The sequence below is a fragment of the Eleutherodactylus coqui genome, chromosome 6 (assembly GCF_035609145.1).
Source record: "Eleutherodactylus coqui strain aEleCoq1 chromosome 6, aEleCoq1.hap1, whole genome shotgun sequence".
In the NCBI taxonomy this organism is placed as follows: domain Eukaryota; kingdom Metazoa; phylum Chordata; class Amphibia; order Anura; family Eleutherodactylidae; genus Eleutherodactylus; species Eleutherodactylus coqui.
The window spans coordinates 36,372,968-36,479,631 of record NC_089842.1 but is presented as its reverse complement, the minus strand read 5'-3'; the positions used below and the strand labels follow the sequence as shown (position 1 = coordinate 36,479,631).

General features: G+C 44.5%; 1 protein-coding gene across 4 annotated transcripts; it reads right to left on the bottom strand.

Annotated features, from left to right (window-relative positions):
* Positions 1 to 6,332: 6,332 nt before the first annotated feature.
* Positions 6,333 to 94,732, bottom strand: CLSTN1 (calsyntenin 1). 4 transcript variants are annotated; one of them, XM_066606589.1, is made up of 19 exons: positions 94,444 to 94,732; positions 64,693 to 64,815; positions 41,982 to 42,011; positions 38,072 to 38,267; positions 34,537 to 34,745; positions 32,152 to 32,301; positions 31,813 to 31,998; positions 30,453 to 30,701; positions 27,664 to 27,785; positions 22,095 to 22,257; positions 18,900 to 18,950; positions 16,482 to 16,639; positions 15,134 to 15,282; positions 14,526 to 14,752; positions 12,837 to 13,007; positions 10,857 to 11,002; positions 10,635 to 10,767; positions 9,248 to 9,432; positions 6,333 to 9,167 (listed from the first exon to the last, which is right to left on the bottom strand). In XM_066606589.1, the coding sequence occupies exons 1-19, from the start codon at positions 94,520 to 94,522 to the stop codon at positions 8,970 to 8,972; spliced, it is 2,925 nt and encodes a 974-aa protein (XP_066462686.1). In that variant the 5' UTR covers positions 94,523 to 94,732; the 3' UTR covers positions 6,333 to 8,969. The 4 variants fall into 4 exon arrangements, with proteins under 4 accessions (XP_066462686.1, XP_066462688.1, XP_066462687.1 ...); XM_066606591.1 differs by lacking the exon at positions 18,900 to 18,950; XM_066606590.1 differs by lacking the exon at positions 41,982 to 42,011.
* Between the last annotated feature and the right edge of the window lie 11,932 nt (positions 94,733 to 106,664).

The window sequence follows — 106,664 nt, the reverse complement described above, 5'->3', positions numbered from 1 at the left end:
TCTGCATTGGAGTGACCCTTTAGAAAGCGAAAAAATAACACATACTGTTCTGCCGAAATGGCCATCTCTGGGTTTGTTTCTTGCAGGAAGTTTTATTTAATAGCACGCTTTTGTGTGTATATATATATATATATATATATATATATATATATATAGTACTAGTAAATCTGCCCAATTTTGTCTAAGTTCAAACTGTTTTAAAATGTGCCATATTTATCACACTGCTGAACTGATAGATCTGGTGTATTTTTAGACTGTCAAATCTGACTTCATACCACCTACTGGTTGGCAAAAGGCCCATTTAGACCCAACGATTCTCGCTCAAAATTTGAATAAACTGAGCTTTTGAGTGAGAATCGTTGGGCCTAAATGCACGGACATCATGCAGTTTTCGTGCACAAGTCGTTCCTCGCTCAATTCTAGTTTTCTTGAATCGAGCGATGAATTCTTATCAGCGGTGCAGGCTGTTATCGCAGTCGGCAGCGGAGATGAGATTCTTGCAGCCCGTGTCCCGTTGTTCACAGCGGGACGCGAGCTGTGATCGCTGAGAATACAGCTGTTTGCTTATGCAGAACAGCTGTATTGTTCGCTGAGCGATAGCGGCAGTGACCCGCCCCACCTGCATAGCTCTTTAGTAGCTACTTAGCTACTATAGACTGTGCAAAGATGATCGCTCAAAACTGTCACTCAAACTGTCGTTTGAGCGATCATCTGTCAGTGTAAATGGGGTCTTAATTTACCACAACTATTGCACCAAAATTTGGTGCACAGTGTAGCATTTAGGGCCGCAGCCCTTTGTCGGTCAAGTCTTAAAAACTGAGGGAGTCTAAAACACACAAATGTGGCACAGACCCTGTAAGAGGTTTCTGGCACGATTTGCTACAGAAAACGGTCACATTTTCGATGGTAACTCACTGTAATATATAATATATATTTTTGCTGAAGGATGGAAAAACCCAGCAGTATCGCTCTTGTTCTTTGGCAATTGCTTCACCGTGCTTACAGGGTGGTCGAAAACTAGATTCTACAGAGACTTATAATCAGCAGGATACAAAACTTAGTTTGTGTTGCACAATAAAAACAGTTTGAGGAGAATGTAGTAAACTGGCACCCTTTTGCCAGCCTCAAGCGGCAGTGAGCTGACAGATGTGCCAATTCTGCTGAGGCGCATGCGTCTCCTTACGTATGCGGTATCTGACTGTACACAAGAAATACAAATGTACCCCAGCTATAAGTTAGTGTATATGTGAACTATATCGCAGTAAATGTGTCAGCCTGTAGGGGGCGATGCTCCTCCCATTTAATGGGCCACTTTTAATTGCCATTTTAGAAAAGTGCTAACTGCTCAAAATGAGGATGGATGGAGGGATAAAAATAATGCCGCCTATAAAACTGACAGGCGGCCTATTGGGCTACCATGCATGGTAGGCGTGGAGGCTATCGTTAGGTTGTAATAGCAGGTGGACCCCGATCAGCACTTCACTGTGGCAGGTGGGTCATTGGCAAACCAAAGTCGGACCCCCCTACCTCTGTAAAACAATATACGATGCCACAGCCAGTCTAAGGCGTTCAGCAGCCGGGTTGGGAGTTGGCTATATAGTACAGCTGGCCTCTGCAAGTGATGGTGTGACGCAACTTGTTTTAACTACCCTAATTCTGTGACGTGAATGATCTCGTATGTCACATGGCTGAAAGGGGCTACCGGTCTGTCCTGTTTAAGAAGAACAGAAAGCTGGCCCTACAATCTCTGAACCCAGATTGCCAGCAGTTGGCGCTTCTTTATTCTGAGCTATAGCTTCTTTGCATAGATGCAGGGAAAAGATTAAAATATTACTGGCCTATCTGCAGGATATGCCAACCAATAGTAGATCAGTGAAAGTCTGGCAGGGGGTCCCGGGTGACAGTCAGCTGTTGGGAGCCACACTGACTACACTCAGCCGATTTCTGTAAGAAGCAGACTGCTCTCTTCCCACTGCAGTGGCCAGGCTTAGTATTGCAAACAAAGTTCCCATTACTGCAAATGGCCTGCAATACCAAGTCTGGCCACTGCAGTGAGAATGGAGCTGTCTGCTACTTGTAGAAAGCAGCTCAGTGTACAATATATACATATGCAGTAAGCTCCTTAGCAGTGCCTTCAGGAAGGCATTGCTATATTTGTCTATAACTATCTGAGCTCTGCCACATCTCCATAAAGATATATTAAGAAATGAGTTGAACAAACTTTTTTTTTTTTTTTTTAAAGTGGGAAAATGCCTTTTAACTCTCCATGCTTTGACAAACAAAAAAAAACAACTAATGCCTTGGCCTTGGGATAGATCACCAATAGTTGATCAGTGCAGGTCGAATGGGCTGCTGTGACTGTACGACACAGGAACCAGTCAGCTCTGCACATTGTCCCTTATGGAGTAGTGGCCCAAGCCGATTAGCTACTGCAGCTACTTGCAGAATGTGCACAAAAAGCAAGAATGTACCCATTTAAATCGTGTCTGTTTTTAAGCGCGACTCCCATCACCTCGCCCGAAAAGAGAACCTGTTGCAATTTTTTTTTCTCAGTCTGATAGCATTGCGGCAGGAGGAAAATCACCTGTAAATACACCCATTACAAAGGCACCACACAAATCACAGGATTTTCTCACCCCTTTGAAGGCACCCTTATTACCAAGGAAATCAGTGACTCACGTGTGGCCGTACTGACCACTAACAGGCTGCCTGCCACTCTTCTGTTTATTGCAGGATGGAGTTCTTCATACCTGATCGTTTAGTATGGAGCTGTAATAGGGCTCTGATAGAGGGGCACGGGGTCTTTACCTCACCTCCTGTAAGCCGGTAACATAGCACTAGACTATCCATACAGAGGAGAGTATCTCTATAACTGCAACAACCCAATGGAAGAGCATGATGGGGCCTGACCGTGGAAGAACAACCACATACTTGTCCTTTCCAAAATGCTACTCTTGTTGAAATTTCACATTAAATGTCCCACATTGTTTTTTTTTTAAGACATTTCTTATTTCGAGGTTTTTGGGTTTTTTTTGCACCTTCTGTTGGATCACCAGTGCAGGATAAACTAGATGGATATATGTCTTTCTACAGTCTTAAACTGTTAGTTGTCTTTTTTTTCCCCTGTGAACCCAGACAGGTAAGAACAAGATGGCAGCACAGGCAATCACCACAACATGATGGAAAGAAGCGTAAATACATGTAGAAACCACATAAGCAAAATGCTCAACTCCACCCTCGCTGCCCCCGTATGGAGAGCACTTCTGGTGGATGCAGTGCTGTAAGGCCCCATCGGTAGCCATGTAAACAGCACCATCCATTAGGGCTCATTCACACAGGGGATTTTTAACAACAGAACTCAAGTCTCCTGAAAGTCAATCGCCCTTATGAATGTGTTTCCAACAGAATAAGGCTCGTGTCACAGGGCCGAGAAACCCGCATGAGATTTATGTGTTCCAATACGCACATATATGAACCTCATGCTTTTGAATGAAGTCCCGTACATACGCCATGTTTAATCGCTGCATGTCCCATCTGTTCCCGTTCCTTGGAGTGTGTCACCCATTGTTTTCAATGGGACAGTAACACACCGCACGCCGTACTCTGCAAGGTTCCCCATTGAAAACACTTAAGGATTGCTACTTCACAGAAGTGATGAGAGGCGTTTCTGCCATGAAAACACACATTGGGGAGCATGCCATCAGGGTGAGTTTCTGAGCCTGATCGCACGCTTGCCCATGTGTAGGTAGCCTAAAACTGCGCCAGAATTAAGGCACATGGAGCTTGAGACAAATAGTTTGCGTTAAAAAGAAAAAGATCGGACAAGCTCAGCAATATTTGTCTGACACATTGATGAAGCATTACTACAAGAAAGTCTCAGTACAAGATGGCACTAATAAAACACAATGGTAGTTGGTGTAAATGAAGAGGCATTTGGCGCACGCTCATTTTGGGGCATTTTTTTTGCACAAATCCGACTGCATGGATAGGTTTGGTTTTATCATCATTTTGACTGTTGACTAACTTTATACTAATAAATGATGCAGAATTCAAGCAAGACATTTCCAAATGCAATGGGATACAATTTTGGCGCACGTAGCAGCATTATGTAGAAGCTGGCACATTTTATGGCACATGCTTTTGACCCATTTTGTGTGTTAAAAATCAGTAATTGGACTACTGTTGAAAATTTTTTTTAGATTGGAACAAAGCAGAATTTAAATTTGTGGTGCAAAACACATTAACTTCCATGGGAGGTTTAAATGATATAAATTGGGTTACTTTTTGTTTTTCTTCTTTTGATGCAAGTGTCATCAATTTTTCACTTGTGTTAGGCTGGACTCAGACGACCGTATATCGGCTTGTTTTTCACGCCCAGCCAATATATGGCGTCTCTCGCTGCAGGGGCGGAGAGGAGGCGGGAGCTCAGTTCCTGCTCCTGGCTCTTCCATCCCCCCCCCCCCCCCCCCCCCCCCCCCCCGCAGATGAGGACACCCTATATAACGGCTCGGCGTGAAAACCGAGCCGATATACGGTCGTCTGAATCCAGCCTTAAACTGAGCAAAAAACGCTTTAGGATGCACACGCACCAAGTGAAAGTGAGGGCACGCAAAAAAAAAGAACAAAAAGTAGCCCAATTTATATACACACTCAGTGAAAGCTCCCCAGTGTGAATATAGCCGTAGGTCGTACTCATATGGTCGTGTGCATGTTGTGCTCGAGATTCTCCGGCACAACCTGCATCGGAAAGTACATGGACCACTCATCCGGGCACTTCCCCAGGGGGTTTGGACCCTGCATATTGCATGTGCTGTTCTCCTGAGTGAGAATAGTACATAGGCCAGTTTCATATCAGTGTTGGAACATCCTCTGTTGGAGGTTCTGTTACCGATCCGGCTCAAAATGCTGGAAGAAAAAGCTGCCCGGCTTTTGGACAGAAGAAAAAGCGTGGAAAGTGGACTGACTCCATTATAGTAAATAGGATCCATCCGATGCTGTTCAGTTCGCCCGTGGGGATTCCCCTTTCCTGCTCTGCGAACGGACCAGAAATGTGGAATCCCCAACGCGGGTGTGAAACCACCCTTACTGCGATTTCTCTCACATGGACTATCAGTCTTACCACCATTCTGTTTGAATCTCTCTGTAGAAGTAAATCTGATTTCTTCTTACATGAAGTGAGATCCAACAGCCAGAATGACAGGAAGACATAGAAGAGCTCTCCCAAGTTTGTAATACACCTTACAGATGTTGATGATGGCGCCGTTGGTGATGCGATAGTCAGTAGTCCAGCTCTGCAGACACATCCTGGCATATCCCCTTATCAATTCCACTGCAGCGGAGATGAGTTGTTCTAGATTATCTAGTGTCACCAACGGCGCCCACATAGGACATCTGTAAGGTGCATTGGACACTTGAAGGATTCTTCCATCTGTTCCCGTCATTCTGGCTATTGTAGTTCACCTCACGTATGGAGAGCTCAGCTTTACCCTTGCGCCATTATTTTTGTATCACGGTATATAAAAGAATAGAGCCGCTATAAGGCCGTGTTCACATGCTAGAATATCTGTGTGGATTGACTATCCGTTTGATCTTAAAAGGGGGTTGTCCGAGTTGGAAGATCTTGGGATAACCCCTTCGCCATGCAGAAAAATAGTGATACACTCACCTCTCACGCTGTGTCTCAGTTCCTCACGCCAGTCTCTGTTCACATTTGCAGATCTGCTCGGTTTACAGGATGTCACAGGAGCTGCAGCCAATCGCTGAACTCAGTTTTTTGGTTTACGAAGGGCTGCAGCCCATAATAGAGACCAGAGCAGGGGACCGAGCACTGGCGCCAGGACACAGCGGGGAACATATCTTTTTTTTTTTTTTACTGGATAGGTAAGGGGTTGACCCATGATATTACAGCTCTGACATCCCCTTTAACCCTTTCCAATCCACTGTCTAACCTCTGAAGACATTATGATTTAAGGCTGTACAGCTCCGATGTTGGAAGACATCCAATGGGGTTCTCTTACTGTATATTGCCATCCTCTCTGCTGTCAGAGCGTTATCCAACGTGTCACTTCATGCTGTACTGGCTTTAGCCAGCAGATAGCGCCGTTGTATAACGGCAGAAAAAGAGTAAGCCACGTAGGAAAACTAGGATACAAATAGGATTGGAAAGGGTTAATAGGAATCCCTGGCTTAGTTCATGCAGCGCAGGTTTTCCATATGTAGATTTGACGGCCACGGCATAGGGTTACTGGCACGTTAATTCTCACTGCGGTTTCCGTGGTTGGCGGCTGCATGCAGATCTGTGTGAACTTAAAACAAGAACTTGAGCATCAGAATTTAGAACCAGAAATTTATTGTAGCTTATAGACTGTTCAAACGGACCTATCACCAATATACAAATCTGAAAAGTTATAGTCATTGCGCCTACATACAGCATCAGAAAGTTTAGGACGCTTTAGCGGTTGCGTTACATGTCGCAATTGTTTGTTTTTTTTTCTGTTTTTTTTTGTTTTAAAGTCTAAATACAGCAGCTACGGTGATATTAAAATGGATGGACAGAGCTACACGACATAAACACAAGACGAGAGGGGGAGGGGTCCCCAAGTTATTCAAGAGCTTGCAGTTATGTTTATCACGTTATCACAGAAGTCATTAAACAATCCCCATATCTTACGTAAAAATCTAAGAATTTACATTTATGGTAAACAAAACGAGAAAAAAAGAAAAAAGCCTAAGCCAGCGTGCTGGTCTGCAGCCCTCTGTCCTGCAGGATGAGACCCCAGAACCTACTGACCACCTGTAGTGTGTAGCCCACCTGTTCTTCCTACCCCACAGTCTACATACAGCCAGCCAGGGAGGCCGCTTTACCACTCTTTTGCATGTAGCCAATGGGCATGCCTTAACTTCCCACAATTCCCTGCTTCACTTAATTCGTACACTGTCCTCTAAATCTGTATGTATATATATATTTATAAGTTTCTTGGACCTAACGTCAACCTACACAGAACACCAATCCAATAAGAGACTTTTTTCCACTTACCTGGCTCAAAGACACCTTACCGAATCCAATTATAAGGAGCAAACGAGTTGCCCCTATCTCAAACCCTCCATTTGCACTTTATCCATCGTTTCGAGAGGCACAACCTAAAAACGTAAGTGATCGTAACAAAAATCGGCATCCGATAGTTTCCACAGACCCAGCAGAAATGAAAGAGTACCTTTAACCTTGTTGCAAGGCATTATAGGTTCCAACACCCCCGGCATTGGTCTGGGCCATTTTTACACAGCAGCCTATGTGAATGTTATAGGATGCCCCTTTTAGACGTCACAATTTTAAGTGTACTGTCCCTTTAAGGCTACTATTACGCGAGCACTAGTGCTCGTGTTTTTGACGATAATTGCCGTGCGTCACCTGCAAGCACGGGTGTAGCCTTGCAATTAACGCCATTCAACGAGCATTAATGATGTAAAGTAGCGCTAATTGCCATGCTGTACCTGAGCTTGCGGATGCAGCCTGGCAATTGTCAGGAAACGCTAGCGCTCATGTAATAGCTCCCTAAGCAAACCTTTCATGACCCAGTGATAATCTAAATAAGACATTCAATACATAATTATCTCTAGTTGTCCCCTGGTGGTTGAAGAACTACAAATCCCAGGATGCGAGTTCTTCAACGACTAGAGAGTAACAGGCCGCTGTAACCCGTCCCAGCGACTGCACATAGGCTCAGAGCCCCACACGGCTCACTGATTATAGTAATTCCCTACAACCCATCTCACCTGTTTCACAAGATTGGGATTTCTTTAGTTTTTTCCGTCTCCCACAAAAAAAAGTACAGATTTTTTTTACCCCCAAGTTAGGTGAGGGCAAACAAAAAAAACAAGAAAGTTGTGTAAACAATATGCTTTCCACCTGGCTAACGCCCGCTGGGTAGGTGAGAGGGTCTCACTAATGACAGAATAAAACTTCCCCACTGGAGGGGGATTGGAAGTTACAATGATCCACATATGTATAATCTTGCCTGTCCTGCAGAAAAGTGAACCTGGTATTTAAAGCAAGGGGGCAGACCAGCTGCGGTCTGGTGTGTGCTACAGGCAGTTGTCGACATGCCCCCGAGAGCGGCAGACTGGCACCGTGTTGTACTTATATGACTGCTTACAGCCCTGTGCTTCTTCTTATTTTGGAAGGTCATAGATAAAATCGAGCCAGAAAGACAAAGCACTCTGGAGTGAGCGCTATTAAAGCTGACTTGCACCGTTATGTCTCCATGCCCATTATTATCAGGCTGCAAGACCTCTGCCAGCCACGGAAAAAAAAAGAAAAAAATCACCTCACTGAGGTTGCGCAAGACTGGCACAGGTGCCACTCTGCATTCCAGAATTCCAAACCCCTTTACACTAGCAACATGGACATAATTACATTGAATCCAACATATTTACAAAGAAAATATTAAAAAGTTAGTCTTGGTTTCACCCCCTTTTACTGTCTGCTGGAGCCACTTTTTTGCAACACCACCCCAGATGCAAAAGTTGCCGGCATCCTCAGACAGGAAAAAGGTTTCTTCGGTGGAGTTTTGCCAATAATTGACATGCAGTAATTTAGGATCGAGGAGTAAGGAGGAGGGGGAAATAAAAAGTTAAAACCAATAAAATCAGCAGTCTACATGGAGTCCCTGTGCCCCGTCACTCAACTGGAAGTTTTTCATCTTTCAGAACAGAGATCAGGAATGAAGGATGAAGTTCAGTAACGCCAGTGTCCCTCCTATCGGTGAGTGACGGAGGGAGTGTGGAAGGAAAGTGCAGGATGGACTGAAACACTGAAGATGACCCCCAGGGCAGGAGAGGGGCGCCGTCTATCCGCATGTTGGATGAGCATGTGCTGGTTGGTTTCAGCGCCTGGAATGACTTTTTACACCGTGTGCCTGCAGGAGTGATGAGTGTGAGTTGTGGTAACTGGGTGGTGAAGACGACTGGTATCAGTAGGTGAGAGTGGAGTCGTCCCACTCCAGTTGCTGCTGTCGGTTGACATTCTGCTGGTCCTCCTCCTGCTCGCCTTCCTCTTCCTCGCTACTTTCAGATTCAGCGCTGGTTATGTCGTCGTCTTCTCCATCTTCACTGTCCTCGTCGTCATCCTCCTCCTCTTCCTCCTCACTGCTGTGCTGGTCTTCGTAGGTCTAGATCCGGAAAGATAAAAACATAACGCTCAGTACAGTGTATAGGATGGATGCACGCCGCGTGTGGCATCAAGACTTACCTCCATGGGGTTCACAGTGATAGTAAGAGCAGAGTCATCCCAGTCCATTTCATTTTCTTTGCCACCCTCTTGGTCACGCATGGTGCGCTGATGGGCAGCGCGAATGCGAAACACTCCCAGGATGATCATGAAGACCAGGAAACTGACGCAGACTACTATAACGATGGTGGCAGCACTGGGAACGACTATGGAAGAAAGAGATCATATTGACTCTCATAATCACATAATGCATAATTTGTAATAATAATAGTAGTCATCATTCATGACTGAGCAGTAGAGGGCGCTGTTATTACATCACTATACACAATACATGACTGAGCAGTAGAGGGCGCTGTTATTACATCACTATACACAATACATGACTGAGCAGAAGAGGGCGCTGTAATTACATCACTATACACAATACATGACTGAGCAGTAGAGGGGAGTATAGGTACACCACTGAGTAGTTGAATGCGCTATCATTACATCACTATACACAATAGATGACTGAGGGGAGTACAAGTACACCATTATGCATGACTGAGCAGTAGAGGACGCTATCATTACGTCACTATGTAACATACAAGACTGAGCAGAAAAGGGGAATATAAGTACACCACTATGCGTGACTGAGCAGTAGAGGGCGCTATCAGTACACTATAGATGACTGAGCAGTAGAGGGCGCTATCAGTACACTATGCATCAATAAGCAGTAGAAGGCATTATCACACTATAAATGACTGAGGAGTAGAGGGCACTATTGGTACAATAAACATGACTGAGCAGTATAGGGTGCTTATAGTACACTATGCATGACTGCACTGTAGAGGGTACTATCAGTACAGTATACATGACTGAGCAGAAGATGGCACTATCAGTACACTAAACATGACTGAGCAGCAGAGGGCACTATCGGTACACTAAACATGACTGAGCAGTAGAGGGCACTATCGGTACACTAAACATGACTGAGCAGTAAAGGACACTATCAGTACACTAAACATGACTGAGCAGTAGAGAGCCCTATCAGTACACTGAACATAAATGAGCAGTAGAGGGCACTATCAGTACACTAAACATGACTGCACAGTAGAGGGAACCATGAGTAAACTGCCATGCAAGACTGAGCAGTAGAAGGCACTATCAATACACTAAACATGACTGCGCAGTAGAGGGCACTATCATTACATCACTATACATAACTGAGCAGTAGAGGGGGCTATCATTACACCAGTATGCATAATAAATGACTAAACAGACGAAGGTGCTGTAACACTATGATGCCGCAGAATTTTTGAGTACAGAAGGCTGCAGAGTCATCAAATGGTTTGCAGATGTCACGGTCAGATATGCAGTATATTAAGAAGGATGCGGTTCTGTGTTCCTATGCAAAATATAGACGTACCAGATGCGGAGTGTGTGCTGGCAGGGTTGTGTCCCAGGAGGTCAGGAGACTGATGCCGGGACGGGACAAACAGAGCCTCAGATATAATGTGATTTGGAGCCTCTGGGGGGCTGGCAGTGTGGATCACATTCACCTGCAGCAGCAAAACAGCATGATAAAAGAGGTTTAACATCATCACCGCAATCAGATATTACCGGTTTAGTCATTACTTCTTTCCCTCACCTCCACCTGGAATTCATTGCTGTTGTAGCGACCGTTGAGCTCAGAACAGACCACTTTAAATTTCCTGTCGAACAGCGAGACGGTATTCCAGTTCCTATATCGAATCAGATGCAACACCTCCTCGTAATTCGCCATCGTATCCACACCTGCAACACATGACATTTCTTTTCTTCCTGGGTTCTGCAGTGCACTGATTTCCTGTGAGACATCAGCCTTCAAATGTTTTAGCTCCCTGGCAGGGATCCGTGGAATAGAGACCGACATCATTACATAACATGGCAGGTTTCCCAGGCGTGACTAATTCTGGGAACACAGCTGAAAAACTGCTCTTGCATCTTCTCAAGATAAAGTAACAGGACAAAGAATTATAACCAAAACGACTATTCATCTGGTAAAATTTACCAAAGAATGACCGTTTTAGATAGTAATCGTCTGGAAAGACGTCAGCCACGTTTGACATTATCGTCCAATAGTCGGATGAAAGATCTGTTGTTCAAATCCACTTTTGCCTATTATGCGCCCTGCCCCTCCCTACGGCTTTCCACTTTTGCCTATTATGTACACTTCCTGCCCCATACTTCCCCCACCCCATTTATGTCCTAAAAACTGTATATCACATGTTATCGTCGCATTGCTGTGTTCCCCCTCCTGTCCCTGTGACTTCTCCATCACCCCATTCCCTTTGTTTCCAAATAATTGAATACCACATGTAACTCCTGCAATTTCTGTAAATGTCACATTATTTGTGTTCCCCATGCACCTCAAAAGCGCTGCGGAATAAGTTGGCGCTATACAAATAAAGAAAGAAGAGAAGATGTCATTGAAATAACGTTCCCAGAAAGCGTTCATCTGTCTCCCGGTGTGACTGAACGGGTACGGCCATTTTGAACTACTGTAATGGCGAATATGGAGTACAATGTGTATGGCTGCGCCATGAACATTCACCAGGTGATCGTTCGTTCCATGGTAATCTACTTCTATCTATTGTGTACAGACAGCTTACATTGGATAAAAGTAGGTTGAAGGTTGAGTAACTTCAGTGAATAAGTGCCTGGTGAACCATCATTTTGCAGATGCAGCCATACACATTCTTATACTTATTGGCCTCTACGGTTGTTTAAACTATGTTCAATGACACCGCGCCACAGATGAACGATCTTTCGAAGAAAGATAGTTTGTGGACGAAAAAAATCTCTTATGGGACGAAGGATCTTTTGTCAGACTATCAGGTGAATGTTTCAAATGCAGCCAACTTCACTCCAGACGATGACAGACAATCATCAGCTGGATAAAACAATCGTTCATTGTTACATGTCACTCAAAAGTATGTTTGCTTTTGTTAAAATCATACAATGCACCTTAAAGGGGTTGTCCCGCGCCGAAACGGGTTGTTTTTTTTTTTCAATAGGCCCCCCGTTCGGCGCGAGACAAACCCAATGCATGTGTTAAAAAAAAACAAAAACGTTTAGTACTTACCCGAATCCCCGCGCTGCGGCGACTTCTTCCTTACCTTAGCAAGATGGCCGCCGGGATCTTCACCCACGATGCACCGCGGGTCTTCTCCCATGGTGCACCGTGGGCTCTGTGCGGTCCATTGCCGATTCCAGCCTCCTGATTGGCTGGAATCAGCACACGTGACGGGGCGGAGCTACGAGGACCAGCTCTCCGGCACGAGCGGCCCCATTCACCAGGGAGAAGACCGGACTGCGCAAGTGCGTCTAATCGGGCGATTAGACGCTGAAATTAGACGGCACCATGGAGACGGGGACGCCAGCAACGGAGCAGGTAAGTAAATAACTTCTGTATGGCTCATAATTAATGCACAATGTACATTACAAAGTGCATTAATATGGCCATACAGAAGTGTATAACCCCACTTGCTGCCGCGAGACAACCCCTTTAACATCCTAGATAACGAATGGCAGTGCAGAGGGGACAAACATTTACATAACACACAGCATTTGAAGAGGACGGACTGACCTGTGATAACAATGCCTTGCATGGAGGAGCTCATCTCCATCCCCTTCTGTTGCAGGTGAGTCAGATCCAGCTGGAGGCTCTCTTGGTCAGGATTCAGGGCTTCTCCCACCACACTGATCTCACAAGTGTCCAAGTTGTGCATGATTTCCTCCGACACCAGGGATTCTTGGACTATTAGAGAGAAAATCATAGTTCCCAAGTCATTCTTAGTCTACTTTCAGATCACCCTGATGTATGTGCCAGAAAGGCTACTGAAGCATTTGTTAAATCCATAGGTATCCATTCATCGCACAGGTCTTTTTGGCCTCTGTCTGGTGAGTATCTAGATGCAATAGTACAGAAGGCTGTGCTATTCCATCCAGGCACTTCATGTAGAAAAATGTATCTATTAAAAGTCGATGGATGACAGAAGCCACTGTATGACATTCGTCACATGCATCCATTTAACAGATAAGTCATAAACGTTTCTGGACATGTCCGTTTTTAAAAGGAGGCCTAAAAGTAGCATCTATTTAATGTACACTTTTTTTAATAGGGTGGCATTATAGTCACATCGGTCACAAGGACTAAATGTATATGTCAGGAGCTTCTCCCAGCACATACATTTAACAAAAGCCATTAACACAGCATATAAAGCGCCTTAGCTGTGATGAGTCTCATATAGTCAATGCCACGCTGAAAAAAAGCCAACACCTGAACATGGCAGGAGGGTGCACAGTCACAGGAAGCCCATTTAAAAGGGTAATCATTAGTGAGGAAAGAACTTTTGAAAAGGTCAGTTTGGGTGATTCAATGAACAATAACTTCGATTTTGGTCCACATTAGTTCGAAGCACACCAGACATTCACCAAAACCCCTAAAACTGGTGAATAACACTGTCTAAGAGTCATACAAGCCCCGCCTAATGTTCAGTTATAAAGGGCTTTTATGACTCTTAGGGTGCGTTCACACGAGCACATAAACAGCGCGTTTTTGCGCCCAATCGTATAAACGTGACCATCTGAGGCGTTGGTTTCCAATGTATTCGTTCGCACGGGCGATTATACGGCGCGTAAAAACGGCAACCCGAAAAAAAGACGGAACATACGCGACCGAAATACGCGCCAACGCATATTCGATGGCCAAAAAGATAGTTTGCAAAGTAATACGCTTTCTAGCTCTGGTCATGATTGCCGAAAAACGTTCTTTCCGGCGATTAAACGCTGCGCACGTGCGAACGTAAATACGACTACGCTCGTGTGACCGCACCCTTAGACTGTGTTATACATCAGTGTTCAGGACTAGTGTTGAGTGAATCAAACCAGTAGGACCTCATTTCTGGTAAGATTTCACTAAAAAGCTCTTTTTTGGTTCACCAGGAACTGCATTTTTAGCAAATTTCGACCCAAAACAGGGTTTCACTGGTTCAGTTAGTGCAACTCTAGTAATGATGATCCCTGAGTAGTTTAAGCACTAATGGGTATTAAATGGGTACACAGGACCCATTGTTTAGCCATCAGGAACTCCATCTCTTTTCTATTATTTCCCAAGAACTTGATACCAGTCCCCAACAAAGCCCAATTAAATTCCAGATAGTCACACATGACCAGATATCAGGCCGTGAGTGGCCAGTAATATTTACACACCGCATGTCAGCTGTTACACATTCAACCTGTGTATTAATAGTCACTGGGACCTTGGGTCACAAACCTGTAGGGTCCTCGTCTCCTTCCCCCTCAGCCTCCACCTCACGTGTGATGGTACTGATGATACGTAGCTCAGGGAACAGTGTCACCCCTTCTGTGCCCTCAAACTCAGATGCAGAACGGGCAAAATGGTCGATGCCGCTGACACTGATTTTAGGCTCCTCCGGCTGAAGCACCATGACGTAGCCATCGACATCCGGGACACTGATGCAAGTCTCCTCGTTGAAGCATCTAGAGTAAAAGCAGCAATGATGAGAGCAAGTGACCGTTAATCTATGTACTAATATCTATAATGTGAGTATGGACGTCCCCTCTGCTAAAATTACCTGCTACCAAGTCTGCTGAAACAATGCTAATACGCTGCATGAATCCGACACTTCCCCGGGGCTCCTATCGCTCTCTAATAATAATCATCTCCCCACTAATACAATAGCAGATTACACTTAATCCTGCCGTCCGTATCATTTCCCTTATCTCATATCCTAATGAAGAACAGTACTAGAAAATCACATGGAATAAAAGATTGCAATTCACATCCACAGTGGCAGCAATAAACCCCCCATGTTCTTTTTGTGCCATGTGTACCCCCAAAGGGGCTGCTGTATCACTTACTTCACTGTAGTGGTGATCTTAAGACGTCTGATGCCAGGGGTGGGGAACTGTCGGGAATTCAGGTAGGAGATATGCTGCATCGCTTGGTCAAAGCGGTCAATTTCATCCCCTTCCAGAGTCAAAGTGGACTGGCTGGGACTTAGGTCAATCTGCAAAATGAAATGAAGATGATCAGGATGATGAGATGGATTCCTGATATAGGCAGCACTGGCCAATTAGAGCAGCATGTAGTGTCTTATAGAGCGTCGCTTTAAGCGCATAATTACTTTCAGAACTAATAAAAGTAACACCTCCCAGTGCATTATAGGAACTCCGCTAAGTACTTCAGGGTACTCAAGGTTCCTGATAGTTTCCAATAATAACCAACAGAACAGTGAGTGCAGCTCTGGAGTATAATACAGGATGTAACTTAGGATCAGTACAGGATAAGTAATGTATGTATACAGTGACTCCACCAGCAGAATAGTGAGTGCAGCTCTGGAGTATAATACAGGATGTAACTCAGGATCAGTACAGGATAAGTAATGTCTGTACACAGTGACTCCACCAGCAGAATAGTGAGTGCAGCTCTGGAGTATAATACAGGATGTAACTCAGGATCAGTACAGGATAAGTAATGTCTGTACACAGTGACTCCACCAGCAGAATAGTGAGTGCAGCTCTGGAGTATAATACAGGATGTAACTCAGGATCAGTACAGGATAAGTAATGTCTGTACACAGTGACTCCACCAGCAGAATAGTGAGTGCAGCTCTGGAGTATAATACAGGATGTAACTCAGGATCAGTACAGGATAAGTAATGTATGTACACAGTGACTCCACCAGCAGAATAGCGAGTACAGCTCTGGAGTAAAATACAGAATGTAACTCGGGACCAGTAATGTATACACACAGTGACTCAACCAACAGAACAATGAGTGCAGCTCTGGAGTATAACACATAATGTAAATTAAGACCAGTACAGGATAAGTAATTTATAAAGTTTTTTACATTTTATATAGATATTATCTATGTAATAACTGTAAAATGGCATTCTAAAGAAGGTCATGCTCTTAAAATCTTGTGCATCTATTACTGCGCTGTAAACATCTCCATGAATTATAGCACAAGTAGAATGCTTAGCTGTTGCCACTGGCAGGATTTTCTAGAATAGAGCAATAATGTATACATCTGGTCTAAATATTTGTGCTTAATTAGGAGGCAGTAAGGAAGATTTCTGAAAAAAGCAAACAACAATTGTGCAGAATATGAAAGCCACTCCATAAAGAAGAGTAATTGGTCTCCTACCATTAATACTGTAGCTGTTTGCCCTCTTTTCACTTTTAGAAGTCTCCTTAATGAACTCACCTTAATGCCTTTACCAACTCCCTCAGCAGGTGGGAATTCCAGGCCCTCTTTGCAGGTATACAGGCAATCAATCACCTTCTTGCTTTCTAGCTTTCCAGAACGAATCATTAACCCTGCGAGGTTTCCATGGAAGAACTGTGCCATGTGCTGCTCCCCACCTTGACATAAAGAAGCAGAAAGCAGTCAGTAACTCCGTTATTCTCACACATGGGTTTGTCATTCGCCTTCGAAAGATGTTACAGCGTTGCATGCAGGTTAGTGTTATCCAGTCGTGGTGAAAACCTGGCTTCATCCAGGAACCACGAGAGGGGGAGGACATGCAGATGAGCCCTGGAGGTGGCGGGTGGAAGTGTAGGTAAAAAAAAAAAAAAAGCATGGCACTTGGACAAGCTATGGCGCTTAAACGGAGGGAGTCAACAGCTACTCTCCATATGGTGCAAAGTAGGAAAGACTCCAGGAGGGTGGAATAGCCTGTTATTTTGTTAGACCGGGCTCATACGGGTGGGCTGGAATCCACATGCGGGAGACCTGCAGTGGATTCCAGCTGTGAGCATGGTAGGAGACCCTGCGTACCTTCTTGGACCCTATTGAGTATAACCCAGGCGGCTCGCTGTCGGTCATGCACAGTACAATTTTTTTCTTCTTTGTTTGTATTTCCCGTGCTGTCACTTAGTACTTAGTGATGATGCGGATACCTGCAGTCCATATGCAAAGTTAATTGTGTATGTACGCGCAGCGGGTTGGACGGCTTCCAATGACTTCCTGGAGGCCATCCATGCGGAGTCCATGGCAAAATACAGTAAGCTGCGATTTTTCTTCTTCTCACAGAATACGCAATTTGTATCTGCGAATGTGAAGGAAAACAACGAAAGTTCATGACTTTCAATGCCCGCGATTTGCCACGGACGCTGATCTCGGATTCCACAATTGGATTCCGTTTGTGTGAGAACCCCTTTAAACTGTAGCGAGAGGAGGTCTAGGGCTCTACAAGCTGATCCTGCCATAGAGCAAGAGAGGCTCATGATGCTTTATTGCTGCTGTTCTCCGGTAAGGCTTGTATCCAAATAGGCTTCGGCTATGTTCACATTTTTGCATAAAATTTCCAATTTTTCTCCTACCCAACTTGACTGCACTTCTAGGGGACAAAACCTGGTTGGATTCAGTTTTGAGATATTTGAGGCAACTTTAATCCCCCCCCCCAAAAAAAAAAATAAACTCAATGTTTCTTTCCCACATTTGCATCCCTACAATCTTCTTTCTGTATACTTAATGAAGCCTTTTTACAATATCTGTAGCTACGATATGCTGTCAGTGTACAACTTGGTTCTCCCCCAGATCCACCAGAACCCACCAGGTTGGGGGAGCTCCTTAGAACCCTTAAACCCCATCTATAATCTGCTGCACTCTGGAGTGTCCAAGCCCTTTGATAAAGCCCTCAATACATGGGGGACGGACCTCCCTGTAGGATGATGAAAGTTACTTCCTGGCTTCTGTAGTCAGTACCGGGGATATACTTATTTAATACAAATTTCTCCATAGAGTCTATTTGACACCTGTTAGACTAAAGAGGATTTAGGTCTCTGGGCCTGATGCTGGTTTCCGCTGTGGTATCTCTACAGGGACATGCGGTGTAGAATTGTGACAAGGCACAGCAGTGTTGGGTTGCCATTATTCAGTTTGCAAGTGCTTTTGGAGTCTCCCCAGGGGTTCCTGCTCGACACGCTAGATTTGTCAAATGACTGAAACCAGCGGCGCCTGACGTAACCAATGATTAGAATAAGCTATGTCCGGTTTACGTAATTTTACCGGGAAGAGTTGTTTCTAGCATTTATGACGGTAGCATGACGCAAAAGCCCTAAAGCAAATGTGAACAGAGCCTTAATACTTCCTGCACCGTGCGGCATTGTTGAATAATTTTCTTTGGATACATTTAGCAAAAACTTGCACTGCACTACAAATGACGGTCACAATTTCAGACTGCTGGGCATGTCTTACATACATCGGTCTGTAACTACTGTGGAACCACAAGACCTAGGCCTACTTACAGCTGCCACTGGTTGCCTTGCCTTTTTGTACTACGGTCAAACCTTGCATTGACAGAACAGAACATATCTGATCTGTAGCCCAATTTAGGTCTCTGTACGTCCTGCTGCAATGTTGTGCGTTCCTTGCATTTCTCCTGCCGGTGTTACATGGTGGTGCTTGGAGTTATAGAATGGACCATGTTAGCGTTACTCCTGAGTTTACATGAAGGGAGGGGAGGCCTCAAGGCTAAACTGAAAAGAGAATGGGGACAGAAGCAAGCCCCGAGGAAGAAAATAAAAGAGAGAAACTGAGAAATGAATTTTGCTTTTCATGCGGGGGGTGAATGACATGAAATGTCTGTGGTGGAAGAGAACGGGGATGAACTGCAGCCACCTGCATCGCTCTCTGTCATTGGCTCAGTGACATTTCCAGTTCCTGAATATTCTGCAGAAAAGTAAGAAGGGACAAACAAGGGAAGTGACCACAGGTTTTAGGGACATTTGTAACATTGACAAAACATGTTATGACAACAGATGCACTGATAAAAGAGCGGACGCGACTCGAAGAAGGAAGTTCTGGCAGTCGCCCGAGTCTACTCCAGCGCCGGCACAGGAAGCCGCGCCAGGTGTAGGTTATAAACCCTTATGACTTGGCGACCTCTGCAACACATTCCAGCGATATACACACACAGAAGCCTTAACAGACACAGCACGGCCTAATGTGCATGCTCATGGTAATGACGCCATGAAGAAATTCATATTATTGTCGTATTACATGTCCTCAATAAAAGCATGACTTATTTCTCATATTATACCTCCCCCCATTCATTCTGTTCCAACACCGCTGTATCCGGGTGATCCATGCTGATCTTCTGATTCCAGCGTTCAGTGATGATGTGCAAGACTCACCATGTGACAACTGCAGCCAATCACTGGCCTCAGCGGTCATATGGAGAGTTGGTGTCATTACCGCTGAAGTACCGGAAGACAAAGATCACCAGGGACCACCGAAGCTGGACTGGGTGCGGAATGAACAGGTGAGAGTTATGCTCATCTTGTTATTTTAAAAAGATCCTTGGGTTTAAATGACTTCTTGGGCTCTCCAAAAATCCATTTAATATCCCCTGCTTTTAAAAGTAAATTAAGAGCTTAAGCAGGTTTTAATGAAAAAGTCAGAAAATGTAGAATATATTTTTGCATTTCAACTCCTCAAAAATTTCACTTTGCATGTAATCAAGAATGGTTTCATTCAATGAAAGTATCCAGAGGTTGTAAACCTGACCTAACCCAATTCTGTGCATACATAGCTGCGTGGGTTGGTAAAAAATAGCTTAGAAACACCTCGTGTGGCGCAGAGTGCTAAGGCAGCAGAAATGCGGTGCTAAGCTCTCGCTCACAACCTGAAGGTTGCAAATTCAATCCCCGCTTGGTTCAGGTAACCGGCTTTAGGTTGACTCAGCCTTCCATCCTTCCGAGGTCGGTAAAATGAGTACCCAGCTTGGTGGGGGGTAATAAATAAAATTACCTAAAAGCGCTGCAGAATAAGTTGGGGCTATACAAATAACAAGATTTATTTTTACTAGAGATGAGCGAACGTGTTCGGCTCCGCCCCTTTTCGCCCGGACACCGAACTTCGCGAGGAATTCCGTGTTCGGGCGAAAAAAGTTCGGGGGTCGCCGTGGCAGCGCGGGGGGTTGCGGCGGGGAGTGGGGGGGAGAGGGAGAGAGAGAGGGCTCCCCCCTGTTCCCCGCTGCTGCCGCCCGCGCCGCCGCGCCTCTCCCCGCCCCCCGGCGCCCCCCGAATACTTACGCGCGAACACGGAAGTCCTCGGAAAAGCCGGTGTTCGGGTGCGTAAGTGTTCGTTAAGAACACGTTCGCTCATCTCTAATTTTTACGTAATCCATGCAACAAAGTGAGCAGAACTAATGGCCCCTTTACACAGAATGAATACCTTCAGTTGATCGCCGAGTCGTGTGAAACTGAATGATAATCGTTCAGTGTAAACACGCCCAGCGACTGAATGATAATTTGTCCCCTGTTGTTCTGTTTGCACAGGCATAAAAATTAGATTACGATCGGCCTGTGTAAACAGTCATTCATCTATGACCAATTGCCTGTTTGCTGTGAATGGAGGTGGGCAGACGGCTGGAAGCGATCTCTGGCGCGCTCCACTTACATTCAGTGAAAGATTATCGCTGCTGCGTGAATGCACTGCAAGGACAATCACGATGATGACGGTCAGGAGCTCCAGTGTCAGACAGTCGTCCCATGAGAGAGGACCCTTAGGAAAGGTTTGCAGCCTCTGGATCCAAACAATTAAGGTATTCTTGCAAGTAAAAAGCTTAAAAATCGTGGGTAATTAAAGTGCAAGGTCCATCAGAACACTTCATAGCTTAGAAATCTCACATAACTAAAATTTAATGATAACCATGTTTCTAAAGGTCAAAGTAGATCATACTTTTTGATACAAATATATTAGAAATTCCTAATAGTAGATTCTTTCAGAAGACTCTTGCCACTGCAGCAGTAGTTGTAATCTGAGGCCAGTTAAGGGATGCTATGAGAACTGAAATTCTCCACGGCTGCCCCTAGAGCTCTAAAGGATGCTATTTAGATTAGTCCACAGAAGTGACTCGCCAGCTGTTGTGAAACTACAACGCCCAGCATGCCCCGAGCCTGCATTTGTCAGGGCGTGCTGGGAGGTCCAGTTTCACAACAGCTGGTCATTTACAGGTCGCAGACTACTTGGCTGTAGAGCAATCTGTAGTTGGTCGAAGATAAAGATTTATGCCGGCACTGCTTTGGTTGCAGCCTCTTCTTTAGAGTCCGAAGTCTGTACCTTCGGTGGTGCTCAGATCCATAAAAACACGTGCGGGAATTCCCGGTACGATAAAAGCATGCAATTTCTTTATTCCATATAAAAAGTATTATGATAGAGACGGATGAGTGCAAACAGTTGATAGCCGTTTTGCATGGGTTAATGCTTCTTCAAACTATAGAAGAATGAAGCATCAACTGTTTGCACTCCTCTGTGTCTGTCCGAATACATTTTATATGGACAAAAGAAGCGGCTTGCTTTTATGGTAACGGTGAGTGCCGCAAGGGTTTCCTACCTCTACATATAGGACAGTCTGCAGTTGCATTCCCCACAGCTGCTCTATAAGCCATCAGGTACTTCTCTTTTCCAACTTCTGATATTTCTTTCAACATCCAGCTGTCAACCTCATATACTTCTGCAATACTTATATAACAGCCCTAATATGCACAAGAACCCCACCGAGCACAATGGACTAGTAGGTAGTAGTAAAGAGCTCACCGTGCCAATGAAGAAGCTAGGAAGGGTGAGAATGTAAACCGATCAAACACGTCCACCAATTCATAAAATCTACACAGCGATTAGATGCATCATATGGAGTTCTAGATAATTGTACTGAGAATTAACGCTAAATAACTTTTTAGTAAGAGCGATGTCACTTATCGCTAGGAATTCTACAAGTCAGACAAAATGTCTTCTTCCAAGATCTCTGCTCAATTCAAGGATTGTAATTAACATTTTAGGCAAAAAAACCCCATGCAACTGGACCATTACCTTGCCAGCAAGCGCCAACCACCAGCTGCGTTTCCAGCTTTGTAGGATGCAGCGGGTAATCTTCGGTCACCGTGAAGGGGTCATATGAAACACCATCGACATAGAGAGAAACGGTGGGGAACTCAACGGTAAGGACATAGTGATGCCATTCCTTGTCGCAGGCCTGTGAATGCAAGAAAACATGAGACGTTTATTCATTTCTTAAGCCCTTTCCAAATGGGTGCAAAACAAAAAAAAAGGGACATGAAACGCAACGTCGCACAAACGTGACCGTGTATAAAATGATTGTAAGAAGCTGCGACATTTCAGCTGTTACTTTTGCAGGTAAGGAAGAGGCAAAGTAAACCAAACATTTCGTGTTTACCGTTATTCTTACTGTTCTCTACATTCATACATGGCGCTATTTAAAAATACACCATCCTACCAAAAGTAACTGGACACCTGGGCAAAAATCAAAAGTAGTATTCATTTCCATATGTTAACACTTAGTGGGGCTCATTTAGGCCTAAGAACGTCAGATATTCTCTATGGCATACTTTCTACTAATGTCTGATACACTTCAGCTGGTATTTCCCCCCCATTCATCCTGCAAATGTCTGGCACATTTCACGGAGTGACGAATTACGCTACTGCATATTCACATCAGATGGGTGTGGAGGATGATGGGGAACGCTTTCTGCCGGAGTGTGTTGTGCCAACAGTCACGTATGACAAAATTCCATTATGGTCTGGGGATGTTTTACGTGGCATGGTTTCGGTCCGTTGGTTGTAGTGGCAAGAACCATGGAGATGTACCCGGACATTCTAGACAATAATGTGCCGCTGACAATGTGGTAATACTCTGGGAATGGTCGGCCATACTTCCAACAAGACAACGTGCCTCGTCACACATCCAACGCGGTTTTATGCTGGTTTAAGCATACTGATGTTCCACGATTGGACTGGCTGCACAGTGTCTTGACCTGAACCTACTGAACATCTTTGGGACAAATTGGAACGTCAGGTCAGGAAATACGAACAGCATTTTTTTTCAGAGAACTTGCCAGATGTTTGTAGGATGAATGGAGGGACAAACCAGCTGAAGTTTATCAGACGTTAGTAGAAGGTCTGCCACAGAGAGTATCTGATGTCATTAGGGCCAAAGGAGCCCCACTAAGTATTAACATGGAAATTAATACTATTTTTGATTCTTGCCCAGGTGTTCAATTACTTTTGGTTGGATACTGCACATGTTTACCACAATATAAGCAGACTGCACGATTATGTTAATGCTGAAAAGGACCAAAAGACTGAAAAAAAAGCAGCATGTTGATCCTCAAAGCAGGGAAGACAGACAGGTATTAAGAGGTCTTCAGTGTACAGAAAGTCAAAGTGCTGTGTATGTTCCACGGGGATGGATACTGCTGGCATCAGAAGGGCAGAGAGGCCTGTTCTTTGGTTACACTGAAGACAAGAAGTCTAGAGCGGTAGGAGCTATAGTGCGGAAGAAGACAAGGTCACATTGGCTTCTTGCTGCAGCTCCCTGGAGGTGGATAGTGTAACTGTGAGCATCTACGAGCTTCAGTAATGCTAATATCAGAACCGTCTGGTTAGATTCACCTAATCATCATTTTATTTACTATGGGGAAACTGGGGACAGGAAAATCTTACAAATAAAGAAGTCTACATAAGATGAGACGGCAAACCAATAGCAACATTGTAGGAAACCTTTTAGAGGGGAAATACAAACAAATTGACCTTCTGACAAAGCATACCTTTTTCAAGAGCTTCCCAGATATATTGTAGCATGGAAGTGGTTTCCAAATAAACTGAAACAATAACTTCCCTCATGACTTGTAATAATAAAGGTCCACAAGCCAGGAACAGATGTGTCCACAGACGGATCTCTTTGGTGGACAACTATTATTGTCACATTCTGAAGTCCATGATAAGATAGAGGTCCGTGAGTAAAGACCCATTTACACGGGACGAATGATACCTGACACTTATCCCTGTGTATACTCGCTCCCACGCTGCTGCACAGGAGCGAGTATCGCTGGCTCGTTCAGCAGGGGGCTGTCCGAAAACATTAGAGATTTTTATATATTTTTTTTTTTTACAGCTGCCTGCTGTCTCCACTGCCACGGTACTCCTCCTCTCAGCAACCCAATTCCCGGGCAGTGGTGATGGCCAAGAAAACTGTCAAAAAATAAGTAAATGTTCTGGTGTGGAGGTGTGACCTGGCAAAATTCATGTCTTTACAAGGGGGGTATTCTCATCTCGGAAATCCTATTTCAAAGTGTTTGAAATCGCAAAACAATGCATTCACTCATAAGGTGTTTATTTCCAAAATGCTCCATTCTCCAGTTTATGCAGCGATCTATTCCACTGCCTTCTTGTTGTTTGCTACTCGTTGCCAGGGAAACAAACCTCTCCTATGGAAAGAAATAGCAGAGCACAACAGTAGCTGGTGGTTGGGCAGAAAGCTGCTGTGCAATCTGAATGCCTCTGCCATTTGTTTCCATAGAAGTATTCGTCAGTTTTCCTAGAACGAGCAGTAAACAACTAGAGGGCAGAGGAATCAATAGCTGCAATATCTGGAGAACGGAGCATCTGATGGGTGAATGCATTGCTGTGCAATTTCAAGCACATTGAACTAGGATTCACATGATGGGAATACCCCATAAAAGCCAAAATTGGCCCTGACCTCAAGAAGTTAACCTTGATGTTAAGTGAATGCAATTACCCACATATAAATTGTTATCTTTACAAGTCTTTTGATACCTGCATACAAATTTAGCACCGCCGATCAATTTATCGAAGGATTACGGCTGGGTTCACACAGGACAGATTTGCCGCGGGAATTCCGCCTGCGGCCGCTAATCTCGGGATTAGCCAGCCATGTGGACGAGATTTCTCCGAAATCTCGTCCACACGGGACGGACAATCCGCTGTGGTTAATCCGGCCGCTTTGCCGAATGCAGCATGTCTATTTATTTTTTCATTCCGCTGCGGCGACGCTCTCCTCTATGGGAGCGCCGGCCGCAGTGAAAGAGCGAGCGGCCGGGCCGCTTCAAAGCCGCCGCGGGTTTTTCCGCGGCACTTCTCCCAGCGGAAATCTTGCGGTTTTTGCTGCGGCCAAACCACGAGATTTCCGGCGGGATTACGCCCCGTGTGACCCCAGCCTAGTGTTTTTCTGCACTAAATCTGCACATACATTTAAGTGCATAGAGGTGGTTTTCGGCTGCATTGTTTGGACAGGTGAAGCTCATTGAAAATCTCATCCAATTTGCTGCTGTAAATGCTCGGGATTTTCAGTGGAGAAACTTTGCACAGAAAATTCACATCAAATTTAGCCCATGGGAACGCAGCCAAAAAGATACTACTACAAGGAAGACAATTAGTTTCCTTTACACATACAACGTGTCACACTGTGATTGAGCAGCTCTGCAGCGGACCGAAGCATCTCCAAATATTGACAAAGAGCCTCTTGAACCGAAATTAAATTCCTGGTATTTCCACTTGGAGCCGCGCTCTGCAATGTGACACGAAGACTTGTCTAGAAGTGTTTACTTGAAATCATGTTTGCTGCACAGTAACAATCATCCCACACCACCCACTGCAATATGGTCCAAAAGCAGCTACTACTGAGCAGAAGAAGCACAATGATAACACAAGAATTACTTTCTGTAATGAGACGCGTTTTTTGGCCCTTCTGTCTTTAATTTCAGAGCATGACAAATTTATAGAACAAAATGTCTTAGCGGAGAATATGTGCTGGACATACTTATAAAGAAATCCCTAAAATAGTGTTAGAGCTGCAGGAGAGGAAGGTTTGCCTCATGCATTCTGGCCACTATAAACATACACCATGCTGACACAAGTATTAGGAAACAAAGATGATGAAATTTGATTTTATTCACATTTTTCAATACCACACCTTTGGCACCTCTGTGCATTCACTGTTGTGATGTTGTGTGCAGCCGCACGTCCATGGTAACCCTTCACATGAAGTTGCCTACAAATCGTCCTGGTGCTAATGGATGTTCCAATGGCCTGTGAGACCTCCCAAGCAACTGTTACAGTAGACGATGTACATGATGCCTCCGCAGCTCGTACAAGGCTTCTGTCAAGTTGTGCTGCTGGGTTCTGCTGTTCTATATGGGTTTCCAGCAGTACAGCTTCACAGTTGGGATAATTTAGCTGGCTGGGTGTGGGAGTTCTCCAACCAGCCAATCCCCACTGGTCTGCTGCACATGGCTAGAAGATGTTGGTCATTTATTCGTCCTATTTAATCCCCACACCGAACTTGGTGTTCTTGCATGTTGGTCTGAAATGTTTCTCCCACCTTCCCTGAGGATGGTCTGGACACCTGCATTCCCTGTCTGCATTTTATGTGGGCCCCTTCTCCCTTGCAGGTGTGGCCTCCAGACATCCGGTGTCCTGTGTGTTGTCAGGTAGGTGATGCCTGACACTTTTCCCTTTATGTCAGTTCGTTGTCTGACTCTGTGCCCCTGGTGTGAGGACACTTGGGACTAGCTATTGTTTACTATCTGTATGCATGAGAGTTCTGAGTAGGGTTCCTATTCTGGGTGGTATGCATTACCTGGTGTGTTGGCGTGAACAACGATGTGTTCTATGTGTCTGTGCAGGTAGCCTGACGTGGTGTATGAACACTTCTGTTCTGTGTGTAGGTGTGAACACTGACGTGTTTTGTGCATCTTCCCCAGGTACCTAATCAAGGATAGCTAGGTCTGAGGTGAAAACTGTGGGGCCATACTTCTTGGGACGCATACCCCACTCTTAGATAGGGGTTCTACACTTCCCCTGATTAGTAAGGGACAGTTTTTTGTCTATCTTTGCCTGGAGTGGTGTAATCTGTCCTTGCAAATACTGCGAGTGCTGTTGCGATTTCCTAGAGCGCCTCCCTGCATTCGTGCTGAGCATGTTGCTCTAGTGCACGGACGTAAGAGCTTGGTTGTCCATGTTATGTCAATTAATAGGGTCTCCCCGAATGTGGCTGCACCATACACACCAGATTATTTCCCATTTCCAAACAACATTCTAAGTGCTCTCCCTAGGGAGAAACGATACCCTTCCTGACAGAAATAACATTGCAAACAATGGACTTTGGAAGGTCCAAAAGCGCTGCAATGTCCCATACTGATTGGTTGGGGACATCCCACCACCAGACCACATTGTCAACTCTACATCTGGTGGCGTTCTGGTGGTTTCTGTACTGGGATATGCCTGTGTGATACTCTCCTTTATACCTAATGCTCACACATCAGATTTGCATATCCCCTTCACCTAACAGCACAAAATTAGTAGGTGTCCCAATATGTTTGTTAACATAGTGTATGTTCTAGACCAGTAAATAAGGTGTCCTTGAGCACCATGTTGCCATCTTTACACATGTACATGTGGAGGCATTCACATTTTTCAATACGCCATTCGGCCGCCTTTGTCACCCCTGTGCATTCACTGCTGTGATGTTGTGTGCAGCCACTCATCCATGTACATGTGAATGCATTTGCATAACTGATCATCATTGTATGCATAATGGTGCAGGAGCATAACACCCTCGTACCTGATTCAACTTCCAGTGAAACTCTGCGGGTTTGTAGGACTTCTCTTCTGTGGGTTCTTGGCGGAACAGGAATCCCAGTTTGCAGTTGTGTATGTAGAGGGAGTAATGGTGTCGATTCATATCTAGAAAGGAAATAATAGTCAATAGGTGAAGCAGCAATGGATCTGTGAATACAAAGAAAAACCATCTCAAATCTTGCAACTACAGAAAATACTGCATATCTTCTCCCAGCCACTCGACACGGCAGCTTCCATCTGTATTATTTTTGTTTATAAGGGGCTACTCACAAAAAGGGTTGCATATTTTGCCATAATCATTTGACAACTGCGCTGATGTGCAGTTTCACCCCACAAATCAACATGTTTTTATGCGGTCTTACCCTTAGGGAGTGCAGTATTAAAAAAAAAAAAAGTTGTGCTTCTGTTCTTGCTGTGCATCTGTAAACTGTGCAGCAAAAATCTGCATGTATCTATGTATAATGGTATTGGAAATTATTGGCAAACTGAGTGCACTTTTGCCATGTAATAAGAAGCTGAGCACAACTACGTATGCATATACCCACTTAGGGTGCTTTCACGCATACATGAATATTAACAACATGCAGATTTGCAAAAGGCTTACTTAGGCCAAATGCACATGGCCGGGTCGGATTCCCACTGTGAGATATCGCAGCGGAATCAGATCCTGTGCCCGGCAGTGACTCTTGCGTACCCATTCTATGTCTTCTCTGTGTGATGGATGTGACGATTTCAACACAGACATTTCGGAATCGCCACAGGATGGACGGCTTCCATTGACTGCAATGGAAGCTGTCCGTGTAAGGCCCGCACTAGAATAGGACATGCTTTCGATTTCCCCCCCATGAGCGGAAATCAACTGCGGTTCTCCGCTCATGGGCATGGAAAAGCATTTTGCATTGCCGGCTCTGGGTCCTGCAGTGCAAATATGCCCGTGTGCATTGGGCCTTATGCTGATTTTGGTGCAGATTTCCACGCTGGAGTATTTCACTGTGCGTTGTGGGATATTCTGGTATGTGTGAAAGTAGCCTTCTACAATTTTTAATTAAGTGAATAGACTGCAAACATCCTGTGTAACATGTATACTGTAGGCTTCCTATACTGAGTTAATAGAGATGAAAAGAAAAAATAAAATTCAATAAAAATCAATGAACTTCTCAAAAATTTGCCAAATATGGACTCCGTGCCTCAGGGTAAGGCCCCAGGGGTCAGCTGTGATGTGGATGAAAGTGGTCACAGTGAAATTATCAGTTTACAATGACTCTATGATCAGTTCATAGGGGAAAACTAACTGCTCTTCTTCATTATAAGAGCTTGGTTAAGCAGTTTAGGATCTGTCTGCTTGTTGACGGTTTTCAATGACAACCAGCTCTGCAGTTTATAAAGACAGTACTTATACTGAAGCGAAGCCCTAAGTGATGGAAATAGTAAGCAGTTGTCAAACTAACTTTTCATTAGGTGAACTTTTTTGCCCCAATAGCTGCTTGCCATGAAATGAACTTTCAGGAGTTTGAGGGGGATGTGTGGAGAAATGTACACTATATCCCACCGAGACACCAACATGGCTTGATTTCTTTATTCTTAGTTTAAAAAAGGTCTATTAATGAAGGGCGGAGATACCATCAGGTTACATTTCACTTCCCACAGACAACAGAGTTCTGTGTACCTCCATTAATGTGCCCGCTGATCAATGCCTCGTCTGTGCCCTGCAGCAGTTCAGGTGGAAACAAAAGTGAAGAGCTATGCCGTATTCTGCCCTACAGAAGATGCGCACATACCGAGAACTGGAGACAGTAATTACAAGCAGCTTTAAATCCGCCCACAGAGTATGGCTTCAAGCTATGCCTGCTACATAGTGCATAATGCCAATCCTGTATTATAGATCTGATGGCTTCTAACACAAAGAACATCATAGCATCCAACAGAGGAAGGTGCACAGTCCAGAGCATGTTCAATAACTAAATACATATTACCTATGTCTATGTACATGGGGGTCGTTATACAGATAAAAGTCAATAACAGCTGCTGGCAGATATAATGTCTCCCAGTTAGTTACTGCATTGCGGTATCCGGGCCTCTGATGCTAGCAACTCGTCATGGAAACAGAAATCAATCCATGCTATATGGCACATCAATGTGTTGAAGAATGGATAGATTTACTAATGTGTTAACTACATTATGAGGTTATTAAAAGTAAACCGAGGTGATCGCGCAATGCAGGACTTGCTCCTCAGCTTCCTAACGTGCCATGTGGAGCTCTAGAGCCATTCTCACAAATACTGGAAATTCTGGGGAATTTCTGTAGCGGATTTTGCTGCAGCAATTCCGCAACCTTTACAGCACAAGTGACGTGGAGAGTTATAAACTCTCCTGCGCATGGAGCAGAAACTTTCTGCTACGAATCCGCCGTGCTTCTGAAAAAACCCTGCGGATTGTAAATTAGCAGCATGCCTATTTATGATGCCGATTTCAACCCTTGAAATAAAAGGGTTAAAATCCGTGGAAGATCAGCATCAAAAATCACAGCCAAATCCACGCCATTCAGGTGCACATTTTGGCCACTGCAGATTTCCAGCGTACTTTCTACTACAGAAAGCCCACGGCAAGTTGTGTATAAAGCCACCTTAGCATTTCAGCTTTTGTGCAACTACAGGCTCTAGATATGGACAGCAGGCAGAGACTGTCTGCATAATGTGCCTCGTTGGCTGGAGTATAATTACACACTTAATTACATCTATCAGATACATCATATATACAGGGGAGTTCCAGTACCTGTCTTGTCAGAATTACACAGGATCGTCTCTTTGTCGCGCCCTCCTGGTCCGTGCCGCATCCACACAGATATGACAAATGGCTCTTTCAGGTCAGCGGTCACAATGCCATCAGGAACCTTGACAGCTTGTGTACCATTGAACTCAAATACCTGGTCACTGTCATGACCATTATCTGTTGACAGCCCCAGGGTCCAGTTGGCAGCGGCACTAGGAGGAGGCAGAAGTTCAGCAGTGCTGGATGAAGCGCCTGCAGAAAAATACAAGGTGGATAAATGACACGTCATTACGTCATGCAATTTGCCTACTTCATATCTTAATCATATTGAATTATACAATAATTTTAAAGTATATCTTCAGTTATAGAGCAGGAGCGTGCACAACGCTTTTCTAAATACACTGAATATCACATTCTGCTTGTAAATAGCTATTGTCCACTACACACGAGGAGAGCATGTTCCGTCCTGTCTCCTAGGCTCATTCCATCCTACATCCCTGCCTCCCTTACCGGATACAGGAGCCTAGGAGTCCGGGAAGGATATTCTGTTTCCTGGTGCATAGATACCAGCAGCCAGACTGTACTGAGCATGGCAAGTCAATTTAGAGAAATGATTATTGAGCATGCTCCTGGACTATAATCATTCTTCTTTAGAATTGAAGATATATGTTTAAAAAAAACTCTATACTTAAAACCACAAGTTTAACAAATGAATAAAACATGTTCTAAGCTATTGTAGTCAAAACAGGCAATTTAAAGAAAGACCGTCACATCCGACAAGCAACATAAACTAAGTTATGCTGCTTATAAGACAGAAGACAGGGAGTCCAGGGATGTGCTTCTTAGACTTACCAAGCATAGTCCCCCTGGAAGTTGGTCAGCATGACTCTTTTTTTCAGTTGGTACATGCACATAAACACTGTTCTCTATGGGAGTGCATGCACACTGAAGAAGAGAGTCTCACTCACAGACCGAATGCAGACTTCCACGGGTGACAACAAAGGAACAGAAACCAGGTAAATATGAGAAGAGTATTCCCATACTTCGTGTTCCCTGTCCTATAAGTACCATAACTTAGTTTATGATGCTTATAGGATATTACAGGTTCCCTATAATAGGAATATTGTGTAAATCTAACATGCAATAATGTATTTCCTGACGACACAATCACAACTTCTCTCGGATAACTAAAGAGATTTTATGAAATTTCACAAACCAAATACCTGGCCCTAAAATAACAGTAGAACTTATAGCTCAGACAGTCTGTTACATCCCTGCTGTCCTGTTGTAGGTGAAGATTAAGATCTCAGCTTCAACTGGTTTTAGTTAAACCACCCATAAAATAGTAGCTTCTGGCTCTTACCACACAGTCGATGAATAGACTTCTCAGAATAGGTATCTCTGTCGCACCCTTTGCCGATGTGACTGGTTTCCAGCTGTACTGTGGCTTGAATGGAAGTGATGGGCTCATCACATGTCTCCAGATGCATGCCAGGGAACAGTGCCAACGATCCGGTGCCAGGCTCATACTCTATCCTCTTACTCCATCCTGTAGTAAAACCAAATGGTACTGAGCATCATGGCCTCTATTCTTGTTGTACATTCATTGCAGCAAAATCCCGGTTTCTCCTTCCATTCCTTTTCATGTTAAGCTTGCATAGCTATGAATAATCCCACCATGATTTACAGGACAACGACCTACCTTGCCAACTTGCTTTACACGTTGGTTTAATGTTGATCTTGACCAGTATGTCCTCAGTGGCCCTCTTCTTCCCGCAGTCATAGGCGGTAACTGTGAGCTTGTACTGACGTTCCTTCCCATAGTTCAGCTTCTCTGTGTTCTTGATATAACCTGAGGCAGAAGAGAAGTGGACTTATTATTGTAATCTTGTCATGCTATATAGGACAACACACCATGTAAAGTATCTGTCATGCAATTCCACCAAGGTTTCCTAGATAAACATTTGCACCAAAATGGTTACTTTGCTTGTTGAGGAGCTTACATATCTACGATAGAATACATATATATTTACAGTTACAATGGCCTTAGCATACAGGATTTTCAACAGACAATAGACTTTTAAAAATTATTACTTTTAAAAGTAGCACACCCAATATGCAAATCATCCACCTCTAGTCAAAGAGGCGGCCCCTTGTGTATCTTCCAAGTCAGACCATCACTGCCATAACCTGGGCCTTTTATCACTTGCCACAGCATTGAAAGCTCACAAAGCTGCCGTGCAGTGAAGTCAGGTGTATACACACTGCACAACACCTTGCTGGTGCTGACATGCATACACATGGAAAAAAAGAACATTCAAGAGTGTCTACAACATTTCTGCACTTTAGCAGAGCAGGGAAAAACAATGCAACGTCGCCAAACCTGGAATCCACAGGTCATTCTTGAATATGAAATACTTTGTGACAGAATATCTGCAGCTTCTAAAAAAGTTTGAGCTTTATTCCCCCATACATGCATGCTGATCGACAGGAAAGATGGCGAGCGGGAGGAGAGGCTGGTTTATGGCAGTGATGTGCCGAATCGAGGGCTCCTGGCACTGAGGTGGATGATATGCATACTGGGTGCGTTACTTTCAAAGTAGGAATTTCTATAAATGTAAAAAGGCTTTTGGGGCTTATAAGCCTGTGTGCTCTGCTTGTGTCATACTGCTCAATACTATGTTGGGGGATTGAAAAGGATAAACGATGAACACAGAAAAAGAATACAAAAGCTGCAAAATTGCACTTTTGGTCACCCTGTCTCCAAGAAAAATTCTTATAAAAAAAGATCAAAACATAAATTGTACCCCAAAATGGTGTCAACAGAAACTACAGGTTGCCCGCTAAAAACAAGCCTTTACACAACCCCAATGATGGGATAGCAAAAGCATGTTTGTCAAAAATGGCAACAGAAAGCTAATATTTTTAAAAAATTAAAGTACTACAACAAAAAAAAAAAAAAAAGGATAAATTTGCTATCACCATATTGATCCAGATAACAAAGCTAATGATTCATTTTTGCCTCACAGCATGGATGCTGCAGAAACAAGACACAACCCCTCTCCTAAAATGACAAAACTGAGGTTTTTTCCCCCTATTTCATCCAACTCAGAAACGTTTCAAAAAATATGGCACTAAAAATACAACTTGTCCCGCAAAAAACCAAGCCTCCATACAGCTATGCCTTATGGAAAAAAAAAATGAAAAGACAAAAAAATGGTTCGGGAGTGAAGGAACGTGACAGGCTTTTTCCTAGACCCTGACAATATAGGAAATTTTTAGTGGGTGCATTAGCGCCTCTAGTTGAGTGTTATTGGGGTAAAGGTTACAGACGTTCTGCACTTAAAATGTCTCTTTACAAAAATCTGACTAATATCACAAACCCACTGGGGGAATGGCAGGTTTTGACTGTTGCCATCCAAGCTTGTTTTATACCCCAGTAGTACAGTGTAAAGTTTTTAGCTGCAGAGTAGTAAGGTCGTATTTACACAAGAGAGTACGATATCAGGTTGAGCTACTCAGACCGACATCATACTTGCAAACCTGCGATTTTCCCTGCCAGTGTGATGCATTTTGCAAGAAAACCGCATGTTGTTTCAATAGGAAAAATGTAAGAAAAAATAAATAAATCGCACCACACTTGCATGAAAATCACATCTAAATAGAAGTCAAATACAATTTTTTTTTTTGTGCTCCGATGGAAAATAATGTGCGATGTCATCAAACAATAAGACAGACTGCAATTTTTCGATCTTGCACTATGTGTCCGAGTGAAAAATTGCTCATGTAAATTAACCCCTTGAAATCAATGGGTTATTTTCCTGTGAGAGTTCCGGCCATAACGTAATCGAACGGAACTCACGCAGTAAAATCTGTTGCATAAATATGGCCTAATCATCAGTCTGGTTGCTGGGTTTACCCTACCCAATAATTACAGTCTCAGCTGTTGGGCAGCACAATCCCTAGCAATCAGTTTGTCTCAGAGTAATCAGGTCTGCAGCTGAAGACAGACCTGCTACTAAATAAAGGATAGCGAAACGGGAAGGAGCTGAATATCGTAAAACAGAGCTGGCGGTTGGGGGCTTACCATCTTTGTCAACGCTGAAGGGAACATCAGGTGTTACGATTTCGTAGCTACATATCTGGCTGAACTGGGGGGAGCAGTCGGCATCCACAGCTTCCACCTTCAGGATATTGTCATACTTCTTCCCCTCGATGACTGTGGCTTTGTAGGACTTCTCCTTAAACACTGGAGCGTATTCGTTGACATCATTCACTTGGATGTGTACAGTTGCCCTGGAACGAGTTAATAACATAATTGATAAGAGATCAGCGGCACTGGAACTTAATGCAAGATGTATAATAACTGGAAAAGAGCCTCGAGGGAACAAGTCCCACACAGGGACTGGCTCTCTTTAGACGAAAGCTCACAGCTAAATTTTTATACATTCTGCACATACATTAAAAGCTCAAAGATGTTGTCCCGACCGCAGGCAGGATGCTATAGAGCAGGAGGGGCCGAGCAGATGGATCTATAGTTATATGGGGAAAGATTCAGGAAAACTTGTGTTTCACTCATTTATATCTTTGTGGTCCGAAGATTAACATGGATTGACCTGCAGTGCAGATTTAAATCTGTAATACGCCAATTTATGGAGTGGAATTGTAGTGCGGATTTCACTTGTTCAAATGAGAAGGTGAAATACGTATTAAAATCTGAACCAAGTCACGTCAAAATCCATGTCGCATGCAGATTTGTTATGGACTTTGAGGCGTATCCACACCAAGACCTCGTCGGATTTTCCACTGTGAAAGATCTGCTGCGTGCAAATGTATCCCCAAGGGCCCAGCAGCCCCGCTGTTACGCAAGAAGAGTCCAATATTATTAATGACATATCGTTTATGGGTTCTGTTAGGCTAGGCTCCCATCTGCATCAGGGGCTCTGTTAGTAGCCTCTGTTGCAAATTCTGTTAAAAAAAAACAACTCAAGTCATATAACGGAAACCCAAAGGACCCCATTATAGGCAATAATGGGGCTCTGCAGATTTTGGTCATGTGATGGATCTGGCTGTTATTTGCTATAGCTGTAATGTGGACCTAGCCTTGAAATTTGCCTAACCATCAGACTAGACTGCACATGTTTAACATACAATACTTAGTAACGACCAAGTTTTGTTTTTTTGGAAACCAAGTTCTGGTAAAAAATAAATAAAATGCTGGTAAATCCAATAGAACCAGTTCTGTATTCAGGGCACTTTGTTGGCTCTTGCAGTCCCCATTAATCAATGAGCAGAGCCGTCAGTCAGGCAGCGTACAGACACGTGATATTGGTGCAATCAACGAAAGTGAGCAAAATTCAAGCAGAAACATGCAGTAAATTATGTACATAAATTACTTTACAAGTTTCAGAAAATGATGACCTTTTAAACATTAATGACACATGACAGGCTTTACAGCCGCTGCTGAATATCAGCATCACGCTCTACATTAAATATGTATGGGCATTTTATTTTATACTAAGTGATGAGTCCGCGGTGATGACCCTTTCGCCATCCGGACGGATAGAGACTGAAGTAAGTGCATGTGCCGCTATTGTAAGCAAACGCTGTAAATCTGCTTAGCAGATAACTGCAATGATGAGGTGTAACATTTACTTATAGGCAGGCAGTGTTTGCAGTTTTATATGGTTACAGTACTTTTGCTTTCTCTTGACACTACATAATAGACTTAATCCCATACTTTATAGAAAGTGACATTTTGGGCAAAAGCTTAAAGAAAAAGTTTGTGGTGGAACTGCCACCCCTCAGCCATTTGTCCACACCAATCCGCTCACTTCTTGGATGCCACCCACATTATGTAGAGTGTCAGCTCTCTCCCTGCCTGTATATAGGGTGAAGCGCTGTCATTCTAGATTATGTGGGTGAAGAGGGACTGACGTGGCGCTGTCCCTGTAACTCCGAGCGCCTTTCTGGGTCAAACTTCAAAGCATGTTTATTATGAAACGTCACAGCGTTTCCGAGTAAAGCATACACCGGCGCAGTGTACATAGTTATCCCGGGTTCATGCTGCCCATGGTTTGGGCAGTATATTATGGTGACAGGTTCCCTTAAAGTGATGGCATACAGCTAGGATAGGCTATCACTTGATGTTCATGGGAGTCCGGCATCTGGGACCCCCACTACTCCAGAGAACCGATTTAGCTCTGCATCCCCTTGGAGGCGACTGCATGCACTTTCCTACATAGTGGTTGGCCAGGGTGCTGTGGTGCAGGATACAGTAAGGTGCCTTCACATGCCGTAAACGCTGCAGAACGTCTACAGTAGTTTTCTATGGAGACTTTACAGCATTTACAGTACAAGCCCCGTGGACACGATTTAAGAAATATCCACGTGGACCAGAAAGTTCCTGCACCGATTCTGCTGCATATCTGAAATTCGTCAGAGTGTCTATTTATGCTGCAGATTCTGACTGTGATCCTGAACAAAATCCATACCATTTAGGTGCGGGTTTGACCACTGGGGATTTGCTATGTTTTTGATGCACATTTTTCACTGCGGAATGCCTGCATTGAATATGGAGTGCGTAAAAAGGGGAGGCAGAACTAAATAAGCACTGCGGACCCTTCTTTCTCAGAGTCAAAGGGGATTCCAGGGGTCGAACCCCCACCGATTAGAAAGTAGTGGTACATCGTAGCATTATACAATTTGTTGATAGGAATACCCCTTCAACCCCTTGAGGACCATGGTGCTTTGGCCCTAAAGGACCAGACACTTTTTAGGATTTTACCCATATGTTGGTTTAACTGCCCTAATTTTTTTCTTCAGCTGCCAAAAGTATTTTTGCTGTGTTTTTTTTCCCATGACAAATAGGAAAAATTTGTATATTTAGGCTAAAGTAAAGTATGGAAAGGAGTTCCTCATTTTGTTTGGATATAATTTGTATAGTCTTGGGCTACAGAGTGCATATGGCGACGGTTTAGGTTGGCGTCGGGTCATTTAATTTTTTATGTATATATTTTTATTTTTTTTATTCTGTATTTTTTTTACTTATTTTTGTAACAATTTTTTTAAATATCTATGTCCCCCATGATGTCATATAAGACTCCTTGGGATCATTCACATTGTCTTCTTCCTTTTTTTAAATTTTACACTTGTAGCTGAGGCATCCATAGGAGCCGCATCCACAGGAGCCCCAGTTACAGGAAAAACATCCCCCTGTAGTGACAGTTGTCATTTACAAAGCTGATTTGGGTCTGCTAAGACCCTGCAGGTCTGTTGTGTAGGGGAACACTGGATGGTCACGTGATCACCGGGTCGAAAACCGTTGCTGCCTTCTCCTCTGGGTCCTGGACTGTCACTAACAGCTGAGGACCCGACCTACTGCTGCTAAGATTACAGGAGCGTTAATCCCAGTGCCATACTTTTGCTATTAGCTGGAATTAAAGCCCAGGACCAAGTGCTGTAAATTTACCACACTTAAAGTATTACGTTTCATGTATAAATAATGGCTTGATCACAAGCAAATTTTCTAAATAACAATAACAATAACCACACAACAAGCCCGACACATAACCGTTCCACACATTTTGATGCGTCTGATGTTTTTTTGTTTCTGCTCTTACTTGTGGGATTTTTTGGCGTTTGATCCGTCTGGTCCTTTGCCGCAGTCATAAGCTTGAATGGTAAAGGTGTAGTCTTTCTGCAGTTCGCAGTCCAGCTTCTCTGTGGAGCGAATCGCGCCCTCGCCAGTGGATTTATCCACTACCATGGCCTCAAACGGTACATCCTGGTCATGAATTTTAAAGCCACAGATCTCCCCTGGAAATATCACAAGCAAAACAAAAAAGATAGAGAAAAAAAAAAGGGGAAGGGGGGTAAAAAAAATTACAAATTGCATCTCGTCTGCACTTAACCCCTTCGCTGCCCGTGTTCTTCTATAAACTGGGCAAATGAGCAGAAAAGGGGTTAATATTGTGCACACAATGGGGTAGAAATATCAACACAAGATATAGAGACATAACCAAAAAGAATAAATAAAATATGACTATTTAGCAGCCAGGGGGGTTTGTGAGGGTCTGTGGTGGACAAGGCAGAAGCACTGTGCTTTAATAGATGGGGTGAAGTCCGGGTACTGTTGTTAACGGAAGCAGGTGCCTGCCTTTCAAGCAAGTTCAGTATCTGGCATCCATTCATGCAGGAATACAAAGAGAAAAAAAATAAAATATATATATACACATGTAGACAGGCATTTCACAGGAGTACTTGAAGTTTACACTAAAAGACGAAACAAAAAAAAAAAAGAAAAAGAAAAGGGGGGGGGGCATGCAGCCGAGGCGGCTGGTGCACGCTCGCCAGGCAGCTAGGTCTCTGCCAAGCAATTGGGCAATCTTTATTTTACCAGTGCAGAAGGTTATAATGCGGAGTTGGGTGAGAGATGAGGAAGCTTTAGCTACAGCTCCAGCACCACTGGTTCAGGGAAAGTCTGTTACCAACAAAATTGGTTTTATGGGCGGGGATTTAAAAAAAAAAAAAAAAAAGAGAGTAAGTAATAAGATGAAGTCTTCCTGTGCAATGAACCTGGCTAAAATTAGGGAATCAAATGCAAAAAAATTCATGGGAGAAAACAGAAATATCTGTAGCTCAGACATCCATTTCAAGAACCTGACTAAGAAATACACCTTGTATGAACGGCTGCCTGCGTGGATGCTATACGGAGGGATGTAGGTCACATGGTGAATGATTCTATGCGGATACTCCGATTCGTCATCTCCGGCCTCATTGGCATGTTTATGGATGTTCCTTGATAAAGCCAGTTAGAAACAAATGTCCGGGCGCGGCAGCATCCGGGTCTGTATTTCTACTTTTATCTTAGAAATGGCAATTTAAAGGTAGGTTTTATTTATCAGGTTGCTAGGTTTTTACTTGCACTTTACAGCCAGTTTCAGATGAGCCTACTGTACATTGATGGGGGCAAAAACCATGAAACAGCCTGTCTGTACTGCTTTCTCTTTTCCTTCTGGAGAAGAGTTTAGCTTAGATTTCCACTTGTTACCAGGCTTGTTAAAAGGTCTGACATTGACTTGCAGGAATGCCTGCCATCCAATAGGTGGTGCTGTAGAGGCATTGTTCCATCTTGCCATTTGCATACATCTCCCAGAGGAGCATGCATGGCCTTATAAATCTCCTTAAGGTGAAACCATACCGTTCTTGACCTATTTTCTACCGGGCTAATACTGATCCGTATTTGTGGAATAGAAAAGCAAATCAATACGGGGGCAAAAACGTGAAAAAAAGGCTATGCAGGGTTTAAAAAGAAACAATTATGAAAAATATGGCCATGTGAATAGATTTAAATGAGCTTTGTAATACAGTCCACAAAACTTGGAGCAAGTATGGAGCTAAAATGCTTCCGTCTTAAAGTGGCCTTTGACGTACTTACCTTTGTGTTGGAGTGTGTTTGTTTGCAGGTGTATAGAATGGCCTGTTTCCGCTCCAGCAGATTTACAGATTGTACATGTTTATGGCAGTGATGTGAATTACTTTGTGCTACTTACATTTGGCTCAATTATTTTACTGGCTTGTAAATCGACAGAAGTGCTACACGCGATCATGTGACAAGCCTGCGTTCTTCTAGCTGTGGTGGCACTACAAGTCCCAGAATGCACTGCTAAGCAGGACGTAGCATGGAAAGTCAAACTAAAAAGGCAGACATACAAAAGTGGGCATTGGATGAGCCCCGAGTTGAATGAACCGGTAAAAGTTTCTCGTAGGAACCCTTCACACGTGCAAAATATTTCCGCAAGATGCACGTAAAGACGCAGCTTAATCTGCTGCTGTGGATTTCTGCTCCATTGCTCCCATTTATACACGCAGATTTGGATGCAGGATTTTCTGTCTTGCAGAAATATTCCACACGTGTGAAAGGTCCCCATTTATAGGGGGGGGGGGGGTTCAGGGAGAAGACGCCGAGTACTATGGAGGACACCGATATACATAGAGATGCTGCTGCATGTGGCCTTGAAATTGCTTTAGAGGAAATAAAGAGTTTCCCCCATTATAATTTAATTTAAATATAAATAGTTTCAGGTTGATGTAATACAATAAGCAGATTAAGGCGTCATGGTGTCGATGTTTAATATGACTGCTAAGCTTCCCCTGCAAGTTGTAATGAGTTTGGAGGCTGGAGGCTTACAAACTGCAGGGAAGAGACAAATTACTGAATTGTGGAGTTTAGACATTAGTACAGATGGGGTGGGTGCTGGAGATGAACTGCAGAATGGGGAGGGCTGAGGGTGCCGTTTTATATGCAGTGCAGGTATAGTTGGATAGTGTGCAGTCTGGTACCGGTGTAGTACGGATGTGCATGCACAGGGATGGACACCGTGGGGTCCTGATCTTTGGTGCAAAATTGTAGGTGCTTTTTGGTCCTTATCTGTGTCAGACCGGGATGCCCAGGACCCAGCAGCAAAATTCATTCTGGGAGCCCACTGTACAGCTACAAGCAAATATTAGGCGTTTTGAGGTTTGCAAATTTGCCATTTGCATTCTGCATACATGTCAAGAGAAAGGTGTGTGGACCTCTGTCTACTGAAGTATATGGAGAATGTGGCGACCGGGAGTTGGTAGACTCCCATTCACTCGATAGGCGAGGTGGTATTTATGGAAAGCTCACACATACTGGCCACATTTCCGCTGAAATAAGTGCCGACAAGCAGTTTTATTGTAAAACGGCACGGTTTTCAGTTTTAATGGCTGCATGGTTTCGCAAGGGATCAGCGTATGGCCAGTAAGGGTTTACCACACTCTTTTGTTGCATCCATTTACGGACTTCAGAAATGTGTCCCGACCTTACTGCGGGTCTCCAGACCTGAACTCGGACAATTCTACGTGCGTATGATGTTACGAATTCAGGTCCAGCGACCTGCGGTCAGGCCGGGATACACTTCCGTAAATGGATGCAACAAAAGACAATGTGGTTAGCCCCTAACATTTTGAAAACTGTGCTAATTTGCGGTTAAAATTGAACATCGGCGTTGGGACCTCACCCTTAACAAGGCAGTTTGTGTAGTCCTGATACAACTGTTATACATGTCGTTGCACTGTCTGGCTGTTACCCCAATAACAGTTACTTAGGTACCAAGTTTTAGACCTTATGAGCCATATGAAGGTTAACAAAAAATTACTATTCTTAAGAGAACAATCTCTAGCAGAATTTTCCATCTTTCTTTCCTGAAATGGATGTCTGACAGCTCGATATTTCTAACCAATGGGGGTTACATAGCAAATCATTTGGATTTCAAAATATAAACTTAAAAAGTAACAAAAAAGAAACAATAAAAAAAACAAACAGAAGATTGTATAAAAGGGATCAGAGTATCTTCTGTTTAACCCCTTCAGAGCCAGTACTCAAAAGCAATATATACATTGCACCTTGAATGGCGCTGAAGGAGTCAAGTGCTGATTCCCCATTTTCAGAACCAAAAAGTTAGTGGGTTAATAAGTCATAAGAGGATAGAAAGAACCCGTTATCACCTTCTTTGGTGACTGTCACCTCAAAACTCTCTAAAGGGAGAAAAGATAAACCTGTGTCAGTAATTGGGGAGAGAAGGGACGGTCAGAGAAATACACAAACCACTCTTGTATTACAATTGCTCACTCAAGCCTCAATTTTCCAGCCAGTATACCTGCCATGTCCTCTGCTGCTAAACAAAGCTGAATGGAAGAAAACAGTAACACAGTATTTCTCATGTAGACAATGTGCGTTGCCAAGTAACGTTCCTGCCATTCAGTATGGGAGGGAGCAATACATGCCATGTCAGAAAGAGTTAAAGTGCCCCTGTCACCTGGTCAGTTGATTTATGGCCATCACCAACATAACAAGGCTGTTATTACACGTGTGCTAGCGGCTGACGCTAGTACCCACTTTGCCTGATGACCATGATTAGCGCTAAGGACGGCGCTCGTGTAATAGTGCCCTAAGAGTCAATTAAGAGGCTAACGCTGCCCATAAACATTAGATTACACAGAGCTGTAATGGATTATTTCCAACAACTTCTAACACTTTGAGTTCCTTGCAATCACTCAGAAAAGTAAAAATGAGTATTTAGGAGCTTGTAGCTCTGAGTTCCAAATGTTCTGCTTCCCATCAAATGAGACTTATGGCATCTCAGAGCCGCTGCTTATTGAAGGACATTGTATTCCTGCGTTGGACTGGAGCTGTATATCCGTCCACTGTGAGCTCCCCATAGTGGAGGCTGCAGGTAGCCAAAATGTTAGCATTTAAAAGGGTTGGACCAAGATTACAAGTTTTCCACTCTCCACAGGATAGGGAATAACCTGCTAATCAGTGGAAATCTCACCGCTGAGACCCCCACTGTTCTTGAGAACGGGGGTCCCGTATCCCCTGTCTTCCATACTGGGGGGGTTATTACAGCCCCTGCAGTGAAGAGGAGACTGAATGGAGTGCTGGTTGCACAAGTACACTATTCACTTTCAATGGAAATGCAAAAATAGACATGCAGCATCCACTTGGGTACTTCCACCAGCCCCACTGAAATGAATGGGAGCGCAGACCACGCATTTACAGCCCAGCACTCCATTCATTCTGAGGTCACTGGGGATGTTGGGAACCAGCGCCTGCAGTGACAAGCTAAGCGGAACACTTAACCTCGTTCTCAAGGAGAGACCCCCCCATGATCAGCACGTTATCCCCCTATCCTGTGGATAAGGGATGTAGTCTTGGTGCAAACCCCTTTAATGGGCCTGTTTACATCAGCATTTAAGGTTTCGTTAGGAGCTTGTGTCGCTGGTTTCCATTAAAATACTGGGCTAGACTTGTAAAATGCTAGACGGAACCTAAATGGACTCCCTTATAGTCAATGGCGTCTTTTCAGCGCTGCTTGGTTCTCTCATTTTTCCATTCCCATCTTGGAGCAGGAAAGCAGAACCCAAAAGCACAGATGTAAACAAGCCCTTACTCTAGAATCGTGAAAAGAGAACAACTTCCAAAAAGTTAAAAGGTTAACATTTCAGAGGGTTATTCCAATAAGTTGCAAAACCCAGACAAAGCATTGATGTCCATGGCCAGCTTATCTGGTATAAACTACAAAACTGAAGCCTAGTGACAGGTGAACTTTAAAACACAAAACTTAAAAATGACAATGATAAGCAACTCTTGTTTTAAAAACAGCAATTTAACCACATAACCCAGTTAGACCAGCAGAGGGCGACATATTTCAATGGTGCAGAAGGATGGAGAGTTAATCCTTTACATTAAAAAGAGAGACCTAGAATACTCGTTGGCTTAGCATAAATAATCATATAGATGTTGTAATGGTTTCTCCTTTAGGTGACAAACCCCTTCCCGTGTACCTGTGGAAAGACACAGCACTCTGCTCAATTAACATTCACATCTCCAGAACAAACAAGTGACACTTCAGGGGCAAGAAGTTAATCTGCACTTCTGTGAACAAGCGAGCGAGCGGGACCCTTGCACTGGCAAACAAACAGGTTCATTACGTGTCGGCTGCATGGGGAGTTGAAGAGCTGCTTCCGAGATCTGAATGTGTTTTTGGAAGGTTTCTAAAAGGTCTTGAAATAAAAATAAGGGCTGCGGCCCCCTGCAGACGGGCAGAAATTCTGCAGGGGGGATTTCCCGCAGAATTTCCGCCCATGCCCGCTGCCATAGGATTGCATTACATAATACAATCCTATGCACACAGCTGCGATTTGTCCGCGTGAAAACACATGCGGAAAACATAGCGCGGCATGTTCTATTTCACTAGTGATGCGCCGGCTCCGCTCTGCGCATGCACAGTCTGGAAGGAGATGCGGGAGCAGGTGAGCCGCATTGGTCACTGCAGGGGCACGGCTCGCATCCCGCTGAGATAATTCTCGCAGTGGGATCTGACCCGGCCGTCTGCAGGTGGCGTAAAACTTATGGGCCATTTTACACGGGACGCTTATCGTGCAACATTCGTTTAAACAAACACAAAGGCGCAATAATAATTACGTCTAAACGTAAAGCAATCATTTACTTTTTGCTTCTCGCTCACTTTCAACTAGCATAAAAATCATTGCTGGTTCATTCACTTCACGCTGCGTCTGAATGCTCCCCGCTCAGCGCTTCACATGGTAGACATGAGTGATACTTGGCGATGATCTGCCGATCTAAATGCCCTGCACAGGCGCTAACAACTAGCAGTGCCGTCACCCGCTCAAGCAGTCGTTTAGCAAATGGGGCAAGAGAGGAAAGGAATTGTCACCACAGCAGGAGATGATTTTCCGGCATAGCTAAAAAGCAGTAATGCTAGAAATACGTAGGACTATGGTATACGCATCATGGAAACTATTTTATATGAATTAAGAAATAAAAACTACATTTTTAAGGAAGTGGAATTTTGTGCATTTACTCTGGAGTATTACAGAGGTGAAACTTTATTAGCTAACCAGAAAAATTCTACATGCAAAAGCATTTACCATCATGGCATATATTTGAAAGGGTTATTTCTGGTGACACGTAACACTTCGCTAGCGCTCTGTTGTCACCATGTCAGAACCTTAATTCAGATGTACAGCGTCTCAACAACACAGTTAGGCTCTGTTTAGACTAAAGTCATATTGCCGTTCTGGATCTTCTGTTTGGTTCCAAGCAAAACATCGGAAAACATAAAATGCTGAACCGACACCCGCCGGACCCAGAAGGTGCTGAGAGGACTCCACTGGGTTCCTCCAGCTTCCGGCACGCGGGCAGAAATTATTCCTGGATGAAATAGCACAGCATCCTGTATTATATCATCTGAGATTTCATGCCAAATCTGTGCCGAAGGCACACAAAATCTTTCAGTGGTTTTACAAGCGTGTCAGAACCTGCGGCTAGAAGTTCCGCTGCAGATCCGGTTGAAAACACTGGAAGAGAGCTTTTCTTCTGTCCAGAAGCCAGTCAGCTGGGCGGAAGGCGGGCAGACCCTATTATAGTCAATGAGGTCCATCCAGCGCCGTTCAGTTTCGTCCAGGGACAGACCATCTGGCCGGTGGGGATTCCCCTTTGCCGCTCCCTAAACAGAGTAGGAAAGCAGAATCCCCAGCGCGTCCACCACTTGGGGTCCTCACTGATCAGCTCTTCACCAGGCCAGAAGAGTCAGTATCAAACAGCTTGGGATGGTATTGCAGGTATAGCTCCTACTGAGACGGGTGGGGATCCCAAGCAGCTACTCACGATCTATGCCAAGGATAGGTCATCAATAGTTGAAGGTACCTCTCTGCAGAATGAGCCGTATCACCGACATTTGCTCCTGTGCTTTCACACAGGAGTCATAGTTGTTCAGAGAATGGAGGTAGAGCGGTTGGAGATTCCTTCTGGCCGCCTCCATTCACTACAAACAGGCAGTCGGTCATACATGAATGACTGCCTGTTTATAAGGGCCGACAGTCGCTTGGTTTTTAGGCAAGGTAAAAGCCAAGCGACTCCGACGAGTCTTGTCTATGGTGATGACTGTTACACGAATTCATATTTATATTCTTATTATATTCTCTGTACTAAGAAAACTTCCAATATTTAGCATTGTTTTATTAAAGTTTGCAGATTCTCCTAGAACTGAGCAGAATATGAAGCGTTGCAGTGAGCTCATTCACACCAGCCTGCGTTCACTTTCCATCTCGACTTACATTTTGGAGCAAAGAGATGTGATTAAATTGATTTTTTCCCCTCGTTACTTTCCATTAAAAAAAAAAAAAAACACAACAAAACACTGTCTCTCTTAAGCCAGAACGCAAGCCGGATGCTGGTGTGATGGAGTCCTATGGGAGGCGTCAGCTGCAGGGATGACGATTTTCCCCACCTGGACACAATATACCATCCAATAAGCACAAGGCTGGACCCATCAATATAAGCTTCTCTCCAGGTATACAAACACGGCCGGGCCTTCTGTCGTAATAAGTGTTTGTTTTATCTGATGCAGCGGACAATCTTTTACAAGACGAGATCCGAGGGGACACTTTCAAAAGGACTCCGCCATAATGCTATACAGGATTCCCATTCAGTCGCTGGATCATTGTAGGCTTTCCTATTCTTCCATCATAAAGCCTCTCCTGCTTTATACTAAGAACAAAAAGCTCAGCGCTCATTCAACGATCGCCATTGTTTACCGTAATGCTCCTAAAACACGGCCTCCCGTTACCCAGAGATGTTCCACCTTGATATACATGTATGAGCACTTAACAGCATTTGGCAGCTGCCTGCTATAAAAAAAAAAATTGCTGTCTTGAGCGATTACCGTCCGCAGCACCCCCCATCTGATAAAACATTATTAGAAGTGACAGCCGGGCTCACAGACGCGCTCAGACAGCCACGATTCCTGCGTGACGATTCTGCCGGACTTCTCCGTGAATCTGTTACAAAGACCATTGGGACTTGTTTAAAAGACAGGATGAGGCAAAAGTCTGGACACGCCTGGTATACTAGTGAAAAAATTCACTTCCGATGTGTGAAAGTACTAATTGGGGAGGGAGGCTGCATTTTTTTGGTGGAGACATTTTCAGCGTCCATTTTGAACTCCGCCATATTGAATTCAGTTCAGTTTTTCCAAATGGGAAGGGAATCTGTGATATATCAGACTTGGCTAAAATTGACTCAGAAATGCACTGGAAGTGTTAGTTTTGCCCTATCTTTAATTATTTAGGAGCCAAGTGCGGGCAAATTTCAGAAAGGGCTTTACATCACGTTTTTGATGTGTCCCACCATTCTGCTGGTTGAATCCCGTCTCTGTGAACACGCTAAGTAAATGCAGGGGATGTTTCCTCACAGCACTGTAGGTTTCACAGGTTCAGGTGAACCATATTGCAGATTTTATTCCGTATACGGAAAGGACTTTAAAGAGGCTCTAGAGATGAAAGTCCAAAGGCGTTAAGTCTGGCGACCTCGGCAGCCATTCTGCCGGCAATCTGCATACAGCCACAGCAAAGTGCGGAGGTGCGCCATCCTGTGGAACTCTCTGTTCTCATTGATCACAGATAGGAATATGGTGTCCTGTAACATCTGGAAGCACTGCTCACCGTTAACTGATCCGTTAATTAACAATAGGCCCTGGATGCCAGACACAATTTGCCAACTTTGCCCTTGCTCCACTCCCAAACAAGTAAAGATGGGGCAAAACTGACTCTTCCAGTGTGGTTCTGAGTACATTCCAGCCCAGACTGACCCTCCTTCCACTTGAAAAACATCAACTGAATTCAATATGGCGGAGTTCAAATTGGCCACCAAAAATGCCTCCTTGACCAAAAAATACAGCCGTCCCCCCAATACTTCCACACATTGGAAGTCAATTTTTCATTATTATAAAAGTTAAACAGTAGTGTCCAAACTTTTGCCTCACCCTGTATTAAGACGCCTAATTTAAAGAGGCTTCATGAAGCAATTACTAAATGTCCCCCCCAGCATGCCACTTATGTGCACCTAAAATTGAGTCCAAGCATGAAAGGAAGAATATTTAGTGGCACGTGAATATAAATGACACTCCCAACATGAGACCCTATCCCCCCATTGTCTGGTGGTCTTTCACTGGTTACATCTAATGTGCTTTATATGAGCTCCCGAATACAACCCATAGCAGATGTTCCAGATCATACGCAGGGTTCTCCATTGTCGTACAGGGAAATTAGTGTGCAAAGGACAAGATATGGCAATTCTGAGACTGGGTCTGTAGCGCTGCCTTGTATGGAGAAGGCACAATCTGCTGGTGGGTTTTATCTGTCCCATGAGACCCAGCACAAGGAGGAGGCCGATGGGCACATGCATCAGTGCTAGCAAGAGAAAGCTTCAAACACGGGGTAGCGCCAGAGCCATGACCTCATTGTGCGGATGAGAATATGTGGGGGGGTATGCCAATTATTAGCAGAGTAAATAAAAGCCAGACACTGGGGTGGGTAGGGGGTCTTAACAGTCCCTCTGAGACTTGTGTTAATAAAACAAGTATATATTCGCCAAGCACGCCTACACTCCACGCTTTCTAATTATTAACCCCTTAAGGCTCACAGCCTAAGACTTAATTACCCACTTAAGGACAAAGAAGGCTGTAATATGTGATACAGTAGACTACTGTGCACAACGGAGGACAGAACTGTGTTTACAGGGGGATCAAGATATTTACACAAGTATGTAAGAAGGGGTCTCCAGAGAATCGTAAATGTGGATTCTCCTGCTTTCAGTGCTAAGTTTACTGTGAACAGACAGTGTCATAGACGGTGGCCATCTTCAGAATACTACCCGGTCTATTTCAGGCCCCCGAAAGACGAGGAAGAAGCTACAGTCTTTAATGAAGAACAATAATAAGGCCTCATGTCCACGGAGAAAATCAGGTCCGCTGCGGATATGTAACGCGGATTTCTGCTGCCGATGCAGTGCGGATAAGCTTAAATTCCTTTTTTTTCATCTATGAGCTCCAGCACGCGTGATCCGCACTTAAATGGAGCATGTCGCGGTTTTTTTCATGCACATGAAATTTTAAAGTCACTTTTAAATACCATCCGCGGGCCCCTCCGCAAGAGTGCGAGTAAATGGTGGTCTGTCAGACACCATACAGATAAAGAAAGGGACACGTCAAGGCTGCCCCCTCTCGCCTTTGCTATACGCCTTGTCCATGGAATCCCTGGCTAACGCCATCAGGAAAAAAGGTTCAGTAAGGGGTCAGACGGAGGGTCCCTCTGAGCACAAGATGGCTCTGTTCGCAGACGATCTCCTCCTGTTCCTGTTGAACCCTAGGGTGGGGTTACCGGTGGTGATGAGGGAATTTGAAAGATACGGTCGGGTTAGTAACTTTAAGGTCAACCTCCAGAAGTCTGAGATTCTCAACGTATCTCTCCCTCAGGCAGAGGTCGAGGCACTTTCGGAGGCCTTACCCTTCAAATGGAAGTCCGTGTCCATAAAATACCTAGGGGTCCAGCTCCCAGCAGATACAGCACGGATTTTTGAGTAAAATTTTCTCCCTTATGCAGATAAGCTTAAGTCGGATCTGAATAGGTGGAGCCCATTGTACGTATCTTGGACGGGACGGATTAACACCATAAAGATGGACTCCCTCCCAAAGTTCTTATACCTCTGCCAAACCCTCCCGATACGCCTCAACCGGCAATACCTTCTCAATATCCGCTCGCTAATCATTAACTTTATATGGATGGGGCGCACACCAGATTGCTTACACGGGCTAAAGAGGATGGGGGACTGGGACTCCCTGATTTCGCATTATGCTATAAAGCTAGCCTGGCCAACTTTGTCCTCACCCTAATATGCAAGGCAGAAGGTCAAAAATATGGGTAGAAATGGAATACGAAAGGGACGCTAGGGGGATTCAGGGGGCCCAGTGGATCCCTAAAGGGCTCCTGGGTGACATAAAATCCTTGTCACCCCTCATGCTAGGGGTCCTCAGGACATGGGGGATGTTTGCCCCGAGACTAGGGCTAGTATCTATACCGGGGCCCCTCACACCGCTACTGGCCAACCCACAGTTCCCAGCAACTAAGAACAAAACATCAATATTGTCCCTACCCGACACCCAGACCCCAAGAGTTAGAGACGTGGTCACGCGTGCCGGAATGAAATCCCTAGTGGAGATCTACGGGAGCGAGAACCCTCCCCCAGGAGCCTGGCTGGGCTACCTTCAAGTGAGGGTATTCGTGGAGTCCTTGACACCCGTAGGTTGTGGATGTAAGCAGCTGACACCATTTGAGTCCCTGTGTATGACAGCGACTCCTATTGAACACGGGATTTACACCATTTACAAGATGTTGCTGAAAAAGGAGACCGGGGACGAACCCCCCGGATATGCGGGGCAGTGGGAAACTTAGCTGGGCGAGTGCAAAACTGAGGCTGATTGGCAGAGAGCATTCCTTATGTGTTGTAAGAGCTCTAGATTCGGCAGGCTACAGGAACAGAACTTCAAAATCTTATCCCGCTGGTACTGGACGCCGTCGAGGCTGCACCAACTCGACAATCGGATCCCTCCGATATGTTGGAGGTGTCAAAACGGCCCAGGAACAATGTTCCACATATGGTGGGAATGCCCCCCAGTTAGAGACCTGTGGCACAATGTAGAAATAATTTACAACGAGATGACGAGATCGGCAGGGTCCATAACAGCAGAGATGGCCCTTCTTTTGATGCTCCCTGGGTCCACTGTCAGAATAAAGGTGGACCTTCTGAGGCTGGTCATATTGGCGGTGAGGATATCTGTCCCTGGTTTGTGGAGATCCACGACCCCTCCCTCGAGATTGCTTTTGGACCGAGAAGTTAAACCTACTTATGAGATATGAAGAGGAAGGCTCTGAGAGTGAGGAGGAGAGAGCGGGCACCCACGACCTATGGAGCCCTTGGATCGCGATGAGAGCCTCTGACCACTTCAAATCTTGGTTGGAGACAGGCAGCCTGGCCTAGTAGACAACATTCGACAAGGGTAAGCGAGGTCACCCCTACTCCCTATACCCCTCCTCCCCCTCCCCTGTTTTCCTATCTCCTCCACCCCACCCCACCCCCACCTCCCAGCCCGGATAAGTTTTGTTTAGTTAAAATATTTTCTACCATGTGCAATTTTCATTACCTCTTGGTTACAAGATGCAGAAGTATTATGTGTTATTTGAGACATGATACCTTGTACCTAGCTGTGTCAGATGCTATACCGATAAGGTCATGAGAAGGTATTCCTGATGATGGTACTGTTTCTTAAGTGTATATTTGGAAATTTAATAAAATTGATTGAACACATAAATACCATCCGCAGGTATTTATCTACCCGCGGATGGTCAATGCATTGCAATAGGAAATTTTAGATGCGGATCACTCACGCGGGTGATCCGCTGCGGATTTTAAATATTTTCCCTGTGGAAATGAAATTCTATTTAGCAAATACGCGCGTGAAAAAAAACGCAAATCCGCATCCCATAGGAAAACACTGACCATCCGCGTTTAATTAAATAGCCGCGGATGGTACTTTAAACGATTTGCGGATTTCACGCGCAGGAAAAAAACGCGACATGCTCCATTTCGGTGTGGATCATGCGTGCGGGAGCTCATATCTCCCGCATGAAAAAAAAAAAGAGAGTTATAGTGCATCCACAGCAGAAATCTGTGCGGCCTGATTTTCCCCATGGACATGAGGCCTTAGTAGGAAGAAGGTCACCAAGGAACAAAATCTGACAACTTTATTTAGTCACAATAAACAAGGATAGTGGCATACAGACCCCCGGGGGGCCTGCTTTCCTATGCGTTTTGACCTAAGCAGTTCTTGCAGTCGTGGACAAAAGTGAACACTGACATAAATATTGGTTTTCACAAAGTTTGCTGCTTCACTGTTTTTAGATCTGGTAGGGTGGTTTCATGCCTGCGCTGGGGATTCCGCTTTCCTGCTCCGTTCTGGAAGTAGGAAAGAGGAATCCCCAGGGAAGAAGAGTTTAGTCTCTGGATGGAACCGAATAGCGCCTGGCGGACCCCATCGATTATAATGGGGACGTCCCTTTTTCCCGCCCAGCTGGCCGGCTTTTCAACAGAAGAAAAAGTGGTGCATACAGCGCTTCTTCTTCTGGTATTTTCAGCCACATCTGTGACAGAACCTCCGACCGGAGGTCCCAATGCAGATGTGAAACCAAGTCAGAGGTTTATATGGTATCGTGAAGTACAATTATAAGCATTTCATACTTTTTTAAACTTCTACTGATAACTACATAAAGTTTAGGCAGAGACTCAATATTTAGGCTAGGCTCACACGAGTGTGCCGGTATGGCATATTACACACACGAAATACACTGTACCAATCTACCATAGGCGGCCATATTACCGCTCACACGAATTGTGCGAAATACACGCGCAAAAAAAAAATTATAATTGCAGTATGTTTCTATCTTGGAGCGTATTACGCACGCATACAAGCCAGGTACTAACATTGTGATGAGCGGCACACAACAATTACGCAATGTCATTGTGTACGCCATGCGTGCTGCGCACATATATCTCACAGCTTGCGCGCTGCGAAATATGGTTGTGTGAGCTCAGCCTTATAGTGTTGAACTTTTTTTTTCCCCCAAGACTACTGCATTCGCCTTGGCATGCTGGATATCAGCTTCTGGGCCAAATCGCGATTGATGGCAACCCATTCTTTCTAATCAGTGCTTGGAATTTATCGCAATTTCTCTGCTTTTGTTTATCTAGCCGCTTCTTGAGCATTGACCACAGATTCTCCATGAGATTGAGATCTGGGGAGCTTCCTGGCCATAGACCCCAAATGTCAATGTTTTAGTCATAGAGCTACTTTTTATCACTTTTGCCTTATGACTTGGTGCTCCATCACACTAGCATTGTTCATCACCCGATTGCTCTTGGAGGATGTTTAGATACCATTCTTTATTCGTGGCAGTGTTCTTAGGCAAAATTGGGGATGAGACCCACTCCGCTAGATGAAAAGCAACCCCTTAAATGAATGGACTCCGGGCGCTTTGCCCGATTTTGCACGATACGAGAGTGAGTGAAAACGCAGAATCATGAAATCCATGCTTTTCAATGGTTTCCTTCACATTTGCAATGTTTCACTTATGCGATTTTGCGAGAGAGAAAAAAAATTGCGCCATCGTGCCCTATCTTTCTGTGTTTTGTATTTTTTAATCTCCCATGTTTCCCATCTTTATTTTTTGTCGCATCACAAAGCACAAACTTGTGATTTTCGTGAGATGCGTTTTCAACATCAAAAAGTCTTATTGAAAAAAAAAAACAGGCAAAAATCGCGTGAAAAAAAGCAGGCGAGAAAATCGCAAGTGGCAGAGCTGATACTCAAAAATCGTGGGGAAAAAGTTGCGATTTTGCCGCAATTTTCTCACAGCAATGTTGCAATCGCCAATGTGAAGGAGCCCTTACTGCTGGCATGACACAGGGCTCATGGTAGCGCTCAGCTTTTCTTCTCGGGACAATCATTCTTACAGATGTCCCAGTCAGTCAGAAGGGGGCTTCATCAGAGATACTATGCAGGCACTGGACTGCAGAGGATCAGGGTGAAGCAATAGACTGTTTGGGACATCTGGAATATGATAACACTGAAGAAGGAAAACACCCGACTGAACGAATTCATTCACTTCTCGTTGACCGTTAAGTTTCTGCATGCAGAAAACCGAATGACGGATCGGCCCGTGTAAACAGGCAGTCGTTCGATGGCTACCTGCTTATTGTGAATGGAAGCAGGCAGGCCGGGACGATCCCCGACCCCCTCCATTCACTAGTGATGCTCGGTCCTGTGTAAAAGTATAGGAACGATTGCCACTTGGACGATATGCCCGGCATTGTCCAGACAGATAGAGATGGAGCAGCACGCCAGGAATTCTTTAAAAGGCAAATATGGTGCCTTCTTTATTGTATCTCCAGAAAAACAAATCGCGACGTTTCGGCCCTGGATGAGCCTTTATCAAGCTTGCTTGAAAGGATCCAGGGAGTTGGGGATCCACTGGAGCGTGCACCATTTTTTGGCTCCCCCACCTATAAGTATACTGGGATTGATGGTTACTGTGCTGCTGGGCTTTTCCTTTTTGCTGATATGCCAAGCATTGGCACCCGACAAGTCGCCCTGTGTAAAAGCACCCATAAGCAGAAAACTGAAAAACTAAATTTGTGGCGGTGTCAAAACTTTTGGCTATGACTGTACTCATGCCATGTTTAGTTTGAAACAAGTAGCCCTAGTACTGCTACGCCAGCGGTATTCCAGAAAGGAATCTATCCACAAGGGGTGGCTTATTAGCTGCATATCTGCACAGAAGTAAAAGGAATTGTTTTCTCTGAAGAACTCTGACATGAGAATACATTCACATGTCACATAGCGAATTTTGGCACAGACCAGCACCAAAATTCATAGCATTAATTGTGCTGCAGATTTTGGTGCGGATCTGCTACAGATTTCACCCTTTTAACTGAAGGAGTGAATTCTTCATCAATGTTGCGGTTTTTGCTGTGTAAATATACCCTTACTGATCTACAGCATTTTATTAGTGGTGGCCGGTAGCTTGTGTCACCTTCTAGGATGGTACCTAAATTGCTCTAAACGAGATTCTCCATGTTGGGCATTTACTGATATACAGTCAGTAGTAGAGCACAAGAGTGCGAGGGATTTCATCAATTGCCTATCCCAGCCATATCGAAAATGGAAATCTTTGCAGGTTGTGGAAGACGGCAGCATATGGTCTTCAACCAAACCAGAACTACATCTAAATGTGCAATCAAACATCTTAAATTTTGGGCACAACTGACTCTAAATAGATGTTGTTTGCCAAGGCTGCAAGATGAGGTATGTGCAATATATGAAAGGTCTTTTGGGGGAACAAGACCCTTCAGAGCGCAAGATCAGTTGGAATGTGAAACAGGGACTGCGTGCAAACTCCTCTGCCACAAGTGAATGGACTGTAAAAAAAAACAAAAACACTACACCGCCTTCTTCATCCCCTGTCCAATTTCAACTCAAGTCATTTGCTTCTTGCTTGACATTTAGTTTCTGCATGCAGAAAACCGAGCGTTTAACCCTTTGCAATCCAATTTTGGATTCAGGGTTTCCTAGGGGGCTTTCTCTTTCTGCCATTACACAATGGCGCCGTCTGCTGGCTAGAGCCAGTACTGCGGTATGTGACATGCTGAATGGTCCCCGACAACAGAGCGGCCAGTAATATACAGTAAGAATACCCTGACGGACGTCTTCCGACATCAGAGCTGTACAGCCTTCGATTAGAATGTCTTCAGACGTCACAGTGGATTGGAAAGTGTTAATTGGCACCTCAAGGGTGCTTTTTCACCTAATCATTGGTACAACAAATGATGTCAGAGTTCACTCATACAGCCTGTTTATACAGGCAAATAAATTGTTCACTAAATTCTTCAGTCGTTCACATTCACGGTATTAGTGAAGGAGAACAACTGAACGATTGATATTCAAACCGAATGATTAGCGAACGAGCCAACGATTATTTTCATGCTTGTATGAAATGAACGATAAGCGAAGGAATTATTGTTCATTGTTCGGACGTTGGCTGTGTTTACACTGAATGATAATTGTTCCGTCTAAACGCAACTTAAAGTGTCATAAACTAAACTCCGGTGCTGTTAGGGCAGGTGACAAGGAGTCAGGTAGTTTTTTGTTTTTTTTAATATAATCTGTCAGATAGGCTGACCTGCGAAGATTCGTCTGCCGACTCCTGCTCCCGAGCAGCGACCCCCGCGGCGGAGATTCGCCGCGGGATACCGCAACGCTCGTGGACAGGGGGCCTTAAGCAGAGAGATGGTTAGGGAACATTTAAATGAATTCAAGTCTCCAGGTCCAGATGAATTACATCCTAGGATACTGAAAGAAGCAGCAAATAACTGAACCACACGCCATAATCTTTGACAATTCCTGGAGAACAGAAGTCCCAGAAGATTGGAGTACGGCAAATGTTCCAATCTTCAAAAAAAGGGAAGAAGGTGGACCCAGGAAAGTACAAGCCTGTGAGCCTGACTTCTATACGGGGAAACAAATTACACTGCCCAATGATAATTTTGCTTCGGGCTCAAAATTAGCATATTCTTATGTATTTTCATCTGCTGGATTCAATCACCACCATAAAAATGACCAATTAGCTCTTGCTTTGGAGATACAGTGACAATATTGTTTTAGAGTTTACATTTTTATATTTCATTTTTTTTGAAGGGGGGGGGTTGTCAAACCTCTCAACTGACATAACACAACACAACATTCTAAAACCTAATAAATGTTGCTATGACTGAGTTATATATTCCGTTTTTCTTTTTTTCAGAATTTCTGGTTTTGGAATGCTTTTGAAGTGTAAAATTTTAAAAATCCGTTTTCTCCACTACCACCTAGACTTTTTCCCCTCCTAGATGTGGAGCTGTCAGTGATGAACACAGAGAAAAATTCCACCAGGATATTTCTGTAATGGAACAAAGATATCAGGGCCGTTGAAATGAAGCAATGCTTGTGGATTACTGCTGGTCTGTGTGTAGGGATGCTCCGGAACTCACTTACAAGAGGCAAGCCAAAAGGAAACAATTTAATGAAGTCACCACAAGATTCTCTTCACACCGAACCACCTGCCAAGAATTCTTCCATCAATTTAGACCCCTTAGAATGTAACTGTCATTAAAAATAAATTCAAATGCACTTTCAATGTTGTTCGCATATGTAATTAAAAGGTATCATTTTCTCTTAAGCTGTTGTATATCACAGAAACTAGAGCTAATAAAAACATTTCTTCGTCATATTTGTTTTTCTCACCCCAAAATTAGTAAGATTTGACTCATGAACTTAAGGAAACATTCCAAGATATTTTTTTTGTTGGCCAGGGTTATTAAACAGCATGTATGCAAGTACTTGGATGAGAATGGAGTAATTAACCAGAGTCAGCATGGGTTTTTAACAAACAAGTCATGCCAGACTAAGTTGATCAGGAAAATGTGGTAGTTACAGTATCTTAACTTAAAAAAAGAAACTTTTTATAAATTGTATCTCATTCCATCCTTATTGAAAAAAAAATGACCAAATATGGGACTGACTAGGAAACCGGTGGATTCACAACTGGCTGAGTGATCGTACTCAAAGAGTTGTCATAAATGACTGCACATGCAATTGGAAGAGTGTCAAGTGAGGTACGACAAGGCTCTGTCCTGGGCACAGAGTTGTTCAACACTTTTATAAATGATCTGGAAGGAGGAATTGAGGGGAAACTGATCAAATTTGCTGATGACAGAAAGCTAGGAGGGATAGTTAACACTAGGGAAGAGAGGGATTCAAAAAGATCTGTCCAAACTTAAACAGTGGGCGGCGACTAACAGAATGGTATTTAACAAGGAAAATTTTAAAGTCCTACATCCGGGCAAGAAAAATGAAAAAAAGCACATACAGAATGGGAGGAATTGGGCTAAGCAGCAGCACATGTGAAAAAGACTAAGGTATATTAATAGATCCCAGACTGAACATGAGTCACCAGTGTGATGCAGCAGCAAAAAAGGCAAACACAATTCTGCGATGTATTACGAGAACCATAGAGTCTAAATCACATAAGGTAATTATCCCCCTTTACTCTTCGTTGGTCAGACCTCATCTGGAATACTGTGTCCAGTTCTGGGCATCCCAATTTAAAAAAAACATCGACAAATTGGGGAAAGTTTAGAGAAGATTTGCCAAGATGGTAAGTGGTCTGCAAACCATGTCCTATGAGGAAGGGTTAAAGGATCTGGGAGTGTTTAGCTTGCAAAAAAAAAAAGGCTGAGAGGAGACATAATAGCTGTCTACAAATATCTGAAAGGCTGTCACAGTGCAGAGGGATCAGCCCTATTCTCATTTGCACAAGGAAAGACTAGAAGCAATATGATGAAACTGAAAGGGAGGAGACACAGATTAGATATTAGAAAAAAACTTTCTGACAGTGAGGGTGATCAATGAGAGGAACAGGTTGCCACAGGTGGGGGTGGAGGGATTTTCTCCTTCAATGGAAGTCTTCAAACAGGGGCATGACAGTCACCTGTCTGTGATGATTTAGTGAATCCTGCATTGCACCGAGGGCTGGACCCGATGGAGGTCCCTTTAAACTCTACAATTCTATGAGCGGACCCCGACAGATCAACAATTGATGACTTATCTTGAAGTTAGTTCATCAATAGTATTTTCCTGGAAACCCCTGTAAAGTTTGCTACACCTGTAAATCACTTATACAGATGCAACTTTCCTATCTCAACACAGTCAAGCATCTTCTACAGTGTACAATGATTGCTCACTATTGTGAAATATTTAATAAATCTTTACAAAAACATGCAAAACTGAACAAAGATACTGTGGAAATAAAGACACCTGAATTGCTTAGCCAAAGGGGCAAAGGGGGATATAAACTTCGAAATAGAGCAAAGCATTAAAACTTGCGCCGTTTATAAAGTATTGAGTTTATTCCCGATGCTGAGTTTTTACTCGCTGCTCACAACACCAACAAAGAGCATAATAATGTAAAGGAATGAGGCGCCGGGTCCCTGGCGGAATACGGGAGTCTTTGATTCTCACATCACATGCTCCAGTCTGCAGTAAGGCAGGCAATAATGTAGCCTCATTGAAATTCCAGCCACGGGTTCCCTTCCACTGCCAGCAAGTTCTCAAAGTCCTTTCCTCGTTCACTTCAAGGAGGTCGTCTTTCATTCCTTTTAGAAATGTTAAAACTAAATTACCTATAAGCTTCAGGGGAAACTGGTGAAATCCATAAGAGGGGAAAAAAAAACATATAAGCTCACTGCAAGACTTCTGCTGAATTTCGTTGAACCCATAACAGTAATTCTATGTAATGACCCCAATATGACATCAGTGTTTCTTTGTCTGCAAACCCCGTTTCCCACAACGTCTCGTCCAACCGGTTCTAAAGTGTTGGCATTTTTAAACGTCACTAATAGAAACATCAAAAGACCACAGGTTATTAATGAAAAATCCCACAACTCTCCAGGGCTAATCGCTCACTCTTTGGGCTCATTCTCTTTGGCGTAAGCGTATTTTGGGCCATGAATACGTAGCGTATTCACAGACTGAAAAACGCCTATTTTCTGCATATTTAGGCCCTTCTGCGGGTTTTTTTCTGCACATAAATATGCAGCCTATTTACGCAAGCAAAAGAAAAAAATAAAAGCAGAAGGGCCCATAGTGCTGATGCGCAAATATACAGTGAATATGCATGTTTCCATGTGTATTCACTGTATATCTGACCTAACCTTTTTACTTCCATGCGCTATTTTGGTGCGTAATACGCACCAAATAGGACATGCTGGATAATTTTTCATGCGACTTAAAATCGTGTGAAAATATGCAAGTGTGAAAGTACTTACTGAAATCAGTTGGTTCCATACACTCCATAATACAGAGGGTATTTGCGCCCGCGTGAACGAGCCCTTAGGCTGGCTTCACACAGGCGAGAAAATAGTTAGAGATAGTTTTGAGATGTACAAATCTCACACAAATATGAACCCATGCTTTTGAATGGGGTCATACACATGAATGATGTTTTCCCGCATGGCACCATGACGTGAAACTATGTGGGAAATAAATCGCAGCATGTGGCTGCGTGATATCGCATCGCAGCCACGTTGAAAGCAATTGGAGAAACGCTGCAATTCCTTCATCACCGAAGTGATGCAAAGCCGTTTACCGATGAAAAACGCCTTGCATCACTTCACATGGTAGGGAGCACGAAATGGGGGCGGTATTCTCGGCCCCACACCGTGCTCGCCCATGTGAAGCAAGCCATAGGATGAACACCCACTTGTGCTTTTTTAACCCTGCGATATCGCTGCTTTTTTTTTTAACGCGATTATCAATGGGACTTTCTGATGTTAAAAATGCATCGCACAAAAATTGCGAAGCACAAACTTGTGTTTTTCACATTAGAAATTTCCATTGACAATCGCAGAGAGGGGGCGGGAGCTCAGAGCACTGCTCCTGGCTCTTCCAGGCTCCCCCCCTGCAGAGAGAGACGACGTATATCGGCTGGGCGTGAAAACCCAGCCGATATACGTTCGTCTGAATCCTGCCTCAGGGTGCATTTATACGAGGCAGTGCAATATCGGTCTGAGAAACTCCAATATTGCACTTGCAAACCCATGATTTTTTACGTGCGATGCATTTTGCAAGAACCTGCTTTTCCCGTACGTGAAAATTGCATGTTATTTTGATAGTAAAATAGATTTTTTTTACCTTGCCCATAGAAATGTGGAATAACAGAAAAAAATTTGACAGCCTACAATGTTTCTATTTCACTGCATGACTGCGTGAGAACAACAGCAATATAAATAGACCAATTGCAAATAATAGGTTCAAGTGCGATAGCGGTCCAAAATCCTTGTGCTGGTAAAAATGTAATTTTGACTGCGAGTGTGATGAGATTTGCAAGAAAATAGCATTGCATCACTAAACATGCAATGTTTTTTCAACAGGATTTTTCTTTTAAAATCACTTTGCACTCGCGTGTACATGAGTGCGATGGGCTTGTTAATCGAGATGTCGAACGTACTCGGTAAGGGCGATTTCGCAATCGAGCACCGTGATTTTCGAGTACTTCACTACTCGGGTGAAAAGTACTCGGGTGCGCTGTGGGGCCAGGGGTTGCAGAGGGGAGTGGGGGGTAGCAGCGGGGAACAGGGGGGAGCCCTCACTCTCTCCCTCTCCCCCCCACTCCCCGCTGCAACCCCCTGCTCACCCACAGCGCACCCGAGTACTTTTCACCCGAGTAGTGAAGTACTCGAAAATCGCGGTGCTCGATTGCGAAATCGCCCTTACCGAGTACGTTCGCTCATCTCTAGTTGTTAACTCACCCATAGCAAAGACTGTATAAATTCAGCCTTAACATGTACGTTTATGCAGCAGCTTAATACTGGGGACTGGGTTGGAGATAACTAGAATTGCAGGAATGGGTGTGACAGAGTGAGGGGTGCCCAAAATATTCTATGCGATAGTAATTCAATATTGCTAGCAGCTTTATTTAATGGTGCTGCCCGGCCCCAAAATACATAGTCTCTGGTCCCGCCACCTGTTTATGGGAATTCAGCTGCATTTATTTAGCTGTAGAATAGACATGAACTGATTAAATATCCAAGGAATGAAATACCAGCACCTGGTTCTGCTGCAATTTCCGCAAAGCCGCTGCAAAAACATTATATACGAATGCACCCTATAGGCTACACAAATCAACTCGCTAGGAGCTGGAGGACACAATGCAGCAGGAAAGAGACTGAATAAATGATCCAGCACACAAAAGGGAACACAGTGTACAAATCTGGCCAACAGAAAATGAAAAAGAAAGCTAAAGCTCTGTATAGGTCGTGATCAAAGACTGCAGAGCCACAACATAATAGCTCATTGTGTCAGTGGACGACTATTATAGGACATCCTCATATCATAAATATTTCCAGAATTCCAGGCTGCGACACCCAGCGTACTGCAGACACTGCATCAAACCTCATTCCTCAACAGACGCCTCTGGTCAGTGTAGCAGCGTGGATTGTGGGGACAGAAACCCTGCCGTAATGGTTCATTGATGGCCCACCAAACATGAATTAGTAACACCATGAAAATCTACCATATTCGGCAATTTCTGCATGGAAATTGTATGTTCTCTAACTAACTGTGCTACTGTGTTACTTCTAGCTACTCCAGACTCCATTCACACTGCAGACAAATACTTCAAGAGGACCCATCATGTCCTCATGCGCTGCATGGTTTTGCAGCCACGTTCCTGCTGACTCCAACTACGTCTTTCTTTTCCCCACCGTCCCCCCATAAGAACCTGTATGGGGGAGTGGGAAGGAGTAGAGGGGAAAAGAGCAACACTGTTGGAGTGAGTGGGGCCATAGCTGCAAGTGTTTCCCATTGATTTTCACAAGTGCCATGCAAGGTCTTTAAAGGTCCCATTGAAAACAATGGGCGAGGTAATCTGAGGGAACACCGAAAAATAGAACATGCTGTGAAGGCAAAAACAAAACGCTCATATGCATAATGGAGTACGTTTTCGTGCGTCTCGCAATGCAAAAAACTCGCGCGAGATTCTAGCTCGTGTACATGTAAGGCTTTGAATTAGTCATCAAGTACAATATGAGAGCTTAAACGGATGAGCTTGTTTCTGCCCGATTTTGCAGCCGTGAAAATCACGGCCGCAGAACCGGCTGAAAAGAAACCACTGATTTCAATGGTTTTATTTTCAGTTTTAGGATTATTGCGCATTAACACTACGCGCGAAAAAAGACAGTACTTGTCCTTTCTCGCACGCAGTTTTTCTACATGCAAGAAAGATATGTCCTGCCTGATCTTCCTGCTTTTTTTTTTCAAAACCTATGCGCAACAGCGCAGAGTATGAATGGTAAAAACAACAAAGAAAAACACAGTTCATGCGCTAATGCGTTCGTAGCGGCGAGCACATTAGCACACGTGCCCATGTGTTTAAGCCCAGAGAGTACAGATCACGAATACAACCACAAGTGACTAGACCTTGGATGAACTAATCCTAATGGCTGAGTCCGGGATTGCTAGTGAGGACAGGGACGGATATCAGTGACTACTCTCCGCATACGTTGCTCCGATGTCTGTTGGTGCTACACAAATAACTAAAACGAAACAAGTTTTAGACAAAGAGGTGAACAACAACGGTGTATACGACGCAAGCATCCAACAGCACAGCAAGAGCCCCATCGCTGACAATCTGCCCTCCATTCCCACACAGTAGCCTGATCCGCTGACAGGAGATGTATGCAGAGACGTGTCCAATGTGAGAAGAGACTGCTAAGCAGATTAACATGTCTGTGCAACTGGATCCGGCATAGAAACATTTCAGCCGTAGTTAATGGGCTTCTCGCAATTTACACTCCACAAAAACACCTACTGGAGAAGGCTGGACAAAGCCTGGTCTATTTGTTCTCCAGGGGGGAGGGACAGAACAAGGCCATATTGTTTACTAGGGTGACATGAAAGGGCCTGCTGATTCAACTCTTTGGGAATGCGGTCTCTGCCGGCGTCACACATTTCTATGGAGCAGAAATTCATACTGGGCATCCGAGGATTGCTGAAGAGCTTCGTATGCCCCTCCTGTAGTGACGGCGAGCCGCAGCATGCTATCCACCCTCAATAAATTGTTCATCTAGAGAATCTAAACGTTTGTTTCTTTTAGACAATATCTGATTAACATGTTCACTACCAGAGGATAGGATGTGTCCTGACTAGCTGGTAATATAAGAATCCGCTAAAGGGAATATCCCATAAAAGGATAGAAGTCTGATCAGTGGGGGTCTCACTGCTAAGACCCCCACAGATGCTGAGAATGCTATGCCCCTCACTGCGGGCTCGCTGTACCCCCTGCAGTTAGGAGATGGAATAGAGCGGTGGTCACACATGTGCAGGTCCATTCATTTTCAATGGAGCCTCTGGAGGGTATAATCATACTTCAAAGTGTTTATTCTGAAACACTGCAATGTTTCAGAATAACACAGACTGCAGCAATGAGCATCTTGAATTCATGCAGCGTGTATTTTGGGCAGCATGAACCTGATGACAGAATCCCGTTAACCCCATAGTGCGACAGTATGTAGGTTTATGTCCTGGCTGGGTAGTAACCGCAACAGAACATAAATTTGAGTCCTGTGGATGGCACAGGTTCAGAAGTGAGCCCACGCCCTCCTGAAGTGGGAGTCAACTGTGACTGACAGTGAGAACACCGCACCTCGCTGTTCACCCCTTCCATGCCGCGATCAATATAGATCACGGCATGTAAAGCGTTCACAGAGGGAGCGTGCTTGCTCTGTGACGTCATCGGCCCTCCACAATTACATCGTGAAGGGCCGATGGCTTGCCATGGCTACTGGACACTGGTGTCCAGGACTGTGATCGCTACTGTGAGCAATATTGCTTTTTAAGAACTACGCTTGCCATTAGTGAATTGAAACATTTATATAATCTATATGGCTACCTAAACAGGCTCCTCAGTTCTACAGTAATATGTTAATTCTTGAACTATACAATGTAATGGTTTAATATATTACACACAACCATAAATGAGGATCTTTTAGAAGTTTGATCTATTTTTCCCCATGATGCACCTAAAGGAGGTCACACGGTGATAATCCGGGCACATTAATAGGATTAACAGAGACTTGTCAATAACGCTACAATGTAACACAAACATGCAGAAATGACAGGCCGTTCCCACAGTCCTTGTAGGAATAAGGAGAGAGTCCAAATAAGATTATATGAACAATTTGCTAACAAACGGAGTGGAACAATCGAGGAAGTGCTTCACCACTCAGCTGCGTGGTGCTGTCTGGCAGGGAGGCCTCACAAGCCCAGGGGCTAGGAAACCAACGAAGCAGAAAGCTCTACACGAAAGGGGCACAGCAGCCAAAGAGCTGATGTGTGCGGACGCTGCGCCAGGCCAAACGCCAAAGTCCATCAGAGCCAGTTAGCAGAGTTCTGAATCAGACATTCTGACTTTTCCCCGTGGTACACAGCGTCGTGTCCCACACATCCCCCAACACATTATGTAACAGCAAAGCACGTCAGAAATCAGAGCAAACTGGTAACTGTGGCAATTAAAGAACAAGACTTGTTGTGAATTGAGCCAACAGTACATTAATGGAAATGGTTAACTGAATGCAAAACCAAGTACAACTTCCCGTACAGCTGGGGGAAAGTTGCATTGTGGGAAATATAAAATGAGCCGGAGCTCGTACCTGCGTAACGTAGAGGAGCATCTTTGTCTAGTGCTATGAGAGGAGGGTCCAGCAAAACTGCATTGTCGTTTTCTGTTACTATTCCGTGGTACGTAGTTTCAATCCATGGCTTGTGTTTATTAACTACAGCAAAGAGAAAACAGAGGGAAAAAGCTCAATGAGAAAACAGCAAGGAAAATGCATTTTATATTTACTGCATTACAAAAAGTGAAAAACACAATAAAACAAAGAAAAAAAACCCCTACACACATAAGCCCCTAAAAATATACAAACTGCAAAAATTATCCTATTCTGAGGATGGACCATCAATAGTTTACAAATGGACAACCCCTTTAAGACTGTTTCAAAGGAGTATATTTCAAGTCCGTGTTTAATTTTTTCCATGCTTTATGGACAGTGATATGGAGGTAATGAACATGTAATAATCTATTTACATCCGTTTTACAACTATAATAAGTCCATAGTGTTCTATGGTGTGTGGTTAAATGCAGATGCATGCATATTACATCCGTATTTGAATTATTGGTATTATTTTCTATTGTACAAAAGAAGGATCCGTTTTTGCAAAGCAGAAAGTAATACAATTGAACTCAAAGGCCTTATGCCCATGGACCGATTTCTGCCCCGTCTCTCGCGGCGGAAATCCACAGCATCATTCTGCAGCTATTAGCTTTAATGGTGCCTAATAGCTTTTTGCCTTGCAATATTTACGCTGCGGAATTCTACCGCGGAATTCAGCAGCGTAAAAGAAGGCCTCCTGCCTACGGCTGTGTCTAACTCCGCCAGCAGAGTCCGACACGGCGCCCCCCAAAGAACCCCATACTAACCTCCCCAGATCCGCCGTACGAGTCCCATCTGGCGAGCACAGTGCAGCGCATGACGAGCTGGCGGTGATGCGTAATCACGCGATACTTCCGCTGTGCTCACAGCGGAATTATCGCGTGACGACGGTTTACATTGAAAGGCAGAAAGCGATCGGGTTCAATAGTACCTAATAGCTGCGGGATAACGCCGCGGATTTCCGCCATGTGAAACGCGGCAGAAATCCATCCATGGGAATTATCCCTAAGGCCTCATTTAGTCGGCAGTATTTTGGACAGTACTTTGCATCAGTATTGGTAAACCAAGATCAGGAATGGAGCAAAAACACAGAAGCTGTGTAAATCTTTTCATTATAGTTTTTGACTTTCTAAGGTTCTAATCCTGGTGTCGGCTTTCAAATACTGCAGCAAGATGCGGACAAGAATACTGCCATGTGAACGGAGCCTTAATGGAGAACTAGTCTCCTCAGTATCTGCTGATTAAAACAGTTTTCCAGTTACAAAATGGAAATTTTGAAGATGCTAAGAGTTACAGCCAAGAGACTACCTGGACCATTTATCTGCCACTTTGGACCCTCTTCCTTGTCCCATGCAGCCGCCAATCTGTTGCTGTGCTTACATGCATCACTTCAGTAAACACAGCAACAAACTGTTTCCTCCAACTCCCAGCATGCACAGAGCCGTTTACCAGCCTGCACTGTAGCTCCACCCACAGCTTGCAGGTCCTACAACTTACTAGCACCAATCTCCCTCTCACTGAGAGCCAGAGAAAGCTGCTGAAACTGCTGAGAGCGGTACTCGGCTGCCCCTGCATTGAAACCACCAGCTATCAGGCATTTACACCCCTTATCCTGTGAAGAAAGGATAAAATGTCAATTACGGGGCTACCCCTTTAAAGGACTTCACATCTATTCCCTCCAAGAAGAGGAGCAAGGTTTGTTCAAGGTGCACTAACAGCCTTGTCAATGAAAACAAGGTTTCCAGTCACTAAAAGCAAACAGAGATCTTGAAAACTGTGAGAAATTAAAACACTCTGCTAACTGGATGGGTAAGCAGGGTTACAAGTATGGAAGGAGGGTGTCTGGGGATCATTTGTAGCATCACTGGGCTCTAGGCAAGAGGTGGTAGAGGTTCTGTACGGGAAATATGAGGTTTCGCACACTACTACCAATATAGTAGCTTTTATGAACATCGCCGTTAAACCTCATTTACACACGAAGATGATCGCTCAAAATTAGTTCAAAAGATAGGATGATTGACAGTTTGAGCAATCATTCTGCATAAGCTGCTAATGGGCACTAATGCCCATTAGTAGCTTATTAGCTTCATTTGCATGTAAATGAGCCTCTGTGCGCTGCATGCAGAAAACAGCAAGTGGTCTATTCTCTGCATACAGCTCTTTTGTTCTGCCACAGGACTGCAGCTGAATACAATTTTACCAGCGCTCCCCTGGAGAAACACAGCATGAGGTCCCTGCTATCAGCTCTTCGGCTGAACAATGGATTTTCAGCTCAACTAAAAATTGTTCCACTTAAAATTAAATGATGATAGATTTACATGCAACAATTATCGCTCAAAATACATAGTTCGAGCAAATTTAAGCGAGAATTGGGGCTTTAGAATACCTGCCGCTGCTGCGTATCAACAACTTTCTATGCACAGACAATGGATATGAATGCAAATAAATCACAAAAAGTACACAGGAAATCTAAGCTAAACATTAGAAGCATACAATAGTAACCTCAGTTTATCAGGGTACTTAGAATGTAGTAGTTTGCATAAGTACATAGATGCTAATTAACAAGCAATACAGAGATTAGTAAACCCTTCTATAGCGCAAGTCTAGAGCAACTGCAATCCCAAAGCTAATTAAACTGAAGCCTTTATCTGCAATAATAAGATTATCAGTGTTTCTACATTTGTACAATTGCTGCAATCAGACCTATTATGTGATAACCGGGTGACCTGTCTACTGCATCCCCAGCCCCACGCAAATGCAAGCCACCATATAAAGAGGCTTTCACTTTTTTATTACACCGGACAACAAAAGGGCCATTTACACAGGATGATTATCACTCAAAATTTGTTCAAATGAACGGAAATAAGAGATTATCATCCCGTTTAAATGCAAAGAAAATAGTTTACTATTCGTTCACTTCTCATTATCGTGACTTTCAGTCAGCATAAAAACCATCACTGGATCCAGCGGCGATCTCTACCTGTCTACATGCTCTGCACAAGGACCGGTGACTTTAGCGGTGACATCAGCACTTGTGCAGTCATTTAGACGACTCTCGATCTGTCTAAGGCTGGATTCACGCGGGCGTATATCATTTTCACGACCGGCCTATATACGCTGCATCTCTGACGCATTGGTTTATTGCTAAACTTCAAATAATCCTGATGAGAACTACGGTGTAAGACAGGGTGAACATTCCTCCTCTGGACATAAAAGAATTCGCTATTGTTAAGCAGATGTTGGAAAACTGCAGGGTACAAACAGCCCTAAATAAGAAGCGATTTACCACTGATTGGTTCACCTTTCTGATTATTTTCTTCTACCAAGAAGCTGGGTATTGCCAGATTTCCAGTCCTATTCTTAAAGAGGAAATTAAAATTATCTTCTGGTATGCAATTAATAGATGGGGGAAGATCACATTACTGATGCCGGATCATGGCCCACCATCAATTTTCAGGAAGAAATAGATCTACAGAGAACTCAAACCCATTTGATGCTGCCCAGAGATTTATGTCATTGAAGGGGTTGGCTCCAAGAAAGAAAAAAATACCCTGTGAGATAGAAGCGATGAGCCAAGCTCAGTAAGGCTGCATTCCCACGAACGTATATCGGCTCGGTTTTCACGTAATTTGAGGTCTTCTGGATGTCATACAGTGGAATCTAGTATCACTTTTTCCACACAGTTTAGTCCCTATTATAAGCAAATCATAGATCTACATAATCGTAGTATTTGGATCTTGTTGCTTAGTGATGATGCGGGTACCCACAGCTCATACGCAATGTTAATTGCGTAAGGTTGCGGGTCGGATTATTCAATTGACATCAATGGAGGCTGTCGACGCAAAATTTGCGGTAAAATAAAGCATGCTGCAATTTTTCTTCTGCTCGCGAAACACGCAATTCCTATGCACGAGTGTGAAGGTAAAATAGAAAATACATGCCTCAATGCCTGCGTTTTACCGCCAATCCTGGAATCCGCAATTCAAATCTGGTTGTGCGAGACAAACCTTACAATACGTTTCTGCGATGCAAAGAAATCCCCTTTCCCTGTAAGTCTCCTACCTTATTCAGTACACAAACCTCTGAACCCAGTTGGCTGATTCACAAGGGTTTAATGGCTGTGGTATGAGTAAATACATCAGTTACATCTAATGTCACTCAGAGTATATTCCATTACATCCTACATAAATTGCATTAGCTCTTATATGGTATATATGTTGGGATTGCAGTATATGCCAGCTTCAGTATGTCAGCTGTACCACTCGCAAGGCGCCAGATTTACAGAACATCTTTCTGGCTGTATATTTAAAATAGACTATAAATCGCCCCAAAAAATGTTTTATTAATTAAAACCACCAATCACTGAAGATGGCCATATACTTACTGATACAGGAGGGCAAATATATGCACCCCCCCAACATGCAGGCTGCCAAACTACCAAATGAGGGCGCCAGTTACACCTGTGTAGGACAACGATGAGACAGCCACTCACACAGCCTCCTAATATAGAAGGGGGTGGCTGCTTGGTGTATACTCCCACACAGAGTAGATACAAAGTTGCAGACCTTCTGATACATGTGGTGCAGCATGCAGACTAGCAGCCTATTAATGACGACATAATAGTTCGGCGGGCTGCCCTGCACCCCAAAAAGTGAACCACATTGGTACTGCCACCCTGGGCTTCCCCGGCATTTAAAAGCCGCACTGCATGTGAATAATATATAATAAATGCGAGGTGTTAGTTGGATTTTGGCCAAAATACTTTGCCACATGCTTTTCCGTTGCGACCAGCTCTCCCATAGAGAGAAGCGAGGCTGCAACGGGGAAAAAAAATGGACATGCTGCGTCCCAGGAATCCGCAACGCAGTGTCAGTTAATGCCAGCTTTGCCGCAACGGATTGTTCGCCCCGTGTGGACAAGATTTTTAACAAGTCTCGTCCACATGGCTGGCCAATCCCGTGATTAGTGGCCACAGGCAGATGTACCGCAGCGAAATTCCGCGGCAAATCCGCCCTGTGTGAACCTAGCTTAAAACGCTATCCTGTCCACCTGGGCCAGTATACCTGCCAAACAATTTCAACACCCACTATGCCCCGACAATTTCCTGCAGTTTTGTAAGCTAAAAGGAAATCTAACGCACCACTAGGTGGTTATCTCTACCAAGGTGGCTCTTCACTGTACATGATGAGATATCCCATGACCCCTACGGTCCCCACTTCTCTCCTAACTCAACATATTGTGGGGTCAGATCCTTATCTCCTATAACGCATCATCATGGAAAATTATCAAGACGTTCCAAAAATTGTGCATTACCGAAAACCTCTGATCATGATGGAGTTTTTCCCCCATGCGCGGAAATATTCAAAATACGCAAGACGCTTGTTTCTAATGACAGATTTCCTGACACATCCGCACAGTTTGTTATGACTAGACTAATGCGTGAGCCTCTAGATCTCGCTTATCGTCGCATCCATCATACAATAGAATTTACAGCCTCAGCACTTATGATATACTAAATATTTGCAGAAACGTTAATCCCACGTCTCCGTAGAATACATATCGTTCTCCTCATACGAGAAACTTGTAATTTTATACAGTATTAGCTTTTGTGTTGTTGATTATAACTTCAGTTTAACTCCTATAATTAGACCCTCTGAAGCCTTGTACTGCGATAAACACGGGTGCCCATTACCGCCTCTCACCCATCAAGCGCCCGCCTTCAGTCTTCCATCAAACATTTACACAAACAGAAATTGTGTTTCCTCGGCATGGCGAACGCGACGGCGGCTCCTTCCACACTGTTTGCTATTCGTGTAGAAACGACTTTGATTCTCTTTTGGAGCGACATGACCACCGCACAAAGCGCCCATCTCTGGAGCAGCAGGGTAACAAAAAAAAAGGGGTATTGTTAAGGCTGAAGCTAAAGGACAAATACTAGAAGACTCCAGAGGCTACATAAACCTGTACGCTCGGGCTTTGCAGGCACACAAAATACGAAATTTTGAATTAAAGGGGTTGTCCCGCGCCGAAAGGTTGTTTTTTTTTATTCAATAGGCCCCCCGTTCGGCGCGAGACAAACCCAATGCATGGGTTAAAAAAACAAAACGTTTAGTACTTACCCGAATCCCCGCGCTGCGGCGACTTCTTACTTACCTTACCAAGATGGCCGCCGGGATCTTCACCCACGATGCACCGCGGGTCTTCTCCCATGGTGCACCGTGGGCTCTGTGCGGTCCATTGCCGATTCCAGCCTCCTGATTGGCTGGAATCGGCACACGTGACGGGGCGGAGCTACGAGGACCAGCTCTCTGGCACGACCGGCCCCATTCACCAGGGAGAAGACCGGACTGCGCAAGCGCGTCTAATCGGGCGATTAGACGCTGAAATTAGACGGCACCATGGAGACGAGGACGCTAGCAACGGAACAGGTAAGTGAATAACTTCTGTATGGCTCATAATTAATGCACGATGTACATTACAAAGTGCATTAATATGGCCATACAGAAGTGTATAACCCCACTTGCTTTCGCGGGACAACCCCTTTAAGGTACATTACAAAATTGATGAGACATACACAGGCTATTAGATGAGCAAACGTTTTCTGAAAGGATAGTAGCTTTAAGATATTTATTAAAGGGGTTGTCCCGCGCCGAAACGTTTTTTTGTTTTTTTTTCAATAGCCCCCCCGTTCGACGCGAGACAAACCCGATGCATGTGTTGAAAAAAAAAAACCGTATAGTACTTACCCGAATCCCCGCGCTCCGGTGACTTCTTACTTACCTTGCGAAGATGGCCGCGGGATCTTCACCCTCGATGGACCGCAGGTCTTCTGTGCGGTCCATTGCCGATTCCAGCCTCCTGATTGGCTGGAATCGGCACACGTGACGGGGCGGAGCTACGAGGAGCAGCTCTCCAGCACGAGCAGCCCCATTCAACACGAAGAAGACCGGACTGCGCAAGCGCGTCTAATCGGGCGATTAGACGCTGAAAATTAGACGGCACCATGGAGACGAGGACGCTAGCAACAGAACAGGTAAGTGAATAACTTCTGTATGGCTCATAATTAATGCACAATGTACATTACAAAGTGCATTAATATGGCCATACAGAAGTGTATACCCCAACTTTGTTTCGCGGGACAACCCCTTTAAGGTAACAGCTATTGAGAATAGACCTTTCCATGATAGTGACGTAAGGGAGACCCCAATCTACAGCAGTGAGAGGCTTTTATTTACCTTTTCAACCCTATTAATAATATTGGTTACTCACAAAGGAAAATCATCTAAAAGGATGTGACGACTTTCCTTTGTTTCAAAACACGAAAATGGTTTTTAAAAAAGTGATACATAAAAATTAATTTGCTGCTTTTGAGTATAAAAGAGATTTATTTCAATTAAGCCTCGGAAAGCCGCAATGGGGAAAGCAACAGAACTATGGAAGTCTTTAAGGTCAAAACTGATGTGCAATTTAGGCTAGAAAACAGTAGGACATAAAATGAAATGACTGAAAGAGAAAAAACATTAAGCTGGTTAAAGACAACCTCTAATGGCAATGGAGCCTGAAGATCAAGCAGCAGAGTTAAAGACATCTTTGTTTTCTACACCAAGTTTACCCGTCTCCTCCAAACAATGCTATCAATTCACGGAGGAGGAATTGAGAACAAAGCGCCTCACACCTCAGTGATTTGCCCGATTCCTATGAATTGATAAGCTGCTTAATGATGGAAATTTGCCTCACCTTTGTCAATCCCTTTTACAGGCAATAGACTCGGCTACAAGGTTTATTGGAAAGAGTAAAGTAAAATGAATTTAGATGCCTCTATGAAAATGTAATTTAAAAAAATCGATAGATGTCATTACTGGATTGGAGTTGGGAATATACTATCACAGTGCTATCCAAGATACAGGATTCCTGCAATTTTCCCTGACCAACATTTTGGTCTTTACTCCTCCATGACTTCTATCACATACATACACTGTCCTACCAAAAGTAATCTGACACCTGGGCAAGAATCAAAAGTAGTATTTATTTCCATATGTTAATACTTAGTGGGGCTCCTCTGGCCCTGATGACATTGGATACCATCCTGTGGCATACTTTCTACTAACATCTGATATATTTCAGCTGGTATTCCCTCCATTCATCCTTTAAATGTCTGGCACGTTCTCCCCAGGAAGATACATTGGTCTGTCTACAATGTTGCAAAGAACACAGTCATTGGACAGTTGAGCAATGGAAGGATGTTCTATAGAGTGACGCATCAAGCTACTTTATGTTCAAATCAAACAGACATACTTGGGTGTGGAGGAGGCCGGGGGAACGCCTTTTGCCTGAGTGTGTTGCGCCAACAGTTAAAAAGGCTTTCTGGAGAAAATATCAATGATGATATATCCTCAGAACAGGTCATGGGTATTATTGTACCTTGTCACCACCGGAAGTTAGGGGTGGTGACAAGGTACTAGCTGTCAAACAATTTAGTAACGCCCCCCAGCCAAGAAAAAGCTAAATTCAGACAGGCCAGGAGAACAGTGGCGAGGCAGGGAGCGGCGGCGCAGGCAGAGCCAGAGGCGATGGAGGAGACCGGACAGTGCCGTTCTGACATGGCAGAAAGACACCATGGCAAGCCTGGGAGTGGCGGCAGAGGCACGGGAGGACACCGGCGAGGCTTTGTCCCGGCCGCCGGCTCTGCATCTCCCATGCCAATCTGCTCCCTCAGACCTCCACTGACACTGAAAATACTTGCGCCTCACAGCTCCGTCGTGCAGCCTGCGCCCCCGTGTCTCTGTCTTATGCCTTACATGCTCTCTGCCGGTGTGGCCACTCATAGCTCCCTTCCCGCCGACGGCCACCGCAAGCATTGTCCCTGTTGTGCATTGTGACAGCAGGGACGATGCTCGCAGTGGCCGGCGCCGACTGCATCAAAGATCCCAGGGCTCCCGGTACACAGTTACAGCGGTGCAATCATGCAGACCCATAGTAAGCTACAGGTTCCAGCAACAATGAGCAGCCAATCAGCTAATTGAGGTGTCACCGGACTGTCAAGCAGCCTACATCTTGTCACCACCCCTACTTCTGGTGGTGACAAGATACAATAACACCCAGGTCATCAATAGTCGATTGTTCGTGGTCCTGAGCGGCAGACCCCAGCCTATCAACTGACAGTGTCGCAAATACACCAAAGTCGGGGCGAAAGCTGTTGTTTTGACCACTGTATAGGTTGATTTCAATGAGACCCTGACCAATTGTGTCCATTAGCATATGGAAATAAATACTACTTTTCATTCTTGCCCAGGTAGCAATTCCTTTTGGTAGGATAGTGTCTATCCTAAGGACTTATTCACTTGCCGCAGAAATGTCGGTTTTGGGCTTCATTTTTTCTGTGACTTACAACAACCTGCTGTAAAAATGGCTACATGACCACAACGTGTGAATAAACCCCAATAGAAATAACCTATGTAACTTACAGAACAGTGGATCCATGGGGTTTAAAGGGGTTTTCTAAGGAAATAAGATTGATGTATTCTCATGATAGGTCATGAATAGAGATGAGAAAGCATACTCGCTAAGGACAATTGCTTGCTCGGAAGAAAAGGTTCGGCTGCCGGCGCGGGTGACAGGTGAGTTGCGGCCATGAGCAGGGGGGAGCGGGGGGGGGGGGGGGGGGAGAGAGATCTCCCCTCTGTTCCTCCCCGCTCTCCCCGCCCGCCGCTGGCAGCCGAATCTTTTCTCCCGAGCGGCCAGGTACTCGCTAAGGGCAATGCTCGCTCATCTCTAGTCATGAATAGTTGATTGGCTGGAGTCTGTTGCTCGGGACCTTGGCTGATGACATTATTGGGTACCGCCTGTCAACGCCACTACACACATGGGTACGGAGTGGAAGTTACTGCTCCAAGAGCTGTATAGTGGTCACTGCTCATAACTGCAGGTGCAGCTCTCATTAAAATCAATGGGGGCTGAACCTGCAGTTACAAGCAACGACCACTATCCAGGGGTTGGAAGAGCAGCTTCCATTCTGTGTGTAGTAGCATTGACTCTCACCCATTAACCATTGATGACCTATCCTGAAGATACAGAATCACTAGAATTTCCCTGGAAATCCCCTTTAAACGCGTTTTGATCCCCCACGGAGTGACTATTTTGTTTCTCAATAAAAAGAAACGCACAGATTACTATCTACTATGCAGTACCTCGATTCATGTCAGTACTGCGACACAACTAAAACCACAGCAAACAGCTCCCCATATCTCAGCTTCCCAAAGCCCTGTCAGTGTGAGCTGGATGGCGAGTGGGAACTTGGTACATTCTTTCATGCATTTTAATGCATGACTGGAATTATGCTGTAAGACGTGATTCACCCATGCTGTAAGATTGGGGTACATGATCCACCCATGTTATAAGATTGGGTTATGCGATCCATCCATGAAGCAGCTTGAGAACTTTGAATCAGGCGCTGCCTATAGGGGTTTAGCATTTAGGTAAATTTTACAGAAGCGGTGAATTAACATTTTAACATTTTGCAAAAAATGGCTATAAGCAGGTTCTGCCTGAAAGTAAGATTTGCTTTTGCAGCGCATCATATTGTTTAGTACCTGAAAATGAAATCTGCGGGGAGCAATGTTCTACTAGTTATTAAATAAAGGAAGCAAAGGGAACATTTTGCAACAGCAGAAGTGTGGCATCTTGTAAAATGCCTTGTTTACCAAAGAGCTGCTGGACAATTTGCTCGGAGGTATGACTTCTAGCCGTAAGACAACAGGAGACAATTGCAAAAAGACGCAGCAATTTTTCTCTATAATTTATATAGCGCCAGCAATGTTATAGGTTTGTGACTGATATGCATGGATACACAGTAAAAGCTGATATGTATCCGCACTACAGGAAGTTTACAGTAACCGCTGCACGGAGGAATACCTGGAGCTCAGGACACATGAAAGGCTCTGAGCACCAATAATTGTCAGCTATAAATTTGGGTTATTTGGGTTGTAACACTGCTGTAATCCTACGAGAAGAATCATGAAGCCTATGCTTGTGTTATTTATAGAGTGTGCAAGTAAATGGAGGAATATAATAAGCAAACACAAATCAAATAATGTGTCTGCCAGAGGTTCATGAATTATGCAGCAGCCTGGAGACTGCAGTAAGTGAACATGACTCCTCCACTGCAGTAAGCAGCAGTACACATGGACCGGGAGGAGGGGGTGCACACAATACCGTAGTAGTACACTATAGACCACCAGACTCCTTAAAGGGGTTGTCCCGCGGCAGCAAGTGGGGTTATGCACTTCTGTATGGCCATATTAATGCACTTTGTAATATACATCGTGCATTAAATATGAGCCATACAGAAGTTATTCACTTACCTGCTCCGTTGCTGGAGTCCCCGTTGCCATGGTGCAGTCTAACTTCAGCGTCTAATCGCCCTGATTGGCTGGAATCGGTACATGTGACGGGGCGGAGCTACGCGATGACGCGTACAAGGGGGCGGAGCCAGAATGCCGCTGCTGCCGAGCCACGCCGAAGGGAAAAGACCCATCTGCGCAAGCGCGTCTAATCGGGCGATTAGACGCTGAAGTTAGACGGCACCATGGCGACGGGGACGCCAGCAACGGAGCAGGTAAGTGAATAACTTCTGTATGGCTCATAATTAATGCACGATGTACATTACAAAGTGCATTAATATGGCCATACAGAAGTGTATAACCCCACTTGCTATCGCGGGACAACCCCTTTAACTGCATAATATTGGCTGCATCAAAGATGAAGTCTTGACAATATAAAGAAAAATGTCTAAAAGGCTAAGGTCGAATGCCCACGGACTGATTATCGCTGCGGAATTCGCGGTCAGACACCTGTCGCGACATCCGCATCAATGTCCGTCCATAGAAATGCTGTGTTAAACGAGTCTCACCTGCCCACGAGCAGAAATCAACTGCGATTTTCTATTCTGTGCGGGGGGAAAAAAAGTCAATGGAAGCCGTCCGTCACGCGATACTTCTGTAGTAAGCACCGCAATAGTACCACGAGAATCCACGTTACAGCCCAGCGCCGACGCGTCATGAACTGTACTGTGAATGCGCGGCGGCTCACCGGCCAAGAAGCGCGCGGACGGATCCGTTGAGGTGAGTATGGGGTCTCCGGGGAGCGCCAGGTCTGATTCTGCTGCGATATTTCGCAGGCAGAATCAGACCTGGTCGTGGGCATGAGGCCTTAAAGGGGAGGTCACAGAATTAACTGTAATCGCTCATCCATAGAAAAGGTGAAAAAAGTCTGATTAGTGGGAATCTAAAGGCTGAGACCCGCAATGATCCCAAGAATGGGGGACCAGTGTTCCCCTTTTCTCATCACTGCGGGTATGCTTTTATAAGTCACAGTAACATCACACTGTCTTATACTTGACTATGGGGGACCCCGCTGTAGAGTTATATAGTACTCCTTACAGCATTCCAGTTACACAGAGCCATAATACAGCACGCACTTTAACTCCTTATTCACCAAGCCAGTTTGCACCTTAATGACCAGCTAATTTTTCGGTGTTTTTTTTTATGGTCGTATTTCAGGAGCGATAACATTTTCCATTTTTTCGCCAATATAGTCAAATGACAGCTTGCTTCTTGCGGAACAAATTGTATTATTCAATATCATCATTTTTGGGTACATAAAATATATTGTATGACTTATTAATTTTTATTTTTTAGGGGATTTGGGGGGAAAAAAAGAAATTGTCATTTGTTTTTGTGGATTTCATATTTACGGCGTACAGCGGGCAAAAAAATGTGTTAGGCCTCATGCCCACGGTTGTGATTCTGGTGAATGATAAATGTGGCGTGTCTTTAGGCTCTATTTACACAAGTGATTTTACAGTGTGAGTTTTGTGCATTGAAATAGAACCCATTATTTGTACTAGGTCTATTTACATTAGCGACTATTCTCTTGCAGCGATACTGCAAGATAGAAAGGTTGCAACACATCCCATTTTTGGGCAATATTTCCCATTATTTCCTAGGGGAGGCAAAAATCGAAACCAGCCACATGCAATGTAAATACAACCTAAGGGCTTATTTAGACAACCGTATATCGGCTCGGTTTTCACGCCGAGCCGATATATGGTGTCCTTGTCTGCAGGTGGGAGGATGGAAGAGCCAGGAGCAGGAACTGAGCTCCCGCCCCTTGCCACTATTTGCAATGGGAGGGTCGGGACAGGGGCGAAGCTAAGCAGCGGGACTTAGCTCCGCCCCCGTCTCACCCCCTCCTATTGCAAATAGTGGCAAGGGGCGGAGAGGGGGCGGGAGCTCAGTGCCTGCTCCTGGCTCTTCCATCCTCCCCCCCCCCCCTGCAGACAAGGACACCGTATATCGGCTCGGCGTGAAAACCGAGCCGATATACGGTCATCTAAATAAGCCCTTAGACTGCACCAATTTTTGGCACACAACATTGCATTTAGGCTATGTCCCTTTGCAATACTAGTCATAAAAAAGTGACAGAAAGAGTCTATAAACACAGACAAAAGTTATGCAAACCATGCAAAAAGTTTTCTGGCACAATTTGCGACAGAAACGAGTGAAATTTTAGTAGCAAATCTGCTCCATTAAGGCTGTCTGCACACAAACTGATATTGTCAGCGGAATCCTTGGCGAGCATCCGGAATAAATATCATCCATAATATGCTGAAAAATTGCAGCATGCTCTATTTTTGCGCAGATTCCGCTTAGACAGCCTCCATTGAAGTCAACGAAAGCTGTTTGACTCGCGGCTCTTCTGCAATTAACATTGCGGACAGGTCGCAGATGCCGCATCATTGCCCAGTGACAGCACGGGAAAAATGAAGAAATTAAAAAAATAAATAAATAAAAATCTGTACTGTGCACGTCTGACAGCGTCTCGCCGCGACCATCCGCAGCACAGATGAAGAGGAAAAGAGACAGGTTCGCGCAGACGCGGAATCCGGCTCTGCCATGTGCAGGCGGCCTTAGTCTATCAAGGCACGTCAGAAACTAAAACACATTTTACTGAGTATAGGAAAAAGGATTTCCAAAATAACAGCCGCAACCAGCGAAACAGTCATACTCGTAAGGAACCAGCGGAGCGAATTGTGCCCCTCCATAGAACAGACTACGCATGTAGTTGAGATTCCAGTAATAGTTTTAACAATGAAGGTTTCTGATTATCGGGTTTCTGCATCCATTATACAGTCAGACATTGTGAATAAAATAGCTTTAATCATAGGAGTGCCAAAATAATAACAGTGTTGAATAGACCAGGAATAAAGCCATAGACACATTAGTTAATGGCCTGGCACCTGGATCCCAGACAATAGTGGAAATACTCGCCATGTAATGAACGTTTCATTAGGCAATATTGTACATGCCGTCATTACAGGCGGCCGGCACGCTCCACTCCTCGCTCTACACATAATGGGACGTTTCTTTGTGTTCTTTGCCTCCAGCAGAGTTTTTTTTTCCCAGACAAGAAAATAATGTGAATGGAAAACCAGTTTCTGAAACTTAAAGGGAATTTATCACCTGTATTTTTACGAATTAGAACCATATAGTTAAACATTTTCCATTCTTCTGCTTTTATTTTCTGAGTGTACATTTTTTATTCTTTTTTCTCAGCCTGAATATGGGGGCGGCCGTCTTGCCTGAGCTTCCATTGACAGCACTTAGAGATATGCTTTAGAACAATCACATGGGCCATAGACACAATGGACAGGAGGGGACTCATTGACTTCTAAAAGAGAGTGTTGCAGGCATGAACTTTGACCTGTGTAGAAGTCAGTGTGCAAAAAGGGGGGGAGAAGGTAAGCTGTGATCATCACCTATTGTGAATGGTGGATCCTGTGTTATCTATATAAACACATATATTATTCATCATCACAGGCAGGACTACAATGAGATAACTACTTAAAGGGATTGTTCCACTTCCAGCTGTTTTGCTGCAGGCAGTAGACAGCTTCGTACATTGTGCGGTGACCCGGGTTGGTAGTGGAGGCTGAGTTAGATTCAGTTTAGCAGCACTCAAGTCTGCAGTACCAATACAGGCCACTGTGCTTTGCATGGAGCTGACTGCTTCCTGCAGCAAAGACAGCTGGAAGTTGGATAAACCCTTTAAGGTTACTCTTGAGCTTTAGTACGTATCAGCTGCAGCCACTAGTAACTGCAATGCTGCAGACCGATATCGTACTTGCCTGTGTGCCGAGATTGCTCTTAACGAGAAGGGTGAGCCTCTCAGTTTTGTCTCCAGAAGAAGAGACAGCACTAGCTTTAAGGAGCCAGGTACACAGGGGAAGATGGTAACAAACCCCTACGGAGGTTTTGAGGGGGAAAGTGGTAGACCTGTACCTTTGTCAGCTAGGAAAAGCTTGAAGGTCAGTCAGTGACCAGACAGACCTAGGACTTTAGGTTTCCATATTGCACTGTAGTGTTGAAGGGGCTTTTGCTGTGTGATAAAGCACAATAAAGCAGGTTGAAGCCAGATTTGAAAACAAACCCTCTGTGTGGGAGTGCAGTTACTTCATGGACCAACCATGCTATACAGAAAGATGGCGATCCCAGCGAGCTGACATCCCACAAGCGTCACGCAGCCTATTATCGTATTATTAAGCTTTGTACTCCGTGTAAAAACAGCAGGACTTTTAGAATTTTCAAATATATATTGTGACGTAGAAAATTTTTAGAAAATTCTTAAAGATTGTTTAAAATCAAAACTTGATTTATGCAATGGGTCATTTCTGATGACACATTTGTTTTAAAAGGCACAGAAAACAGCAGGTCTGACTCGCCCCCGCTGTGCTGTGAATGTAACCTATTGCTCTCGATAGAAAAGAAAATTGACCGACGGCGACCAGAGATATTGCAACGCTCCATACAGTGTTACGTTTTAGCACTCTTCATAAGACAATAAATACGTTTTCTTGACCTAAAATTGGAAAACCCATTTAAAGGGAATGTGCCATTACAAAATGACCTACTGTACAAGTCATGTTTTTATGTTAATCATTACTAAAGAATTTTTTTTTTTACTTAAACGTCTGTCTATATTTAAAAGAAAAAAATCCTGCATTTTTTCACACTGCTCACAAAAGGCGACTTCTTACATAGCGTGAATTCTGCATATTTTCCGTAGCGGATTTTACTGCAGAAATTCTGCAGTATTTACAGTGCAATCAATTTGTAAATCCGCAGCGTGCCCATTTATGATGCAGATTTATCCTATAGATTTTAACCCATGAAATATGGGGGTCAAAATCCAGGGCAGATCTGCAACAAAAACCACAGTCAAATCTGCAACGTTTAGGTGCCAAAAAACCCCCAAATCTTCATAGATGGCCCTGAAGGTTCAGAGGAAAAAAATACCATTTAGAACCAAGCACCTACCAGTAGGGTCTATTTCTACTGTGATGTTTCACAAATAACCAGTATGACCTTACTGTCTTGTGTCTGCAATGGTACTAGAACAAAAATACCTTTGCAACTGCAGAATGACGTGGACTTGTTCTGTATAGATGGGCCGTAGATGGACAGAATTATCTCCTCAGGATGACTGACGGAGTTATGGGCTCTACAGAACACTGCATCACGGTACTACATATCCAAAAATGAAATTCAGTGCAAGCAAAAGGTTGATACTTTGTAGCAAAGTATTGCTTACTATACATTGTAACAATAACAAACAATGATAACTGTAATCTGACTGTTTATATGTGCAACACTTCCACTTTCTGCCTGCAATCGCCTTGATAACTAAGGTCCAGGATGGATTAGGACTGTTAATTACACTGCTTTGCTCAATCTGGCTACAAGGGTTCTGCGTATAAGGGAACAACATAGCTTCCTCTCGAGGCTTACATCTGCTGGGGTGTCAGAAGATACGCATCTCAAAGAAATGGAAATGTGTTTAGAGAACAAGAACATTTGTGCATCTGACGGCCTTTTTGTCCAACTGTGAAAACAGTGCTCAGCCAAAATCAGAAATCCTGGATCTCCGAGATACAACATAAAAGCATAACACAAAGGTACATGCAAGTGCTCGACAACCAGTCTTCGGGAGGGCCTGTGGAGAAAGGGGCATAAAGCAGCTGAATTAACTTTAGGCTACATTCACATCTTGTTGCGGTTCCCGTTCAGTCTTCCGTCTGACATGTCGAAAACCTCATTTAGACGGACCCTGGGCGGCTTCATACGGCCATTTCAGCAGGTTTCCATTAATTTATTGCAACTTGGTCTCACAAAATAGCGCAGTCAACACAGTAGTAAACTGATCAAGAGGGTGGGTGGCGGAACTCTCAGCCCCCCTGCCATAGCCCTAATGTTTACATTGCTTCAGGAAGCTTTTCGCATTCACAACACCCCATTTTTTATAGTGGCCGTTCCCAGTACAGCAGTGTTGTTCCATTGAAGTGAATGGGACAACGCTGCAGTACTCAAAACAGCCGCTATGAAAATTATGACATTCTGAGTACAGATTCACGGACCGATGTAAATAGCGAAGAAACCACATGACTCGCACGAGCGCCATAGCCCCTTTAAACAGATGATTGGTTGGGGTTGCCAAGAGTCTGCCCACCGCTGAACAGATATCCTGAGGACAGGCTTTCAATTTTTAAAGCCCAGATAACCCCTTTAATGTAACTTCAATTGTTTCCTATGGGGAGAAAAGTAACACTAACTACTGCAAAATTTCCCACACGCCCGGAATTTCTGCCAGCCACAAGGTCATGAGCACATTTTGCTCTATAAGGCACAATTAATAAAATTAATAAGTCACACTGAGTATTTTGTCCCCATGTAGTTCAGCCTTACTGTTGCCATAATTAGTTTTGGCAAAATGAGCCTAAAACAAAATTTTGTAAAGAGCCCAATAATCTCCGAAGTTCAGGTCAAACAGAGGGAACAACTATAAGTCTGCTAGGAAGGATTCTCAGAGAGCTCACACTTAAGGAATTCACATCCCCCTACACTCCAACTTCACACTAAAGACATCTACCAGCCCAATATTGTGTTAGAATCTCACTGCAGCTGGGGCGGCTGGGCAATGCAGCCCAGAAATAACATTCTTCACACCAGATTATTTTAATCCCCGTTTTCTTTTCTTTTTCTAAACTTCAAGAAAATATTAATACCTAAAAACAACCCTCAATCGAGCATTGCCCTTAGCGAGTACCTGTCCGCTCGGGAGCAAAGATTCGTCTGCCGGCGGCAGACGGGGAGCGTCGGGGAAGAGCGGGGAGGAATGGAGGGGAGATCTCTCCCTCTCTTCCCCCTGCTCATGGCCGCAACTCACCTGTCACCCGCTCCGGCAGCCAAACCTTTTCTTCCGAGCGGGGAGATACTCGCTAAGGACAATGCTCGATCAAGTAATTGTCCTTAGCGAGTATGCTTGCTCATCTCTAGTTACCACCCATAAAAAATCCCACTCCACTGAGTCAATGGCCATGGTGGATTCTTACTTACCAAAGTCTAATTGTCACTCTTTTCCCTATCTGCTGTGAACTTGGCCAGGAAAGAAAAGCAGAACCTAAAATCGTTTAATGTGCAATGAGGCATTTCTCCAGAATTTCCGATTTTCTGTTGGGCTGTTAGGCTCCTCAGTGACCTGTGAATAATTTCAATTGTTTGCATTTTGTTGCAGGCCATCCCATTCCACGGAATTCATTCTCTTCCTATCATATCACTTGTGCTTAACAAGAAAAGCTCTGTTTGACTTGAGGATTCTCAAGAATTCAGTTTAAGGAACTAGTGGCTTTTTCTGTCCTTTTTTAGCTTTTACACGCATAAAAGCAGTTTCCTAAATACAGCAACCTAGACTATCCGTATTCCCTTTACAGGATCTTACACTCAAAAATACAAGTAGTACTTTCACCTAAATACAAGAAATATGATAAATTGACCAATTAAAAATTAAGACTTTTGTGAATCAATCACGGTGACCTTGCAATCTACACAGAGGTTGGCAGCTACTGACACATCCCAAGAGTTGAGTCAACTGAATGACACCAGACAAATTCAGATCTCTTGGCATCTCTGACATGACACAGGGGACCCGCACTCACTACAATTTGGTGGACTCAAGCTGTCCTTGGATGGCCATTTTTCTGAATGACAGCCATGCTATACTGCTACTACTTCTGCTGTTTGCCAGGAGTGAATATGATTATAATACTAACCACTTAAAGGTGTGCACCCTAAATGTATACCACAGCAGGCGTGTAGTTCCTAGGAATCGTCAAACATTTACAATGTAATGCTGGTGCAGGCTTGGGGACACCCTGCTGTAATGGCCTGGAAAAGAGAGAACTTAGACCATGGTCATTTAACCTCATAGATGCTGTGGTCAAGAGCAACCAAGGCTAAGTGATTAGACAGAGGAAGGCAGAGCCCTCTGTTGCCCCATCGCTGATGGGTAGTCATGGCATCAAGTGCCCTTCAGGTCTGCCATTTCAATATGCCTACAGAACTGCCCGACATAAGCAATTGCACAGTCTAGGTCCCTATTGGGGATTTAAAAGATTTTTAAAAACATAAGAGAAGTTTAAAAAAATATACATATATTAGGGCTCATTCACACTGGCGAGGGCGATATTGGGCCATGATTGATGGCACGATATCACCCTCGCAATCCGTGTGAAACCCCTGATTGCGAGGCGTTTATATGTGAAAACTGCCTCGCATCACTGCAGGGATTCCCTTCACCCTGCCGCAGCTGAAGGGATTCTCTGCCGAGGCTGAGGGATTTCCCGCAGGGATAAAAGAATCTTCTGCTGTGGCTGTCACAGCCGCAGCAGAGGATTGCGGAGTTCTCCCATTGCTTTCAAGGGGCCAGCGCTGCTGCAGCCAGCCCCATTGAAAACAATAGGTAATATTGTAAAAAGAAAGGACATGCTGCAATCTTTTTCTCACGCAACATGGTGTGAGTGAAAACATCGCTGATGGGAATGAAATCATTGAAAATCATTGGTTCCATAATTCTGTGTTTTCACTCGCTCTCGCATTGCGCTATTTTATCGCAAGTGTGAAGGCCCTCTGATGCGTTTGTTTCATTTTTATTTAACCAAAGACAAAGAATTGGTATTGCATGTCTAACAAGCCCAACTGTAAAATTATCACATTATTTAACAGGCACTGTTGAAATAATAAAATTACTACCACTTGATCATTCTGCCTCCCAAAAACTGTAAAAAGTGATCAAATAGCTGTATGTAACCCCCAAAATGGTACTTACGAAAATGTCAAGCTGTATCATTAGAAACATAAAAAAGGAGGTATGGGCTTCAGAATGTGGCAACACAAACACAATTTAATTTATATTTTTAAGTTTTTCTTCTTGCTCAAAAGCAGTAAAATCCAAGTTTCACACAGTTGTAATTGTAGTAATCCACAGAATTAAGTTAAAGGGGTTGTCCCGCGCCGAAACGGGTTTTTTTTTTTTTCAACCCCCCCCCCCGTTCGGCGCGAGACAACCCCGATGCAGGGAAGTAAAGAAAGCTTACCGGAGCGCTTACCTTAATCCCCGCGCTCCGGTGACTTCAATACTTACCGCTGAAGATGGCCGCCGGGATCCTCTGTCTCCGTGGACCGCAGCTCTTCTGTGCGGTCCATTGCCGATTCCAGCCTCCTGATTGGCTGGAATCGGCACGTGACGGGGCGGAGCTACACGGAGCCGCTCTCTGGCACGAGCGGCTCCATAGAAGACTGCAGAAGACCCGGACTGCGCAAGCGCGGCTAATTTGGCCATCGGAGGGCGAAAATTAGTCGGCACCATGGAGACGAGGACGCCAGCAACGGAGCAGGTAAGTAAAAAACTTTTTATAACTTCTGTATGGCTCATAATTAATGCACAATGTATATTACAAAGTGCATTATTATGGCCATACAGAAGTGTATAGACCCACTTGCTGCCGCGGGACAACCCCTTTAAATCATTTATATTTATACCTTAGGCCTCCTGCAGACGGGCGGAAATTCTGCGGTGGGATTTCCCGCAGAATTTCCGCCCGTGCCTGGTGCCACAGGATTGCATTAGATAATGCAATCCTATGCAGACAGCCGCGATTTGTCCGCGTAAAAACAAGCGCGGAAAACAAATCGCGGCACGTTCTATTTCTGTGTGGGTCTCTTACTGTAAGGTGAGCTGTGCCTGCAATACCATGCTGGGTTACAGTACAATGTACAGAACTATCTGCTTAATGTTTCATACAGGGTGACAGTTGACCCTGTGAACAGCTGGTTATTTGAGATCCTGGGTGGCAGACCACCGTTGATCAGCTATTGATGACCTTTCCTGTGGATAAATCATCAATTTCTACGAGCTGGAAAACCCCTAATAGGTTACATCCTTTAGGGGCTAAAGGGGTTCTTTGCTTTTGATATTTTGTTACAAAGCCCCTCTGACAATAAGCAGGTCATATGGTGTCCTCACTTAAGGCCCATTTACACCAGCCAATGATCGTTAAAAAAGAAAAAGAAAAAAACGCTAGTCAGTGATCATTTTAGCGATAGTCTGTGCGTCTAAATGTGCGCCCATTAGCGCTTTTTTCGGGGCCCTGCTAGCTGATCGTTAAATTCAGTCCAACCTAAAAATCATTGTTCACTATCATCAGCAGTTCTCCACGGGGAGTGCTGATAGCATTGTTTCCCTTTGGAGAACAAAGGATCTGAGCGCAGATAATAGCCCTTCAGCTATATACTCCATGCAGTGAAGGCCTCAATTGCACCCTTAATTGCTCTTAAGCAGCTGAGTAGCTACTTAATAGTTTATACAAAATGATCGCTCAAAGCTGGCACTCAAACTATCGTTTGAGCGATCATTTGCTGGTGTAAATAGGCCTTAAGCCTCTCAGCAATCAGCTGTAATCTGTGAGGGAACCCGGTGACAAGTGTTCAAGTCTCCACCAACACCACTGTATTAAAATCAATAGACTGTCCATGTAACGTACAGAAGTTTTGTGCCCTCCAGAACGAGAGATGCTCTTTGTAACCCCCTCTATTAGATCCCTAATGTTGTAAATGAAAATGGGTTTTCTAAATCTGACAACGGCTTTCATTTTTTTTAACCTCTCTGGGATTTGTTCCAACCAATGTATCAACTTCTTCCCCGCAGATGTTTGTTATTCATAATGTAATACGTAACTGGAAACTGACTGATAGTTTCCTACACATAATATGCAAAAGTAAAAAAAAAAATTTTTAATCTGTAATGTGCATATCCGACGGTGAGCCGTCCAGACCATCCGCAATACAGATAAATACAGGTAAGCGCAGACACCGGGCTAGGCGCAGGGTCAGATTCTGCTGCGGGCTCCCGCATGTGGAATCCGACCAGTTCGTGTGCAGCCAGCCTAAAGGCCCATTTAGACGAGCCAATAATCACTAAAAAAAAAAAAGCTAAAAGGCGATCGTTGTAGCGATAATCGTTGCGTCTAAACGTGCGCCCATTGTGCGCTTTTCATGCACTGCTAGCTGATCGTTAAATTGAGTCCAAACTAAAAATCGTCCTTCAGCCTTATCAGCAGTTCTCCACAGGGAGTGCATTGTTTCCCCGCTGAAGAACAAAGGATCAGAATTCAGATAATAGCCCTCGGGCTAATAACTGCATTCAGAGAAGGCTTCATTTGGCTAGTAGAGATGAGGAGATACAGACAGTTGGAATCTGATAGCAGCCTAAATCGTTCGAAGATCAAAGTCCATATATAAAATAACCACTGAAACTGAGACATTCAGTACTGGGGAAGGAAAGACTTGACCGAAATAACTCTCCTCATTTAGCTGTGTGTCTTTTAAACAAGCAATCAATCTCAGTGAGAGAGAGAAATCTAGTGAAGCGGATCACTTACAGCAGCACAAAGCTGCAGGGCACTGATATATGAACTGCATAGTACTGGGGTGGAAGGTGCCCGGCTCTGGAGCAGAATGGTACCATGCCAGGCTCGCAATCTTCTCATAACTTCAGCACAATTCAATATTGGATATTAATTAATGCAATACTTGCTCCTGGACACCCCCTTCAGCTTTTTTAGTTTTCCGCTTAGACATTATGAGGGCATAAATGCTTTATAATTATGAGCTATTGTTTATTGGAAGATGGTGCAGTATATACATCTCACGTATAAAACTTTCATGCTGCGAAGCACAACAATCAGCAATAAAACAAAGGCACAGTGTAACATTATCAGAAATAAGAGACAAGCATCTGGCGTTTTGAAGTGCGACCTGCACCATCCTTGGTCCATCCATTGTCTGACAGACATTTATCCCCCTCAGCATTCAGACCACTGTAACATGGTTCTGTATGAGAGGCTTATAAAAATTCGCCCGTGGACAGGAACCCATGTTTAGTGCCAGTATCTTTCTTCTTTGACTGAGCCATCTAAATCTAGCGTTACTGCCATAGAGGGAAGGGAATAAATGGCTACCAGATATTTCAGGTGCGACCCATTTCCAATGGAAACAAAGCATTGATGACCTGCCCTTAGAATAGGTCATCAGTAACTGAATTCAATAAGATCTGTGCCTGCAAATACCAACCCAGGCCACTGCAATGCAGACGGAGCTCTCAGCTTTTGGCTCCGTCCCCACTAGCAGCTGATTGCTGGGGGTCCCAACCATTCAACTACTGATGACCAATTCTGAGGAAAGAATGTCAATAGTAAAGTCCCGGACAACCCATTTAAAAAAGTTACAAATCCAACATACACATTGGATTATCAGAAGGATCTTCTCACTGCCACTGACAACAGACTACTGGGGGACAGGACGGGTCCTGGGTGACATCAGCATGTCATCCCAGACCACATGATGCGGCAGGATGCGATTCAGCACTTGACATCAAGGGAGTAACATCTCCTTCTGGTACCAGCACTGATAGGCTGACTGGGCTGTCTTTTAACACAGTCAGCCTATAAGATGTAACTGTAGTGCATATAAACTGGCCCCTTAGTTAAAAGTGCACCAGTTATACTTTGTGGTTACTTTTGTCTTTAAGGTTTCATCTAGTGTTTTAGTGAGTATAGTACTTTTGGGTTTATTTAGTATCTGAAGGCTAGTATTTAGTGTAGTGGTCATCAGGCAGTCTCCAACTGGTTGCAGTGCGGTCGTCCTTTTCTACCTCCCTACCTGACTATATTAAAGGGCCACTGCAGTGAAAACAATTTTTTCTATCCCTAACCCCCTCACTTAAATGCCTGTCACAGTCTGGAGGTCTTCTGTGCATTCCAGCCACTTTCATACAGTGCCGCGCCCTGTCTGATGCTTACCAGCCACCACCTTGAGGCTGAGATTTTTTGCTTTCACTTTCAATAAATCCCATGATTCGTCAGCATAGCTTTAGCTAAGGATATATCATTATCTTCTATATTCACTTAAAGGGGTTGTCCCGCGCCGAAACGAGACAACCCCGATGCAGGGGTTAAAAAAGAACACCGCACAGCGCTTACCTGAATCCCCGCGCTCCGGTGACTTCTTACTTACCGGTTGAAGATGGCCGCCGGGATCCTCTCCCTCCGTGGACCGCAGCTCTTCTGTGCGGTCCATTGCCGATTCCAGCCTCCTGATTGGCTGGAATCGGCACGTGACGGGGCGGAGCTACACGGAGCCCCATTGAGAAGATAAGAAGACCCGGACTGCGCAAGCGCGTCTAATTTGGCCATTAGACGGCGAAAATTAGACGGCAACCATGGAGACGAGGACGCCAGCAACGGAACAGGTAAGTGAATAACTTTTGATAACTTCTGTATGGCTCATAATTAATGCACAATGTACATTACAAAGTGCATTAATATGGCCATACAGAAGTGTATAACCCCACTTGCTTTCGCGGGAGAACCCCTTTAAATAAACTACAGACCATAAGTATACAGTCAAGAGCATGAGCTGTGATCTCCTCTATTATAGCTGTGTGATCGTCATCTGTAACTGTGACAGACGTGCCTATGTCCCCCTCTACGCAGTTTCTGTAGTAGATCCATGTAACAGCATCACACAAACTGAGAATCTGACTAGAAGATGAACTCATAAACCTAAGTTGATCTGAGCTAATCAGAATTGAGTTCACATGACCATCTGAGGAAAAAGAGCCCAGGAGTTTCAGAGAGAAAGAAATAACTAACCAAGGTAACACCAGCTCACTTATATACTAGGGGGTAGCTACATAATAAATACATTTTTAAAAAATTGTCACCGGAGTGGCCCTTTTAGTCCAGTAATCATTTGTTATCCGAAAAGACCCGTATTACCAGTCACCAGCTGGAATCCATTTAGTATCCAAAACTTGTCACCTCCGGTTGTGCAAACATATCGATCCGGATGTGACAGATTTACTGACATCAATCAATACATAGAAGCCTGGACGGTGCGAAGTGGTCAGATCATTAAACATTTGTCTGAAATGTAACCCAAGCCTAAAGATAGCCACAGATATCACTTTAGTGGTCTGTAATCTGTGGCTCCCTAACTACTATAGAAACTATGACTCCTAGAAGTTGCCAGGGCATGCTGGGAGTTGTAGTAGAGAGCAGATGAAACTGATTTGAAATATGCCATGATGTTAATCATTTGCTTGTACGACTGCAGTTTTGCACAACATTCCTACAGACAAATGTCACCAGATCCCATTGTAGATGTCTGTTTTGACATAAGGACAAGCATGTTCCCCCTATGGTATATATTTACAGTAAAAAATAGTTGTCCTAAGTGCACAACACTGATACTTTTTCCTCCCACGGGCGATTAAAAAAAAAAAAAAATTGCAAGATTTTCGCACAATGCGAGAGTAAGTAAAAAAGCAGATTTATAAAATCAATGATTTTCAATGGTTTCCTTCCCATTAGCGGTTTTCACTGATGCGATGTTGCGATCACAAAAAATGGCAGCGTGCTCTATCTTTCTGCGAAGTGCTTTTTGTGTTTGTTTTTTTATCTCCCATGTTTCCCTATGGAGCCTCTTTTTATCGCATCTCAACGCACAGACTTGCACATTTTCGTGCAATGCGATTTTAACATTAGAAGGTCCTATTCACTTTAGCGATACAAAAATGGCGCAATTTTATCGCAGGTGGCAGCGATGCAAGATTATTCTTTTAAATAAAAAAAAAAAAGCATCGCTGAAAAGACACAATTTTCTGGCGGTAAAATCGCGATCGGCCGTGTGAAACTAGCCTAACAGTTCTATATCTTCCGAGTCTCATCTAGCAGGAACTAGTTAGAAACAGCAAATGCATTAAGTATACTAAGAATAAACAGAAAGCATTGTGTCACAAGATTCGCACTATAATTGGACGCCAGCAATGCACACTCCAAAAATAAAGCCATTTCCCTCAGTATTGTCTTACTAGGACTAATATATTTATATACGCATCTGCTGAATGCCACATATCTGTCAAATATAGCAACATGCTGCCTCGCAGCTATCAGTGCTGTCAATCCTGCAGGTCAGGACTTCAAGGGTTAACCTCCCGTCAGCAGCTCATCAACCCATACATTGTACTCCAAATATTCCGGAGAACCAGGTGTTTAGTCAAAGGACACATAAACTACCGGGTATCATGTGACAGGAGGTTCCTGCATTGCCAATATAGGATTTACATGGATAGATGCAAATATTTTGTGCTTTATTGCATATACAAACAATTGCGGAGTGCAATAATGCAAATCTTTCCATTCTCGGCAGAGCCATGTAGATGTATGGAGCGGGCGAATAACACAAGCCTCTTTATTTGTCTATACACTATAGTGTCATTGTGTGAAGGTAGCGTGTGGTCTCAACTAAAACCTATCATATGGAGATCTGCAATGCGCATACCCACAGAACAGGAACGCTCACCCTACACCACCGCTGCCTGTCTGGGTGCGGGTTCCTTGCCATCACAATAATAAATGCATGCGAGTGTAGGGTGTGCTATTCTCCGAGGAAGGGGTTAATGAATTCAAGCACAATGCAGATGGGGTCTTGCCGAAAAAAAAAAAAAAAAAGATTCCATGTAGCCTGCAGGTACCTACTGACTCCAACAAGACCGAACCTGGCAAAAGGCAAGACATGCACGTCCTGGCAGAGCTGGGAACAGCAACAAAGCGTACAGACGGGTTTATTCACACGGGCGAGTGATTGATTTCACTGTATATGTGCCATTTAGATCAGTTTTTGTTGCATTGTTAGTGTTTTATCTGACACATTTACAGACATCGAAAAAAAAGGTTGCCCAATTGATGTCCAACCACTTCCTACCTTCTTTTTTAGACACCTAGCAACACGCAAGAAATACAGATCGCAAACAGATGTCATGCTAGCGCATTTTCTTGCACCTATTGAATTTAATGGGCAATTTTAGTGTGTGAAAATGTACCAAAATAGGACAAGCTGTGATCTTGTAATACAGACACATGAAATCCGGGCCATACAGACATTTGCCACAGAATTAGCCGCTGATTTCACATCAAATTCTGCATCAAAAACCCGCTGTGTGAACATATCCTACGGTTTCTGACTTGTTCACGTTGTCATAGTATTAAAATAAATACCAAACAGCTGACCGCAGACCCAGCCAGAGGATGTCACAGACCAATGAAATATTTACAGTACAATCAGCCAGAAAACCTTTCAGATTTTTTTTTTTTTTTTAACTCGGCCTCTGGGGCATTGGCGCTACCGTGATAGACGTCTAGAGCCCCCTCCCCCATCCCATGGGAAAACTGGTCGAGTTGGTGCAGGAAGGGTGTAAAAGCAAGAATTAATCCGAAGTTGGGTGGGAATGAGGGGTAATCCTTGTACGGGTGAATTCACATCTGCGTCTCACATTCGGTTTTTGTCCCCCGATATGGAAGCAAACAGATTGAGAATGTAACCCGTCGAGGGCGATATATTGTTCCTTGTGGGCGCAAGAAAAAATAAAAATATATACGTCCTGCTTTATTTTCTTCTTCTAAAGAAGTCTATTGGAGGTGCGCAAATACGCACTCAATATGCACGCAAATGCGCTACATGCTGCGCAAAAAGGAAACATCTGGACCTCATGACACTAAAAAGCCTCTTAAACCACGAAAAAGGTGCATCACGCACGTGTGACCCGGCCCTGCGTGCGCACAAAGTACGTTACTAAGCACGCAAAGCGACCTCTCAACCTTGTTTACCGCGCAAATACTTTGTGCTGCAATCAGCGTATTTACGCAGACGCTCGTGTGAAGCCACAGAAAAGGAAACATCCGTTCTGGTTTTTAAATGGATCCGTCTAAAGGGCCCCTTCACACGAGTGGTTTTGCTTTTCGTTGTGAGAGCGGCAAAACAGAAAGAAAGCATTTCCGTTTTCCTGCGTATAAAAACGCACTGAAAACAAAAACCTTCGTTTTCAATGTGGTTCTCTATTTTTTTTGTCTCCATTCCAGTTTTTAGTCTCTATTCACATGGGTGATTTTCCCGTGTCACTTCTGCACGATACCGAGAACTCGCAGGCGTCAGAAACCCAATCATTTGAATGGGTTAATTCGCACCAACAGTTTTTCTCTCGGACTGGTAGTTCAAGTTAGAAAAATCACTGCTTGTCCTATTTTTGGGAGATTCTCATGGAGAATGCGTGAAAAAACAAACCAGGACGCGCAAAGTAGAGAAAAACACATGAAAAGCGCAAAAAAAAAAAGGATCGCATGGGGATCAGTCAGATCTTACTGTACTGGAGTGTGTGACTACAGCGGGCACAGAGGCGCCGACTCGACACTTTTATTTCAAGTTCAAAAAGAAAGTAACAAAAATGTATCTTTTTTTTTTTTACATTGTACGTAAACGGCAAAAAATATAAAAAGCAGTAAGTAATCCATTTTTTCTTCCCAGTTTTGTATCAGCTATTATTTCCAAGCCGCACAGAAGACGGCACACGAAAAAAGGGTCATTCACTGCGCCGAAAAACGGAAATAAGACCCCATTCAGTTTCTCTGTTCCGATTTTGGAACTGAAGTTAAACCGAATTTAAACGGATCCATTTCCCCTCCCGCTTTAATCATCTATAGAAAAAAACGAAAAGGCTTCTGCCTGAATCCGTTCCGTTTGACTTCCATATTTTTTTTTACATGACCAACAGCGCAGAAGATTGCGCCTTTCGGACCTGTAAAAAAAAAAAAAACGGAAGCCAAATGAAACAAATTCAAACAGAAACTTTTTAGTTTTTTTGCCTATTTTTGATTTCATTAGGGGAGTGGGGGGAACCAAAACCGATCCGTTAAAAACTTTGGTTTCTCCATTCTGAGAACAGAGCAGGAAAAACGGAAAACCGCAACGCAGATGCGAATAGGTTTTAACGTAGAAATTAACATTTTTTTGTAAAGGCGTCAGTCTGATTCTGTTTCACTTCCATTTTGGGGGGGGGGTTGGAAAACAGGATCTGGCGGAAATTTAAAAAAAAAAGCGTTTGCGCGAACTCAATCTGTCGTATCTGTCCGACCGTCCCATTGGAGGAGCCGGTGATGTATATGGTTCTCTATGGGTCCCTGTCAGAGCGAGGACTTTAGTGTCCAGCTGGCACGGCGTGGAAAGGGTTACAGAGGGGTTAAGCCTTGGTGCCCGGCGGGCGAGCTGACCGCCCGGCAATAGATAGATGGATCCTAGTGACTGGAGGGACTGCTATCTCCATGGTAACCAGCTCCTTGCTGTCAGGGATGCGCTCCCAGAGGTCACCCGGCGCCCTCACCCCGAGCCTCCCCTGTAACGTCCCCCTCACCTCGGGCGGACAGCGCACCGCACACTATGCCGGTGACGAGCAGCAGGCAGGCCGGGGAGCACCGCCACATCCCCGGCATCTTCTCCACCTTGCTCCGGGTGTTAAAGTGCAACCAAACGTCCCTCCCCCTCCGATAATCCGGGAGGGCGAGCCCCTGAGCTCCTCGTTAGTACGTGTCCCTCCTCTGCTGAGGGGAGCGCGATATGCCCGGTCCGGTACCCGGTGCGGAGCTAAGATGGCGGATGCTGCTGAGAGAAGACGTCTCTGTGTCTGCAGGCACCGCGATCACCGAGCCCGCCCCCTGCCACACCTACCAATCACTGCAACGTTTGCGTTTCAGGATCTCTGAGCCACGCCCACGTCAGGAGCTTTCCGCGGTTGCTATTGGCTAAACGTGGAACGCAGATTTTTCCCGCCCATGGTGCGCTGAGGTGTTCTACAAATAGCAGGGCCGCCCTCTGCCTGAGGGGATGAGAAATAGGGAAGGTTTCAGGGATGGGTGGTGGAGGAGTTGGTGTGAGGTGTGGGGAGGTGTTCTTGCATCCTCAAGGATGCTCTGCAGCAGGGGCACACCCTGTACCCGACCACCTCCAACATTTACCTCAGGGTCACTTATTACCTGAAGGGGGACACAGGCAGCGGCCATAATGGAAGGTCACACCTGCCTGGGCGGAAAATAAAGATATTTTTTTTTTGTAACTCAGTTTCTCACATACATTTCCACACAATAAAGGCTCCTTCACACCGGCGTATTAATGTGCGCAAAATTAGTGAGCGCAATATGCAGAAATCAATGGGTTTGTTCAGATTTCCACATTTTGCGTTGCGCAAAAAAACCCAGTATGCTCTACTTTTCTTGCGCACTAAAGGTCCCCGTGGAAGTCAATGGTGATGCGCAAGGAGATGCATGAAATAGTGCGAAATTCTGCTAGAAAAAGAACATCTGGAACTCGCCATTTCAAGCTGTGCGTCTTTGTTTATCGCGCGCAAATGAACATACCCTGCGGGCGGAAAAAGTACAGTAAACAACGTAGATACGCGGGCAAAAAGGCATTGTTCGTTCCGCAAAAACAGCGTTTAGGTGCGCGCTAAAGTGCGTATGCTCGAGTGAAGGCTCTACGGCCGGTATCACACGTCCGAGATCGCGCACAAATATGAACCCTTGGTCTTTTGAATGGAGTCATATACATGAGCGGGGGGGGGGGGGAGAAAGAAATCGCAGCATGTCGTATCTTTTCGCGTTCCTCGTAACACACCATCCATTATTTTCAATGAGACAGTAAAACAGATCGTACGGCTGGCGAGGAGCACGTGATTGCGATGCGGGGTTTCCCTTAGAAAACAATGGGAAAGACTTGCTGATCCTCCGACGTGGCTGAAAGCTGTTTTACGGAAGTGATGGGAGGCGTTTTCGACCTCGCATGGGCGTGATAGCTCGCCTGAGTGTAGGTAGCCTAAGGGTGCACTCACAGGGGCGATAGCGGTTCGTGGCGAATATCGCACAGTCACCCCATCACGTATGTGCTGTGTGCGGGAGACCGCGATCTGCACATTCTACCCTCACGCATGCCGCTGCGTTTTTTCCGCTTCACAGCATCATGAGAGAAGAATCGCCCGTGTAAATACACCCGCTGCAAATAATGGGTCACGTTTTTGTACGACTTTTGTGCGTCTCGCAACACACCAAACGCGCATGATTTTCTCACCCATGAATACACCCTAAATCTGACTGCGCTCCTGAGATTCCTGACCAGTGTACCCGTAATAAACTACAGTGCGCCCATCATAGCCAAAGGGCTTTCACAATACCGTAACAGAAAAAGTCCCTTTAAGAGCGGTTTCCGATGAAAGTGTTCTTCTCCTTTTATGCAGCCATGATGATCACGGCCGCATAACGGGACGAAACAAAACCACTGATTTCAATGGATTTCAGTAGTTTTGTTTTCGCTATCAGCATTCTCACTCGTTAATTCACAGGACTTGCCCTATAAGGCTGCCTGTCCACGGGCGTTGCAATATCCCGCGGCGGAGATCCGCTGCCCGGGAGCAGGAGCCGGTTGACAGATCTCCGCGGTGAGCCTGTCTGACAAATCGGCTCACCACGGAGATTCGCAGCATGCTGCGATTTGCCGCCCGCGAGCGGAGAATCGCTATGATTTACCGCTCGTGGACAGGGGGCTGCGCTTTCCATAGCGTTGCTATGGAAAGCGAGCACTGCGTTCCCTGTGGCCGGATTATTGCCGGGGGGAACGCAATGCAAAAACGCCTGTGGGTAGGCAACCTAAATAGTATTAACTACGTGTGGGAAACATCGGGAAGCACCGATCTACCCGCTATTTTTTCAAAACTCCTGTGCTATGGCACGGAGTTTGAATGGCCAATGAAAAGCCTCGTTAAGGTGCAACTATGACCTGGCGAGAAAAAGTCTCACCTCGTCTTATCCACTTTAGCTTGCAGCATATATTTCACATGCAGGAGTATACTCACATACTTCATTAGCCACTCGATCCGGTGGTGTTTATAAGTAAAGCAGAATCAATCAGGTGGGAACTTTGAAGTGCCGTGAATAAAAACTCCTTTTATTGTAGTCTGTGCATATAAAAGTTACAGGTTCAGAGGACTAGTTTCAGCTCCTCATGAGCCTTGATCAAGGCTCATGAGGAGCTGAAACTAGTCCTCTGAACCTGTAACTTTTATATGCACAGACTACAATAAAAGGAGTTTTTATTCACGGCACTTCAAAGTTCCCACCTGATTGATTCTGCTTTACTTATGACCTGGCGAGCACAGATGCGCCTACGGCCGTCTGCAACTGCCCTATTACTAGGTTGTCACAGCTGCATAGCCAAAACCTTTAGGGCTAATGCCCACGGATGGATTATTGCTGCAGAATTTGCGGCCAGACACCCGCCGCGAATTCCGCAGCATTGTCCGTCCATAGACATGCTGTGGTAAACGATTCTCCCCTGCCCACGAGTGGAAATCAACTGCAATTTGGGGAGAATCGCAGCATGTTCTAATTTGTGCAGAAAAACGCACAGACGGCTTCTATTGCAGTCAATGAGAGCCGTCCGTCCCGCGATATTCCGCGCTGTAGGCACTGCGGAGCAACGCAGGAATCCATGCCCCAGCGCGGGCGCGTCATGCCCTGCACTCTGCGCGCGTGCCGGCTCGCCAGGCGAGACACTCACGGCGGATCTGGACAGGTGAGTATAGGGTCTCTGGGGGGCGCCGGGTCCTATGTGCAACACTGAGCAGGAGTGTTTAAGGCCGGCTGCACACGACCTGATTTGCATTGCGCAGTCTGGAGTTGGCGTCCGGAGTTTACTAGCATGCTATGGAAAAGTCATTCTTCCTGCACACTTGCGGAAAACAATTGCGGAGGGAAAATCGTAGCATGTTCTATTTTTAGGTGGATTCCAAGCGGACGGCTTCCATTGAAGTCAATGGAAGCTGTCCAAAGAAAAAATCTATTTTGCGCATGTCCAGCGGCGGCTCGCCGCGACCACCCGCAGTAGAGAAGAAGTAGAGAGATACGCAGGGTCGCCAGCCCAAACGCAACAAGACATGAACGATCCAACAATGATTTTTAGTCCTGCTGAAACGGAACGACGAACTAAAGTGCACGATTCTTGTTCGTCGTTGGCTCGCATTAAAACCAAATGATTATTGTTCACTTTCGCTCGTTTAAATGACTTTTTGAACAATAATCGTAGCGTCTAAGTGCAGTATTATCAATGAGGTATGCCTAATTGGAGAAGAATCAAAATACTAATGACCCCCTGTTCGTCCGTGAGTGAGTGAGTTACATGCTCTGCCCCATATAAAATGACAGTGACATCATTACAGGTCCTGTAAGCACAAGGCTGCTGTCCGGCTAGGTGTTCTTTAGTATTCCATAGCAACTGAGGCTGCAAGGGGTTTGTAGGGGATGTAGTCCGCCCGTGATCTGCACAGGAATGAAGGACCTGTGCTGATGTCACCATCATGTGATCAGGGGCGGAGCATATAAGTCACTCGAGACGAAGGACCTGTGATGACATCACTGTCATGTGATCAGGGGCGGAGCATGACAGTGACATCATCACTGGTCCTTTATTCCGAGTGCTGTGCTGCTTGTGATCCCTGTTGTATGGGATGCAGAATGTATGTAGCAGAGCTGTATGTGACGTACATGTAGCAGTGCTGTGTGTGTGTCACGTGCATGTAGCAGAGCTGTGTGGCACATTGCACCACCAGAAACACTGCTGCTATAATTTCCTAATAATCACTTGTACATGTGAAACAGACAAGATGTTTTTTTAAGCTCCTCTTCTTCAGAAGCACATTTAAGTACATTTTATATAGTAATCTTGGTACTGTCAGGAGCTGATCGTGAGCCCGCTCACCCCGTCAGCATCAAAATATAATAAGCATTGCATAGCGAATCATAGTAAGTTATGGCTCGTGCACATTAATAAGCATTTCCTAGAGAATTTCTTATCAGTAAAGTGAGAAAATGCAGCCTTGATAGAGCACATCTAGTACATAAGCTAGGAGTAATGCCAGTATATCTGGAGGCATGGTTACAAATACAAGGACACTTGTCTAGTTAAGAAGAACAGTTTATTCTAAGGAGCTGACTTGTTGCCTTGTGAACTGTAAAAACTGGCTGAAGGAATGATGAGCTTAAAACTTTATCCTAGGTTACTTTCACTTAGCCTGGGTTCCCACACAGCGGAATCCCGGCAGAAATCTCGCGGTTTGGCCGCAGCGAAAAACCGTGAGATTTCCGCCGGGAGAAGCGCTGCTTCAAAACCCGCGGCACTTAGCCGCGGGTTTTGAAGCGGCCCGGCCACTCGCTCTTCCGCTGTGGCTGGCGCTCCCATAGAGGAGAGCACGGCTGCAGCGTAGGAAGAAAAAGAATGAGCATGCTGCGGCTGGCTAATCCGCGCCGCAGTGCCGGCTTTTCCGTGGCGGATTTGCCGTCCCGTGTGGAGGAGATTTCTGGCTGGCTAATACCGGGATCAGCGGCCGCAGGTGGATTTGCCGCAGCGAAATTCCGGACGGAATTTCCGCAGCAAATCCGCCCCGTGTGAACCCAGCCTTATACAATCTTAGGCCTCCCTCACACAGACGTTGTTGTACATTGTTTAGCACTGCCTTTTCAGCACTGCACTAAACGCTGTACAATGGTCCAATTCATTTCACTGGAGCCGTTCACACGAGCGACAAAACGCTGCGCTTTGACAGTGATGCGCGTTCTATCTTTGGCCGTTTTCAGCCTTGCGTCGCCCATTGAAATGAATTGGCAGCAGTTTTACAAGCGCTAGCTGCACTACCTAAAAAAAATGGAATACTCATTTAGCTGTCGCTGTCCAAGACTCTCTAGCTGTTCTATGGAGATCCAGGCACTTGTCAAGCCGACAAAGCATCTATTGCTAGTGACGAGCATTAACCCTTTGCAATCCAATTTTGGATTCAGGGTTTCCTAGGGGGTTCTTTCTTTCTGCCATTATACAATGGCGCTATCTGCTGGCTAGAGCCAGTACTGCGCTATGGGAGAAGCTGGAGAGGCCCTCAACAACAGAGCGGCCAGTAATATACAGTAAGAATACCCTGCCGGACGTCTTCTGACCTCTGAGCTGTACAGCATTCAATCAGAATGTCTTCATACGTTGGACAGTGGATTAGAAAGGGTTAAGATCCCCGCCTCCATGCGAGAGATTGCTCTGACTGGTTCAGGAGTGCCGACTCCGCCAATCAGAGCCAGCGCTCGATGCACTCAACGGGTTCAGCCAATCAGAGCAATCTCTAGCTGGAGGCGGAGTCTTCAAACCCCGTCACTAGCAAAAGATGTTCTGTCGGTGATGACAAGTGCCTGGAGATCCGGAGAGCACCGGCAAGGACTATGGCAGGGCCAGCTAGGTGAGTATTGATTTTTTTTTTCAGCATCCTTAGCTTTGTTTTCAGCTGTGCTGAAAATGTTGTAAAAAATCCATGACAACGCTGCTGAAACCGCAGTAAACGCAGCGTTGAAAAATACTGCGTTTCTGCAAACACCTGTGTGAGGGAGGCCTTATAGCTCAATACCGAAATTATGCAGAATTGCATTACATCTCCACCTACTACTTAAACAATAGAAAACAATATGGAAAACAGGGAAATAACAAAAAATCATATAGATACAACCAATAATATGAACCTCCAATGGAAGGTGTTCTTACGGTTCTGGGACACCACCCGCATGGATTTGAGATTAGCAAGGAGGGGGAAAACATGGAAATGAACAACATGTTCCAGGATGCATGCTACCACTCGTTGCCTACAAGTGGAGTAACCATCCTGACAAGGATAACCCCACTTCTCAGTGGCTAACCCTCAATCTGTTGACTGAAGTGCACTATCTACTGAACTGTATAGCATCACCATAATTCCAATCCAACACATTTCTCCCTTTGATGTATGTGCATCAGATGGCGAAACGCGTCGGGTTGGAATTATGGTGATGATATATAGTAGTTTGGGGAATTCAGTGGACAAATTGAGGGTTAGCCACAGAGAAGAGGGGGTGTCCTTGTCAGGACAGTTAGTCCACTTATAGGCAGCGAGTGGTAGCTTGCTTCCATGGACATGTTGGCACATTTTCATTTCCCTTTCCTTGTTAACCTTAAATCCACAGGATGTTTGTATTATTAGTTGTATCTATGTAATTTGTTTTTGCTCTCTTTGCTATATTATTTTCTATTAAGTAGAGGTGGAAACGTAATACAATTCTGCATCATTTCGGTATTAATTGAGCTATAAGGTTGTGTTTCTGGTGATATTAATGTATGCGCATATTGTAAGTTTTGTTTTTATTAATCAATATTAACCCTTTGCAATCCAATTTTGGATTCAGGGTTTCCTAGGGGGCTATCTCTTTCTGCCATTTTACAATGGCACCATCTGCTGGCTAGAGCCAGTACTGCAGTATGGGACATGCTGGAGAGGCCCCTCGACAACAGAGCGGCCATAATCTACAGTAAAAAATACCCTGATGGACGTCTTCCGACATTGGAGCTGTACAGCCTTCAATTAGAATGTCTTCAGACGTCAGACAGTGGATTGGAAAGGGTTAAAAGTTTCATTGTAATAAGTGTTTTCAGTTCTGCGGCTCCGATAACCTTATCTGATACCTCTGAGGCTTTGGTCATACTGTGATTTCCCTAAAATACTAGCCAGTAAATGCCCCGATATTAAAGTACAGTATCAATGTCAGCGCGCACGTTATGCATCCCAAGATCTCACCCCTGCACTTCTACGAAACCCCATTGATTTTCTGTCTGCTGTCTCTACCATCATGTCATCTCTCTGTCTGAGAGTAAATCTTTCTAAAACCGAACTTCTTGTATTTGCGCCATTTAACCCAATGAATTCTGATATTTCCATCTCAGTGTGTGGGACCACTATAACTCCGCAGCAGCTTGTCCGCTGTCTTAGGGTCATATTTGACTCAATCACTCCCCACTCACCTGCACCTCAAAAACATTTCCCAAATCTTGCCCTGATCCATTCTCGGCTTGATTTCTGCAACTCACTACTGATTGATGGTTTCCTTTCACTAAACTTTCCCCTCTCCAATCTGTCCTGAATGCAGCATCCAGACCAGGGGCGGAAGTAAAGGCTCAGGGGCCCTGATGCAAAATGTGAGCTGGGGCCCCCCCTCTATCTGTATCTGTACCCGTACCCATACCTAAACCATGCTGCACAGAGACATAACTTGAAGCTTCTGGGCCCCAATGCAAAACCTGTAACAGGGCCCCCAATTATAATGCTCTATTCATAGTACTGGGCTCCCTATATGGAGAAGAGAGGCCTTATGGGCCCCCTAAGGCTCCTGGGCCCGGGTGCAACCGCAACCCTTGCACCCTCTACAGTTAAGCCCCTGATCCAGACACAACCCTTTGCCCAGCCACTATACTGGTGCCTCTGTTTTGTGCCAGTTACTGCACCGATGCCTCTCCTCTCTGCCAGTCACTCCACTGCTTCCCCATCCACTATGGAATACAATTTATGCTCATCCATAAAGCTCTCCACAGTGCTGCACCTCCCTATATCTCCTCCCTCATCTCAGTCTCCCTGCCTACCCATCCCCTCCGTTCTGCTAATGTAAAGGTAAATTAAGTGTGCCCTAAAAACACATCTCTACAGTGAGGCGTTACATATCCCCCTAATTGTATCTCTTCCTCATTTATCCAGTTTCCACACTCTCTGCCTGAGCTTGATCACAGTATCCCCCTTACTCTATGCATACAAATGCATTTTAGGGGTATTCTAACGATACAAAGTTACATTTAAATTCTTCATAAAACAATAATGTAGTTTTGCAATAAAATGTTCTGACTTGTGTTACTGAGCTGCATAGATATTGCTTTACCTTTACTCCCCCCTGCTTAGTTCTCCATTAGTATCCAATGGTTATAACCTGTATGCTCCATTGATTTACTGGTCAGGCATGCTCAATACCTTCATACTCTGTAATGACAACAGTTTGCACAGCCCTAAATGTGCACTGGTGAGTAACTGACAGCGGGGCATCGGGTTTACATTCCCCAAGGTCATTTTAACCCCTTAAAGGGGTTGTCCCGCGAAAGCAAGTGGGGTATACACTTCTGTATGGCCATATTAATGCACTTTGTAATGTACATCGTGCATTAAATATTGGCCATACAGAAGTTATACACTTACCCCCTCCAGTGTTGGCGTCCCCGTCTCCATGGCGCCGACCAAAGCCTTCTTCTGCCTGGCGTGCTCGCGCCGCAGAGGTCTTCTGCGCATGCTAAGGACCAGGGTGCTTTGGTCCTAAAGGACTAGGCACTTTTTAGAGATTTTACCCATATGTTGGTTTTACTGCCCTATTTTTTTCTCTTCTGCTACCCAAATTATTTTTGCTGCATTTTTTTCGTGACATATAGAGCTTTTTTTTAATCTTTTTTCGCTAACTTTTTTCCCATTTTTAAGATTTATTAGGGGCATAAAGCTAAAAAAAGAAAAAAAAAGATTTTTTAAAATGTATAGTTGTTTATTTTTAAAATTACTATATTTATGCAATGCCATTGTATAGAGCAAGCACTTGTACCTCATTTGTCACCTCTATTTCTTTATAGATTGCAAGCTCTTGAGGGCAGGCCCTTCACTCCTATTTTTCAATTTGATTAGTAGTTTTATAATGTATGTAACGTCTGACTTTGTCTCTATATGTACCCTATGATTTGTAAAGTGCTGCTGAATATGTCGGCGCTATAGAAATTAATATTGTTATTACTACAGGCGGTTCTCCCAGAATACTTGTTGCAGTACCCCTAAGTGGGTGATGTAGTGGCCCAGAGTTAACGGGGCCCCTCCATAATGTTAAATGTGTGTCTCGTGCATTTGTATTGTCAGTATCTTCCATGTTATATGCATTTGATGTGTATTTCACCTCTGCAGCACTGAATGAGTTAACGTTTGGGTTATCTCTGGGAAATGCATCTTGTTGTATGTCATGTGACTACGTTTTAGATATATGTTGCTGAGGATGTTAGAGAGAGTCTTTCCAGTTAGCAAGTGAGTGAGCCACACAGACACCGTGTGTTCCAGAATGGAAGAGGCTGAGCGATGGTCTGAAGCCTGTCCTGGGCTTATACTACCCAGGATGTGCCAGTGCCGTTATTCGCACTGAGTGTGAGAGAGAAGGAGAAGAACACCAGAAGAGTGAGTGATGACCGGTAGAGAGTAAGAAAGGCAGAGTTTGCCGGGAGCAGGACCACACAGATAACTGGGACTGTGGATTGTCTTGATCACCCCAAGACTCTCTGTCACACCACCTTCTGAGAGTGTAAAGTGTTTTCCGAACTGTTGCTGTTATTTGTTGGAACTTTATTAGAATTAAGTAAACGAACATTACCGACCGTCCCCGTTTTGCTAAGAAGGTTATCTCTGTGCGTGGACTACTTTGTTTCGACCTCAGGATTCTCCGCAGATGATGGAACGGTGGCGTCACGAGTGACAACGGACTTCAAGGTAACCACTAGTTACCTTTTCCCTGTGACCTCCCCAAAAAGTAACTTGGGCGTGTCCCGAGCTACCCCGAGGGAAAGAGATGGTAGAGCCACCGTGATAAAAATCCTTATCTACCTGGCCATGTCCTCGGATGCTATGGGCCCGCTCCTCGGATGCTGTGGGCCCGCTCCTCGGACGCTACAGGTGACACCCCAATAGTTGTTGATAAGTTAAAATAAAATCTGTAGGTACAAATGTCGTCAGTATTTTTTTTGCAAATTTCCTATGAAATTATACCATAAATAACTCAAAACAGTTCTCCATCCAAATTATTACCAAATCCTATTAGAGGCAGCTGCTGTACTAGGTCTAATTCTAAAGAGGTTCTGCAGCAGCTGAGGATTGCAATAGCCACATTGTTTCTTTTACTAATCCGAGCTGCTTCTAAGAATATTTTTGTCACAGACAGTGTCATTCTAAAAATACATAATGGACAGACGGAGATTATATTATATTCATAACCTAAAAAAAGAAGCGAGATTGTTATAAATATACAAATGTACGCGGCTTCTGGCTTCACTTCACACGTTTTAGGATTCTGTCATAATTTAGGCAGCGGAAAAAATCCAAATGGAACAATAAATATGCTGCTGATTTAAAATCTATAGCATGCTTTTTAGGCCCCCTTCACACGGGCGTATGCATATCTGCATGAGTATGTGCACAGGAAAATACTCACAGGTGAACAAACCCATTGAAATAAATGGGTTCTATTCTCTTCTTACTGCGCGCACAATTACGCCGGCCTTATTCGCTCACAGGATTCCACATGGAAAACCTGTGGACTCATTGAATGACAACATTGAATTTCTGTCTCGGCTTGTTAAAAAAAATCTGAATTTGCCATAGGCATATCCTGAATGTGAGAACATGGCAGTGCCACCTATTGGAAGGCGGCATTCCTTCAAGCCAAAGTCAGACTCCTTATACAAGCCTTGTAACAATGACTGGGAATTAAAAGCAAAGACAGATTCCATGTACAGACAGCTGTTTCAGGGTATTTGCCCTTCATCAGTGTACAGTAGGAGTCTGGCTTTGCTAGTAAGAGGCCTGGGACGGGGGTCAGAAACGCTATCTTTTCTCCTTAGGAAGAGCACCTAGACCAGGGGTGTCAAACTCATTTTCACCGAGGGCCACATCAGGCTTCTGGTGACCTTCAAGGCCCGATTGTAAGGCCACCTGCAGACGGCCGGGCAGATCCCACTGCGAGAATTTTCTCAGCGGAACCCGACCCGAGCCCCTGCAGGGACCAGTGCGGCACTCACCTACCTCCCCGGCTCCGGGTCTGTGATGTGCCACCTGCCGGCCAGCTGGCGCATGTGCAGAGCGAAGCCAGCGGTCGGGGAGTGACATTTGATTTCGCGTGGACAAATCGCGGCCGTCTACATAGGATTGCGTTTCCTAACGCAATCCTATAGCAGCTTCCACAGGCGGAAATTCTGCGGGAAACCCCGCCGTGGAATTTCTGCCCGTGTGCAGGGGGCTTAAGACAGTATAGTAAGGGCTCGTTCACACAAGCGTATTTGCGTACATAATATGCAGTGAATAGAAGCCATTGATTACCCCAGCTGGTAATCGCTGCAGTGGTGAGTGGTGTCGGCACCCCGCGGGCCACATAACATGAGGCAGGGGGCCGGATTCTGTCTGCGGGCCTTGTGTTTGACACATGTGACCTAGACGGTGAGTCTAGGCCATGGCCATGAACGCTCCTCTGGGTAATTTGCAAATAAGGGAGATGGAATAATACCTCCACAGCGCCACCTATTGGAAGGCAGCATTCCTTCAAGCCAAAGTCAGACGTCTTATACAACCCCCCAGAGTAACACCAGATCCCAGGAGTTTCTACCAGGGTGACTGGTATGGTTCCTAGTTCCAAGAAACCTAATTACTAGCATCTATAATCTAGAGGTTACCGCTATCTAACCCATGTAGTTGTCTCAGGATACAAAATAAAGAAAATAAAGATAAAGAAAATAGAAAAACCAACAACCCTCACAATTGTTCACCCACAATCCACCATCGGGCTTGTTGGTTTTTCTATTTTCTTTATCTTTATTTTTGTACTTGAGACAACTACATGGGTTAGATAGCGGTAACCTCTAGATTAAAGATGCTAGTAATTACATTTCTTGGAACTAGGAACCATACCAGTCACCCTG

What these genes read in the sequence shown, in the direction of transcription:
- CLSTN1 (XM_066606589.1), bottom strand. Translation starts at nt 94,522, where the DNA reads ATGCCGGGGATGTGGCGGTGCTCCCCGGCCTGCCTGCTGCTCGTCACC. An exon ending in GAGTTGGTAAAGGCATTAAG is followed by an intron (nt 15,283 to 16,481) that starts GTGAGTTCATTA and finishes TTCATTTTGCAG; the next exon opens with ATTGACCTAAGTCCCAGCCA. An exon ending in AGGAGACGAGGACCCTACAG is followed by an intron (nt 13,008 to 14,525) that starts GTTTGTGACCCA and finishes TCTCTCTAATAG; the next exon opens with TCCAAGAATCCCTGGTGTCG.